We start from the raw sequence: 123,840 nt of genomic DNA, 5'->3' as shown, positions 1-123,840 counted from the left end.
CCTGTTTAGGTCATAGAACATAACTGGGCCCAGTAGAAACTGAAACCAACAAGACAAACCTCTTCAATTGACCTGGTGATGAAAAGAGGCCCTCAAAAACTGTCCCTATCAGAACTCACTTATGGATGTCGGGATTAATACTGCCTTATACTTGCAATTGTTTGAAACTACTTAACTTTAGGAAATGTTTGTCTATGCACAACAACCAGGATGGTTAAGGATTTGAGGAGAGTAGAACTTAATTACGTGGAAGCAAATGATAGTAAATATGCTTCTTACAATGACATTAAATCCACTTGAGGTAAAACCGAACCACTAGTTATAGGAAATCATGTAAAAGCATTTATTCCTAATTACAGTAGCTTGTGTTTCCATGGACGTGTTGAGACATCGGTGTAAGGACATTGGATACATCGCTTTACGAGCACACCTGTTCAGTTTCTTATGTTGATTTGGTATATTATGCTAAAACGAGTTGTTGATGCTTGGCACGATTTTTATTTTTAACGTTCTAGTACAATGGAGATTGATTTAGGGTATATATTAGAACAAGCACAACTAAACCTGCACCAATGCAGCGGTTCCCAACCTTAATTACATTGTGCACCCCTTGCGAGAAAACATTTGTTCTGCGAACCCCTAATTAATCTTATTGAATACTCCGACTATTGCTAACAAAACCGTGGGACCGATCCCGGGTAGTGTAGTGTCCAAAGATCTTGGGGAGAACACATGCTTAAGGCCCCAGATTGCTCCTCCAGTGTGTGCAAACCGCGTAGGGGGGTGTCGTTTTCAATTACTGCGAGAGCGTCCAAAGTCACGCCCCACAATGCATTGCCGCTGTGGATGCAAAGCATGGTGGGGAGCGACTTTAATGTAATTGACAGCTACACCCCCCCCACACTAAGGTGCAGTTTGGGATTTTACTAAGTGCCCAGAACCTCCACGGGCTCAGGAACCCGCTACATGTCAGGGATCTGCCATTGCATATTTTTGGGGTGAACACTTAGGAGACCCCTCACGAACCCCCTGTTGGGGAATCACTGCACTAATGGATTTAATAATTATGCTATCAATTGTTAATCTGTGAGTAGGATTCATGGTACAGAAGTCTTTATAAAGTTGTACACAAATGCCACCAGTCTTACATTAATTTAATAGGGTAATACTGTGTACACTATTACCTAGTACAATAGTACACTATTACTGTACCTTGAAAAGTAAAACCATGGAGGTGCAGGGACCATCCGACAGGTCGCCAGTTACTACAACAACATAGCAAATATGTATTTGGGTCAATTATAACATTGCTACAATCGTACACACTGGTCAAAGTGCATGAAAATGTTGTCATGTTGCTGGAATTGAGAAACTCCTAATCTTGTTACACAAGCAGCACCGCTTTGTTGATTCAGTTCTCAAAAGGATTTCCTCAAAAAGGAAAGGCCCTTTAAAAATGAGTTCTCCCTTTGTCCTGCCCGAAATATCAACTTTCACGGTCCAAAACCCGTGACACAGACAAGTGCTAAGTGTGATCAGTGAGACTCCAAAGCTAAAAATCGATGAGCGTTTGCACGTCTCTCTTACAAAAAGCTAAGCTGCGAGTATGAATGAGTATTATATCCTAGCATCAGTTAAGATAAGTGTGCAGCGTTTATATGTTACAATTCAGAAGATGGGTCACCACTTTAATAGACAAAAAAATGTATAGTGAGGGAGGGAACTGCTCTCACACTTGGGCCCTTATTCAATATGCTGTGAAACTGCTTCTCTGTCAGTAAAGTTTCAGTTTAATTTATTTCAATGCGGTTCAGAAGCTTCCCTGATATGGAGAAGCAGCTTAAAGAGCATGTTTATTAAAGGCCGCTCACACCCCACTCTCTCCTACACCCCACTCTCTCCTACACCCACTCTCTCTCCTACACCCCACTCGCTCTTACACCCCACTCTCTCCTACACCCCACTCTCTCCTACACCCCACTCTCTCCTACACCCCACTCTCTCCTACACCTCACACTCTCCTACACCTCACACTCTCCTACACCCCACTCTCTCCTACACCCCACTCTCTCCTACACCCCACTCTCTCCTACACCCCACACTCTCTCCTACACCCCACTCTCTCCCACACCCCACTCTCTCCCACACCCCACTCTCTCTCCTACACCCTGTCACGGTAGCTTATGACAAGATATAATGAACACCAAATATCTGGGTTGAACTGAACGAGGCTTAGATATAATAAAATATATTTATTCCTTAAAAAAGGTAAACACAGCAATATAGTACAATTAACAGACAAGAAGGTAACACTTACTTAGGGTTGGGGGATGGAGAAGTATCAGCTAGCAATTCTCCAGCAATCCGGTGACATTCCAGGTGGAATCAGAAGCACAACTAAAAACTGTAGGGTTGACACAGTTTATATACCTGTGTAACCCTATTCTTAACATTGAATACAGACTATTGGTGAACAATTAGCTGTATCCAATCCCTAACGTGGAGACACAGATTAACCCATGCCCCCCAGCTAATTAGCCCATGTGTACTGGGACTCTATGGGTAGCCCCATAATTAAATCAGGGGCGACGACCAATCTACCAAATGAAGTATCTGCATTGTTTGTAGGTGTAGACAAAACACTTACAAACCACACCAGTTTGATGATTCTCCGCCCTTAGGTAACAATTAGAGTGGCAGAGTCTTGTTGATTAGTACTTAGGCTCAATCATCCGGCTGCCCTTCCTGACCTATTTAGCATAGCAGATGGAGTCTGCATTTTTCAGAGCAGATCCAAAATACCATACATATACTCTTTAATATCTACACATATTAATAAGTTCCATTCTGGTGGGCTCAGTGGGTCGAAATTTGCCAGTTTTTAATGCCTACAGTGACTCCACATATTGGCCAAATATCAACTCTCTGTGACCTCCAGAACTGGAGATACAGAAATGCACTTTAAAACATTAAAATACAGGATTATAATGAAACATGGGAACAGGGGAACATACAGTTTCCTGACATGACAAGGTGTAAGCCACATTCCTGGACCGCAGTCCAGTTAACCCCTTGCCTCCCTGGTGAGGTCAGGGGGTGGCCATATGGGGTGCAACCCCTTTAATACCGGGCCAAACCCCCTCTCCCTCTGCACACCCCACTCTACCGTGTACCTCACTTTCTCCTACACCTCACTCCCTCCGACACCCCACTCTCTCTCCGACACTCCACTCTCCTACACCCTGCTCTCTCTCCTACACCCCACTCTCTCCTACACCTCACTCTCTCCTACACCTCACTCTCCTACACCCCACTCTCTCCTACACCCCACTCTCTCCTACACCCCACTTTCTCTCCTACACCCCACTCTCTCCTACACCCCACTCTCTCTCCTACACCCCATTCTCTCTCCTACACCCCACTCTCTCCTACACCCCACTCTCCTACACCCCACTCTCTCCTACACCCCACCCTCTCCTACACCCCACTCTCTCTCCTACGCCCCACTCTCTCTCCTACACCCCACTCTCTCTCTCCTACACCTCATTCTCTCTCCTACACCCCACTCTACCCTGTACCTCACTCTCTCCTACACCCTACTCTTCTACACCCCACTCTACCCTGTACCTCACTCTCTCCTACACCTCACACTCTCCTACACCCCACTCTCTCCTACACCCCTCTCTCTCCTACACCCACTCTCTCCTACACCCCACTCTCTCCTACACCTCACTCTCTTCTACACTTCACTCTCTCCTACACCTCACTCTCTCCTACACCTCACTCTCTCTCCTACACCCCACTCTACCCTGTACCTCACTCGCCTACACCCCACTCTTCTACACCCCACTCTTCTACACCCCACTCTTCTACACCCCACTCTTCTACACCCCACTCTTCTACACCCCACTCTACCCTGTACCTCACTCTCTCCTACACCTCACTCTCCTACACCCCACTCTCTCTCCTACACCCCACTCTCTCTCCTACACCCCACTCTCTCTCCTACACCCCTCTCTCCTACACCCCACTCTCTCCTACACCCCACTCTCTCTCCTACACCCCACTCTCTCCTACACCCCTCACTCTCTCCTACACCCCTCTCTCTCCTACACCCCACTCTTCTACACCCCACTCTACCCTGTACCTCACTCTCTCCTACACCCCACTCTCTCCTGTACCCCACTCTCTCTCTGCTGTACCCCACTCTCTCTCCTGTACCCCTCTCTACTACACCCCACTCTCTCTCCTACACCCCACTCTCTCTCCTACACCCCACTCTCTCTCCTACACCCCTCTCTCCTACACCCCACTCTCTCCTACACCCCACTCTCTCTCCTACACCCCACTCTCTCCTACACCCCTCACTCTCTCCTACACCCCTCTCTCTCCTACACCCCACTCTTCTACACCCCACTCTACCCTGTACCTCACTCTCTCCTACACCCCACTCTCTCCTGTACCCCACTCTCTCTCTGCTGTACCCCACTCTCTCTCCTGTACCCCTCTCTACTACACCCCACTCTCTCTCCTGTACCCCACTCTCTACTACACCACACTCTACACCTCACTCTCTCCTGTACCTCACTCTCTCCTACACCCCACTCTCTCTCCTACACCCCACTCTCTCCTACACCCCACTCTCTCCTACAGCCCGCTCTCTCTCCTACACCCCCTCTCTCTCCTACACCCCACTCTCTCTCCTACACCCCACTCTCTCTCCTACACCCCACTTTCATCATCCTGCGAATTTGTCATTACATTTGTACAGCGATTTGTGAGGGGAACTGGGAACTGGGAACACACTGTATTCCACATACTCTATACAGTACTCATCATACTGTACATTTAAACCAATGCTTCTTCCCTAGTACTCTTCCACTGGCTAGTAATCCCACCCCTCCCTCCCCCCAAACCACACTATACCTCTCCTCTCACTGTCAGATCATCACTCCATTTTATACTCAGTTCCGATTCCACTGTCTTTCATTTCGTTTCATTAACCTATTCCCTCCCTCTCCCTCACACTATCCGGCTATTCCCTTCTGCTTCCCCTTTCCTTTCATCACACTATCCCTCTGACCCTCCACTTCCCCCTCCCCACCCCCCATCCCTCAGACCCTGCTCCCACCTCACACTATCCCTCTGACCCTGCCCCCCTCACACAAGCCCTTGGACCCTGCTTCCCCCCTCACACCATACCCCTGATCCAGCTCCCCCCTCACACTATCCCTCTGACCCTGCTCCCCCTCACACTCCCTCTGACTGTGCTCCCCCTTCACACCATCCCTTTGACCCTTCTGCCCCTCACACCATCCCCCTGACACTATCCCTCTGACCCTGCTCCCCCCTGACACCATCCCTCTGACCCTGCTCCCTCACACTATCAATCCCCCTGCACTCCCCTGCACACTGTCCCTCTGATACCCTCCTCACCCCGCCCTCCTGAAAACGATCCCGCTCTCTTCTACCCCTCCCTCCTGCACAGCCCTGCTCCCCTCTCTCCCTCCCCCCTCCCTCCTGCACAGCCCTGCTCCCTTCTCCCTCCCCCCTCCCCCTGCACAGCCCTGCTCCCCTCTCCCCCTCTCCCTCCCCCTGCCTCACAGCTGAGCTCCCTGTCACTGCTGAGTGTGGGGGCTCTGAAGTCGGACAGACGATCCCAGCCCAAGCTCCCACACAGGACACGGGACCATGTCCGGGACCCGGTCTTCCAACGACCGCAGCACCCACCCCGCCCCCGGTGGGCACAAGAGACCCCGACACGACGTGGGCAATAAAGTGACCGTGGTCCTTGGGTCGCAGTGGGGGGATGAAGGCAAAGGCAAAGTGGTCGACCTTTTGGCCACCGACTGTGACATTATTTGCAGGTGTCAGGTATGTCCTCAGGAGGGGATCTGAGACTGAACTATAAGTACCACTATAGTATAAGTACCACTATAGTATAAGTACCACTATAGTATAAGTACCACTATAGTATAAGTACCACTATACCACTATAGTATAAGTACCACTATAGTATAAGTACCACAATAGTATAAGTACCACTATAGTATAAGTACCACAATAGTATAAGTACCACAATAGTATAAGTACCACTATACCACTATAGTATAAGTCCCACTATAGTATAAGTACCACTATACCACTATAGTATAAGTACCACTATAGTATAAGTACCACTACAGTATAAGTACCACTACAGTATAAGTACCACTATAGGTACCACTACTTTCTCCATAGCTGCTGTCGTATCTTATAAACTTAACCCCATTCACTGCCAGAAGGACCAGCAACCCATGGGTTAATCTGCTAAACCACTTGATCTTACTTTAGATATGAAGTCATATTTTAACTTGTTAATATGTAATAATGTGTAATAATATCCATGCATGGTTTTTTTTTATTTGGGAATGTTTCTATTATACCCACTTTTTATTTTTTTCTAATGCAGTGTTTGTTACCATTATCCTAATATCCCAGGTTTTATTTAGGAAATAAAAAAAATCGTCTAGGAGATAACGTCGTCTGCAATCTAGCAATAACAGAGCGTATTCCATGTTAATACTTTCTAGTATTGTAAATTAGATAACAATAAGTGTGGGCGCTTCCTTACCTGTTTTATGTGTTATTTTGTAGGCTATATATATACACAGTGCTGTATACACCATTATATATATATTATACATATATATATATATATATATATATATATATATTGGTGTATACAGCACTGTACATTTAATTTCCTGGCACATGTCCCTAACTAGAAGAGTCTTATTGTAGTTAGAAAACTTCTTCAAGGTCACCCGTATTTCCTTTTTTTATTTTTGCACTTGCGATAATAAGTTTGCTTGTGGATGAAATTGGGTTTTTTATGAACACTATTAACCATTGGGGTTTATTTGATAAATGGAAGAGACTTTATGATGTCTCAAGTCTCGCAAATTAAATGCCACTTGAAAGGTTCATCTTCATCTAAAAATACAGATAGCTGACCCCTCGGGATGCTGTAATTAATACAAGAGCGGGTGGCATCTGCCTGGGCGTGTGATGCAACAGGTGCTAGACAAGTCACAGAAAGTGGTTCATGTCAATTCCAAGTTCTGCATTCTTTCTATGCATTTAATTCTTTATTGTATAGCAAATAAAAATATCACTTGTGAGCACATTCACCTGTCTCAGACAGGCCTGCAACCCTGCCTTCCCCCACTATCTCTTAGCATACATTGATATTAAAAGTTGCAAATAAATCAAGGGTATTCAAATGATGCCAAAATGAACCCAGCACTTCCGTGGTGTCTAAACCGTTGCCGGATTTTTAGAAGTTGGGAGAGTGGCATTGGCAGAGTTTTGTCAATCTCGGTGTTTCTCAGAAAATATAATGGACACAAAGGGGTCTGGTTACAAAACTGGCTGCTAAAGTTGAACAAGACTATTGTGTGAATGAAATATATATTTTATGGCTGGACTGTCCCCTAAGGGGGGGGGCAAACATTTAAAGTTGTGCCTCCCCCGCCCCCCCCCCCCCTGTCTGCTCTCCAACCTGCTCGCGCCCCCCATGCTCTCCGGCATCACGTCGCAACATCACGTTGTCATGGCAATGCGTGTCTGGCGATGCCAGAGAGCAGGTCAGAGACAGTTACACAGGCCCCGCGCTCTCCCACAGCAATCGGTTAAAATGTTGTGGGGAAGAGCGCGGGGCCTGTGTCAGTGCGGCGCCCCCTTTACAAAATTTCGTGCCCCCCCAGTTTGCACACCCCTGCACTAAGACAGTGGTGCTCAACTCCAGTCCTCAAGACTGAGACACCTGTGCTGAAGTAGGGATATCCTGAAAACCTGACCTGTTGGGGGCTCTTGAGGACTGGAATTGAGCCCCCTGCACTACGAGCTCTCGTGTAATAATTTAGATAGTTCTGAAATGCTAATAAGAGTCTAAAAGGCTATCCAGTTTTACCAAGTTTAAGGCAAACTTGTTTACTATCGGCCAGCATGAAAATCAGTCCTTAAATCAATAGTTCTTTGAGAGAGGGAACCTCTGCATAAAGCTCTCTCCTTATATTGCACCTGCAGTACATGAGTTACTGTAACTTATTCAAGTTGTGGTGAGATGGATTAAAATAAGAATTATAAATGCAAAAATATGCACCCCCTGTATCTATCCATCTGCTGTTTTTATATGTCCTGAGATAACCATATACATGTTTGAATTAATTGTGTGTTTGGGTCGTATTATTGCACAATTCTTGGTGGAATAATTTACTGCTGAAACCTGCCATTTCCTGCTGCATCACAACTCCTTATACCCGGACTGTTTGTGAGATATGACACAATTTGTATCCTTAACATAATCATACCATACAATAGCTAGAAAGATAAAAGGACCAGTATTTTGGAGACTTTCCTCCTCATATTTTTTCATATATAACTCTTATTTAAATACGTATCTCCACAAGTTTAGTAGGATTACTCTTGTAGTGTATGTATGTATGTATGTATGTATATATTTATACAGTGTATATATATATATATATATATATATATATATATATATATATATATATATATATATATATTTTTGTATGTATGTATATCTTTATTTGTATATCGCCATCCAGGTACATAGCGCATTACAGCAGTAATATACGTGACATAATATTATACAACATAATGGGAATAAATGCTTCAGACATAAATCAATAGGAAAAGGAGTCCCTGCCCTGAAGAGCTTACAATTTATAAGGAGAGAGAAAGATTAATTTTACAACATCATAGCTGACAAAAGACCAGTGTGAGTGACTTTTGAGGAAGTGTGGCTAAAATCTGTTCTTATGTAAATCGCCCCCGCGAGGTCAGTGAGACCCAGTTGATACTGAACCATGAGGCACTCTACGGAGACTGACTCCAAGTGTTTCAGAGCAGACTTGTTCATTTACTTTATCCGTTCCCCCAGAGTTTCTTTATACATATGAAGGCTGATAGGAGTTGGTATGCCAATTGCCCTAATATGTCCAGCTGTGTTTTTTTCCGTTTGGGCTCCTAGCTGTGATTTCACCATAACTTGCACAAGTACCAACATATGCCTCCAGGCCCCCTGCTATATTAGGGCTGGCAGTAGTTCATTTTATGCTTGGTCAGAGCTGAAAACGTCTGTAGACTTTGCTTTCTACCATTTCACAATTGTCTGACTCATTACATGGGAATAGTCAAAGGGCAGTCTAGCAATGTGAGAATTATTTTATTTACATGTTTCATATCCCAAACTATTTCCATATACCTCCGTTAAGAGGCTAATAATGTCATGCCATCCAATCACTATTCGTACCGCTTTCCGGAAACAACTACTCTTAACCTCTTCATTGCCAAAAGCAATATTACCACTTATGTCACTGAAGGGGTTAAAATACATTTTCGCATTGCCAGAGATATATATACGTTTTAAGTTATGGTGGGTGAAAAAGGCAACAAGAAACCTCCACTGTATTGCATATAGCAAATAAAAAGTTCACTTGTGAGCACATTCACATGTCTTAGGAAGGTCTGCAACACTGCCTTTCACCATTATCACCCAGCATACAGTGCTTCCACTGCAGCAAGGGACTCTGGGAAATGACATGCAAATGAGCACACAATGTGTCACCTTTTGCCTGAAAAACCATTGTTACATGGAGCCCATATAAGCTAATGCTCGCTGTTAACACAGCTTTAAAGCAGAGCATGGGAATCAGATGCAAAGCCAGAGAAACCATTCACAGACATGTTTCAACCTTAATGGGTCTCATCAGTGTGAGGTTGGTTGTACTGCCGGCTTTGCATTGAAAATGAATTACAAATGACCATCTAAATGGTAGGAGCTGTTTCTTTAGGCCAGGGGTGCACAAACTTTTCCCCCTGCCTGCTCACGTCCCCCTTCCCCCCCTGCTTGGCTCCGGAGTCAAATGACACCGTGGGGTCATGTGACATCACGTTGCCATGGCAATGTGACGAAATTTGCCGCCTGGTTGCTATGGCGACGTGTCACCTAAGCCAAGGTAAGAGAAGTTACAGGCATTGCGCGGTCCCCAGGCATTTTATTTAAATGCCTTCAGGGAAGCGCAGAGCCTCTGTAACTGCCACGCTCCTCCCCCGCCCTCCAGAAAATCTTGCGACACCCCTGGGGGCGTGCCCCTCAGTTTGCGCACCCCTGCCACAGGCCACATGCTGAATATTGCCACATCATGTAGATCCGTCCCCTGTAAGAAGATAAAGCACCAAGCTGGATGATGGAGCATTTTACAAGTCAGATTTAATTTGTTTAGTCATCCCTAAGTAATGGAAGTTACATAACAATACAGCAGGGACGGATTGTGTCAGAGAAATAAGATTAGAAAATAAATGTCCCCGCTTAAAGTATCGGAATCCGGTCTTCTTGTGGTTCCGTGGCATGGTCACCTAATTTATCTCTTCTGATATATACCACTATTACTCAAACATTTCCGGTGCCACTAGATCAGTGGTGGCCAATGCCATTGTTCAAGGGCCACCAACAGGTCAGGTTTTCAGTATATCCCTGCTTCAGCACAGGTGGCTCAGTCTTTGACTTATCACTAAACTGGTTTTCTCTTTCATGGTATATTATTTGCATACTTAGGGCTTTGTTTTATATAGTCTGATGCGGTGTTTAGGCCATTTTGGGCAAAAATTACCCTTGAAGTCAATGGGGATAATTGGACGAACAAGTCCTGAATGCCAGCATCGGGCTGTATAGAATTACCCCCTTAGTGTAAACGTACAGCAATAAATAAGAAGATAAAGAGCTATGTGTGGTAATATTTTTTCAGCAGAAACAATGTCACGATGGACACCAACTTTATCAACACATTGATATTTCTGTGTACTTGATTGAACAGAACAAGTTGCAAAATAAATTGTGATTTATTTCCTTAATAGACAAACAAACAACATCTGCAGAATACACTTAAAACAACACTTACTGGGATAAGGGAACAAAATTAATTGTCCTTGGAACGAAAGAAATTGTCCTTTGCTTGCAAGCGCCAGAAATGCAACCTTGGTTTAAAAGTCCTGTGGTTACGTTGTTATTAACCCCTTCACTCCTGGACGGTTGCCGCTGTGCTGGAACAAAGTCTTGCATCTTTACTTCATGGATCAAAATTCAGGAATCACACTGGGGATACCTGGGGAGGTACAGTTATAGACTGCCCAAAGCTATCTTTAACATGTGGATCCAATCCCCCTCGTGGTAACCATTAACCCACCAATAGCAAGTTTACCCACAGTTCATAAGACCGGTCAAAAGGGCTGTCCGGTGGGCAGGGTGCATGGTCAGGTTGATGCCCATGCCACTTAGCATACCTGGGCTACACCCATAACTTGGTGCCATTGAGTCTGATTTCTGACCCAAAGGTGCCACTAGCCTGACATCTGTTGTGCATCAGTATGTCAGTTTTGTATACATTATGGGTCTTCTGGGTCTTTTCATAACTGACACTCTTTTAGACAGGGAGATGCTAATCAGCCAGATCCCTTTGAGACTCCGTCATAAAAATACCGCAGCTCATTCACCCATCTCACAGCTGTATGTCCACGGAATTCCTGCTTGGACTTACAAACAATACCTCCTGCCTTACATTTAAGATCTGCAGTTTTTACACACTTTATTAAAACAACGTTACGTTTGTGTTATAACTGTAAAAATGATATGTATGTGCATGTAGTGATTCACTGTATTTGCACCTCAAAAATCAGGTTTATGGGTGCTTTCATTCTAGAATTAGTATTTCTCATTGAAATGCCGGCTTCTATACCGTCATCATGTGTCGGTTAGAGGGTATGGCAAGCAATGCATCTTGTCTTTTGACCTCGCAGGCAGGGAATGGCCTGCAAATGGGGGATAAAAATGGCTGGGACAGGGCAAACACAGTAATGCATAACAAATAAGTTTAACCCCTTCCTTCCCCGTCACAAACAGCAATTCTACCATTCCTATTTAAAGAGGCACTCCAAGCTGGCAATTTCTTTGTGATGTTGTTTATTTTTTAACATAGATTTGAAGCAGGGGGTCTCCGGAGGCTGAACCCCATTCATTTCAGCCTCCGGGGACCCCGTTTCTGAAGTTACTTACCTCCATAGGGGCTGCCGTTAGCGGCTTCGCTCGGCTAGCAGGGTTCATGTAATGGCGGAGTTTCAAAGCTCCCGCGCCCTGTGGGCCAATAGGAAGCCGTGACTTCATCAGGTTCAGCTTCTTATTGGCCAGCTTGACGCAGGAACTTAAAACTTTGCTGAGATACCGGCACCCCTACGGAAGTCTGTATCTCGGGAAGCAGAGGGTCTCCGGAGCTGAAATTAATGGGATTCAGCTTCTGGAGACCCCCTGCTTCAATCCTATGTTAATAAAAACAGTAATTTAAAAAATGGTGAGTGTGCCAAGCACGCGCATTTTAAGTGAAACTTCTTTGTCTTTTGTCACTGTTTTATCACAGAAATGGTATTTGTGATGGTGATGTTTTTAATTAAAAATCAAAACACAATTTCAGTGCCAAAACGCAAAGAAGTTTGAGTTAGAATGCGTGTTTTAACTATTTGCACCTCCATATTTATAATAACTGTGAATTCCTTGTGTGTCTGTCAGTGTGTGTGTCAGTGTGTCAATCTATGTGTGTATGTCAGTCGGTGTGTGTCAGTCAGTGTGTGTGTCAGTCTGTTTGTCAGTGAGTGTGTCAGTGTGTGTGTGTGTCAATCAGTGTGTGTCAGTGTGTCAGTCTGTGTGTGTCTGTGTGCAAGTGTAATTGTGTTTGTGTGTCAGTGTGTGTGTATGTGTGTGTGTGTGTGTGTGTGTGTGTCTGTGTGTGTGTCAATCAGTGTGTGTCAGTGTGTCAGTCTGTGTGTGTTTGTGTGCAAGTGTCAGTGTGTGTGTCTCTCTGTGTGTGTGTCTCTGTGGGTGTGTGGTTAGGTGGTCTCCGTGTCCTGCTGCTGGTGCACCGGTGCCCAAGCGCAAGAGGCCTCTGCGCATGCACGCCGAAGGCCGAGACCAGATGGTGTTTATGTGTGCATGCGCGAGCGCGACGGCAACGCACGACTATTACTACCGTGACGTCACTCGCGTTATGTTTTTATTGTTACAACGCAAGGATTTTTTCCCATGAAACCCTGTAGGTGCCAGCAAATAAGTTTCACTTCAAAAGAAGCATGAGTTGCTTCGTTAACAAAGGTATAGAGTTTGCATTAGTCAAGGTTTCAATACATTTCATTAGGAAACCTGGATTAATGTATGTATATCTTAACTATACCGTATAGCGCCATCCATGCACACAGCGCGTCAGTAATGCATGTGACAATAATATAACACATAATGGGAATAAGCATTTGAAACATAACATTAACTTTAGTAAAAGGAATCCCTGCCCCAAACAGCTTACAATCTAACTGTAAAACTATAGTCTTAATGCAATATTCTTCTGTAAACATTTTCTTATGAACAAGAATAGGAGACTTTTCATAGCTTTACCCACTGAACATGACACATCATACCACTGCAGAATGTGGACAAATATGATAGCTATTTAAAGCTCCGTCTGCTGTGGGTATGCTTGAGATCAGCCCAGCACCATCTAAAATAAAAATACAGTAGGAGAAGGTCAGGTTTTATATTACATGAACCATTATAGAAGGGAAAGTCATATGTTGCTGGGCTCCATGGGGTAAGAACTCTTTCTACTGAAGAATAACACAATCATGAAATAACAACGAACCATTAAAAGCTACAGGGAGGAGAGTGGTTCAATGCGTTAAGACACTGACTCGAAATCAGCGTTGCGCAAACTGGGGGTGCGCCCCCCCCCCCAGGGGGGACGGAAGATTTGTCTGCGGGGCGCAGGCGGTTGCAGAGGTCCCGCGCTCTTCCCCCCAGGCATTTAAATTAAATGCCGGGGGATCGCGTGAGGCCTCTGCAACTAACTTACTGGGGTTCTGGAGAGCTGCAGGGACGCGGTGCCATGCAGAGTGACGTCACACATCAATCTCCATGGCAACGGGGTCACGTGACGTAACGTCACATGACCCTGCAGCGTCATATGACGCCGCTGAGCAAGGTGAGCGGGGTGCAGCTGAAAAAGTTTGTGCTCCCCTGCTATAAACAATGATACTGAACAGGGGAACCTTGTTCAATTCCTAGTGTTTAGCTCCTTGTGACCGTGGGTAAATAAATTAGAATGTAAGCTCTTCTGGGCAGAGACTGTCTGTAACAACTCCTATGTGCTGCGTACCATGCGCTATATTGTAATTGTGAAGCACTTTGAGTTCCATTTTTAGAAAACCGTGTTATACAATATGAAATAATAAAAATGCTGTAATCATGACTGTAGTATATTAATAGTAATAATAATACTGCTTGTGTTATAATGGAGATATTGGACCCTCAGAGTTATTCCTTGATATAAATACATTGTGTTTATTATGTGTAGCGGTATAACAGTCTGATGTCTGCCTTAGCGAAACACAACTGCCTCTCTTGATGTATATCCCTTGAATACCAAAAATATGTCAAAGTCGAAGTTCTGTGAATCCCTAAATGTAAAGGATGGAGAGCTTTGCCACCATACTCGACATTTATCCATAGCTAATCCAGCTCACATGAGCATACAGTGCGTTTGGAAATAGATTTTAGCACTTGGCCAACTGAAATGCAATACTTAAAACTTAATAAAAAATTTTTCTTGTATTAGACCTCAATAATTGTACTAATAAGGGTGTCCCTCAGTTGTACTATTGAAATCATTAACACATTATGTTACGTATTACATTTAGAGCTTTGCTTACCAACTCAATTTTGTTCTGTACCACCATGGTAAGATAATCAGATTTCAAATGCTCTCTTCTGTAACTGTATATGTAACTCCCTGTATTTTTAAATTGTCTACACAATATACTATAAGGTGCTGCAGTACATACATGATCAGAAAGAAAATGAAAAATGATACACTAACAGAACTTTCCATTCTAGCAACTTTGTACAGCTACTGTCAATGTATATATGTCTTTATTCATATCTTACCTTTGAGTTTATCTCATTTTTATAATTTAATGACATACTGTAATTCCCTTAAAGCAGCAAAACTTGAAAAATCCTATATGTTGTTTTTTATATAAATTCTGAGGCCATTTTTAAAAATCATACATTGTTTTATTGTTTTTCATATACAAAAACCATACACACATTACAGAACTGCAACACAAATTCTAAATCATATCTTATGCTTAAATTATATCAATCATATAAAGACACTCACATAACTTCATACATCAAATTAACATACTGTATAAAGACTAAATGATAAATTACAAAAATTACAGAATTATAAAATGATAGTAGTGATGGTGTTTTCTTATATTCCTAATCTATGTTCCTTTTTTGTACATTACTTAAAACTATTTCTGCTTTCAGCTATGTGTTTCACCTATTCCCCTCTAACTAATGCCATTTGTAATGATTGATGATGATTGTTTTAATGTACTGATCATCCTTTGGTGCTGCAGCAACCATTTAGAAAGTCATATTCACTTCCTCTTTTGAAACAGCCTCTGGCACACACCTTTTTGAGCCCTGCTCTTTGGCAACAAAGTATCAGAAACCGATCTGTTGCTGTGTTCCAAACAGCAGACTGTCTATTTCTCTGTAAGCTGTAACAATAAAGTGTTAGACTTAGTAATATAATGTTACATATCAGCTGCAGCATGTTACTGACTGCAGCACAGAGTTCGAAGGCAGCCATTTCGTTAGGCACACAATCAGGATTTCTACAGATGTATAACAGGAACACCAAACGATTGCCAGCTTAGGTAAGTATGTAAAATTCTACAGTGTCACGTGCTTTACATATACACACAAAAACAAGAAAGGAAATAGTATTGCTGCTTAAGGCCACGCGTATAGTGCCCGCGACGGGCAACAGGGCGGGACGGGTGACGTCACCCATCATCGCTAGCGAAAGTTATATTTCGCTTTGCGGCGGTGTCGCGGGCGTACTGGCATTTGATTAGTTCAGGGGCTGTCACATGAGGCGACAGCCCTTGAAAAATCTAATATTGCCAGCTACCAAAATTCGCAACGCGACGTCACTCTGTCGCATTGTCACCGTCGCGCTTACTATAAGCGCACGCGGTGGCAGCGGCGGCAATGCTTCTGTTTTGGGGCAACTTCACCGTCGCCCATCGCGGGCAATATACACACGGCCTTAGTGTGAATATTGTGCTTTTTCATTGCCTCTGTCGTCCTATTCCGCACATTGAACAGTAGAAACTGCAGACATGAATGATTCATTTGTCGTACCTTGTTTCATATTAGTCATACGTGTAACACATGACAAGGAACACAAGGAACCCCCACACTAGAGGATGATGATAACATAGGATAATACTGTACATCATTGTTGAACGTTTGAAGGTTTGCTAGTTTTTGTTTTGATTGAATATACAATATACATATATTTGTGACATTCTTTGTATTGTTCCCTTTGTATTAGGGGGGAAATAATGCAGGACACACGGTGGTGGTTGAAGGAAAAGAATACGACTTCCATCTCCTCCCAAGTGGTATTATAAATTCTAAAGCGCTTTCCTTTATTGGTAAGTGCATGTTTTATTTGTAAACATTATTTAAGAATGCGATTATTTTTATTATTATAATAGTAATTATTATTATTATTGATACTATAATAATAATTATTATTGTATTATTATTATTATTGGTATTATATTATAGTAATTATTATTATTGGTATAATAATTATTAGTGGTATTATTATTAGTATTATAATAATCATTGTTATTGGTATTGTTATTATCATTATTATTATTGGTATTATAATAATAATCATTATTATTGGTATTATTTATATTGGTATTATAATAATAATTATTATTATTGGTGGTATTATTATTGGTATTATTATTAGTTTTATAATTTGTATTATAATAATTATTGTTATTGGTATTATTGTTATTATCATTATTATTGTTGGTATTATAATAATAATAATTATTATTATTGGTATTATAATAATTATTATTATTATTATTGGTATTATTATTATTGTTGGTATAATAATAATTATTATTTGTATAATAATAATAATTATTATTATTATTATTACTTTAAACAAGCGCTGATCTTTCCTTTGCAAAAATATCAAAGTAAAATGATAGTAATGAGGGATAACTATTAAATAATGATGTCATACATTTTTCAAGAACAACGCAGATATTACGCTGTGTGTGTTACACGTGTTGGTACCAGAAACATATCATCCGTACATACTAGCAACGCTTTCAATCTATTCAATGCCAGAATGCCAGAACGTAGAGGTTAGCGGGAACTATCTGTAATACAGGTGGAAATCCACATATTCTTCTCTTCTCCTTTTGGGGTAACCAGGCAATCATCTTTCATTATTATTATAATTTATGTGTGTGACTCCAACATATTCCACAGTGAAGTACAACGTGGGAGGGAGGAGAAAAAACATTGTGTGATAAAAGACTACATGTGAAGACAAGCTTACGATGTAAAATAATTTGAGATGCCATTTGTAACACAGTAAGTGTCAGAGAGACTCATAACTTGCTTCTGTCTCTCATCTTCTGTACAACAAAATGAACCCATCAAAATGCTTCCTCATATTCTACAAGTGTTTTACATTGCAAGGGAAAGGTATGTGGGATTAATGCTGCAGGCCAAGCAATATCCTACAGGTGTGTTTTTTTAAATAAACCAGTTCAGTACTATGAGAAAATACTTGTAGCATTTTGTTTAGTTAAAAACAACTCTGATTAAAATTTGTAATGTATTATAATGTAACAAGGATTTTTGTTGCTATAGCAACTATTTACAAAGAACCATCCCCTTCCTCTTCTGAAACAGGCTCTGGAACACACCTTTTTGAGCCCTGCCCTCTCTCTAGCAGTGCACCAATTTTATCTAGTGACTGCCTGGTCACATGATCTTCCCCACAGAACTTTGCATCTTTGGTCCTCTTCTACTGCACTGACAGCCATTTCGTGAACACCTGAGCTGAAACTTCGCCGATCAATCACAGGAGAACGGATCGATTGGCAATTTAGCTAATTACTTATCATTGTGTGGATTGTGAGGTGCACATATGAAAGGGAAAAAATTAAATTAAAGAAAATAAAAACCTGCAGTGCTCATTTATTTCCATATTTTGTTTAACATTTTCATGATACATTTTTACGTTATGATGAAATGACAGCTGTTTACCCTGCAAGTGAGGTGGCTTTTGTTATAGGGACACCTAGTGGTAAAATGTCAAACTATAAATTGAGTTTAGTTTTAAAAAATTTTTTTTCCATGTTCCAATCTTCATATCGCAGCTTCATATCGCAGCTTCATATCGCAAAACCAGTATAACCAGCCTCACACCGATGAGACCCAAAAGGTCAAATTAGCTGTCTGTGAGTAGGGTTACTGGCTCTGCACTTCTTTAACCCAGGCTGTGCTGAAAAGCTGTGTAATACGGCAGGCATAAGCTCATAGGGGTCCATGTTAAATGGATAAGAAGTAAAAGGTGGCACTGTGTGCTCATTTGCATGTAATTTCCCAGAATCCCTAGCTGCAGTGGAAGCACTGAATGCTAGGAAATAATGGTGAAAAGCAGGGTTGCCGACCTGTCTGAAGCCGCGGTCCCAGCGTGCACTGTAGAACGCGCGCCCGTCGGGTGGGGGGGGCCGTCTGCGTGCACAGCGCTTCGTGATCTGCGATCTGGGACAAGACTGCAAAGTTTCCGACGGGGGGGGCGTGGCTGAGGTTTTCCAGGGGCGTGGCCATGACCTCATGCGGCTGGTTCGCCCTCACTGGCTGAACCGCCAGCGGGGGCGTGGCCACCCCTCGGTCGCAACTTCTAAATTCAATTTCAATGTCTTTGGGAAAAACAGCAGTACAGCGCAGCTGCACATCCCGCGCGGAGGTGTGTACTGGGCCCAGCCCCATTGAGGGGCGGTGTTTCTTTGCGCAGCGTGCGCTGTAGAAGACACTGGGGCCGTGGCCTGAAACGTGACTGTGCTCACAAGTGATATTTTTATTTGATGTTCCAATATAAACGCCCCTATTTTCAACCAATAACCCCTATTCTGTAAACTGCAATAGCACCGCCCGGAAAACCCCATTTACGATCCCGCTATCCATGCGGACCAGAGCGTCACGGTCGCAGTTTTCAGACTGAAGGCCAATGACAGGGAGCTTATCATCTTTTACCTCCAACACTAACCATACATTGTATTCTGTTGGCTTTTACCACCACTCTCTCTCTCCCCTTAACCCCCCCCCCCACTTCCCCCTCCCCCTCCCCACCCGCTCCTCCTTTTTCTTCCTCTCTGTACAACTCGAAAACCACAGAACATAATTAAACTTGAGTATCAACCAAAAAGGGTTAAAAATATTATCAGAATTGTAAACACAAATCCCTCAAGTAGGTGAGAAATACATTCTGCGTTTTCGGTTTTCGGTAAGACTTCTTTTTAATGGGGGAAATAGCAATCTGCAGTAGCTGGCTCTGTGATGTTTTAGGTAATTATACATATATATATATAAGTCCTCGGTGTTTTAAAGGGAATAGTCATATAATGTGTGTGCTGACTTAGAACATCTCATTCACATTGACACGGTATTAAATCACCATCCCGGAAGGTTCCGCTCTGGAGGAAACAAGCGTGGATTACAATTCCCATTAGTTAATCACCCCGTCCAATTGAATCATTTTGAAGAGTATTGTACATGTTTGTTTGATATTTTGTTTAAGAAGTGAAGCATGGGAATATGCAGAAAGTTGGTATATGAAGGCAAATATAGGTTTGTTTTGTTACACATTTTAGGTTAGCAGACGTATCCTAGATATTTTTGTGTAGTAATGTACTGATGCTTTGACAATAACAAAATAATGTTTTGTTCTGCTTTGCTTGTGCACTTTCTTAGGTAGACAAACAGATGACACAGCTGTCAGACGTAAACACTCTAATTGGCTCAGACAGATCATGTCAGGAATAACCTAAATGTGTTACCCAACCTGTCAGAACTTCATTCATCCACAATTTCCTGTTGCTTCATTAATTCTTAGAGAGATCAATTTACATTTCTATCCGAAATACAAACACTTCACCGTTATTTGTTTGAATCAGAAGCGGGGATTTCTGATATTACTTGGTTTAATAACCCCCAACCATTTAAAGATTATTGGGGGGCTTCTGGCTTTTAGAGGTTCTGGAACCGAGTATATTCTGTTTTTGCTTTGCCATCCTTATTAATCTACAATCACATGACAACTAGGTTCCATAAGCACCACTTACACAGTGGGTAACTTCTTCCTTCTTTCAAAGTGCAGCTGACTTTGTGAACCGCATTTTAAGAACATTTTTAAAGAGAGCACAAAAGGACTATTTTTGGCAGATTCTCTTCGATTATCTCATGTTAAAGCAGCAGTCCAAGCTGCTGTTGAAAATTATATATACATATTTTTTCCCCTTTAATATGTGCATCAATACAATCCACATACGGATAAGTAATTAGCTAAATTGCTGATCAATCCGTTCTCCTGTGATCAATCGGCGAAGACTCGGCTCGGGGGTTCACTAAATGGCCGTCAGTGCAGCAGTATTGGACCAAAGATGCAAAGTTCTGTGGGGAAGATCATGTGACCAGGCAGTCACTAGATACAATTGGTGCACTGCTAGAGGGGGCAGGGCTCAAAAAGGGGCGGGCCAGAGCCTGTTTCAGAAGAGGAAGGGGATGTGACTTGGTAAATGGTTGCTATAGAAACAAAAAATGTTTGTTACATTATAATACATTAAAAATGTTATTCAGTATTGTTTTAAAAAAATGCTACAAGTATTTCCTCATACTGTAATACAGAACTGATTTGTTAAAAGTAAAAAACACATAGGATATTGCTTGGTCTGCGGCATTAAGAACATTTTTAAAGAGAGCACAAAAGGATTATTTTTTACAGATTATCTTTGAGTATCTCATGTTAACTTGTATTCCTTTTTGTGTCACTGCAGTGCTATTTCAGTTGTATTTGTTCTGTATTGTGTAGTTGTGTACTGTCAGAGTGAACATAAACTTGGATGTGTTTCCGCTGGCCTGTAGCATCGCAAGGCAGATAACTGTATAATTGTTTCTCCATGTCAGACATTATCTCTCATAACTTGACAAGCAACAGTTACCATCCCACTTACGCAGTGACAAGGTAAATCCGCGGATTCTGCCTGCAGAGATGCTACCCAGGGCTCGTATCTCCCCGGTCAGCTACGGAAACTTACACCCTATCAACAGTCCCCAAGTCCCATGCCCCTTCCAATTGTACTTTTTACTCATTCTTTTATTGAATCTAAAAAAATGTATACGTTTTCTAAAACTGCAGAAGATAAAAATAGCACTTGTGGTACATTTGTGTGTAGCGTTGCAAGGTGACTTCTCTAAAAATACTGGACACAATGGTGAAAGATGCGACACGCTCAAGACACACACACGCACACCTCTCCCACCTCTCTCAGCTCCATGCTGTTTTCTCCTCTCCTTGGCCCCACCCCCAGGCTCCTGACACCTCCTCCTGATTGGCTGCATTACCCAGCAGCAACCAGTCAGGAAAGAGGAAGTTGCCCAGCCCCCTAGCAACCACCCTGTTCTCTCCCTGCTTGGGAAAATCCTGCAGCCCCCCAAGCCTGTCAGGTCACTATGTCCAGAGAGATAATACCGGACACATACATACAGTATCCAGTATTACGTCTAAATTTTTTTACTGGACAGTGTCCAAATACAGGACAGTCCGGGTCAATACTGGCCACGTGGCAACCCTATTTGCGCATCTCAGACACGTCTGCAACGCTGTCTTTCCCATTATCGCTTAGCAAAAGTGCACTGCCGCCAGGGATTCTGGGTAATGACATGCAAATGAGCATAGTGCGTCACTCTTCACTTATTATCCATTTTAACATGGCATAAAGCTTATGCCTGCCGTATTACACAGCTTTTAAGCACAGCCTGGGTTTAATAAGTGCGAAGCCAGTAAACCTACTCACAGACAGCTGTTTTGATCTTTTGGTCATCAGTGCGAGGTTGGTTGCTGGTTATGCAGCGTGAAGCTGGTACGTGGGTACAACCAGGTATTAAAAATAAAGCAAATATATATGCTAGTAAAATAATTTAAAACAAAATAGCACTTGTTTGGGGGTTTATTTACACAGCTGCACGAGCACAAATTGCATCATGGCCAGTATTCAGTACTTCCCTGAGTGTTTTATTTTATAACCCTCTTACCTGAACATACATGCTGTTTAGTTAATGGGTTTTTACTGTAAAAAGCACTGACTTTATCTAATGTTAGTAAGAAATCTATAAAAACAGCTATTACAAAACTCCCCAAATGATAGTATTTCTGTTTTTCTGATGACAAATGTAGCCAGACCATATTTCCCCAGTGGCATATTAATACATTTTTTTTTTCTTCCTTCAGAAGCAGGTTTATGCGTTTGGTAATCTATAACCCTAATGGGATTTAATGTGCAGCTTTACACAGAACAAATGTATTGCTCTTCTCTCCCAGCAGCTACTTTCAGATACAGCAAAATAACATATATTTCACGAAACAGAACTGTAATCACTAATGGCTCATGAATCCGCACTTAACAGCGGAACACACGAGCATCTCAGAGCTCCGTAAAGATGTGCGTGATGGCATTCTGACACTTTGAAGTGTAAGTTCTCCTTTTTTTTAATCTTGTCCGCGTGTCCCTGCAGGTAACGGAGTTGTCATACACCTGCCCGGCCTGTTCGAAGAAGCGGAAAAAAATGAAAAGAAAGGTACAGTAGACGTCGATGATTCTTAAAGTTGCAGAAACTGACCTTCGAATCTTTAAGATTTGATTGGATTAAAACCTTGCTGCCTGCCCATATAGTAAATGTCTGTTTTGCTGATAAAGTGACAGTAGACGGGTAAGGTAAATGTGGCTGGGGTTAGCATATTTATATGAAAGCATAAAGGCCCATATTTACTAAGCACTGCTATATGCCACCTCCTGGAGCTAGAAGACACCTTAGGCCTCGTCCATGGGTGAAAGCGAGCGCGCTGGTGCTCGAGCGCCGTGACGTTAGGCGCTCATGTTGCTCGGGCGATTCCTGGCCTGCTAGTTGCGCGAGTAGGGGGCCTGCCCATGACGTCACGTGAGCGGTTCGCCCTCATTGGCTGAACCGCGCACGAGACCAGGGCAAGTGCGACAAAGACAAAAATGTTTGTCTCTGCGCGCATTGTGCCTCCCCACGCTCATGTGCACGCGCAGTATGGACGCTACCATTGAATTTCCTTGTTTTTATCGCGCGCTCTCACCCTGGATGAGGCCCAACAGCCATTGACTTAAATTGACTGTAAATTGTGCCTTATGGCAGAATACTTAGTAAATATGGCGAAATATTGGGTATTTTAATAAGGTGTGACAATGTTTGCACTTACTGTTGATGCTATTTTCCTCTTTGCATTAATAACTCTCTTGTATTTTACACTGGTGCACATCGACGAAGAGGAAAGTACTATTCGTGTTAACTTTGATTGAGGGCGTAGGAGTGGCTGTTTGCTTAGGTTAGTGGTTTCCAAGTTCAGGCCTCAAGAACGCCTAACAGGTCAGGTTTTGAGGCTATCACTGCTTCAGGATACAGTAGGTGGCTCAATCAGCGGCTCAGTCATTTTAGCTGAGCCACCTGTGCTGAAGCAGAGATATCCTTAAAACCTGACATGTTGAGGGTTCTTGAGGACTGGGGTTAGGAACCCCTGGGTTAGGGAACTGTTTGCAAAAATGAAGAACCAACGAAAACAATTAAAAAAACCTGTAATCGTGACACGTGTCTGAACCGTATTGAAATATCAAACTCCCCTCCTGATTATATCACCCCTAATTATACTGATTATACACTGTGTACTGCCAGCTCTCTGAGACCAGCTATGTTTACAAACATTACCACGATGAGAGCAATCATTATAACAGCAATATTGTCCTAGGGCGCATTGCAGGGCAGGAAATACAACAGTACATCCTATTCGTACGTTCGACATCTGTAACAGAGTTTAAGAGCTTCCTTGTATTGCTTCCTTATAGGAAGAAGTGGCTCAGTAAGTAAAGATACTGACTGATACCAATGACACGAAGTTTGAATCAGGGGAACCTGGTTCAATTCCCGGTGTCGGCTCCTTGTGACCTTGGGCAAGTCACTTTATCTCCCTGTGCCTCAGGCACCAAAAACATATAGATTGTAAGCTCATCTGGGCAGGGACTGTGTCTGTAACATTCCTATGTGCTGCGTACCACGTGCTATACTGTAATTGTGACGCGCTTTGAGTCCCATTGTGGGAAAAGCGCTATATGAAATAAAGTTATTGTTATTACTACTTGCGTAGCTACAGTTATAGTAGGGTTTTATTGCCGGAGTACAAATTCAACTGGTTTAACTTTCTGTTTACCAGGTTTAAAGGACTGGGAGAAAAGACTAATAATATCTGACAGAGCACACATTGGTGAGTATTTCATATAAACGAAGAAAAGCATATTTAAAATATTATTATAGTTAGCACCATCCTGTCAAACCGATGTTTGTGTATATACTAGCTGTGCCCAACAACGCAAGCTATGGTATTACCATGTCAAATATATTTTTTAATATGATCTATTCCAGAGGGGCTCAACTCCAGTCCTCAAGACCCCCCTTCCCTCCTCGCATCAGGTCATGTGTTAAAGGATATCGCAGCTTCAGTACAGGGTGCCACTGATTGAGCCACCTGTACTGAAGCAGGGATATCCTTAAAACCTGACCTGTTGGAGGGGGGGGTTGAAGACTAGCGTTGAGCCCCCCTGATCTATTCCACCACTGGTGGAGAGTATTACTCAATACTGCAATATTCTTCCCAGCCATCAATGTGTTAATGATAATAGATCATGATTTCAAAAGTGTTAACTTCTTCACTCCCAGAAGGGCCAATGCATTGCTGGCCTTTCGGCAGTGAAGAATGATTCTCGGCGGCACATTAATCTTACAATGTATAAACATGTGTTAAAGTAAAGCTACTTCTACCCAACAACCTGTTCCTTTCCTTCGACAAACTGTGTTAAACAACACTTGATGCTCCCAATGAGAATACATGTTTGGCAGTGTCGCCTGCAGCATTCTGTTTGATAGTTACGCAGGATAGTGAATATGATCACATTCTCATTGTTTTCTCTGTGGTTTTTATGCTGTTTCTCTGCTATTTAGTTTGTGATTTTCACCAGGCAGTTGATGGTCTTCAAGAAGTGCAGCGTCAAGCACAAGAGGGGAAAAAGTAATTATATTACAACTCCTTCATGCTGTTAGGTATTTTCTCCATTTGGGAAGTTTGTCAAGTTTTCCACCACTTCTGGGTTTTGTCAAATGACTGATGTTGTTGTCATTTCCGACTTTCATTAACCTCTGTGTGCGATGGTGCAATTTGCACTTAGACATTATAGATATGCAGCTGGCACATGACATACTAATTTGAAGAAGAAAAAAAAGCATGTCTGGATATAAAAGCAAAATATTGTGTATAATGCTCAGTAATCAGTTGGACTAAAGCACAATTTTCTGTATCTACTGAAGCTTGAACATTATTCCCTGATCGATACAAGGAATTTAGAAAGATATTTTAAATCTAAACCATAGAGATGCTTCCAAGTGCCAGTACTGTGGACACTGATTTGGCTTCATTTTCACCATATTTGCTTAGTTAATATAATTCAGTAACAAAGGAGAGTCGAGGGAGTAGGGGGTATGATACCTTTAATGGGACCAACAAGTAGTTTAGATGTTACAAGCCTCCAAGCCTATCAGGGTCAGAGTCACCCGATGAAGGACCCTGAGAGGTTTGAAACCTTGGAACATATCAACTACTTGTTGGTCCAATAAAAGGTATCATACCCCCTCCTCCCTCTCCTTCCCTTTGTTACTACATGGAAGAGGGGATCAACACGGCTACCGCCCCTTCTTTTCCTTAATATGATGAAGGGAAGCAAGAGTTGTACATCTGGAATATGGCCTTGAACATGAATAATATTCATAAGTGCTGTTGAAAATTGTTTCTGTTGTAATACCACGGTCTTTGTTTTGTTAGCATTGGCACTACGAAGAAAGGAATTGGACCAACATATTCATCAAAAGCATCCCGGACCGGTCTTCGGATTTGTGACTTGCTGGCCGACTTTGATGAGTTTTCGTTAAGGTAGAGTATTTTTGTATATGAAGTAATGTTAACATTACATTGTTTCAAAGTGTCTTGCGTTCCCATGCTGTTTATCCACTTGAATTTGCTTGTCGTTTGTATTTTCCTAAAACATTAATACTAATTAATCCTAATGATGAACACAACACAAAACTTTTGAAATGGGATCCGACCAGCGTTGTGGCCCATTTAACCAGATTATTTTCTTCTGATATCAAGCAAACAACTACGGTTACCTTTTACTGGCACGCTGACCACTGCTAAGAATGTCGTCCAGTAAATGCTTCCCTGTAACAGTATCAGATGTTGCGCAGAGATGTGCGCACTTGCCGCTGAAGTCAGCGAACCAGGCAAAATATTTTCATGAAAAACGTAACAAAAATGACAAGATCTGCTCAAAAAAGTTTCCCAACCATTAAAAGTCCATGTGCAAGGTCAGGTGACCCGTAATATACTGCCAGTTACTACATTTCTGGTGAAAAGGGGCAAAATTGGCAAACGTCTGGCAACATTTGTGAAATTCTGATCGAAACAAACTTTTGCAAAAAAAAAATGCAAAATGTAAAGTAACCACAAATAAATGGTACGGTGCTAGTTTGAAGGGACAGTGCTAGTTTGAAGACATTCATATGTATCTAATGTTGCATCAAGGATACAACAACCATCATTATTGGGGACACAATGTTGCGAAGGAGGTTGCAGCTCAAACTGAACGTACAAGTGTTACCAATACTTCTGAAATCAGTTTTAAACTGTCTCATTAGCACAGAATAGTTATTTATTTTATAAAGTGCCTTTATCCCGGGGGATAGAGATACAGTGACTTTCCCAAGGTCACAAGGAGCTGACACCGGGGGTTTTACCAGACTCCCCCGATTCAAACCCGGTGTCATTGTTCACAGTCAGTGTTTTTACTCATTGAGCCACTCCTTCCCCTCAATATCAATATTTGACTGTTTATTGTGATCCTGCGATACCTTATTACATTCTGTTTGTTGGGTAAACCACGCTGGCTTAAACAAAAAACAATCCCCTTTCTTTTTTGACCTGCAGATTTAAAAACCTGGCCCATCAGTACCAGTCCATGTTTTCAAATCTGGAAATAGACATTGAAGGACAACTGAAAAAACTCAAGGTAACACGACTAATATCGCTTACATCTGGACTTGATGTGTGCATTGTTTAGGTCAAATGCAGGGGTAGCCAACGCCAGTCCTCAAGGGCCACCGAGGGGTCAGCTTTTAAGGATATACCTGCTTCAGCACGGGTGGCTCAATCAGTGGCTCAGTCGAAGACCTGGTGGCCCATGGGAACTGGCATTGGCCACCCCTGATCTCTCTGGTCTATTCTGTGTTACTCTTCATGCGTTGGTAAGAACAGATTTGATTTCATATTTCAGATGTATTCTGAAAAAATACGGCCCATGGTCCGAGATGGCGTATATTTCATGTATGAAGCTCTTCATGGTACACCCAAAAAGATATTGGTGGAAGGCGCCAATGCTGCATTACTTGACATTGACTTTGGTTAGTAAAAAAAAAAAATATAGAAGTGCTGTGACGTTTTAACATAAATATCAGGGCTCATTTTACTAACCTTCCCAATATAGTCATTGGCCCTATTTCACTACACAGCCATGTCGATTCCGGCTGTGCCGGTGAAGATTGTAGTCCCATTATTTTCAGTGGAGCTGAAATGTTCTTCAGCACTGGGAAGAAGGCTTCACAGTATTTTACTGTAGTCATATATAATATATTGACTATATAAAAATAACAGATGGATGGAAATTATTATAACGCATACATTTTGACTACAGAGCACATATGTTCAGACTTCCTTCTATGTAATGATATTTACGCCATTGTACAATAATTCGTTTGTGGGCTGAGCATACTAAGGAGGATCATGTTTGGATGGATTTCAACAAAGAATATCGAAATAGTAGTTTTCATTAAAAACAATTCACCATTTTACAGCATTTCTGGCAAACTACAGACTATTTAACATGTGTTGGGATCATTAATTTTTAAAGAATAACTGACATTTACAGAAGCCTCGAACTAGCATGTAGCCTAAAGATACCCATAACTAAGCAGCGCTAGGAAATAAATCACTAAAAAAACCTCTATAATTAATACAATGGAAATTATTTGAATGTTGTTTTACATTGTCTTTGTGTTAAACTGCACACAACCTACAGCAGGTGTCTGAGAACATTTCCCGCTTGCTCACACATCACTCCTAATACCACACTCAGGGGGGCCCAACTGCAGTCCTCAAGCCTCCCCAACAGGTCAGGTTTTCAGGATATCCCAGCATCAGCACAGGTGGCTCAAACAGTCCCTGCTTCAGAACAGGTGGCTCAATCAGAGGCTCAGATTGAGCCACCTGTGCTGAAGCTGGGATATCCTGAAAACCTGACCTGTTGGGGGGCTTGAGGACTGGAGCGGAGCATCCCTGCCTCAGCTAGTGATACATTGTTTTTCTGCACTCCATGTTTTTGTACGCAGGTACTTACCCCTTTGTGACATCATCAAACTGTACAGTGGGGGGAGTTTGCACGGGTCTCGGCGTCCCCCCGCAGAACATCGGGGACGTTTACGGTGTGGTTAAAGCCTATACTACACGAGTCGGGATTGGAGCTTTCCCAACAGAGCAAATAAACGTGAGTATTGAGTACACCAAACATAGGAGAATGTTACAGGCAGAGCGAGCCTCCGGCCCAGTAGAGCTTACAATGTAGATTTGCTGCCTCAAGGGTGGAGCGATAAAGAGACTCGGCCAAAGTCACAAGGAGAGCTGATACGGTTCACCAGTGACATTACCACCGTGCTTCTCCTTCAGCCCTTACTAGAAGGATTATATTATGTTACAAGTATTTTGTACTCTAGAACGGTGACAGGGCCGGCCTTACCTTTGGCGGGGCCCAAGGCTGCATGCTGGAAGCCGGGGCTCCTCCTCCTGCAGCATCGTGTCGCCATGACAATGCGATGCTGCGGAAGGAAGTCCCCTCGCATTCGGTAAGATCTCCTCTAGCTATATATACACACGCACGCGCCTCCGCCAGCTACACACCCCCTCCCCCTCCCCCTCCCTTGGGGTGAGCATGGTGTGGTCCTGCTCCAGTTTGGAGACCCCCAGCTCCCTCCTCTCCTGTCAGGTGGAATTTGGATCCCGGCGCCGACAGGAGGGACCGCAGGGCCCCGCGCCCGCCTTGCCCTAAGGTCAGCCCTGAGTCTGCCTACTCTAACATGTATATTATTTTGTACCCGGGACATATTTGAAAACAAGAGGCAACTCTAAATGGATTTTTTCCTGCTCAAACATTTTTATAAATTACAACCGATCCCGGAAATGCTCCTTTCAAACCCATTGAGTTAATGTCACCTTTATTTTTTTCAGATGGTTCAACTAATTGGAGGGACACTTATTCTTCCCCGTTAATTACACATTGGCATTTGTTATGGTTTTCTCCATATAGATCTATGTGTACATCCATAGACTGCAGAGTGTTGTATGAGCACTCCCCGAATCTTCTGGTGTTTCCTCTATTTTCAGGAAATTGGCACTCTTCTTCAGTCTCGTGGCCATGAATGGGGAGTGACAACAGGCAGGAAGAGGCGATGTGGCTGGTTAGACCTGGTCATTTTAAGATACGCTCATATGGTCAATGGCTTTACTGCGTAAGTCTGTTCTTTTCAGTCTGGAGCAGGGGTGGCCAACTCCAGTCCTCAAGGGCCACCAACAGGCCATCTATTAAGGATATCCCTGCCTCATTGTAATGACTGAGCCAACCTGTGCTGAAGCAGCGATATCATGAAAACCTGACCTGTTGGTAGCCATTGAGGACTGGGAGTTGGCCGCCCCCGGTTTAGTTGAAGTGCAAAACACACAACTTCAACTTTCTTGTTGAACTGGAAGGTAAGATGCAGCTACGGTGCATGAATATCAAGGCATTCCATTAAAACGCATTATTTATTTGGGCTAGTTGAGTTTTAATAAGGTTACAAAAAGAAGTAGAAACATCTATTTAAACATGTAGTTTGGGGCGGTGTCAATAGATATAAAATGGTTACAATAGCACAACTTTTCGGTCTATTTAATGTTTTCCCAGATTGGCATTAACAAAACTGGATATTTTGGATACTCTGGACGAGATTAAAATTGGTGTTGCCTACAGACTTAATGGGAAGAGAATCCCACATTTTCCAGGTTTGTTTCAAGTTTCCGTTGCATTTTTCATAACCACAGCAGGGCAGTTTGTACAGATGCGTTCTACTCCAAATATATTGGTGCAAAACTTTGCTGCATAACGCGTTTTCTATGAAATAAAACACATTTAATTTGCGTTTGCCTTCACATGCATTTGCGGTGTCATTTTTATTAACGTACTTCGGATATCGTAGATATTGGTATTTCAAGTGCGATTCCTTTTGTCTGCAGTTTAGAGCAGCACACAGACAATGGCTTAGTTATAATTACAACGTCATTTCAATGCATCTGATCATCGAGCTCGTCTTTGCTTCAGACCTTGTACTCCTGCCCAAATAAAACAAGGGATGGTTAGTAACAGTGTTGCATTGCACTGCAATTGTATTAACTTACCTTGGCGCCAACATTTCCCACTGGGCTATGTGAGAGGCAGGACAATAACATTGTATAACACAGAATACATATGAGTTAAGACAACCGGGACGAGGAGTTTACAACCCAAAATGTTTATTATGTTATATCAGAAGCCAATCTCTTTGCATTTAACTAACAAGTGGAAAATGTGTTACAATGTTATGTTTGAGTTGATTGACTTGTATAACTTGTGTGATTGATTTCAATATCAGTTTCTGTGTGATAGTGGCCCGAGCGGCACTATCTCTGTTTCATTAATAACCCACTATGTCAGGAGTGGCCAACTCCGGACCTCAAGGGCCACCAACAGGTCAGGTTTTAAGGATATCCCTGCTTCAGCACAGGTGGCTCAATCAGTGGCAAAATCATTGACTGAGCCACCTGTGCTGAAGCAGGGATACCCTTGAAATCTGACCTGTTGGTGGCCCTTGAGGTCTGGAGTTGGCCACCCCTGCACTATGTGCTTTCCATGCTCATGGCTAAGCTAAACAAACATTGAATTGTAAGTATGTTACTAAAGATCTGTATAATGTTAATCCTCTTGGAAGCATCTTAGGCCATGAAGACTAATCCGTTTTATTCCATTAGACCAGGGGTGCGCAAAGTGGGGGGCACGCCCCCCCAGGGGGGGAGGGGAGAATTTCCAGGGGTGGCATATTGCCATGGCAACGTGACATCACATGACCCCGCAACGTCATGTGACGCCGGAGCCTTGTAGGAGGAAGGGGAGGGGTGCCTAGGGGTGTGAGCCGGGAGGTGAGAAGGCCGGGGGGGGAGGGGTGTACGGGGTCAACTTTGCGCACCCCTGCATTAAACAACCTCTAGTATTCAAGTGAATGGCCCATAAGGTGTCTTCAAGAGTTATGAGGTGTTTTGTGGCGTAGCACTGCTTTGTGAATCTGGTGCTTTATATCTTTTTGACTGTTGCATAGGTTCAGACTTGATATATTAGGGAGTGAATTAATTATTTATTTATAAAATGTGTTACCAGGAAGTAATTCATTGAGAGTTGCCTCTCGTTTTCAAGTATGTCCTGGGCACACAGTTATGATGACAAATACATGGTTACATTAAATGAACAGAGGTTATACATCATGCTACAGTATGTATTTATACATATGCAGTAAAGATAATATATGATTATGGGCGTATGTGACAGTTACAGATAAGATTAAAATGTGAGACAGCTGTAGTCTTAAAATAACTTAGACGGATGGCGACTTTGGGAGTCTCAGGTAGATTGTTCCAGGTGTGAGGTACACGGTAAGAGAAGGAGGAGCGGCCGGATTCCTTGTTGAACCTTAGGACCGTGAACAGTCTTTTGGAGATGGATATTGGGTGATAAGTGCTGCATGTGGTAGGGGTGAGGAGCTTGTTCAGAGAGGCAGGTACCTTGTCCAGAAAGTATTTGAAAACAAGACAGGAAAATGATGTAGTAGACACAAGGTGTGCAGTTTTGTAAAACTTACAAATTAGTACATTTATTTAGTAAATAAACATGGTCTTTAACCATTAGATAAAGACAGCCAAATAGGTTTTACATCTGTTAGGCTTATCTTATCTACACTATGTGTATGATTACTGATCTCCATATGTTTAAAGCAGGACATCTTTTGCTATTTGTGTAAGACAGGGGTGTCCGACTCCAGTCCCCAAGGGCCACCAAAAGGCCAGGTATTTGGGATATCTCTGCTTCACCACAGAATGACTGAGCCATTGATTGAGCCAACTGGGCTTAAGCAGGGATATCCTTAAAACCGACCCGTTGGTGGCCCTTGAGGACTGGAGTTGGCCACCCCTGGCGTAAGAGCATGTAAGGGAGCGTAGGGATCTAGTATGTATGTTTTAAGCCTGTGGGTTAAAATTCCATGAGCTGCAAAGGTCTCAACCATTTTTGGTTGCTATGTAATGTTTGTATATGGTGTGAAGCAGTCTTATTTATTAGTAAATTATGTTTATACAGCAAATCAAGAAATTTTACAGAAAGTAGAAGTGGAATATGAGGCCATGCCAGGGTGGAAAAGTGATACAACAGGAGCCAGGAAATGGGAAGAACTCCCGGCAAAAGCGCAACATTACATCAGATTTGTGGAAAACCACATCGGAGTGCCTGGTGAGCAGGATAGGCAGAGTGGGTAAAAACCATGTAGCAAGAAGAACACCGCACACAAACACTAATGTGAAAAAATATATAAAGAGAGGTGTCATACGGCGAAATGAGTGGCGGGTAAACACCGGCGTCGATGGGGTCGCGGCAAAACAACCGCGGCCAAATGTCCTAGACCATTATTCCACATACAGTAGTTTACAGATGTATCCATATTAGGGGCTACCAACCCTACCCGAGAACGCGTCACATTTTTGTGGCCACCAATGAAAAACCCAAACATGCTACAAACACGCTACACTACATACAAACATGCTACACTACATACTGTATGGTGGTGAGCCATTTCTTTGTCCAGCACATGCATGTACAAAGTGAATATTCCCCATAGGCATAAAATGATACCTTGTATATTTGTTTTTATTTGCAGTGAAATGGGTTGGCGTTGGAAAATCCCGAGACTCCATGATTGAACTTTTCTAGGCTTCAGTTCAGTAGAGCACATTTCTACGGTCAGTTTCTCTCCGAGTCCAGAATCGGACGCAAACGTTGTCGAAACGCAGTAGCAAGTAGAAAAAATATATATATTGGAACGGCTGTGTGTATGGTCTCCCACTTTCATATAAATTGTGTTATAGACAAGATAAGCAACACTAAATAAAAATGGTTTGAAATAAAAATGTTTGTGTTTATTTACCTATACCCATGTAAAGAGGAAAGTTGGGACCCCCAACCCCCCCCCCCCCCCCCCCAAAAAAATGTGTCGCTCCAGTAAAAGGTCTTACTAACTTTAACAAATATCTCTCGGACTAAGCTACTAGAACAGGTGTGGCCAAGCCCCATCCTCAAGGGCCACCAACAGGTCAGGTTTTGAGGATATCCCTGCTTCTGCACAGGTAGCTCAATCAGTCCTTGCTTCAGCACAGGTAGCTCAATCAGTGGCTCAGTCTTCGATTGAGCCACTGACAGCCACCTGTGCTGAAGCAGGGACTTCCTGAAAACTTGATTGTTGGTGGCCCTTGAGGACTGGACTCAGCCACCCCTGTAGTAGAATAATGTGCTGTTAACTCACACTTAAAAGGCAGCCTACACCATTTAATAATGTAACATTAAAATGATCACATAACTCACTTATTTTCAAACTACAAGTTTCTACCAGCCTCATTCTTCCTCTAACTCTATTCATATATCCCATCTCTCCTCCCATTTGACATAAACTCCTTGCCGATTTACGCCCTCTGACACCACATTTTAAAACCCACCTCTTTAACAAAGCATAAGGGTACCTCCGTGGCTGATGCTATACACCTCATACATCGACCGTGACCACTTGCAGACGCACTTATCACAACACCCTCTTACTGTCTCTCTATGTTCTTCCTACTTACCATTTAGATTGTAAGCTCTTCGGGGCAGGGACTCCTTTTCCTATTGTTTTATGACTGAAGCGCTTATTCCCATTATGTGTTATATTATTCTCACGTGCATTACAGCTGTGGAAGCGCGATGTACATAAATGGCGCTATATAAAGATATACATACATAAGCGCATAAACTCGTTACGGGTTATAGAAAGTGAAATAAAAACACTTTGGGTGACACACGGAGGAGCAGGGTAAATCTTACTATATTCTGTGTCATACGACTCCTCATATTGATACTCCCCAACTGACGCACACTTCGGAAAAATTGCAACAAACACCTTGATACGTTGACTCAAAGTAACGCACGATGAACGGGACGCAATTTGCATACATTTTTCTCCAAATTTGCCTTGATACATGACCTTCACTGACTGGGGTATCAATATTTGGTTTGCAGAAGTCAGGTAGAAGCCGCCTTTGATTGGTTATTAATGACGCTGGAGAGAGGATGAATTTGTATTGAGATTTTTTACGTATTCCTTTGATTGCTGCTTCTCAATGCTGCAGTCTCACGGGAGAGGACTGAGGAAGGGAGTGCACAGGTATGCTGCAGTCTCACGGGAGAGGACTGAGGAAGGGAGTGCACGGGTATGCTGCAGTCTCACGGGAGAGGACTGAGGAAGGGAGTGCACAGGTATGCTGCAGTCTCACGGGAGAGGACTGAGGAAGGGAGTGCACGGGTATGCTGCAGTCTCACGGGAGAGGACTGAGGAAGGGAGTGCACAGGTATGCTGCAGTCTCACGGGAGAGAACTGAGGAAGGGAGTGCACAGGTATGCTGCAGTCTCACGGGAGAGAACTGAGGAAGGGAGTGCACAGGTATGCTGCAGTCTCACGGGAGAGGACTGAGGAAGGGAGTGCACAGGTATGCTGCAGTCTCACGGGAGAGGACTGAGGAAGGGAGTGCACAGTATGCTGCAGTCTCACGGGAGAGGACTGAGGAAGGGAGTGCACAGTATGCTGCAGTCTCACTGGAGAGGACTGAGGAAGGGAGTGCACAGGTATGCTGCAGTCTCACGGGAGAGGACTGAGGAAGGGAGTGCACAGGTATGCTGCAGTCTCACTGGAGAGGACTGAGGAAGGGAGTGCACAGGTATGCTGCAGTCTCACGGGAGAGGACTGAGGAAGGGAGTGCACAGGTATGCTGCAGTCTCACGGGAGAGAACTGAGGAAGGGAGTGCACAGGTATGCTGCAGTCTCACGGGAGAGAACTGAGGAAGGGAGTGCACAGGTATGCTGCAGTCTCACGGGAGAGGACTGAGGAAGGGAGTGCACAGGTATGCTGCAGTCTCACGGGAGAGGACTGAGGAAGGGAGTGCACAGGTATGCTGCAGTCTCACGGGAGAGAACTGAGGAAGGGAGTGCACAGGTATGCTGCAGTCTCACGGGAGAGAACTGAGGAAGGGAGTGCACAGGTATGCTGCAGTCTCACGGGAGAGGACTGAGGAAGGGAGTGCACAGGTATGCTGCAGTCTCACGGGAGAGGACTGAGGAAGGGAGTGCACAGGTATGCTGCAGTCTCACGGGAGAGAACTGAGGAAGGGAGTGCACAGGTATGCTGCAGTCTCACGGGAGAGAACTGAGGAAGGGAGTGCACAAGTTCGTGATGAATATGCAGAACCAAGGGCCTTAGGAATGAATCTTAATGTACTTTCGCCTTCAGTGTTTTAAATGTCAAGACACAATTTCAAGAGGGCAACTTTCTGACTCATGAGGAGCAAGAACATTCTTGGGGGTATTTTTTATTACCTCTGTGTCTTTGGGGGGGGGGGGGGGCAGCAGAGTTCAACCACTCTGCTCCCATTTCTAGGGACTGGGTCCTACTAAATTAGCCCCTAAAACTCTTAAAGACTAGTTGAACAATATGGTCGCTGGATTCACATGGCAAAAAACTACAAATACTGTATGGCTGCCTGCATCACCAACAGAAAGCCGCAATATCATAATCTGTTGGTGATCCCAGCGGAGAATTTATTTAAATTTTTTTGGAAGAAACATAACAAATAAATAAAAATTAACTATTTTACTGGCAATCGGATCTGTGAGCAGCGCGGTTCAGTTCTGTTGGACCCCCCGGATCCTTTAAAGTAGCAATACTACATTGCCCTTTTTAAAATATTATTTTTATATGTAAAGCGTGTGACGATGTATCATTCTACATTCTTACCTAAGCTGACCAATCGTTTTGTGCTCCTGTTATAATTCTGTAAAAATCCTGATTGTGTGCCTAGCATAATGGCCGCCTTTCAGTTTCAATTCATCCTTCAGGCAGTGTAACTCAGCAGCTACAATGTATCCAGATATGACTAAGGTACCATTATCTATTGTTACAGTTTGCAGCTCAAACTGCTGGGAACATTGGCAACAAATTATCACAAACAGGAAAGTGGTACAACGATCTTGCACTACTTGGGGGTGGTGTTAAAACCCAATATAGAAATCAAAGGATGCTTTAAAACTCATTAAAATTACTTTAAATCCTATATGTTTTTTTTTTTTTTTTTAATAAATCAGTTCTGACGTATTACATAGTACTGCATTTTTTTTAAACTCCTAATGCCATTATTTATTTTTTTATGTACTGATCATTCTGTGGTTGCTACAGCAACCATTTAGAAAGTCACATCCACTTCCTCTTTTGAAACAGGCTCAGACAAACACCTTTATGAGCACTGCCCTTTGGCAACAAAGTATCACACACAGATCTGTTGCTGTGTTCCAAACAGCAGACTGCCTATTACTATGGAAGCTATAACAATAATGGTGTTAAACTTAATAAAACAATGCTACATATCAGCTGCAGCATTTCACTGACTGGACTGCAGCAGAGAAAGAAGGCAGCCATTTCCTTAGGCACACAATCAGAATTTTTACAGATTTATAACAGGAGCACCAAACGATTGCCAGCTTAGGTAAGAATCTAGAATTATACATTGTCACAAGCTTTACATATAAAAAATAACAAAAACATAAAAAAGGGGAAAGTTAGTATTGCTGCTTTAAGTTGAATTAACAAAATAAATAAGACAAAAACAGTCACTATTATCTAATGTTAAAAAACATGTTAAAAACAGTACAGGGTTGTAATTTGGTTCTACACTCACCCGTGTCTTGTCTTGGCCAGCGGTTATATCCACATGCACTGCGAGATGAGAAATGGACACCCAGTTACAGTATTTGTATGGGGACACATAGCACATAATGAACACGCAAACCTACCTCCTTATTCCTATTATACGCCTCATCATAAGCGGTCCTCCAGCGATAGGTTTCAGGTTTCCCGTACACATCTAGAGGAATTCCATTCATCGGTTTGTGTGGCGCGGGTGCCAGGCCCACTGGGAAGCTCTGCGATGATGTGAAGTTTGCAGATGCACCTACAATTCTGTATCAAAATAATAAACTGGAATTATAGACCTCGCGATATTAACTTGTAACAGTGAGTAACAGTTCCACACGGAGTACTGTACCCTAGAGAGCAAGCGTGCACCACACTCCAGTCTCCAAGGTTCCCCAACAGGTCAGGTTTACAGGATATTAGAGCTTCAGCACAGGTGGCTCAGCCTCTGATTGAGCAACCTGTGCTGAAGCTGGGATATCCTTCAAACCTGACCTGCTGAGAGGGGGAGTGCTTAAAGACTGAAGTTGAGCACTCCTGTCCTAGAGCAGGGGCCACCAACAGGTCAGGTTTTAAGGCTTTGGACAGCAATAAGACCGTATAGCCCTAACATTTGTGCGTTAGTATCCACCCTATACAGTGAGTGAGTCCCCTTCAGTTTTTTATTTTGTGCTTGTTTAGAGTCCATGTTTATGTATGATTGGCCATCAGTGCTTTTACCAATCATACCTTATTTTGATCGTGTTTTCCCATTAAAGCTGCAGTTCAGTCTTTTTTTTTTTTTTTTTTACTTCAATAGTTTCATGTGGGCAATTTCTAATTAGCTAAAGAACTGTATAGCTGCAGGTCAATTCGTTCTCCATGTATTGATCGGAGAAATTTGGTGACATAATTAGTGAAGGGATCTGTTTATATTCTGCTTCAGTCAGTCAGTGGAAGCTCATGAATATTCATGAGCACTCCTGCACTGACATGTGCTAGAGGGAGGGTAGGGCTGACAAAGGGGTGTGCCAGGGCTTGTGACAGGACATGAAGGGGCAGTGCCTTAGCAAATGGCTGTTAAAATAGAATACAAGAAAATTGGTCTTTCAAAGTTGTTTTTTTAAAACAGAAAATGCTAAAAGTATTTTTTCTTACTACAGAACTGATTTATTAAAAAAAACACACATGCAGGATATTGACTGAACTGCAGCTTTAAAGGCTGTTTTATACTATTTCCATGTATCTTAGTATTGTGTATAAGGTGCAGCAAAGTTGGGGTCTTGCTCTTTTCTGTATATTTATCCCTGCCTCGGCAGAGGTGCTTCAATCAACTCCTGTCCCAGAGTCATAAATATACCCAGTATTTTTACCTTTGTGTGGTTTTCTGATTGTGTTTTTGTGGGGTGGTCTTTTCAGTGTCCATGTTAGCTGCCTGGAAACTAATTAAAAGAGAATCACAACTGTAGCATTCATCAGCTAAATGAAAATGAGGCAGTACATTGGATGTTTCATTGACCTGTAAAACGTATTACACTATAAACTACACGGAATATCTAACAATTCAACACTGCAAATGTAAAGACAATAAAATTAATTCTTATATGGTACTTAATGGGTTATTTATTAAACTTTGGTAGTGCTGATCAACGGGAGCTGCGATGCTATAGAGCCCTAGTCAGCACTGTACCTTAATGAAAAACCCCATTAAACATTTAACTAAACCAAAAAAGAAAAGCTATCACCAACTACAAATTAGGCAAGGTTGAAGTAGCGACAGTTATGCAGCATATTGAGAAAAGCGAGATTTGCATGGTTATAATGTCTTGGAGATATTTGCAAATGTGTCTTACTGTTGAGCGGTGTCTCTCTGTGATCGTAATTTAGCACTGCACAGCATTTTGCATTTGTTGTTGTTCTGTCTCCTGGATACTGTCCATAGAGACTCTGTAACCAGGATAAAGCTGTACACACACGTCCAGGTAAATGACAGCTAAAACAACAGCGATTTCCTGCAGCAATAGGAAAGGAACATGTAATGCTTATTTCATTTCTACTGGCAGATGGGAAGAAAATACTCAGCTAATCAAATATACTGTATCTATGGTGCTTTAAGAAATCAGGAAGCTTTACTTCCATTCAGAAAGGAATTAAAAACCTTCCTTTTTAAACAAAGCCTGGCAAACGGGCACTAGTACCCTGGCAGCCATTTTTCTTGCTCCCATTCGTGTTGCCCGCACTTTTGTTGGCCTTCCTCTCCCTAAGGCAGTGTTCACGTCCATGCGGCGTGCGGGCGCGTTGCGTGAGAAATCAGTTAACTCGGCACGACAGGCAGGTCACATGAGCCGTTTGCCCAATGAGGCCGAACCAGCTCCGTGACGTCACTGGCACACCCCTAGACACGCGTACCATGGCCGAAAAACGCACCCGCTTCAAGCGGGTGACGTCACGGCCGCGCACGACTCCGCACGGGCGAAGGCACCATATCCTCAGCCTTATACTGGGTGTCTTGGTGAGCAGCGGGTTAGAAAAAAAATGAAATAAATATTTAGAGAGGCCTTCTACAAATTAGCTTCAAACCAGCCTCTTCTACACAAGCACAGGGACGCACTGCTATAAAGTTTCTGACCCGTGTAATAAGTCTATTGACCACAAAAGTGTGATATCAGAAACCAGGGCTCTCCAGATCTGCTGTGCAGTCCAGGCATATTTTTTGGAGAATTTACCTTTTGTGGGATAGAACAAAATGGCTGCCGTATACTCTGTAGTAGACTTGATGTAAGGCTACATTAAAACACACACCCCGCCCCGCCCCCCTCCCCGGCTTCCCCACTGCACAGCAGCCCCTGCAGTAAACATTGAGCAGGAAGCCAGTCTCCACGTGGGCAGCCCCTGTGACATCAACAACAAGTGGGAACCAATCCGCTGCCGCGCTGAGCATCGAGCGAGGTCTGTGATTGGAGGGGCGTGTTGGTGACGTCGCGTATACTTGGGCAGGCGTACAGTGTCAGTGCGCATGCGCAGTGGAGCCCCAGTTTGGCGCGGTTTCCTGTCAGTCCCCCCCCGGGCCGCCCTCCTCACACGATGCCCAAACGCTCCTACCCGTTCGGCGACGCGACCCCGCTGCAGCTGAAGAAGCACGTCGGTCAGAAGGAGTTGTGCCAGGGCGTGTGCGGCGACAAGTACAAGCGGGAGGTCTTTGGTGAGGGCGGTGTTAGCTCTGCCGTGTGTGAGACGCAGGTGCCCCCCTGGCTGACCCCTGTGCAATGACCCCTGTGGGGGACATGGAGACTGCCATATGGGCCTGCTTTGCGCTGCCTTTGATGTGGGTGAAAGTGGGTGTGATGGGCAGCGCATCAGAAAGTGGGTGTGATGGGCAGCGCATCAGAAAGTGGGTGTGATGGACAGTGCCTCAGTGTTGACCCCTGTACAGCCGGGAAGAGGGGAGCTTCTGTCATCAAAGGGGTTAATGGGTTTTAGCCAGTGGCAGTGGGCTATTATTTTGACATCCGCGGGGTCAGAGTTCCCACTGCCCTCCGGCCTGCGTCGTCAACGCTCAGTCACTGGGAACGGACAAGGATAAGGCTGCGCTTTATAGTGCTGGCGACGGCAACGTAAAAACAAACGCATTGCCGCTGTCATGTGCGCTTATATTAAGCGCGACGGCTTGGTCGCTGGAAGTCATCTCAATTTGATTTTTCCAGCGACCGCAGCCTGACGTCGCCGGCACTATAAGCGCAGCCAAAGTCTCCACGCACTGAGTTGTCGTTTCAATACAACATAGTGTTTGTTTTACATACAATAAAAAAACAAAGTATTTTTTTTTTCTTTTTTTTACATTAAGTCCTTCATTGGGGAGCCCTGGCGAACATAATTTTTTTTGTATTGCGGCGCATGCAGATTTTAACACTTAGATCAATTGGGGGACAAGTGGCTGCTTTGAATCCCATGGGGAGAAAAGCGCTGTATGAAATAAAGTTATTATTGTTCTTTCGGGATGCACCCAGTAACACTTTTTCATATGACTGTTACTGAATAATTGTTGGTGTGCATTCAGCGTTTTGGTGGAAGTCACCCCCCCCCCCCCTCGCTCCCCCAAAATCAGGTCAAATTGCATCCTGTACTCTGTAACGCAACCCTGAACCGATGAATGGAAAAGGGGGAGTGGGCAGTGTTTTTTATTTTAAGTTCTTTTTGGACATAGTAGCTATGTCCTAGGGCACGAGTGACCAACTCCAGTCCTCAAGAGCCACCAACAAGTCACGTTTCAAGGATATTCCCTCTTCAGCACAGGTAACTCGGTCAATGGCTGAAGTGGGGATATCCTTGAAACCCGACCTGTTAGTGGCCCTTGAGGACTGGAGTTGCCCCCCCTCCCCTGCACTAGGGCACTCAAAGGATTAAACTGTAGTAGAAGGAACTATAAAACAGAAATGTACATTTCCTTCTGAAAGTAAATGTTTGAATATTGTAAAATACTGCACTGTTTTGCTCTCAGAATCCTGTGTTTTTGTTTGACTGTCGAAAAGTTTGACCACGAATATTGTAATTTCTTCCTTTAGTTATACTTTGCAGCTTGTGTGTTTTTTACCGCGCACTTACAGGATTTTCCTCAATTCTTTAGAGAGAACCAAGAAACTCCTGTTCCGTGGTGCACAGGCCTTTATGGGAAACGCAGAGCACCAGAGCGAACCGCTGGAGAAGGTGCAAGAAGAAACTTGTAATGTACATGACCTACTGAATGGACAAACTCTCATTGGTCAAGATGGAAAATTGCTCCGGAGCTCTCAGACACAAAAATGTGAGCTTCTAACATGCTTCTATTTGTACAACGTGCATTTTAGCAACGGCAGGTGCTTTGTATGCAGCAAACTGAGTCCATAAGGCACTTGGTCAGCCTTCTTTAACCGGCAGCAGAATAAATGACTCGTTTTAACCTAACCCTAATCTGCCAGCCTTTTACCCTAACATGGAGTGCTAATAATCTGGGAGAAAACCATAGTGCTTTCACTCTCATTGTCTCTAAACCTCCCAAGATAACATTTGGATTGTGAGCTCTTTGGGGCAGGGTCTCCTTTAACCTGATATCATTTACATGTTGCACTTATTCCCTTTTGTTTGTAATGTACATTATTGACCTGTTGTCATAATGTAAAGTTTTATGTACATGGTTGGTGCTATTTAAATAAAATTTTACATGCATAGCCGGCTAAATAAAGGAGGAGGGTATCCAGCCAGGTAAATAGACCATTTCTCTTGGCAGCAGACCCTTTTCTTGATCTGAACATAACAAACACACCAAGGGTTTAAGCTCGCTCCTCCCCACTTTTTAAAGTACAGTACAGGCATACCCTGCATTAACGTACGCAATGGGACCGGAGCATGTATGTAACTATGTAACACAGGCATACCCCGCATTAACGTACGCAATGGGACCGGAGCATGTATGTAACTATGTAACACAGGCATACCCCGCATTAACGTACGCAATGGGACCGGAGCATGTATGTAACTATGTAACACAGGCATGCCCCGCATTAACGTACGCAATGGGACCGGAGCATGTATGTAACTATGCAACACAGGCATACCCCGCATTAACGTACGCAATGGGACCGGAGCATGTATGTAACTATGTAACACAGGCATACCCCGCATTAACGTACGCAATGGGACCGGAGCATGTATGTAAAGCGAAAATGTACTTAAAGTGAAGCACTACCTTTTCCCACTTATAGATGCATGTACTGTACCTCAATTGTCATATATGTGCATAACTGATGTAAATAACGCATGCGTAACAGGTTCTATAGTCTCCCCGCTTGCGCACAGCTGCGGTACAGGTAGGGAGCCGGTACTGCTGTTCAGGACATGCTGACAGGCGCATGCGTGAGCTGCCGTTTGCCTATTGGGCGATATGTCCTTACTCGCGAGTGTACTTAAAGTGAGTGTCCTTAAACCGGGGTATGCCTGTAGTAGCTTTTTTGTTTTTGTTTTCATTTTGCTGTATGGACAGACCCACTGCGGTAATTCTCCCTCCAACAGAGGTAAAAGAGAAGTTTCACAGTTCAGTGTTAGGACCTGCTTTACTGGTCATGCCTTGACGTGACTTGCAGACTTATAATGCTTTGGTCAAAGGATTTAACTAAATGACCCTTACACATGAGAATATTATTATTATTGAAGTATTTAACTATATATTATTTACGATGTATTTTGTAGCATTGGGCTTTTGTTTTATACTTTTCTTGATCTGTCATTATTTTTTTTAATTTCAGTTCTGTAGTATGACAATAATAGTTACTGCCTTGCTCTATCTCCCCCCATATATTCTTAATACAATTTTGAATGAGTTTTAATATACTTGGCCTCCTTTGATTTTTATAGCGGGTTTTAGAACACATCCCCAGCAGTGCAACACTTGTCTGTTTGTGGTAATTTGTTGTTAATATTCCCAGCAGATACATAATGTTACCTTAGTAATATATGAATACATTTTTAGTTGCCGAGTTACACTGCGTGAAGGATTGATTGAAACTGAAAGGCAGCCATTAAGGGAACCAGGATCTTTGCTCATTTATCACAGGAGAGTGAATCGATCGGCAGCATAGGTAATTGGCTTTCAATAAAGGCTGCATATATTAAAACAAAACCTATGTTTTAAAAGTGCCGCGTGGACTTTAAACTATTTTGTTGCATTTGCAGGAATGGAAAAATCCCAGGCGCATAATGTCAGCCTGCTGCCTGTGCTGCTGCCTGTGCTGCTGCCTGTGCTGCTGCCTGTGCTGCTGCCTGTGCTGCTGCTGCCTGTGCTGCTGCTGCCTGTGCTGCTGCCTGTGCTGCTGGCAGTGAGGGCTAGTCTGTCAATCACTGCTGCGGCTGGCATCAGCGCCCTCCATCATACTTTACTAGCGCAACAGTAAAGCATGACAAGCTCGCTGTTGCCAGCTGCGGTGGTTACTGACAGTATTTTTGGCCACCCGTGAGCATTTGACTGCTATTTTAGTTTTGTTTTTTTTAAAAGCATTTTAATAAGCACTCATTGCGGGAGACACTAAGGGGCCTATGCACTAAAGGTTCATAAAAAAAAATCGCCGAGCCATTTTATAGCAAAATTCACAAAACGGGCGATTAACCGGTGATCTGATGAACGACCCTCTGAAAAGGCCTTACCCGGCGAGTTGTATCTGCTGCAGAGAGAGCCGTCTCTCCCTGTGCAAATCTTGTCCGAAATGTATCTATAAATTTTAATTTTGTTAATAGTGTAGATGAGCAGGGGGACCCCCTACTTCCCGAGATACAGGCCCCGTTATGGGGTGTCGGTATCTCCTATGCATTTTATTCCCACGGTCACGTGACGAGGACATTTAAATGCATAGGAGATACCGGCACCCCATAATGGGGCCTGTATCTCGGGAAGTAGGGGGTCCCTGAGGCTATCCGCTATGGTAATGAAGTTTACTGTAAATGCATTTTTATTGCATAGGATTCATGCCAGGGGTCTCTGGTGCTAATAGTAATGGATATCAGCTCCAGAGATTCCCGGCATCAATTCTATGCAGGAAAAATGCATTTTTTTTTCTAAGTCCCATCTTTCCGCTTCTGTGCAGGTATTCAACACCTTCACGCCAACTTTTTCTGGCGTGAGGATTTTGTGATTAAATCACCATTTTAGTGCGGCGATAGGCGTTGATAGCCTAATCACTGCTGCTAGAATTGCGCAAGTTTATGAACGTGGCGATAAGTGGCTTATCACCGCTGCCTCTTTTTTTTTTTTTTTTTTTTTTTATGAGCAATTTTTTGGGGCGATTCAGTCTTATCACCCATTTATCACCGCTTACTGAATAGCAGTAGGCATTTTGGACGATAAGTGCTCGATAAGTGGCTTATGAATGCTTACTGCATAGGCCCCTAGATATTAGGTGTGGGTTTTTTTCCCCTCAATGGACTAAATGGCTTTTCTGTTACAGGTGCATTTGAACTTTTATTCCAAACCCTGTATGAAACCAACTTGGTATTACAAGTATTTTTTTAAAATATGTACTAATATGCTTTGGTGTTTCTATTTAGTACGGTAGTGTGGTAACAAACGAATGAATAAAAGTAGCAAGGACTGTCATGTTCTATTTCACAATCATTAATACTGTCTAAAGTGGATCAACCTAGTGTGATTTGTCTTAATGAAGCTGTTCTGTTTTTCTAATAAAACATGAATATGCAGGAACATTCGATATTTTTTTTTTTTTTGTCATAAATTGATCTTGTTTCATAATTTTTTTTTTTTTTTTTTTTAAATATATGGGTCAAATATTGCAAAGTTTATTTGCATGGAAGCCAGCTCAAAACCCTCTGTCTCACTTTATTTACCTGCCAATTATTTGCTCCCGGATTATTAGGGCTTGGTGTGTGCAAGCATTGGGCTGAACAAGTCCTGTTTATTTTTGATGCCAGTTAAATAAAACAGTACCAAGTCCCTACTTCACAGGACTTGCTGGGTTAATGGCATCTGCCATTAAAAGTATTCCGTTGTCCTAGGCAGAACTACAACTGTACATTAGGGGTGTGTGATCTTAGTACTGTACTACAATAACTTGTTTATTAATTGCGTTGTACCGAGACCAACGCTGTAACATTAATGTCCGCTTTAATTTTAGGACTGCATAAATATATATTTTCTTTTCCACAAACAGCACTACCTGTGGGAGTATCCAAAGCTTGCTCTTCCTGTGTCCGATCTGTTGGTGACAAAGAAGCGTGCTCGCAGTGCGAACGATACATATGCACAAATTGCTGCAAGTTATGCAGTTGTTGTAATGCAGTAACCTGCTCCCTTTGCACAGTTGTTGAGTAAGTATATGTACAAACATTAGTTATTGTGGTCTATTATTATTGCGAACACCGTATACAAATCCTAATGCTGCATGCTTAACTGGCTACGACCCATTCTAATTTAAAAAAATCTGAAAGCAGTATTGCTGGAAATCATGAAGAGAGCTCTGGGGGGAGGGGGTGGACAGGGAGTGATTGGTTTACCTTGGTAAAAGAGCTCACTATCTTGGCACTAGAGATGCTAGTACAGGGGTGGGCAATGCCAGTCCTCAAGGGCCCCCCCAAACAGGTCAGGTTTTCAGGATATCTCTGCTTCAGCACAGGTTGTGCAGTCGAAGCCAATCACTCCCTGACCATTTCCAACTCTCTCCCCCCCGTTTAGTTTCCTTGCTAAATACTTCTAGCCACGAAGGGTGTGACAATGTGACACTTAGTGTGTTGACAGCTTGCACAAATTATGTATCCTATTTATAGATTCAGTGATTTTTATTGCATTGTGAATTATGTAAATTGGCAGAATATACAGTGGAATTGGCCTACACATTGCCTTAATGCTTGATTAATTGTTTGTGAACTGACTAGGTCACTATTTATTTATTTATTTTTAGTGGCTGAAAGGGCACGTTTAACCTGCCCTGTGACCTTTATCATGGCAATGAGACTAGTATTGCACACTAACCCTAAAATGTTTCCCTTTCCCAGTGACAATGACCTCTGTGAACGGGTGTTCTGCTCGGCCTGTTCTGTGTTTGAGGTGTAAACAAAGGAATTCATCCTGCACATCGCTTCCGGTTGACTTTTATATATTTGGGAATATGCAATTTTTATATTGATCTTTGTATGTCTTTTTGTGTAATTTTGAGACATTGAAATAAAGTTATTTTTCATACATGAGCAGTGGCCACAAGGTGGCGTAATTGTCTTAAATTCAGTATAGTGGATATCTGGTACCAATCGTACTTCTCATCCCTTTCTACCGTAATCAAGCAAATATTTATTTAGTCTTTTTCATTAAAAGAAATACAGTAATATATATTCTGGAGAATTAAAGCTTTTGTACACGGATGTGACCTGAGGTGTTTTTTTTTTTTTTTTTTTTTTAAAAGGACCATTCTCCTATTACAAAAATAAAATAACTAGTCCTAATTTGTAACTTCTCGTAAAGGTATAAACAATCCCATCTTCTGAATTATGATTTAGGTGGAGTATTTTTATTTACTTAATGGGCATTCCTTAAACAAGATTGTCTATAACTTTGACGAAGTTATTCACTCAATCATATTAATCTTTAGCGTAGTCATTGCCTTTGAATAGGATTTAATCTTGTGCAGTAAGATTGTCCATTGGCGAATCCAGCCTAAACCCTCTATTTTCTGACTGTTTCCCCTGCAGTGTTTGTGGTCTCGTGGGTTTTTTTTTTAATTGTCAAAGTTTGCAAAATCCTTCCCTTCACCCTAAACAAATATGAATACAAACTGCAGTTGTACACAGCAGCAATCCCACTACTTGCCTTAAAAAACAAAACCATAATCATAATAAAACTTAATGATCTTTGTTTTATTTTCTTTTTCTTCTAATGGGGTTTAACTTAACTGTTTAACATCTGGCTCTCTGGCAAGTTTCACTTTTATTTGGCATTTAACACCAAATCTATTCTACCACCTTCAATAAAACCTCCTGCCATATAGGGTTGAGGTTAGGAATTACTTTTTAAGTTTAGCATCTAATTGCCTACTTATCCCAGCCTGACTGCCAAAGCCAGAAGTGTTTCCCAAACAAAATGGGTGTTTTATTTTTTTCCTAATTATGCCACTCAGCTGTGTACCCTTTCATCAACGTGTATTTGTTGCAGAAACAGAGCATTTGTCACAAGGACTATTTAATCATAGTGGTTGGATCACTTTTGTTCTTGAGATGTGAGCATTACATACGTATGTAATTTTTCTGTGTGGTTGACTGACTGTAGTTGTGATGAGCGGATATATGCTAGGCATGTGTTCTACTGCGATGGCTCATGGTTGTGTAGCCAGACCAGGATAGTGTAATATTTTACAACGAATGCAGGTAGCAACCACTCTCTCTATCAGTGGTTTTCAACTTTTTTTTATTTTTCCCTTGGGGTGCCCCTAGTAAAGTGTTCAGTTGCTAAAGCACCCCCACAACAGTACAGTCAGCCACAGGAAACAGAGGGGGCAGACACAGCCACCCCGTCCCCAAAACCTCTCCTGCTTCCTCCTACTGCTTGGCCACACCCCCAGGCTGCTGACACCACCTCCTTGTTGGCTGCTGCTGGATAATGCAGCTAATCAGGAAACTGCCCTGCCCCCTAGCAACAGCCCTGCTTTCTCCCCTGGGAGACTGGAAAATTCCTGTAGCCCCCTCCCCCCACCCCCTCGATTTCTCTCGGGGATAATCGGTTGAAAAACATTGCTCTATATATTGGGAATTTACATAATTGCAAAAAGTGATCAAGCATCTTGTGAACATATGAAGAAATATAAATGTATTAATGACAACATTGACTCATGGTTATCAATCAATATTTCCAGCTAATATTAATTTTGTATAACCACATAGGATATATAAAACTGTAAACTAGTTCTTTGCTTAAGTGCCATAAATAACTTAATGTACATAAATCATCCTAATCTCTTAAAAACAAAGTATCACCACAATTAGTGTATCCTTAATATGGTTACACCATCCCTAAATCCTGCATCTGCCTAAATTGTCATTGGCATTATACATTCAGAAATTGACCATCACAAATCCAGTGAGGTATACCTCCTTAAACGCAAGACAATAAAGAAAATGCTTAACACAAAGGCGTCCGCGGTAAATGTTTCTAGAACTACATTTAATATGGTGTGCATTGTTTTGTATTTTATTTCACCCATTTTTTATGGGGCTATAATCCTAGCTGAGCCATACATTTACTATTCCTGATTCACAAGGCTTCCAGCTTCATTAGCAAGGTGAATTGTACTTTCTAATTGGGCTGTGCCATTTTCCAAGGTGTAGGAATATGACCAGTGCCACTGAGGAAAGAGGCGAGAGAGCAACTTGGAACGAGTATATTATATAAAGTTTTGGCTTCTAAAACTTTTTTTTAAAATATATTTTGTAACGTTTTGTCAGTAAAAAGATTAAAAACAAAGCTTCTCAGAAGTCTAATTCCCCTAAATAATATGGCTTGGAGTGTATGACTGATGTTGGATTTACATATGAGAAGGATGGGAGTTGACTGCAAAAAAATAAGTTTCCTTTGATCGTAACACAATGTTAGAGCTAATTTATATTCGGATCTCATGAAATTGTCTGGCATTCAAGCTGAGATTCCCAAGAAAGTCATCAATCTGCTCCCCATTATTCTCAATGTTTATTCTTTTTATTTCCACAGGGAAAAGCTTCCCTCCCCCCCCCCTCATCCCCAAGCCCAAAATCTTTCTACACTCTGTCTGTAAAAATATATAATGTACCATGTTTTATCAGTGTCAGAAGGACATACTTGAAAATGAGAGCACTTGCAATGTATTTCCAGTTAAACAGTTTTATAAATAAATATTCTTAATTAAATGGTTGTTTTCTTTAGCTACATTTTCTCTCGACTAGAAAGTCCCTTATATTACCGACCCTTGTGTTGTAGGTTTACGTCTCTGGGACAGATCATTGCGCTGTGATTTGATTGACACTTGAATAATGTGGAATTGTGGGATAATTCCTATTGGAGGTCAGTGCGTCTCCACCAGTTTCCTGTCCTTTAGCTGCTTCCTTTTTAATGCGATGTCACTGTGTTGACCTTTTCGAATACTGGGCATCTGGCAGATGCACTGTGCCACCAGACTTCTGGGTCATGTAAACACATGACGCAACCAGGCCCAGACACACAGGAAACGATGGCTCTGTTGGAAGTCAGCCCAATCATCCCTTAGAAAACAAGCAAGTGTCTATGCCATACCTGGCACTAAGTCACCTCTTCCACAGGGCAGATTCCACTCCTCATGCTTGGGTCCTCAGATGTAGGGTACTCTGCATGATTGATGTCATGGGGCAGGCAGGCCCAAATGGCCACCGGTGGAGGAAACAGGCATTCAGGTGGAACTTTAATAAATGTTTTAAGATGCTCAAGATTACAAGCATGTGGAGTTGGGACTTGGAAGTTGTTTGATTTCCCATCGAGATCGTGTGTGATGTCGGTGTTTATAGAAGAGTTTGCATCTCTAAGAGCGAGGTTGGATAAGGATAGAGGGAACACGACTGACCGTGCCTAATTCATAGACTCTGAAGAAAAGGAAATCAATCTTTGGTTTTCAAAGAAACAAAAAGCAGCCAAACTAGCATTTGTTTTGAGGAAGACCATTTGTAGTTTTTAGGTCAGGGAATACATACTGCTTTCAACTGAGAACTTGATACCTTTTTAGTAACAGAAAATATATGGAGCTATTACTTCACATTTTGTAATTGACTGGATACTTTTTTTTAAATTTAAATAAAGTGAATGCCTTATACTTGTGACTTTCCTTTAGATCAGGGGAGGGCAAACTTTCTGCTGCGTCCCAGTCTTCCCTGCCTCAATGCTCGCGCACCCCCCCCCCCCCCCCATCCCTACTTCAGACCTGCGTCCAATGATGCTGCCTGGTCATGTGAAATCACATCATGTGGTGTCATGTGATGTTACATGACCCCGCCGGGTTGCCACGGCGAAACGTCACAGAGCGCCTGACCCTCCGTAAGTATAGCGTTGCAGAGGCCTCACGCAATCCCCCGGCATTTAATTTAAATGCCTTGGGGAAGAGCACGGGGCCTCTGCAACCGCCCGCACCCCCTAAAAAATCTATGCTTTAGATAGTTGACGGCACAGAAGACTCTGGAGGGCAAACAGTTCATTCAAACTATGCTTGACATTGTAAAGATCTGAAACTTGTGCTGCTAGTTTATAGATTCTCCAGGTCAATATATTTACCAGTAGAAAGAAAAGAAGGGTGGGTCGACGTGTTGGTTCTTTCTTCCTTGTTGTAACCAAGATGGAGAGGACGGCCGCGCTTATAGTGCCATCGATGGCGATACGATGGGTGACATCACCCGTCGCCACAGGCGAAAGTTATTTCGCTGGGCGGCGGAGCGGGTTTCCGGCCATTTGATTGGTTCAAGGGCCGTTACTTGAGGCGACAGCCCTTGAAAAATCAAATTTTGACGGCTAACAGTTTTCGCGACAGCGACGTCGCACTTACTATAAGCACACGCGGCGGCAATGCATTTGTTTTCGAGCGACGTTGCGTCGCTTGCACTATTAGCACAGCCTATGTAGGTGGTATGATAACCACTTGTTTGTCCAATAAAAGGTATGTTACAAGCTTTTGAACCTGTCAGGATAGAGGATAGGACTCGATGAAGGACCCTGAGCAGTTCGATAGCTTGTAACAGAACTACTTGTTGGTGCAATAAAAGGCATCTTGCCACCTCCTTTGTTACTACAGTAGAAAGACACTAACACTTCAAAATGGGTTCTCCACTCAACACAACCCTTTCTCCATATGAATTTGCAATTAACCAACAAATCACATTTTCTGCTTCATTGCCCATAATACTTTAGCAGTCTTTAGTGGAGGTTATTTTTAAGACCATTAAAGCAAGAGGACAATGGTAGAACATGGTAGATTGGCATGCTAACCCACTTGGTTCTAAAGTACCTGAAAAGCATTGCATTCGGACTCCGTTACTAGTAGAAGGAAACCAGTGTGTTTCTCTTACCTCATTTCTAAGGTAACTTGCAACACTGCTTAGTTAGAATTCAAATCGACTTAGTCAGAGAAACGTCATCGCGTTCTACTCACGAGTCTTGTATTTTATTGGTGAACAGTCAGAGGTGCACAATGTTTCCGGTCCAGCCCTGGGCTTTACCAGGTGGTGTTGGCGGCACTCTGGTTCTGTTTACCGCATGAAAACTCAAGGCTCCTCTTTTCTCTACCAACTTGCAATACTGGTCGGAAGATGCTACCAGACAAGAGTGCTCTCCCCGCACACAATATACAGTATTTATTAAATAAACCATTTGAGGCAGACAGACACTGTTTGGGTAAAGCAGTTTTTATTTTATGCAATAAGAAGGAGAACTGCATCATAAGTAAAAATGCTACTGCTTAAAACATCATTTAAAAAAAGTCATGAAAGGGCGGTCTTGCAAATGGCCGGTGTTTAAATTCACTGGGAAAGGCAGGAATTCTTTTTAATTATTATTAATAAAAAAATGTGTTCCCCTTCACAAAAAAAAAAAAAATGCTAAAAACGGCAGAATATACTTTTTACAGTAAAAAGAATGAAAACAAGATTCTAAGAGAAAGCAAATCTAACTAGATACATTCATGTGCAAAAAGACATAGGTTAAGAATGGTTTTATAAAAGTAACATAATACAAAAAGGGGAACATTACACTTGGAATAAAAAAAAATGAAATAAAAGAAAAACAAGCTACCTTCACTTTAACACCTAATTACTGAAATACATTTTTAACATTACCGGTCTTCATATTTTGGTAAAAACACTGATATTTAAGTAAATACTGCCAGCTGGCTATGGCAGTGGTGCTTGTGTATAGGAAAGTGAATCTCCTATCCACAGTGCTAAACAGGTTTATAGTGGTAAAAACAGTTTAGAGCCAAATGTTGCCCTTTTGGAAATGACGCTGAATAGGACTGGTCAAATACCTGTCACTTGACTCTACGGCAGGGCTGGCTAACTCCAGTCCTCAAGAGCTACCAACAGGCCAGGTTTTCAAGCTTTCCCTGCTTGAGCACAGGTGGCTCAGCCTTCGACTGAGGACTGGAGTTGGCTACCCCATGTCTACGGAAATAGTGACAATGTGGAGGAAACGACAGTATGTTAGGAGGCTTCCTCCAGCAAACGTGCATTCACTTCGTGGGTTGCAGGGAGACGCATGCAGTTCTGCAATTCTTCATATCCCCTTTATAATCAATAAGCAGATCCCGCCTATTAAGCATGAGTCGGTGCTGGTTCATTCCACAATTTAATTTGCTGTATTTCTGTACAAATTGTGAATAAAGTCGGCTTCCTTTTGAATTCCATGCTATTTCTGGCAAATAGGCAATCCTTATGTTTTGGCGCTAAATTAGGGTTAGGCGATTTTTGGTTAATAAACCATCTGATCACAGATTGCTAAATCTATCTGAAATCGCGCTTACCAGCAAAGGATTTGCACATCTTTTAGTTCTTGGAATGTAGGATTAAAAAAAAAAAACAAGGTGCAAACAATTAATAGCCTAAAACGTTACAAATATCTATGTACACAAGATCAGGTATAGCAAACTCCAGTGCTCAAGGGCCACCAACAGGTCAGGTTTTCAGTATAGCTTCAGCACAGGTGGCTCAGAGGCTCAAGTCGAAAACTCCTCCGATTGAGCCACCTGTGCTGAAGCAAGGATTTCATGAAAACCTGACCTGTTGGTAGCCCTTGTGGACTGGCGTTGGCTACCCCTGCACTAGAGTATAAAAAGAAATCTAAAATAAAGTGATTGAGGTTCTCTTCCAAAGCCTTTTTGACTTGATATCATTTACACAATTACACCCAACCAAGTTCATGGGAATTCATTTGTATAATCCCTCCAGCTTCTGAGGTTTCAAAACAGCAGAAACCTGGATATACTTTCATTCAGCATCAGGTATTTTGCATTGCAGCAATGGGAAAAAGGACAGGATGTGCAGGGATTAGTAAAGAATCTCCAGGCACTGCAGCTCTGATACCTGTGCCTCCCATTTCTTAAATAACATCAAACATAACGCTCTAAACTCCTTAATAGGACGGGAATAATACAGCAATCACTTTATTTGTATTGAACTTCAGATTTCCCCTACTGCACATATGCAAATGTTTTTTTTTTTTTTTTAACATTTTGGGCTATTTTTGAAGTGTTACGACATTTCAAATAAGAAATTGAAATAATTATGTGATTACGATGTGAGAAAAACACACACCACAATTCTTTGATAAAGCTGTAGTGTTGCTTTAATAGATGGTGAAAAGTGCATTGTTCTAATGTGAGGCTACATTTTTCTCAACATTCGGCTACTGCTTCTATCGGGCTTTTTTTCCCCTCACTGTAAGTGATTGGTTTGTTTTTTTTACAGGTTATTCTAACACAAACTATAGCAATGTGTATGAGCTTGGAAATATTGGGTCATTTAGAATGGCATGACTTGCTGTTCTGCAAGCAAACCCTAAATATTTTCATACATGCTCTAAGAGCAAAACAAAGAGGTTTCTACTTGTTGGACTTCATTAATTCTGACTAATCTGATATGTATTGTTTTTCTACAGCAAGATAAGAACTCTTATTTAATTATTCACCTCACTGAGGCTATTAAATGCTGCTTCTTTAGTTGGTTTTCCATTTAATGACACTGCACTGTTATAAAAAAAAGTGATTTTAAAGTATCCAAAACAGGTTCATTTTGTATTATTGCACTATCTACTATACCTTTGAATATTTCCTAACTACAGCTAGTTGCCCACCGTTTGAATATTTAACTCTGAAATAAATAAAAATGGTCGGTGATGTGCTGGGTGATGAGAACTTATCTTCATTCATGATATGTTTGGGTCTTCATTTGTCCAGCTGACAACTTTTGAGCACATTCTCAAACATACATTGCGTGGAATCATCCAACATAGAACGTGTTTGTGTGTATAGATGTATTTAGAAGAGTAAATACACACATAGAACGTGTTGATGTGTATATATGTAAAATGAGAGAACTGGTTTACATACAGACCCGTTTTCCAGACATTCTTGACACCTATACTGTCATACAAACATAGTTTGTAATTCATAGGCTCTAGAAAGTCCTGTACAAACGTTGATGAAATGAGGTCCGCAAATATGAAGTCTGTGTTGCAATGTGGGGGGTGGGAGGGGGGGGGAGGAAAACAGAAAAAACACACAGTTGGAAAAAACTAAGAGTTTCCACTAGCAGAGTATGAAAACTGGGGAAAATGAGGTCTTCTTTCGTTATCGACAAATTCCAGATTATCATCTGCGGGAAAAACCCAAATGAGGCACAATAAGAAAAAAAGTCACATGTTATTCTTAGTTTGTTCGGTAAATAAAATGTTAATTTTACTAGCCAACATTAGTTAAAATGTCACAGTTGATGCAATAATCATGTACATAGTAGATGTTCAGACTAAAAGCCTTTATTTTAGTAGAAATATCTAGCAGTCGCTTGTAAATATTGCTTCATTTTGTTCTGTTTATTCTGGTTTTGCAATGTGCAGCAAAAGTAGGTTTTATAGACCATTCAGACCGGAGGTGGGCAACTCCAGTCCTCAAGGGCCACAAACAGGTCCGGTTTTCAGGATATCCCTGCTTCTGCACAGGTAGCTCAATCAGTGGCTCAGTCGAAGCTGGTGGCCCTTGAGGGCTGGAGCTGCCCATCCCTGATTTAGACCAAAAGACGAACTCTTAACAGCACATTGTTCGGTTTTATTTGCTCCTTAAAATAACAAAACAAGTTTTTGGTTCTCAAACTGAACTGAAGATGGAAGGGAGGTAACATACGCGAAAAGTACAGCAAACACTCAAACGCATTCCTTCTCCTGTGGGGCTGCAGTTACTCTGGAGGAGAAAGCCAAGCATGTTTCATGGCAGTGTGTTTAAGGTGGGTGTTATCTGTAGGCCTCTGATGAAGGGGGTGCACCGTGAAACATTACGCTGCTTTCTTGAGGTGTGTCGGACACTTGGTGTATGACATTTGATGTTGCTATTAAAAAGGTATGTATGCAACGCAGGGGCCGGCGCACCAAGCCCCGCGGTTGCAGAGGCCACGCGCTCTTTTCCCACAGCAATGAAACCGATTGCCGGGGGAAGAGTGCAGTCTCTGTAACAGTCTCTCACCTTGTCCACCGGCATCTCCGGCAGGGTCCCGTTATCATGGTGACGCGACCTCGGAGATGCTGCGCCGGACAAGTTAAGAGGCCCCTGCATTGGGCCCCCGTGATAATCCCACCCGGCTCTGTAAAATGCAAGCATGCTGAATATATTCTAGCCCGTTTGGCAATTTATCGTTTAGTGTGAAGTATCCATTATTCCTTCCTCCGGTTATTACAAGGAAGCAATACCTTGGTCAGGTGGCGTTATAGTGATCATCTGCGCTGTGAATTCCTCATCAAAATATCTCGTGTCCGTTTCGGATGTAACTTGTGGCTTAAAGGGGGGTACAAGCTGAAACACAACATCAATATACTTACATTTATTTTGTGTAATGTCTAAATAGGTACAGAGACACATTGTTTTTGTAGTTTGCAATTTGTTAGGCCGAGTCCATGCTGCCTGGGCGCGAGCGCGAGACGGAGCGCGAGACGGAGCGCGGTGACGTGGCGCTTGCTTGCTTGCAGCAGGGGTGATTCCTGCACTGTAGCTAGACACGATTCAGAGCGTTTCAGGGTGGGCGGGGGGGGAGGGTGGGGGAGAAGCGGAAGGCGTGGCAGTGACATCACGGCGCTGGTTCACCGCTCACGTGACCCTGCCATCGCGCGGCAAAGACAAACGACTTTGTCTCCGCATGCATCGCCCTTCCCCACGCACGCAGCATAGACGGCTTCATTGCCATAATGTTATTCATCGCGCAGCCAGCGCTCCGTCAGCATGGACGAGGCCTAAGCGCGGGTTAGGTTTTCAAGTGACAAAACAAAACACCCACATATATCCTTTTAAGGCTCAACGCTGCATAACTCATTTTGGGGGTTCTAGATTTTATAATCGTGTCATTGCACAACTGGATCTTAAATATCCGTGGATGCTGCTTAGAAAACATGCTGCGATGCAATAATTCATCAAATGGATGCTACTAGATTGTAAGAATTTGTCTGCAAGACAGGTAGAAAATGTGAAAAATACAAACTAAATCAAGATAAGAATGGTCAAATGCTTCCTATTGCACCAGTTTCAGTTCTTATTAATAGTATCCATTAATTTCTGTGCATATGCCGTGTAACATGTAACATGATGTTCTTGGTATGTTAAGGCAGTTACATGTTGCTTAATTGAGTGACATCTTCGTAGTTACCTTCTTCTCGTACACATTTTGCCATACAATTCCGTAAAAAAATTTGTGCTGCATGATTTCTTTTGCATCATCTGGTCCACCGCCTAACCTGTGTATAACAACAAAAGAAATACATAATATCACCATCAGGCGGCGCACATGGCAGCCCCAGCTTTAGTTCTGTGGCATTTTGCAATGGACCATTTACCAGGAATTAAAAGTAAAAATGAAATCAGTTTCAGGAAGCAGCACAGTCCGATTAAAAGATGTTGGCATTTAAAGTAATAAAAGTATTTTTCCTGTTTATTTGTATCTGCAATTGCTTCCTTTTTTGTATTAGAGGGGGAGAGGGGGGTGTACAAGGGAATCTTATATTGTTAGACTGTGTCTGTCCTATCAGGCGATGCCTTCCAGAAAAAGGTGATTGCTGAAGAGGAAGGTGGATTCCTGCCTTTGACCCAATCAAAAACACGGTTCTCCAATCATCATTACCGAATGTTTTACTTGTACAGTATATTCTTTTCAACTGCCACAAATGCTCTTACTTTGGAGATTAAAAGAGTAATCCAAGTTTTTTTTTTCCTCTCTCAATTTTTTAATACAGCTTTGAAGCAGAGGGTCTCCGGGGAGCACCTGCTTCAAGATGCTTACCTCCGTATGGGGTGCCGGGACCTCCTGCAGTTTTCAGCATCCGCCGCACATGGGCCAATAGGAAGCCGCACTGGATGATGTTGCAGCTTCCTATTGGCCCACGGGGCCTAGGCGCTTTGAAATGCAGCCATAATATGAACCGTGGAGCGGCTACCGGGCACCCACTATGGAGGCGAGTATCTCCGGAAGCAGGGGGTCCTGAAATTAATGGGGTTCAGCTCCGGAGACCCCCCCTGCTTCATTCCTGTATTAAAAAGTGAATGGGGAGAAGGGGGGGTGGGAATGGCTTGAATTGCCTCTTTAATATGGATTAAATTGGTGCTCGAAGGTATTAACACAGCGCTAGGAAACCCCCAGTGTCATAAATGAGCGTCAGCAAAATAAATGCATGAAACGCGCATTGGGCTGCGGCCCCGCTGACAGCGCTCATGCTTGAGAGCGGTGACGCCACCAGCTCTCCAAGCATGAGCACCGGGTGTCCTGGCTGTTTTGCAAGCGCGCGTGGGAGAGCATTGGGGGCTTGTTGAGCGCACTTCAAACTTTATTTTGTCTCGCCAAGCTTGGGTGAGTGCGTGCCCGCGCACGCACCGCGTGAGAGGGGACAGGCCAATTTCAATTGCAGAAACTAAACTCGCCAAGCGCCACGCACTCAGCGCTAGCGTGGCCGCAGCCGTAGGGTTCTGTACTCTGTTGTCCTTTTATTTCACATATACGGATCTTTCAATGGGGACATGGTTGAAAATCTGGAATAACGATATACTGCGCTTCTATACAAAGCCTCTCACCTTTGCTTAGGGTCTTTCTTCAACAGACCTGACAGAAGAGATTTGGCTTCGGGTAATAAAGTGCGAGGGAATCTAATCTCTTCCATAAGAATAAGTTCAAAGAGCTTCTCGTGGTCCTGGTTGTAGAAGGGGAGGCGACCACACATCATTTCATACATCACAACGCCCAGTCCCCACCAGTCCACTGCACGTCCATAGTCATTGTCTTCTAGTACCTAGAAAATAAAGCACCCACAAGGTCAAGATGCATTGCTGCAGAGCAGCTCCATGCAACAGCAAAGATGTTTTACACTAAACTAGAAGGAAGAATAGGAAGAACTTTGCTCAAATCCGACTTCATACTTGTGCCCTTTCCTCTTAACCCCTTCATTGCCCAAGGCACCTGCAAGGTGAAGGATACCTTCAGCAAAGAGGGCACTTGCCTTTCAGGCTATTCCAACAGTAAATGTGTTAACACATTATTCAGTTATTACATCAGTGGTTTTCAACAGGGATTACTAGGAACCCTTGGGTTCCCCGGGCAACAGGCAAGGGTTTACTGCAATGCATCTGATCTCAGACGCGCTATTAGAGAGGGTTGGGGTTCCTTACAATGCATCTGTTCTCAGACACGCTATTAGAGAGGGTTGGGGTTCCTCACAATGCATCTGATCTCAGACGCGCTATTAGAGAGGGTTGGGGGGGTCCTTACAATGCATCTGATCTCAGACGCGCTATTAGAGAGGGTTGGGGATCCTCACAATGCACCTGATCTCAGACGCGCTATTAGAGAGGGTTGGGGTTCCTTACAATGCATCTGTTCTCAGACACGCTATTAGAGAGGGTTGGGGATCCTCACAATGCACCTGATCTCAGACGCGCTATTATAGAGGGTTGGGGTTCGGCAAAATTTCACAATATAATTATAGAGTTATTAATAAAAACAGCAAATATTTGCCTAGGAATCCTACGGCTGTAATACCGGCTGAGAGGTTTGGGGCCACTTCAAGCTTCGCAGTGCTAGAATTTCTCCATAATATTACATCCTCCAAGTACACAATAACTCTTATTATTTTATTTACATGGGTGATTAGTCTTCTCATTCTTAGCATTCACACTGAAATAGTGCCATTAGCGTTTATATAAAGCATCTCAACAGGACATTAAAGGAGCTACTCTTTATATTTACTTTTGTACCTTTCTTTTGCTACTGTTGTCTCTATTACATATGGCAGGTTATATCTTTGCACATGTTCATGCTTTACTGCCAGTCTCTACTGATAAGGGCTTGAAAGCATTACGGCCCATTAATTCTATTACAAGATTGTTAATGGCTCCTAAATTCACATTACTGTACTAAACATGGCTAATGATCACCAGTTCTGTTAGTTATTGTTCTCCCCACTCACCAATATATCTCTCCAATGGATCCCTTGATAGAGTTAAAAAGATCTGGCTGAATTACGAGATGAGATTAATGGTGGGAGGGGGGGGAATCAAGACTTTGATTTAATAAACCAATACCCTCTCCTCCTGTTTTGTTTAAGCTCGCGCTGCCTTTAAAATGAACTTTAACAGGGAAAAAGTAGTCACAAGTCCTGCTGTAAAAATCCAGAAGCTGTCAGGTATTAGATTACCCCCAACAGTCTATTTACAGCATCTCCTGCAGTATGATTCACGCCAAGCGACAGCTGGTTGTACAGCTGCCCTGTATATGTAGAAGACCAACACAGCTGCCTGTCTGCCAGGATTCCAGGATCCAGGCTCATCCTTTATCAGGAGCTGGGAGTTCTTTCTTCATGCAGGAGATTTGCAGGGGGGGGGGGGTATATGTCTCAAGCGTTGCAAACTGGAGCACGGCTCCTAAAACTGGTGCAAACTGCGTCATTTTAACACTGCACGACTCTGCGTCAAGGTGCCCGTGCTCCGTTTTTTTGCCGCAGTTTGTGTGGCTTTGACCTTGGCTCCAAAAGAGATCAGAGTCAAAACGTAAGAAGCCACATTTGAGAGATTCCCACGTACGTCACGGCGCCCAAGTTGGAGCGGATGCAAATATTCTGATTTGTGTTTTGGAGGAAATTGCGCCATTTTTATACATGTGTCCCATCATTTGGCAATGTTGGTCATCGGAAATCAATACAAGGCAGCAACCATCACCTACAGTAGGGGTGGTACTCCAGTCCTCAAGGGTCACCACCCCACACCTACAGGATCATTTAAGCAAACTAAAGTGACTTCAGCCTCTCACAGCCAACTAGAACAAAGGCTTGTAGGCCAACCAAAAGCTTTTGTATGCGATGTAAAAACAGCTGTGCTTGACATCAAATATGGAAAACCAAACTTCCTTGTCTTTTATGTTTGGTTGCTTGTAAAACACATGCCTTTGAAATTACGCACATAAGCAGATCATCATTCTCAACACGCCAATGTAGGATTAGAAAGGTGTGTTCTGCACAAAAGCCACTTGAGTTTTACTAGCACTAAATGTTCGTAATTTCTTCACTATATAATAGCGATCGTCCCAGAGATTCTTCACCACAGGGTTTAGTGTTGCTAGATAAAAACCTAACATTGGCAGACAAACCCACAACTACTGCTCATTTCAATCCTGTAAAAGGACAACCGAGCAACATCTCCCAACTGGTCCCTACTCAATATGTTCTGAAGAGCAGAGTAACGTGTTGCTGTCCCCGCTGAAACAAAAGGGGTTAAGTATGTTTCACGCCCCATAATAAAATGCCCACAAACATAACCAAACACAGGAGTAAGAAGCTGTATGCAATTTGTGTTTGCCAAGTTGCTAACAACTTTATGAATTGAACTTGCGGTGTATAACGGCTAGTTGAATGAACTTTGTATAGTCATGCATAGGTCAGCGATGCGGAAACTGGGGGTCTCGAGATTTATTTGGGGGGCGCCGGCGGTTGCAGAGGTCCCGTGCTCTTCCCCAAGGCATTTAAATTACATGCCGGGGGACTGCACGAGGCCTCTGCAACCTCTACTTACCGGGATTCAGCCGGCTTCAGGACGCGTGACCATGGCAATGTGGCGTCAAATTACGCCGCAAGGTCATGTAACGTCACGGTTGCCCTGGTAACATGATGTCAAATGACGCCAGGGGTCACGTGACCTGACACGGCCACGCGAGGTAAGGAGGGGGGCTGCCAACGGAGGAGGTAAGGCAGGGGGGGTGCAAAAAAGTTTGCAAGCCCCTGGCATAGGTTATGGCAATAAACAACGGTGCCAAGTGGATTCATATAAACCCCATGCCTTATAATGTATAAAAAGATTGTGTATTTCCTATGTGCACATTTATTTCTTTTTAAAAAAAAACTCTTATTTGACCCTCTTCAAAACACGGCTATGTGAGAGCTATTTAACGTAAGACGAGGGATGGGCGAACTTTTCGGCAACGTTCCAATCCGCTGTGTAAATTATGTGGTTTTTTTTTCCACGCTCAAATTTTCGGTAATTTGTCCAAAAAAAAGTTTGGGTCGCCCAACATAAAAAGTGTTTACGCAAAAACAAAGCGCGAAAGCATACAATTTAAGGAATTAAAATATACTCTGCACATCAAAATGAGCATATTTCTCAAGTATCTCATGTGTGCTGCTTTTTGTGCCCCGGTGTCTCCACGTGCTGTACAAAAGATGTGTTTGGGGAGGTATGCAAGTAACTTGGGACTGGAGTAAAATAAGACAGTCTCACGCCATGCTTTTTTTAAATAAAATGTTGTGAAGAAATAGAAAAGTTTGTGCAGAATTCACAAGCCGCACTTTGACACTTTCGCCCATGTTAAGACTAGGATAGTGCACCAAAAGCATCCCAGTATTCAACGATTAAAGACTTTACCGTCATGTGAAAAAATGCAATATTACAGATTGCAACCAATACGTGTGTGTGTGTGTTTATATGAGGCTTTGTTACAATATGCCTGCCACAAGCAGCCAATTTTATGCACCGAAGTCTACTAAACATGGATGATCATCAATCCACACAGAACAGCTCCCGACAGCTGTACAACGGAATTTGCAAGAGAAATCACAACAGCTGTAAACACTATAGTCACTGATACATCAAAGCAGCCAGATCCACAGCACTGCCGCTCATGCACCAGATTCCAACAGAAAGCTAAACACAACTAAGCAACAACTGCATAAACATGATAACGAATGTGCAACTCCCATAATGGTGATGTAGAGTGGATACACATTTTTAAATGCTCTGTTACATGTCAAAAATGTGTAGCTACATCAGGTTGTATAATCTGGTTCCGATGACATCTGCACCTTCCCAGGTTACATGATTAGCATTCATTTATTATTATTAATTTACATGATATCTATTAAAACAAGAAGAAAAAAATAGGCCAAATAATTAAAATAGGAATTCTTATGCATCAATAGTGGTGTTTAACATTTAAATACGTTAATAATAATAACAACGATTTCATATAGCGCTTTTCTCCCAATGGGACACAAAGCGCGTCACAATGACAGTAAAGCGTCCGGTACGCAGCACGTAGGAATTATTACAGACACAGTCCCTGCCCAGGGGAGCTTACACTCTGTTTCTGGTGCCTGAGGCACAGGGAGATAAAGTGACTTACCCAAGGAGCGGACACTGGGAATTGAACCAGGTTCAAACTAAGTCGGTGTCACTGCTCACTGAGCCACTTCATTAGAGCTGGCCTATCCCACATTAAATCAAAATGGCATTTCCCTACTACAAATTAATCTGAAGCAGAAAAATGCAGATATAATTATTAATTATTAAGTGTCAATTTCAATTATTTTCAAAACAATTACAAAATGGTGTATTAACAATGAGAATAGACATACTTCAGGAGCAAGGTATTCTGGAGTGCCGCAGAACGTCTTCATTGTTGCCCCATCCTTTATTCCTTCTTTACAGAGGCCAAAATCTGTTATCTTTATATGTCCATCTTTGTCCAGCATAAGATTTTCCAACTTCAAAAGGAAGAGAAGAATGCACAAGAAAATCAGCTGCTAGCTACAGTGCAGCAGGTAACGTGGCTGCTCGAGGAGCCGCTGGTGGCAACATTGGTATTCTAAACCCCGGCTAATATCAGCAGATGTGGAGCGTTCCTCCCCTATCCTGCGTGCGTCTGCTGCTTGTAACCTCAGATAACCCAGTCACTAAGTGTAAGAGATGCTCAATGCAGAGAGGAACACAAATTCCAATGTCCACTTCAAATGGCTTAAAAATCAGAAAACGAAAAGCAGTTTATTTATAGTGATGGGCAAACTGGACTATTCGTGCAGCCTTTAACTACAGATCTGCTTTTGTTCCATACTGTTTACCATGCTGTTTTGCCAACAGTCGGGCACCGTGAACAGAAAACATTGGCTGCAGAACCTGCACTGGTTGCCAAAAGAAAGAATAGAGGTCAGTCTTTAAAGAAACAACCCGTCTTAGACTCACCTGCAACTGGAGATATATAGCTGCAGAGTTCCCACTTAGAAGGATGTTTGCAAAACCAAGCCACACATACTTATCTTCTCCGAACCTTTATTTATTTGCATATGTACTGTATTGCAAATCAGTTAAAGAGACTGCGTCTCCATTTCTTCAATTGATAACCTCTCATTTCAGGGGTTCTCAACTCCAGTCCTCAAGAACCTCCAACAGGTCAGGTTTAAAGGAGATCCCTGCTTCAGCACAGGTGGCTCAATCAAAGACTGAGCCACCTGTGCTGAAGCAGGAACTGATTGAACCACCTATACAGGGATATCCTGAAAACCTGACCCGGGAGGGGGGGCCTTGAGTATCCCTGCTCCAATTGATTAGAATAGCAATACGCTAAACTTGCAGAGTAAATGCGCAAACGTGCATTTTTATTGCGCAAACATTTTTTAAATCTCTTGGTCACGTGAGTGATCAAAATGCAAATTATTTTTGCATAGATTTATAAAAATAGATTCAATTGGGAACTCTAAAATAAGTGTTTTGTTTAAGAGTTACATTAGATTATGAGCTCTTCGGAGCAGAGACTCCTCTTCTACAATGTTACTTTTATGTCTGAGGCGCTTATTCCCATGATCTGTTATTTGTACTATTTGTTATTTATATGATTGTCACGTGTATTACTGCTGTGAAGCGCTATGTACTTTAGTGGCGCTATATAAATAAAGACATACATACATTAGAAAAGCTGTTAAACATATTTTAAGCACCACAACTCCCCCCCCCCCATCTAGATTTGTTTTCTTTCCAATCTTGCATTTCCACTTTTCAAATATAAAAAGATTCATTTAGGAAAGCTCTCCCCCCTTCCAATCTTTGCAGCATAACCAATCCTTCCCACTTTCTAAAATACAGTACAAAGTGCTTTGCCCAAAAAACATAAATCTTCTATTAAAGGGGCAACCCAAGCAATATCCTACATGTGTTTTTTTTTTATTATAAATAAATCAGTTCCGTTGTATTAGAAAGGACTTACTATTTCTTTCTTTTTTTTTAAACCTCAATGCAATTTTTAATGTTTTAATATACTGAGCATCCTTTGATTCCTTTAGCAGGTTTCAGCACACCTCCCCAGCAGTGCAAGATCTTTGTAACACTTTCCTGTTACCAATATTCCCAGCAGTTTGAGCTTCAAACTGTAATAGATAATGTTACTGTAGTAATATAAGAATACATTGTAGCTGCTGAGTTACACAGATGGAAGGACTGAAACTGAAAAGCAGCCATTTAGCGAACCCTGCAAATCAGGATCTTTGCTGATCGATCACGGGAGAACGAATCATTCGGCAGCTTAGGTAATTAGTTTTCAATAAAGGTAATCAAAGGCTGCACATATATTAAAACAAAAAGAAAAGAGATTTTTGTTTAAGCTGCTTGGATTGCATCCTTAAATCCGTTAAGGTCACTTATTTATTTTCAGCCTCATTGACCCACTGGTTAGATGACCAGAGACCTAGATTTGAGGTCGTGACAGCTTCTAATTGTAATAATACTCTAAAGGCAGCTGTTATTTGGTATATAAACAGTGTCTCATTTCTGTAGTTTCCACATGTAAAGATACAATGCTATCCTCCCCCCCCCCCCCCAAATAAACTGACTTACCTTTAAATCTCTGTAAACTACATTTTTCTCCGAATGAAGATAATCTAAAGCGGACACAATCTCTGCTCCGTAAAACCGGGCACGATCTTCTGAAAATATACGTTCTCTTGATAGATGGAAGAAAAGCTGGAAGTGAAACAGATGTCTGTTGATTCACAACGAGGTTTCCAGCGTATACAAATCATTAAATATGCACAGCAGCTCAGTTTATTGATCGTAGCACTAAAGACAAAAAATAAAACAAACACACCAGGGTCTCCCGTGTTTTACACGTGTTCCCCGACTGTTACAGTGGCCAATTAGCATAATTCAGGGCTCTGCTGCAGGTAACAGGATGGCATGCAGGTAATCACTCAAGTGCCAGTCTAGCTATCCATGGCCATTCACACGATGGATAAAGGTTATTGCACCTTAGTGAATACACCTAACTGGGTCAATTTTAAAGTCCTCCCTTTAGAGAAGTATCCCAACACCACGGGGTTCTCAACTCCAGTCCTCAAGACCGCTGCAACAGGTCAGGTTTCTGGATATCCCTGCTTCAGCACAGGTGGCTCAATCAGTCCCTGCTGCTACACAGGTGGCTCAATTAGTCTCAGCTTCAGCACAGATGGCTCAATCAGTGGCTCAGTCTTTGAATGAGCCACTGATTGAGCCACTTGTGCTGAAGCAGGGATATCCTGAAAACCTGAAATGTTGGGGGGCCGGGGGCTCTTGAGAACCCCTGCCCTAAAGTATTAGCTTGGTGTAATACAGTCAAGAAGGACTACAACTGTTTTTTTGCTTGTTTTTTGTATGACTTATGGAGGTGTGGGTCACCCCTCCCTATTTGCATGAATAAAGTCCTTTTGCACCCTCTTTTCGACAGTCCCATTTCATTGATTTAGGGTGCACCTTTTGCTTCTATTTTTGTTGTTAATTCAAAACTGTTACATAACAATACTGCACATTGTATAAGTTATGGTGGGTAAAAAAGTGACAACAAATGCCACGTGTGAGCAGATTCACGTCTGCAAAACCCTGCTTTTCCCCATTATCTCTTAGCATACAGTGCTTCCACTGCAGCCAGGGATTCTGGGAAATGACATGCAAATGAGCCCACACAGTGTGTCACCTAATAATACAAATAACCATTTCACATAGGGTTTTTTTTCCAAAGGGACTTAAAGCAGCAATACTGTCAAAACACTATGTGCTTTTTATTTTTATTTTTTATAAATCAGTATATAAGATAGATATAGATCAGACTTACTGCAATTTTTGTATTTATTTTTTCCACCCTTTATATTGATTTTTTTTTTTATTGTATTAAGTAAGCTTCCTTGGTTTGTTATAGGAACCATGGAAGTACTTCCACTTTTGAAACAGGCAGCCCTATTGGGTGACTTGGGAAGCAGGATCTTCTCCACGGGAGAATTAATCGATCTGCAGCTTAGATAATTGCACTGCCGTAAATGTAAAGAACGGCTGCATTTATTAAAACAGAAAGAGAAAGGGCGAGAGGCCAGGCCCCTTTAAAATGCTTCACAATTACAATATAGTGCACTTTACACAGCACTGTACATAGAAGTTGGGCATCGTCCCTGCCTCAACCAGCTTACAATGTTTGATGCTTGAGACAGAGATAAAGTGACTTGCCCAAGGTCACAAGGATCTGAGCCAGATACCTCTGCTTCCAATTTAGTGTTATTGTTTTCCAAGTCGGTGCCTTCACTCCCTGACCTACTCCTTCCGCCCCATGTCATACGTCGAAATTGAAATATTTACCTCTCCTCCGTTTGCATATTCCATAACAAAACATAAGCGATCATGCGTCTGAAAGGAATATTTTAATGCCTATAGGAAAGGGGAGGAAAAAATCTCGGTGACTATAATGGGTATGTGGTGGGAGACAAGTTATATGCAATTGCAGAACAGTAAACACAAGATGTCCATACATTTGGAAAGTCTCACTAGCGACAGAGTAGCAGGGCTACAAGTTGTAATCTTGGGTCAACGGGAGTACACAGACAAATGGCATTTATAAATACAGTAGGTGTCAATCATATATTTGGGAATTTATTAAAAATCTAAGCATATTACTGCCATTCTCTCGCTGGCAGGGAGAGCGTCACATCTAATGCATAACATGTTAATATTAAAGCAGCAATCCCCGCCCTACCAGGTGTAGAACAATCCTGGTTTCCTAAATTCTTACCCCTGTGCCAGTGCTGCAGCGGTGTGATGACCCATCAGTCACCACCGCGACTGGCAACAAAGCAGGACAGGGTGCGCTGTGACTGGCCATGGTGGTGACTGACAGGTCAGGCAGCACTGTGCCACTTAGCGGGGAGTGCAGAGGTAGAAGTGACCCAAAGGGTGAACGAGGGAGTGAAACGGGGACTCACAGTGTGTCAGGGAAGTGCAATGGGGGTGGGGGGGAGTTCTGACAGTGTGTCAGGAAAGAGAAGTGTCCATGTGTGCGCGTGTGTTGACGTGTCACATAGGTGGTTCCAGCACTGTCAGCTCCAGGGCCCCTCAGTTTCTGAGTAATTGCCAGTAAATGTACCGGCGTTATTTCCCGGTTTATACATCTTCCCCGTCACACAGGCCAGCAGAACGCTGGAACAGATGATGTTGCGGCTTCCTATTGGTCCGCGTGATGCTGGAGATTTAAAGCGCCATTTTGTTTCCCCTGGTGAAGACTGAAACGCCTGTATACCTTCACCAGTCAGGGTTTTGGGAAACAAGGGGTCCCTAGAACTGAAAATAGCACGGTTGATCTCTGTGGACACCCGGTTTCCTACACTAGGGGGAGGGAACGCTGGGCGAGTTGGGTTAAAAAAAGGGGGGGGGGGGTGGGAGGGGGGCAGCCAGGATTGCCACTAAAGATACAAAGATTTCTGTTTCACACGCCGATACAGAAGGATCCTGCATCTTATTGTAGAGTATGAGATTAGACAAAGCTGCAAACTAAGCTCTGGATCATTGCATTATAGATTTGCTTTTCCAACATATGCACAAGGTAAAGGAAAAAAGTGGCTGGTGTCATGCCCAAGCTCTCTACCCCCCAGAAACCGTGGCTGAGCACTTACAGTTAGGAAAGGATGCCGGGAATTCTGTAAGACGCGGTTTTCGGTAAGCGTGTGCGCTACTTCATCCTGGAAAGAAGAGTTCATTTTTACATTTGTTCATACCATAAAATGGTCCATAACACACAATACCAGTCTCTATTAAGATCGCCCATATGGGATTGAGTGCTTTCAAGCTGGGACCCTTTCTGTTGCTAATTTTGACTATCCCAGTTAAGCGCCTCCCTATCTACAAAAAGAATAGGCAGAGCGAGGGCACCTTACTTACCTGGAAATAAGAGGCAGAAATATGAGAAATAGTTCATTTTTTCCCCCCTACAAAGTCCTATCCCTCTTTGAAAGCAGAATAATGCAAAACCATGGCTGAATCTGCTTAACTTACCTTTGCAACAATTACTTCTTTCTTCAAGATTTTCATAGCGTAATATCGACCCGTCGCCTTCTCTTTAACTAAAATTACTTTTCCAAAGGTACCTTTTCCCAGCAGCTTCAGATATTCAAATTCATTCATTGTCTGTGGATATCAAAAGGCAAATCCATAATAAAAAAAAAATAAAAAAAGATTATTTTTCTCCCTGGTCTCGCATGTCCCCTTTTATTAAAGCACAATAATCATTGTTCCGTGGTTATTAAAGAAGAGCTCTTTCATTATGACTTAGCTTGAAAGGATATACATCAGGGGTCTCAAACTCGGTACTCAAGGACCACCAAAACGGCCAGCTTTTATGGATATCCCTGCTTCAATCAGATTGAGCCACCTGTGCTGAAGCAGTCACTGATTGAGCTACCTGTGCTGAAGCAGGGATATCCATAAAAGCTGGCCTGTTGCTGTCCTTTGAGGACTGAGTTTGAGACCACTGATACACACACAATAAATATTACACAGCACACACACCACAATCATAACAGAAATAACACAATCCAAATTATAAACATATGACTAACTGCCACTTAAACTTACTACTTTGGGTTTTGTTTTAGAAAGAGACACTTCCATTTCCTCTGCTCCTGAATTATCACTCGGGGAGCCAGACCTGAAGTCCATCATTTCTTCCTCCTGTTTCTTAAGGCCGTCAGCTATCGATTGGATGACTTTTGTCCATTCTTCTCTGGTAGAACACAGCAAAAACCTGTCAGTGAATATATACTGTACACCCAGCATGCTGCAGTGTGCCGTGCACCGGCCGAACCCGCTCTCTATCTGGTGAATGTTTGGTGAGCAACCCGACGCCGGAGCCAAGCAGCGGGATGGAGGCGCGAGCTGGCAGGCGTGCGCAGGGAGAAGAGTTTGCGCACCCCTGTTATATAGATGTGGGCGGTTATTTTAAAACACAAAGACCGTAGTCTAGTATTCAACAATAGGCCGACTAAGGGTTTTCACTAATTTCTGTATTACTACGTTGGAAAGGTCGCAGCCGTTTCACTCCATCCGACAGCTAGCAAACACTAAAGCAGCGAGAGGGGGAAAATGTGTGTTGCGTTTATTCCTTGTTGAGATTTCCCCGCAGTTTACAGAAGCAGGCTCTCTCATTCAGACCAGGAAGGCCCAAAGAGAACACAAATCAAATAACTCAATCACAAGACCTAGAAAGTAATTAGATTAAGCAAAGTAGCATTTTCACATTCCTAAAAAGGGAGACCTCAAAAGTTTCCAGAGTAACAAGAAACTCGTGACTTTGCGCAGGCATGCGCGCACGCGCACACACACGCACCTCTACATGTTCATCTAATAATATTTTATATAATAGCTGCCCTCACTATATCTTACATAAAATATGAACAGGAGAACCCAACTGATTTTATTTAAAAAAACATCCCTTTACAAGAAAAATGCTCATTTTACTGGCATACTGGCCCAGGTTTACTAAGTGGTGCTGTGCCATAAGACACCCTCCACGGTGGAAGACACCTGTCAATTCACCTGGAAGCACTCTACGGTGTCTTATGGCAGGTGCGCTCAACTCCTGTACTCAAACCCCACCAACAGGTCCGGTTTTCAGGATACCCCTGCTACAGCACAGGTAGCTCAATCAGACCCTGCTTCAGCACAGGTGGCTCTAATCAGTGGTTCAGCCTCTGAGCCACTATTTGAGCCAATTGTGCTGAAGCTGGGATATCCTGAAAACGTGACCTGTTTGGGGGGGGGGGCTTGAGGACTGGAATTGGGCACCCTCATCTTATGGCGCAGCATGGTAGTAAATATGGGCGTAACATTTCTCTGTCGAACTAGAAACAGAAACTAAAATAGGAGACTGAATGAAAGCGAATAACAAGTCCCCGATCTCCTCCACTAAAGACTCTTCAGCTTATTAATTTGTCTAGACACGTACTACATTCAAAATCTGGTGTGTTAGGTTCGCTTCCCAACATGAAAGGTTTGCCAGTAGTGGGACCTGTTTCTGTGCATGTGCCATCCCTTGTAACAGCTGCATCGTGATTAGCAGACGTTCCTGCCGCCTCATGTCCGCAGCCAGCGAGACCCAGAACTGGAAACAAAAAAAAACGCTCCCAAACATGTCTTCAAAAAGGACCAGTATGAGATCATGGCTTTGTTTGTATTCCCTTCCACGTCTTCTGGTGGGGGCATCATGCAGCGCGGAGATCTCGTCTGCTACGCGGAGATTACTACAAAAGGCACAGCCAGGCTGCCTCATTCCAGAGAAATGTTGCACTTCTAAACAGCTGGATTAAGCGACAGCACCAACAGTGCTAAATATGCACAACAGTGTTAGAAGGCAATTGCTAAATATGAATGAAACATACCGCTCTTCAGGAGAATCCACATGAAATGTTCTTTCAATTACTGTGGTCCACTGGAGGCATCGGATGATAAATGTGTTTGGTTTGGGGCGCTCTGTCTTCATCAGCTGGCATTCTATCACATGCAAGGGGAGAGAGGGATGCTTCACAAAACCTTTTCAAACAAATCATTTGTCTTTATTTTACTCAGCCCACATGAATAATTAGCTGCAAAATCTGCAAAAGTGCATCTTTAAAAAAGGACCGAGAGACAATTAGGTTTATTGATGACCAAATACAAACGATTAAGAAAAAAAAAAAAACTAATTGAGAAAGATCTAGTTATTTATAATAATAAAAGAGAAAGTCTCTGTCTGTCTCTCTGTCAGGGCCATAGTTCCAAGACGGTGAAACCTAGAGACCTGAGACTTTGCAGGCACACCCAGGGGACCCTAGGGGTGTGCACCTGTGTTCTTTTTTATTTTTATTGAAGCACGTTAATTCTATGAGTTAACATTACTCTCACAAGCAAGACAGCCACTGGGTGTTGTACCGGATAGGCTATGTATCTGGCACATGACATCATAATGCACATAGCCTGGTGGCAGAAAAGAGGTGGCAAATAGCTATAAAGTTTACGCAGAAAGCAGCCAAAGAAAGAGAGGAAGTCACAAGAGGAGAAAGCAAGAATGCTGGACAAAGGGGAGAGAGGTGGAAAGAATTGGGGACATCTGAAGGCAGTGGTGCGCAAACTGGGGGGGCGCGAGTGGTTGCAGAGACCCTGCGCTCTTCCCCGAGGCCTTAAAATTAAATGCCGGGGGGGGGGGGTCGCATGAGATCTCTGGAACCTCAACTAACCTTGCATCAGCCGGCGTCAGGAAGCATCTCCATGCTAACGCGACGGGGTCATGCGGTGTGACATCAAGCGCGTTGTGATGCGTCAAATGACGCCACGGGTCACGTGACGCGACATCACCCCGCACTGAACGAAGAGGAGGGGGGGAAGGGGGGGCAAAGCCCCGGGGGCCTAGAGGCAGGGGGGGGGGCAGGAGCAAAAGTTTGCGCACCCCTGTCTTAAGGTATAGACTGGAACGTGATCGGAAGGGGGTAGGGAGAGAAGAGGAAGGAGAGAGGGGGGGGGGAAAGGAGAAAGTCAGGAGAAAGGGAGACCCATGCAAAGCCAGGCTTTATGACTCCAGAGCACTGCTACCCGTCCAAAGCGGGACACTTTAGCTAGTGTTTCTTAAATTGTCATCACATCATGAAAACTGGTTTAAAAACAGCACCATTTGGTTACGTTTGTGTTTATTTTATTTTTATTTTATGTACATTTAAGCTAATCCTTTTTCTATCTTCAGCCATGAAATGCTCATTGGATCACAAATTACGTGTAAATCGTGATTAATGTAGCCGGAAATGGCCTGCCTTAGGTTGAGATATAAGCGCGTGCACATGGCGTGGGGTGCGCTCCGTCGCTCAAGCGATTTCTGCACATACTGTTTCAGGTGATGGGGAGGCGTGGCTATGATGTCACTTAGCTGGTTCACCGTGATTGGCTGAACCGCTCACGTGACGCGGCCGTCGCTTGAAAAGACACACTTTGTCTTTTGAAAACGCGGTCGCACCATCGCACTCCGTCATGCGCGCCCACTAGGGGCGGCCTCTAAGGGATTCTGAAATTTGTATTCTGTGCATGCGCCATTGCACACAGTATAAATCGCTGCCCAAAACACATACGCGCCAAGTACAAATTGCAGGGTCCCTTAGAGGCCACCCCATGTGTGCGCACACACGACGGAGCGCGATGGCGCCACCACGTTTTGAACGTTTGAGCGTTTCAGCCAATAATGGCGTACCAGCTTCGTGATATCATTGCCAAACCTCTGCCACGCCTCCATCTGCAGTATGTGCAAAAATCACTTGAGCTGCGGGCGCGCGTCACGCCATGCACGCGCGTGCTAAAACATGCACTATAATCTCAGCCTTGTGTCCTCATTCTGAGTGGCATGAGGTTAGAACAATTGACTTTTCAGGTGCACAAGCTTAGCCGCCTTCTACTCCACACGTTGCGTGATGTAAGACCATGGACAAGTCTTTAACACACCAAGAAACTGTGAGAATAACATACAACTCCCATGATAAAATACGCGGCGTGGTTAGTCCCGGTGGCATGGCCGCGAGCAAATCTCCCATTCAGTTTTAAAGTAGTCCTACTTCTCATTTCTGGTGAATAGGTTGGTCTTCACTTGGCTAAATGTGGTGACTTTGGCAGTGTTTCACTAGCCTGTCCCCTACATTGGTCATTAATGATTGCCGATGACCATCAGTTTTGCAAAGAATATAATAATTATTACCATTATTAGAAATACTGTTCGGAGATGCAAAAATGCGAGAGAAAAAAAAAAAAAAAACTTAAAACTGATCTAAATCTGGTTTAAATATTATAACATTTATAAATTTAAACCCTTAGAACAATATATTGTATTGTTTTCAGGGTCTTAATTGACAAATGTTATAAAAACCAACTACATTACCAAATGCCACATCCACCGAGGTTCAAGAAAGTAATGCAGAATCAAACCACGTAAACATGTCATGAATTTTGTGAGACAGCATCCTCCTGACAAATCCAGGCTACAAACCCGGCGTACAAATTATATTTGACATGTTTTAAGAGTGAATGAAAAGCCGGACCATTTCCTCGACTGTTGCAGCCAAAAAGTTAAACTGGGACTTTCACATCCCACAGCACAGAGAACTACTCTGCGGATAAACAAAAGTAGGAAACATAACAGAGGATTTGGACGGAGGAGAATAGGAGGAAAGCCAGAGAGGAAAGCAGGTATATATCTACCGCAAGTCTTAGCCCAGGGGTAGCCAACTCCAGCACTCAAGAGCTACCAACCAGTCAGGTGTTCAGGATATCCCTGCTTCAGCACAGGTGGCGCAATCAGTGGCACAGTCAAAGACTGAGCCACTGATTGAGCCACCTATGCTGTAGCTCGGATATCCTCAAAACCCGACTTGTTGGGGGGATCCTAGAGGACTGGAGACGAGAACCCCAGCACTACATGTTGAATGAAAAAGGCCTTGCCACACAGCTAAACGGAAGGCTTCTGCGCGTTTTGTTACAAAATCGAATACAAGAGTTCCTCTTTTTTCCCCAGCTATGGTGGAAAACAAGTGTGTTTACATTTGTTTTGCATACAGTACTAGCATCATGGACTTGCTAGCAAAATAGAGGCTGACCAACGCAGACAATATTACAGGGGGATAAAGTGAAGTGCTCATAGAATACTCACTGGCTACGGAGAAGTTATTCAAAGGGGTTTCTAACTGGTCGACATCTTGCGGCCGTTCTTTGTATCCGATGAATGTGCCATCTGTCTTGAGAAGGAAGTAGCGAGGTCTCCATGTCTTTATGTACTCTCCTGAAGAGCAGAACAAGCAAAGTCTTAAAACGTGTAGATCTTTAAAAAGGCGATGGAGGCACAGCTTCGACAACACAAAACACTGTTGAAATCGAAGGCAGCAACGGTAAGAGAAAAACAAATACTTTTCATTATTATGGTAGACTAGGAGTGGCCAACTCCAGTCCTCAAGGGCCTCCAACAGGTCAGGTTTTCAGGATGTCCCTGCTTCAGCACAGGTGGCTCAATCATTGGCTCAGTCTATGACTGAGCCACCTGTGCTGAAGCAGTGACATCCTGAAAAAACCTGACCTTTTGATGGCCCTTGAGGACTGGAATTGGCCACTGCTAGTCTACCACTTTAAAGGCTGTTAAAAAAAAAAAACAACAAAAAAAAAAAACAACAAAAAAAAAAAACACACACACACACCAGTAGACTATTATTATTATTCATTTGTACTCCTCCTACCATTTAAAAACCTCATGTTTCTGCAGAAACACATTTATTTCGCAGCAAGATGAAATTAGTAGCATTATACATCGATTTGGTGGGTCACGAATAATGAGGTTCATGTACACGTTCCAAAATTCCTGCTCAACAATTATCTCCGACAACAGTAGTTTTCAACCTTTTTGTTGGTTAAGGAACCCTATAATTATGTTGTTAAATTCTACCAAACCCCAACCCTCTAGTAGTCTGAGATCACATGCATTGTAAGGAACCCCAACCCTCTCTAATAGCGTGTCTGAGATCAGATGCATTGTAAGGAACCCCAACCCTCTCTAATAGCGCGTCTGAGATCAGATGCATTGTAAGGAACCCCAACCGTCTCTAATAGCGCGTCTGAGATCACATGCATTGTAAGGAACCCCAACCCTCTCTAATAGCGCGTCTGAGATCAGATGCATTGTAAGGAACCCCAACCCTCTCTAATAGCGCGTCTGAGATCAGATGCATTGTAAGGAACCCCAACCGTCTCTAATAGCGCGTCTGAGATCACATGCATTGTAAGGAACCCCAACCCTCTCTAATAGCGCGTCTGAGATCACATGCATTGTAAGGAACCCCAACCCTCTCTAATAGCGCGTCTGAGATCACATGCATTGTAAGGAACCCCAACCCTCTCTAATAGCACGTCTGAGATCAGATGCATTGTAAGGATCCCCAACCCTCTCTAATAGCGCGTCTGAGATCACATGCATTGTAAGGAACCCCAACCCTCTCTAATAGCGCGTCTGATATCAGATGCATTGCATATTATTTTGTATTTGGTAACACTTGCAAATGACCCAATATTGCCGGAAACCCTTTAGGAATGCCCGGGAAACCCAATGGCCCCTATAAACTCCAGTTGAAAAACACTGTCCTACAATAATGAAGTGGTACCCTGGGGGTCTTTAACATCGGGCTGGGTGCACGACGAGGTAAAAAAAGGATTAAGAAACAAAAAAAACAAAAAATAAAGTACAATGTCTTAAACTTCAAAACAAAAAACTCTACAAGTCTTGCACAAATGAAATCCACAATGGCAGAACTAAAGAAGTCAAACTGTTTCATGCTCAGAGATAAATAATACAGTTTAGGTTTTGCAACATCTGATCCTTAAATGCATAGCAAATGTACAATTCTGAGCAGATGTCCAATGTATTATTTCTGCCATTGTCATTTATCACTGTGACATATGGAGAACTTCTTTTCATTTACATTTTGCAATGCAAGTACTTTATACAACTATAAGCAATTTACACAATTGTAGAACAGCTTTAATAACCAAGCGAGGATATTCAGTCATGTTTCAGAGGAAGGGGAATAAATCGTTACAGCGCCCTTAAAGTATATGGTAAAATGTGTCTGTGTGTATGAGAGTCGCATTATTTTCATGGCTCAACAACTAAATTAGACGGTCTTGAAAGAATCAAAATAAACACTAAAGCGCATTCGAATGGTAATTCACCTTAAACCAGGGGTGGGACTACTCCAGTCCCCAAGGGCCAACAACAGGTTAGGTTTTAAAGATATCCGTGCTTCAGCTCAGCTGGCTGAATAAGTTGCTGCTTCAGCACAGGTGGCTCAATAAGTCTCTGCTTCAGCACAGGTGGTGCAATAAGTCTCTGCTTCAGCACAAGTGGCGCAATAAGTCTCTGCTTCAGTACAGGTGGTGCAATAAGTCTCTGCTTCAGCACAGGTGGCGCAATAAGTCTCTGCTTCAGCACAGGTGGCTCAATCAGAGGCTCAGGCTTTGACCGAGCCTCTGATTGAGCCACCTGTGCTGTAGCAGGGATATCCTTCAACCCTGGCCTGTTCGGTGGCCCTTGAGGACTGCAGTTGCCCACTCCTGCCTTAAGCAAATGTGAAATACTCGGCCTTCAACATCGATCTCTTCTGTTATAGTGTTCTGCTGTCAACTTCAAAAAAGTGAATTCTTAGGCATGATACCAGTCGGCTATTAAGGCCAGACTAAACAAGAAGGTTTGTGTTAAAAAAAATAACATATCAAAATATAAAACTATTATAAAAAAAAAAGGGAATATTTAAACACAGATGTAACCAGTGCAAGTGAAGAGTATAATGTTATCACGTTATTGAGATCAGCATTAACCCAATGCTGTCTGGAATGTATTGCAAAACGTTGGTGAAAATGTGCAGTTTATTCCCAACAGCAAAAAAAAAAACTCCTCCAAAACCTCTGGTGATGGCACTGTGGGATTTGATTTCATCATTTGTCTCTTGTCTTAAGGGTCCTATTCATAAAGAACTAAGGGCTTTGGCCAGAAACAATTTAACAATGGGCCCGACATAGATTGCAGAGATGAAAACCTCCATGAACACGGATGTCTTTGTTGAATTTGGTCTCCCCCCCCCCCCCCTTCAGTTATCTTTTAGTATCCTTCCTGTAGGAGTATCACATTTACATTTTGCTTTAAGTCTACAAACCTCTCCTCCCTCATGTTATGGAATATATATATATATATATATATATATATATATATATATATATATATATATATATATATATATATATATATATATATGCAAATATAGCTGTATGCTCATCTGCATGTCTTAGGCAGGTCTGCAACCCCGCCTTTCCCCATTATCACCCAGCATACAGCACTTCCACTGCAGCAAGGGATTCTGGGAAATGACATGCAAATGAGCACACAGTGTCACTTTTTGCCTCAATAACCATTTTTAACATGTTCCCTATAGGCTTAAGCTTGCTGCATGGTCACAGCTTTGAGCACAGCCAGGGTTAAGGTGCATACCCAGAAAACCACCCACAGACAGCTGTTTCGACCTTGATGGGTGGATGGTATATATATATATATATATGTACAGTGGTCGACAAATCACTAAAAAATCTACTCGCCAAACAAAAAAATCTACTCGCCACCTAGTACCACACGTGTGCTGCTTGGGCCAATAGGAGCTCGCCACGATGTTAAATCCACTCGCCCGGGGCAAGCAAATGTATAGGTTTGTCGAACACTGTATATGTATATATATATATATATATTTTTTTTTCTTAAAAACATAAGATGAGGAATAATGCAAACACTGTTTTTTTTATTATAGGAGAATAGCGAATTTGAAGCACTGCATCTAGGCGCTCGTACCAATTCTGCAGCCATAAAATGAAGCTGAAATAACATAGTAGCTTAAGTTATCAATGGGTTTATTGTTTTATTGTAATGAAATTGCACTGGGGCAGTTTCACTTCTGAACGACATGTGTACTAATGTTTGCTGTATACAAAACACACCCTTTATTGCTGGATGTCACGTGGAGAGCTAAAACTAATTATATCTTTTTGTTTTTAAATGGCATAAGTCTTAAGAGACACTGTGGCCTTCTTGGCACATGAAAAGTTAATCCTACTGAGAATGTAACAAGAATGCATTTTTTCCCCCCCAACAATGGCTTTCTGAATCGGGAGCTGTCTAGCCCTGATAAAGTGTCGAACATAAGAAGCAGCTGCCACTCCCTGGGAAGCTCAGTGGGTAAGTGGGGAATAACGAGGAGCTAGCACCCGCACAAACAAAAGAATATCCATCTTTATTTACCAACTGCTGCATGCTTGTTGCTGCTTTAAGCTATTCAAGAGCCCCGGTCACTCATTTAAAAATCAGAACCGGCTAGGAAACCCAATGTTTAGCCGTTGGCCAAACAATGACTTTTGTGAGAGAGAAAAATCTGCATAAAAATAAAAGGCCGTCTTTAGATCACGTTTTTATGGAAGCATTTCAAGGGCACAGAAACACAAATAATGCCCCTACTCTCACCTAATATACATTTACTCACCCCACTATGCCGGGGGTGCTCAACTCCAGTCCGCAAGCCACCCCCCCCCCCCCCCTCACCCTCAACAGGTCATGTTTTCAGTATATCCCAGCTTCAGCACAGGTGGCTCACAGTCCCTGCTTCAGCACAGGTGGCTCTAATCAGTGGCTCAGTCTCCGACTGTGCCACTGATTGAGCCATCTGTGCTGAAGCAGGGATATCCTGCAAACCTGACCTTTTGGGGGGTGGGGGGGTGTTGCTTGAGGAGTTGAGCACCCTTGCTCTATGCCACACAAAAGCATTTATTTCTAAAGCCTATAGTCTGTCTCCCATCTAGCTGCCGCTAGGTTTTACTGTATGGGACTCAGCAGCTGACTGATTGAATACTTCGACCATCATTATCATGTACAAAGCTTAGAGACAATATTGGTATTCATGGGATCCGCTTCCAAATAGGGTTCACATTGATACTACTTTTATTTATTTCAGTTCATATGAAGTATTCATTAGATACTTGTGCATATAATAAAGGCGTCTTCACGCCTCGCTTCCTCTGTTGCCTGCACAACAGGACTCAGTTTGTTGGGGGAGAAGTTATTATTTTTTTGCACCTCTTGCTTGAATCAAATAAGTTTACGGAAGCTAAAAAGCACAAGTGTATCAGCAGGACATTGCAAGGCTGCAGATCATTATCTCCTGCTCGGAAACTAGCTTGGAAAAGTGAGATATCCTTCTTGTGAAAGCAGTGCAAGTTTACGGTTGCTACAACAAGTTAGTGCAGGCGTGCTCAACTCCAGCTCTCAAAGCACAACACCCACCCAACAGGTCAGGTTTTCGAGATATCCCAGCTTCAGCATAAGTGGCTCAATCAGGTGCTCTGATTGAGCCACCTTTGCTGAAGCAGAGACTGATTGAGCCACCTGTGCTATCCTGAAAACCTGACCTGTTGGGGAGGGAGCTTGAGGATTGTAGTTGGGCGCCCCTGAGTTAGTGCATGATGTGAGCCTGTGAACAATGCGTTGCTGTTGCATATTTAACCCTTGCTGAGCCTCCTTATCCATGAAGGGTCTAAAGTAATAAAATACATTTTCTTTTGAATCCTGGATTTACTGCTTTTTTTTATATCCTGAAAATATACTTCATTTTGAACTCTCTTCTCCATACTGTTAATTAGCCAACTTTCTGGGTTTGCCTTTTAAACTGCGCTTTATAACTTGTGTATTATTTCCACAAGGTAGGTATGAACCTCTAACGAGAACTAGATTGTGTGTATAGTCCATGACATTTGTCACTTATTTGTGCACTTACACTTTAGGACGCGAGGGTCTTATTCTAGATGTTAAACTGTTAAACACAGGGCTAAACAGATTGCGACAGAGTATAATTTGAAAGTGCTTTTCATTTATTGCATGTAAAAACACACTTTAATTATTAATGTTTATTACATTATTTATTAATTATTATTACTACAGCTTGCTGGTAGAGTGCGTCTGAATGGTATGAAAGAGTTAACTTCGTACACGTTTAACAGGCGAACAAGCAAAGTTACTAAATGCCAATGTAACAATTCATATTGTACGTACAGTATCAACCCTGCTTCATTTTTACAAGATATTTGTTAAAATGACATTTTATAAAATGCTACGCAACTTATTTACCTCTCTGATAATTCTCTGAATAAGTCTCATCTGTAGGCGATAATGTCCAGTATTACACATGCAGTGACAAGCTGGACAAAGGAGAAATCCCAAGCACACGCAAAAATGTATTTTTTTAAAAATGTTTTTATCCTTAAAATAAAAAATAAGCAAGTCCTTAGATATGAAAACAAAGTCTGCAGCCATGTAAAGGTAAGAGCGTCAAAGTGTACACAATGGCAACATCTGAACTCCTGCTATTTGGCAAACAACGGACACTAAATAATTATAAAGGCAGGGGTCTGCTTATTTGCTTTCCACTCTAAGTTCTCCCTGTGCTTTCTGAATACAACCAAGTGTTATGACGCACTATAAACAATACAGAGAAAGTCGTTCAAATGTATAATTGTGAAGGTTCAGATGGAAATATTATTGCACCCACTCTAGAAAAATGAAATCATTGCTGCACTTTTTTTTTAAATGAACTTTTGTAATGTCGATGACCGAGAGAATATTATCTTTTTTTCATGACCAAACCGCGTAAGTGTACAAATACTAAATCACAGCGCCATATTTATTTCAAGAAGTGTATTTATTTTCTACAGAAGATTATGGAGCTTGCTTTACATTCACAACTCACTAGAAAGTATACATTCCAGTTGCCAAACAAATGAGAGGTTTTTGTATTATGGGATTTAGGAAGCTTGGGAACAAAAATAAATAAATAAATATGCAAATGTTTCTCCCAATATGCACACTGAGAGACAAGGACCTCTGGCTTGTTTGCCTATTCACAGTTGTGCAGAAGGGGGCCAGCCCTTTGTTAATGGTTTTTATTTTATTTTATCCTGGACACTCTGGATGTGTTCTCAGCCTTTGCCTCCAGCATACAGCTGCGGACGCTTTGGCTGTGCCCTGAATCTCAATGAGCCGGCTTAGACTGCAGTCAAGGGTGCTTCCCAATGGGGAGGTCAAGCTTGAGTCAGTAGACTGTCTGCACCAGACTGGCGCTCCACGGCTTATCCCAGCTCCCTGCCTTTCACACACCATATAAGGCAGCCCACTGTCACAACAAGCTAATTCAGTGCTAGGCAAATCCGTTCCCTGCTTTATTCTTACTCATTTTCCATGCAGCTGGATGCTAGTACATTACATCTAAGGCCCCTGCAGCAGCCTGCATGACAATGATGGACACTGCTGGCAGCAGGTTAAGAAGAAATGCTTCTGCCTGAAGTGCTGCTCTGGTTATTCTAAACCTTGCACCGTTTCTCACGCTCAGACAAAGCTACAATATCCGGCACCTGCTTAATTATCATATCTTCTCAACAGGTTTTTCTTTTCTTAATGAGCCTGATGTTAAAGAGCACAGAGTCCAATTTGTCAAGGGAAGAAGAAAAAGAAATAAAGTTTTGTTTTATTTTAAATAATAATCCACAGACAAAATGCCTGCATTTTAAACAGATTCCCCAAGTGCATAAAAAAGTGTAATGTATTATTCCTTTTAAAAACGAATCCAAAACATATGTTATACTTTAAATCATACTTAAAAAAAATAAAATCGTACACAAGTTTATTGCTTTGCACTAGTGTGTGTGCAAGCAACGTGCGTACACACACACACACCATTGATCTTAAGTTTCAGACTGACACTTATCAATAGAGGATAAAGATTTTACACAAAAGTTTTAGGGGGTGTTCATAAAGAAGTCTAATTATATATATATCTATATAGCTATCTATATATATATTTTTTTTTTTATTATTTTTTTTTTTAAACCGCTGGTCGGTTTTGTTAATGCGCCAGTGTCCTTACTTCACTTTCATCCAAGGAGGGGCGGCTCTGTTAACCACTTATTAAACACAGGCCATCAGGTGTTGCCCTGACATTTTCTATCTTAAAAACGTCGGATTTTTTAACGGCCTTTAACTCCATGCTGATCTCCTCCGGCCTGTATTCTACACCTGGGATATTTCTTAAATAATGGCATTTTCAAAGCTGTTAACATGACGTAAAAAAAGCTGTGTGTGTTGTGCACGCGCATAGTAAGTGAAACTTCTTTGACTTTTGTCACAGAAATTGTATTTGTATTGGTGATGTTTTAATTAAAAATCAAAATACAATTTCATTGACAAAACGCAAATAAATTTGACTTATAACGCGCGTGCTCGGCACACATCCCCTGTATTAGCTATTTGCACTAAGTGTGAATTCCTTGTGTGTATGTGTGTCAGTCTGTGAATGTATGGGTATGTGTGTCAGTGTGTGTGTATGTGTGTCAGTAAGTGTGTGTGTGTATGTGCGCCAGTCAGTGTGTGTATGTGTATGTGCGCCAGTCAGTGTGTGTGTGTATGTGCGCCAGTCAGTGTATGTGTGTCAGTCAGTGTGTGTGTATGTGTATGTGTGTCAGTCAGTGTGTGTGTGTGTATGTGTATGTGTGTCAGTCAGTGCGTGTGTGTATGTATGTCAGTCAGTGTGGGTGTATGTGTGTCAGTCAGTGTGTGTATGTCAGTTTGTATGTCAGTGTGTGTGTGTGTGTGTGTGTGTGTGTGTGTGTGTGTGTGTGTGTGTGTGTGTGTGTGTGTGTGTGTGTGTGTGTGGGGGGGTCAGTCAGTGTGTGTGTGTGTGTGTGTGTATGTGCGCCAGTCAGTGTGTGTGTGTGTGTATGTGTGTCAGTCAGTGTGTGTATGTCAGTGTGTGTATGTCAGTGTGTGTATGTCAGTGTGTGTCAGTCAGTGTGTGTCAGTCAGTGTGTGTCAGTCAGTGTGTGTCAGTCAGTGTGTGTCAGTCAGTGTGTGTCAGTCAGTGTGTGTCAGTCAGTGTGTGTCAGTCAGTGTGTGTCAGTCAGTGTGTGTCAGTCAGTGTGTGTCAGTCAGTGTGTGTCAGTCAGTGTGTGTCAGTCAGTGTGTGTCAGTCAGTGTGTGTCAGTCAGTGTGTGTCAGTCAGTGTGTCAGTCAGTGTGTATGTGTGTCAGTCAGTGTGTATGTGTGTCAGTCAGTGTGTATGTGTGTCAGTCAGTGTGTATGTGTGTCAGTCAGTGTGTATGTGTGTCAGTCAGTGTGTATGTGTGTCAGTCAGTGTGTATGTGTGTCAGTCAGTGTGTATGTGTGTCAGTCAGTGTGTATGTGTGTCAGTCAGTGTGTATGTGTGTCAGTCAGTGTGTATGTGTGTCAGTCAGTGTGTATGTGTGTCAGTCAGTGTGTATGTGTGTCAGTCAGTGTGTATGTGTGTCAGTCAGTGTGTATGTGTGTCAGTCAGTGTGTATGTGTGTCAGTCAGTATGTATTTGTGTCAGTCAGTGTGTATTTGTGTCAGTCAGTGCGTCTGTGTGTCAGTCAGTGTGTGTGTGTGTGTGTATGTGTGTCAGTCAGTGTGGGTGTATGTGTGTCAGTCAGTGTGTGTATGTGTGTCAGTCAGTGTGTGTATGTGTGTATGTCAGTGTGTCAGTCAGTGTGTGTATGTGTGTCAGTGTGTGTGTGTGTGTGTGTGTGTGTGTGTGTGTGTCAGTCAGTGTGTGTGTGTGGGGGGGGGTCAGACAGTGTGTGTGTGTGTCCTGCTGCAGCCAGGGGCGGGGTGTAACATTGCGCACCACCTCTCTCTTCCCCCCCCCCCGCACATGCACACAAATTCTGCACCCCCACCCTCCCCCGCCGGGGTACATGCGCCCCTGTGACCGAGCCCCTGTGCCGCGCGGGTTGCGCCCGGGTCAGTGGGGGGCTGAATGGCGCCGCTGCCAATGGGTGTTAGGAGCATGTGGGTGGAATGCCGCTGCCAGCCGCTTCTGCGCATGTGTGGCGTCCGTAAGCGGCGCCATCACAACTGCGCATGCACGGCATGGCAGCGGTCGTGGAACAGTTACGCGGGCCGTTAGGAGCGGCGACGGCTATCGCCGCCGCATATGTCAGCAGCCGGCGGGGTGTGGGGGGTGTGTGGGGGGTGGGGGGTGTGTGGCAGCAATTAGGAGTGGCGCCGGCGGCTATCGCCGCTGCCGTATGTGACAGGGGAAGTGTGAGCGGAGCGGCGTCCATTATGTGACGTCACTTCCGTTTCACATTTCGCCCCCATCTATCCAGTTTTGTTCTATCAGGACTAGGTGCCACGAAAGAAGTTTCACTTCAAAAATAAAGCAACATGTAAGGCCGCGTCCATACTGTGAGCGACAACGCGCTGTGCAGCTTTTTTTTTTTACCTCCTGGGTCAAGTTTCAGGCTTTCCGTCTAACCGTATCACTGAAATCTGTGCAGCGCTCCCCTTCAGTAAGCCATGCTCTCAGCAAAAATAACATACAGGTAAAAAAAAAAAAAGGCCCTGGTATTTAAAGCAGCAAAACATGTGAAATCTTATGGGCTTTTTGTTATTCTTTTTTAAATAAATAAGTTCCGTAGTCTTACATAATAATGATTGTTTAAAAAAAAAAAAACAATGTCATTTTTAATTAGTTTTAAAGCATTCTTTGATTTCTATAGCAGGTTCTCCACTCCCAAGATCTTTGCAACACTTTCTGGTTTGTGATCATTTGTTGCCAATGTTCCCGGCAGTTTGAGCGGTCAACTGTAACAATAGATGTTACCTTAGTAATATAATGAACACATACAATACAATTGTAGCTGTTGAGTTACACTGGCTGAAGGATTGATTGAAACTGAAAGGCAGCCATTTCCCTAGGCACACAGTCGGCATTTTTACAAGTTTTATAAAGGTGAGATGGGTGGGGGGGGGGATAGTAGTTTTTCTGCTTCGAAAAGGTTTAGGTCAGAGAACAACCTCCGGGCATCAATTTCAAAAAGTCTCTTAAAAACATTAATGGTTTATATATCCTAACAAAATGTAAATCATAATGTAGCAAAATTATTGCATAGAAGAGGATTCTGCAGCCACTTTGTACACTCCCAAAACGAACCAAATTATATTCAAGCAGATATCTCCATACTGCCCAGCATCCACAGAAAGAGAAAAGCAGCCCCTGTACACTATGTATAAAAACAAAAAAGGTGATTAACAAAGACACAGGTAACAGAATACCACACATTCCCATTTATAAGATTAATACAAATTAAAGTATCTTAAATGTCTAAATACATGCTAAATAGGAGAACACTGTTACTTTGGGGAATGCTTCAGCGTTATTACATATCCAATATAGCCTAGAACAGGGGTGGCCAACTCCAGTTTTCAAGGGCCACCGACAGGCCAGGTTTTAAGCACATCCCTGCTTCAGCACAGTCTTTGACTGAGCCACCTGTGCTGAAGCAGGGATATCCTTAACACCTGGCCTGTCGGTGGCCACCCCTGGCCTAGACAAATGGGTTCTGCTTTAGTTGGTGCTGAAGATGTTTCTCATGCCATAAAACATTGCACCAATTGCGACTAGTACAGCGCCTTTAGTCTCACAGTGAGAGAGCTGTAGTGTGTTTAATTACATGCACAGAGCATGAGAAGTGGGTCTCGCCGCTCAGTGACAAAGGCTTGTGCCCGAAACTTTCATTTTTCATGGTCTCTACTTTACATTAAATTGATTCAGGTCCTTTTCCCTCTGCACATTCCCTTTGTTCCTTCTCCAGACGAGGGGGTTTAGGGGGTGTTTAACCCCTAGATCTAAGAGCTATTCTGCACCGATTTGTTCTGCGGGGCTTTCTTCATACAAATGCAAGCCGGGCGCCGCTTCCAAACTTACACAAATAGTCTGCAGTTATGACAAATAGATTGAAGTCGGCGCTGATCAAACTTAAAATAGCAGTTGATGCTGGGAGCAGAAAGGAGGTTTCATTAAAACCCCAACGTACTGCAGTATGCAATGATTGTGTGTGTGCATATGCAAACACAGATTATATACACACACACAGCTGGACTCACGCGGATATAGTGTGTACACTCAGATTCATTTCCTTGCGTAAAATATACATCTGAACCCCTTTCCTGCCAAGAGATTGGAATGGTCCCCTCTAGCACAACAGGGTTACAATAGCCCAGCGGTGGCCAACCACTGAGCCACGTGTGCTGAAGCAGGGATATCCTGAAAACCTGTCCTGTTGGTGGCCCTTGAGGACTGGAGTTCGCAACTTCTGCATTAGCCCCGTTGGTTTGCTGTACTGTTTTTATGTAGTGCTCATCTTTTCTCTCCCCTGATGCCCAGTAAATGCCCAGCGCAGGGGGGTCCTTCTCACAGTGGGGATTTCTATCTTGGCGTTTTGGAATTGGGCAGAAGCCGTGGAGTTCAGCATGTACTGTATTACTGGCATATCGCAGTTTCATGCTTTCATGGTGCCCTGCATGTACAGCGCTGCTTTATATCAAACTAGCGTACAATCTGTTTCAAACTGTTTCACATATAGCATTAAAAAATGATGAATCTGTGCTTTTTCATGTTTAAAGATTTAACCACCCCCACCCCTGCTTCAGCACAGGGGGCTCGATTGAGGGGGCAGAGTCTGCGGATGCAGGCTGGGGTGTGAGGACACCACGGGGAGATTACTGCTGCCACCAGATTCTGATGCCCAGTCCAAATCACCCGGGAGATCCAACGTATGATCCAGTGTGTCCATAAAGCAGTTTACTGCCCTGCCTGTATTGCAAGTTTGCTTAGGCCGCGCCTATAGTGCCGGTGACGTCACAGTCGCCGCAAGCGAAAGTTGTATTACGACTAATACAAATAATTACGGCTACAAAAAAAATCGCATTGCCACGACGCGCTTACTATAAGCGCACGCAGCGGCGACAATGCATTTGTTTTTCGGGCGACGTCGCATCGCCGTCACTATAAGCGTGGCCTTAGGAGTAAGGTTCTATTTTGATACCAATATATTTTTACAGATTACACTATTGGTCCATCTTTTTCCCCTCTTTGCTCCACATTTTTTATTTTTGTTTATAGGTTGTCAGTCTCTGTTGGGTCTGCCTTGTATGTCCAATACGGCTATAGTTTAGTTTGGACTTGTTGCTCCCTTGGAGGCCAGTGCTGCACCAGTGGTGTTTTTGTTTAGATATAGGGTCACTGAGATTGTCACTTATACTGTTGTATAGATTTGTAGACACCTCGTTTGATTCCTGTAGGGCGGCCCCACGAACACTTTACTTGTTTATGGGTCTTGCCATGCTGCATAACGTCATCAATTTAACAACCAAAAAAAACAGGTACGGGAGCAAAACAGAATTAATAATAATGTGCAATACTCCCGACTACCTTTATTAAAGCTTCGTTAGGCTGCGTCCATAGAGGGACAGACCGCGTGGACACGTCTGCACGCTGAGCGATCAGACTGCCTAAAGGCAGTGATCGCGTCTATACAGCGGGCAGGCGCGCGGGAGGGGCACGCGATGCGCATGCAATCAGTCAAAACCGATTTCTCGGGCGATCACGTGAGCGATTCGCCCAATGAGGGCGAACCAGCTCCGTGACGTCACTGGCCCGCCCATAGACACGCCCCCGGACGGCGCGCGTACTAAGGCCAGGGAAAGCACCCACTTTCCTTCAGACTCTGTGCGCCTCCGCACGGCTGCAGTGTCTATGGACGCAGCCTTAGATTACACCTAACCTGCAGCTATCTCCAAACAAACAGAAGGAGTCTCTGTAAACTAGTTGAAGGACATTCTTGGGCATCACAGATAAAAGGATACCCCCATCTAATTGTTACGTAGGGGTTATAAGTGCTTTGTATTTGCTTTTAGGTCAAGGGGAACTGCAACACTGCAATATTTTGCTCTTCTTTAGCAGCAAGAAACAATTCGGACATAAAATATTGAATTGCTTATTTGCGTGATTCATAAAGAAAACATCCCGTATTTTTACTGTATACATTCGTGTCACGGATTTCACATTATATATGGGCAGAAAAAGACTGTGTTGAAGGCTTATCAATAGGATTAACTTCCCGTTAAGCCGGGGACTTGGCCTACATCTATATCCAACTATACTTTGTGGTCACATGATTTGTTGAAATGACCATCGAAACGAGTGGGGTAATACATGAAATATAGCCATTCCGCAGAACACTCCCATTTACACGCATAATATAGCGAGTAGGGCTCTTCTGTACGTCACAATAGTGCTGCCACAGTTGTAGCAACTCCTGGGGAGAGAGAAGACGGCAAGACAGGGGTCTTGGCAAAAAAAATAAAAAATAATGTCAGTAGTACAAAAGAACAAGGATCAAGATTGTGTTCCTAGTGTGAGCCACACGGGGCTGGCCCGTTGATCCTTGTGCTTTTGCACTACTAAAACATTTTTTGCCAAGACCACTGGAATTGCCGTCTTCTTTCATTCCCAGGATCTGCTGTACCCCAACACGCTGGGGCTTAGAGCCCCCCGTGGGAGCACCTACCATCTCCTTTACAGTTGTAGTATAAATCAGAAAACGGAGGAGGACCGGAGTGGGCCATTCGGAGTTGAACAAAAAATAGTAGATTAAACCATTAACAGATTAACGTTCCGGCTGATCATCCAGGACAACGGCAAAATATGAAAGCACAGATGCACAGATTCTCAGAATACAATTTAGACATTATTACTGGTTAAGAAAAGTTCTCTTTTCTAGTAGGTTGTTGCCACGGTTAGTAGATTTAAAAAAAAAACATACCTTTAGTACTACAAGTGTGCTTTTAAAGGTGCAGTCGCACCCAGAATAAATATGAACTAATCCTTTCACAAGTTAAATCTTGGAGATTGATGCCTTTTTAAAAAATAAATTAGACAAGTATAAACCTAGTCTTTTTCTTATTAAAACTTCTTGTTTTATCCCAGTGTAAAGGGTGCACCTTCAGGGAGCCTAAAACACAATGCATTATGCAATGTTTCCATTGGAACAGGATAGCTCATCGGGGCAAACATAAGATGCACAAACGTGCCGTGGCTATATTCATTGTAGCTGAGCTTTTCACACTGCAAACATCTCTTCCTCCGGAGATGCCAGCTAACGTGTCATGTATGTACTGGTCAAAATCCAATGCAGTCGCCTCCAAGGTCAACATGGCTGCCAAATAGTCCAAGCATTAATCCAAGCAAATAGGAGAGCGTAACACCTGTCCAGACTTCACCATCCCGGTTCAGTGCCACTAACAAATATACAATAGCTTTCAAAACTGATCAAAAAAAGATACAAAATTAGGCAACCTGTTACCTACACACACACACACACACACACACACACACACACACACACAACCTTTTGGGTAATATTTCAGCAGACAAAAGGGTGACTCCATCCACATTAAAGACACATCACCCTTTTTACCCGAGAAACCGGCAGAAATACAACTCCAAAGATGCTTCCTTGTTTGTAACCTTTTAAAAGTTATGATTCCCGACCTCACAACACTATACATCCTTCTGGAGGATTCTAATTACAGCCGTGACTTGCAGGAACGGGTTATTGGGTTACAGCTTTTTCTGTTCATATGTGATGTAAGTGCAGAAGAAGGGGAAGGAATTGAGGAAGTTATCTACTGTGATCAGAATACTTCCTTCCATTTATCTGGGGATTGTGCACAATGTTACATCACCGTTCTAATGGCTTATTTACATATTGCTTACATTTTAACTTCCGATTTAGAAAACAGGGCTTGAAGATGCTGAAATATTAATGAACAAAAAAGCAACAAGGCAGAATACCACATACTCCCTACACGCAGCTCTATCTAGCGCTGTGTTTTTCAACCTTTTGTTGGCTAAGGAACCCTATAATTATATTGTGAAATGCTGCAGAACCCCAACTCTCCAACAGCGTGTCTGAGATCAGATGCATTGTAAGGAACCCCGACCCTCTCTAATAACGTGTCTGAGATCAGATGCATTGTAAGGAACCCCAACCCTCTCCAATAGCGCGTCACAGATCAGATGCATTGTAAGGAACCCCAACCCTCTCCAATAGCGTCTGAGAAAAGATGCATTGTAAGGAACCCCAACCCTCTCCAATAGCGCGTCTGAGATCAGATGCATTGTAAGGAACCCCAACCCTCTCCAGTAGCGTGTCTGAGATCAGATGCATTGTCAATTCTTCTGTAAATGACCGGAAAATTGCAGGGAACCCTTTAGGGATGCCCCGGGGAACCCTATGCTTCTTATGAACCCCTGTTGATTTAGCGAGATCAACATGTTTCACTTGAAGGGCTTATTTAAAATAACAATATATTTTAAATCTTTCAACTGGCTTTAGAAAAAGTGTCCCTTTAATGGTCTAAAAAATCTCCCCACTTTAAAATGCTGGACCTAATATTCCATTTCGTGTACAAATTTAAAAATATATATATATCAATTATGATGCCATATTTCAGAGAGTAAATGATTGGGAAGAACAAAAATATGGGATATAATGGTCCGAGATATATATATATATATATATATATATACACATATACACACACACACACTTTTGTGGGGGAAGGATTGCACCCCAAACAATCCCTAATGGACTTTTATTCCCAACGCTGTATGCAAGCGTTTGTGTTTAATGAGTGGCACGCTGCCAAATGCAATGCCAAACTTCCCAGTTGCAAAACAAGCTGTTTTTACACACCAAAGTAACCACACAGCAGGCCTGCGGAGGCACAAGACAGCTGACAGAGATGGCTGTTACTCTCCTTCCATTGTACTCACATCTATCCAAATACCAACATCTGCTGTGCTACAATTTACTTTTTACACAACATTTAGCAAAACTGTGCCTCTGAAAGCAACATCATTAAGGAACTATCAACAAATAAATCGCAAAGTCCCGAACGACAATTGTAAAACTCAAGTGCAGTTTGTCTTGCGTATGCTGAGCTTTACTTCAAATCTATGTGGCACTTTAAAACAATAACGTGTCGAAGGCAGTTTCTTTTTAATAGCACAGAAGATGGAGCTCCATCAAACATGTTACCCGTAGAGTTAACCATAACAGTAAAAATGACAATTGTGATGACATTGACTTTATGCAAGAAGGAAAGCAGATGTTTTAGGATGTGCCATCGACATATTCTGCGTATCTACACGTGCCCTACGAAAAAGGGGGACATTCACTGGAAGATTATAAAACTCTATCCCCGCTGCAATGTGCATGAACATTTTAGACTGTTTTTGCTTTTTCATACAATTCTGGTCAGTGTTTTTTCTTCAGCTGCATGTTCATGTTCATGTTCAGGGAGTTGAACATTTTTGCTCGGCAAATCACCATTCTACATGTAGACCGGCATCCCCATCATGTTTTCTGCCGGCCATTCTCTAAGCCAGGGGTGGGCAACGCCAGTCCTCATGGGCCACCAACAGGTCAGGTTTTTGGGATATCCCTGCTTCAGCACAGGTGGGTCAATCAGTGGCCTGCTTCAGCACTGGTGGCTCAATCAGGGGCTCAGTCACAGACTGAGTCAAAGACTGAGTCACCTGTGCTGAAGCAGGGATATCCTGAAAACCTGACCTGTTGGTGGCCCTTGAGGACTGGAGTTGCCCACCCCTGCTCTATGCTGAAAGCCTTATTCCATGAAAGAAAAAAAATCGCCTCTAATGAATGCTCTCCTGGTGGCACGTGAAAAGCCCGCTCATGACACCGAAATGACGCCAACCTTTGCTTCCTGCTGCCACTCTATTCTCAGAGGCGATGAGTAACAATAGACGAGAACATCAATTACAATTAATATATTACCAAGAAGAATGCAATAAACAAGTTATGTTAATGGAGCAGCAGTTCATGAAGCCAACCAAGTAGGCTCATTCCAACCATCATCAAACCAATTACCGGTTAAATCATTTGCTCAAAAAAAATGTATCCAATTATTATTTTTTAATTAAAAAGAAGAGGTATTACTGTCAGGGTTACCACCTTTCTAATGCCTAGCATGGAAACACCAACAGTCCATATGAAAGTCAGCATTGAAAGAATATGGTATGTTTTTTCTTTGATAAATCTGGTACAATTTTTGTATATTTCACTTCATCCAAGTGATGGAGAAAGGTATTCAGAAATCGCAGGCATAACAGGAAGGCCTCTATAAAATATATCACATTCTAGAATCTAAATGATGCTTTAGGGTGGCTAGGGGATAGGAGTAGGTCAGTTGTATAATGCCACTACCTACAGTTGTTTAAAGATACTCTGTTAAAAGCAAGAGTCTGAAACGGGCGACATCTGGAAAAATGTCTAGCTGAACATGGGTGGTCCTTGCAATGGGTGTTTGAAACAACTAAATGTGTTTAAGTGTAAGAACTTACAGTCCAGATATCCACTTACATACACAATCAGCTTCTTCATAACGGCTAGGTTAACTACTAGATAAGGATTAGTACAGTTTGGGAGCCGTGTGAATGAAACTAATATAGTAGAGGTTTTTTTTTTTTTTTCATCTCCATACAATCTGCGACTCCCCGACTTTTGTTGCACTTTTGATCTTAACCCCAACATCGGTGGGTGGCAGAAAGTACACAGTAAGCATCATTCCGACTATGTAATAACTTGGATACCACACGTGTTTAAGAAATATACCCCGAGTCTTTTGCTTCTGGAAGGGTCAGCACTGTCCACGCAGGTGTTCACAAAGACCCCAAGGCGGTATTACAAGAAATCCCCAGAGGAGCTTGCAGAGCGTCTCCAAGTGTGGAATGTGATCGTTAAAGCGACAATCAAAGCAGGCAATTTTTATTTTTTTACTGACTATTGAAGCAGGGGGGGGGGTCTCCGGAGCTGAACCCCATTTATTTCAGCTCTGGGGACTCCCTGCTTCTGGAGAGATGCGTACCTCCTCCGAAGTAGGTGCCGGTAGCCGCTCTGCTCGGCTAGCAGGGATCACGTAATTGGCGCTTGTCAAAGCTCTTGCACCCTGCGGGTCAATAGGAAGCCGTGACATCATCTGGTGTGGCTTTCTATTGGCCGATGTGACGGGGGAACTCTAAAAAGCATAGAGATACTTCACCCCCTTCAGGGAGGTATCACTTGAGGCAGGGGATCCCTGGAGTGGAAATGAATGGGGTTCAGCACTTGAGACCCCCTTCTTCAATCCTCAAAAACAAAAACCAATGGCGTGGATTGTTTCTTTAAAACTCAGTACAGGCATATCCCGCTTTAAGTACACTCACTTTAAGTACACTCGCGAGTAAGTACATATCGCCCAATAGGCAAACGGCAGCTCACGCATGCGCCTATCATCACGTCCTGAACAGCAATACCGGCTCCCTACCTGTACCGAAGCTGTGCGCAAGCGGGGAGACTATAGAGCCTGTTACACATGCGTTATTTACATCAGTTATGCACGTATATGACGATTGCAGTACAGTACATGCATCGATAAGTGGGAAAAGGTAGTGCTTCACTTTAAGTACATTTTCGCTTTACATACATGCTCCGGTCCCATTGCGTACGTTAATGCGGGGTATGCCTGTACACTTTCTGGAGCATTAAAAACAAGGAAGTCTTGGGGATTCTTTTTAGAAGTGACAATAAATAGTAGATCATTAGTACAGCATGTAGGACAGGCGGATTATTCTAGTTGAGGCTATTCACCAAATAAGTATTAATAAAGCAGAAATCCCACCTACCCTTTTCCCCCCCCTCCCCCCCCCCCCTTTAGAATAAAAAAAGGGAAGTGCTCCGGATCTGAACTGCCCCATTTTTCGCTCCGGGTACGCCTCAGTTGCTGAGAAACATACCAGTTTACTCACCGCTGTTTTCCCCATTCCCCTTTAGGGAAATCAAAATGGCCACCAGGAGCCGCAACGTCAAGACTGCGGATTTGTACCGGACCACCGTTTAAATGTCCAGGAAGTAACCACAGCAACTAAACCAGTATGTTGGGCACTTGGTTTAAAGGATGGATGGATGGATGGATGGATGGAGATATATATATATATATATAATATATATATAGATAGATAGTCGGTGATTTTGCTGCTTTAGATTAAGACTTTTTTCAAGTAAATGACATTTTATCGAAACAACATACAGTACATCCTTATGGTTTCCCAACTTCATCTTAATAGGACTTTAATAAATAAGGGTACAGAAACAAGGAAAGGGGAAGGGGTAGCAGAATAAAACGTTAGGATGAGGGGAGACGGGAACCACCTTCTTATTACAAAGAATACTGCAAGTTCCACTCTAAGTTACTGGTTTCTAACACTGACTGGGCGAACGCTGAGCATCACTATTAATGTATCCAGGGATTCCATCTCTTACCAAGAGTTTTTATATTCAGCTTCAGAAAACCTGACAGTCTTTCCATTAACATGAGCTCATCTATTTTCTGTTTTAAAGTATTCAATTAAGGGGTCACCTGGCTTTTCCCACACAGCTGCTGGAGGGCATATGGCTGCTGTTAAAATGGGAGGTTAGTTTCCGTTGTGATGAATTAATATTCTCAATAACCACAAATGGAACGGAGGGTAGGAGGGGGGGAATTGTGGTCCATTTGAACCTGAGGGAACGGGCCTAAGGAAGGGGTCTTCACCCCGAAACGTTGCCCCCCTATTACCCTCTTCCCCAGTTTCCCCTCCCCCCCCCTTATCCCTTTGTCGCACTCCCTCTCCCTGATTTTCCCTACACCATCTATATTTAGGATCCATTTACACATAACCCGCTTGTGTGACATCTCTCCAAGTATATTATTGTCTTGTGCTTGCATTAAAAAAAAATTATTTTCATTTGTTGGCAAATACCCTGGTTTACGGTTTTCTTACGGTACTCCACTCACGACTTTAGCCCAACCTGAAAAAGTTCCATTTATGACAACCCTCTGTTGTCTGTCTTTTAACCAGTTTTCAATCGAGGTGCATATATTAGTACTGAGTCCAATTTTCTTTATTTTGTACACCAACCTCTTGTGTGAAACCGTATCAAAAGCCTTTGCAAAATCTAAGTAGACCACATCAACTGCATTACCCTGGTCTAAATTCCTACTTACCTCCTCAAAGAAACAAATAAGGTTAGTTTGGCAAGATCTATCCTTCATAAATCCATGCTGACTATTACTAATAATTTTGTTTTCCATTAGGTATTCCTGAATATTACCCCGTATTAAACCTTCAAGTAGTTTCCCTACTATTGAAGTCAGGCTTACAGGTCTGTAATTTCCCGATTGTGATCTAGCTCCCTTTTTAAATATAGGCGCCACATCTGCTTTACGCCAATCTTGTGGTACTGAGCCTGTGGAAATGGAGTCTTTGAATTTTAAATATAATGGTTTTGCTATTATTGAGCTTAACTCCTTGAGAACTCTTGGATGTATGCCATCGGGGCCAGGTGCCTTATTTACTTTAATTTTTTCAAGTCGCTTATGAACTTCTTCCTCAGTTAACCAATTGTTTATTAATATGGAGGTTGTGGGTTCCTCCTGCGGCACTACTATTGAACTTGATTCTTCCCTGGTAAACACAGAGGCAAAGAATTTGTTTAATACCTCAGCTTTTTTCTTATCTCCAATAATCTGCCTACCCATCTCACACTGAAAGGGTCCTATATTTTCTTTTCTCATTTTTTTGTTATTAAAGTACTTAAAGAACTTTTTAGGGTTAACCTTACTTTCTATTGCAATCCTTTTTTCATTATCCATTTTTGCTAATTTAATTGCCCTTTTGCAATTTTTGTTACATTCCTTATAATTCTGATACAATGGGGCCAATGCAGTAAGTTGCGAGAAGGCTGAATTCGCCTTTTTTATTGCGAGATTGCCATATAGTATGCAGTTGATGGCGGTATGTGTGCGAGATAACTGAAACACGGCACATGCTATTGTTGCCGGAAATAAAGCACCGTGCGGGTGGCGAGAATGGCTATTTCGCCATATTAAGCACCACTCTGAATTCAGTAGATGCCGAGTAAGAACTCGGCGGTGCGCGGCAGAAACTCTTAGCGAGAAAAGCGCCAAAAAGCTGCGCCAATCCAATCAGGCACCAACAACCAGCCGAGAGCCGAACATTTCAGCTGCTAGTGACATTGTTGTGTCATTCTAGTGTTGCTGCTGCCAGCGCAGCTTCAATTGTATTACATGTCATTCTGAACTTGTTACATGTGTTGTTTATAATAAAATACATTATTAATGAAAGCCTTGCAAATGTCACAAGCAGCAAGAAACACACTGCCGTGAGTAACAGAATGCTTCAAACTATCATGAGGTGATTTTTTCATGTTCAAAAGTTGCCGCCAAATTCTTCTTCAATACAGATAGTCATCCGCCACTGACTGCAGGAACGCGAAGCGCTGCGCCTTGTACGCGCAACATGTGCAACTCACCATTTTCCCTCACAATCGCCAGTTACTGCATTTAGTGGCAAATACCCGGCAAACAAAGGAGATGTAATCGCGCTGGCGACACACATCTCGCAACTTGCTGCATAGGCCTCAATGCCTCTGTCCCTTCTGACTTAAAGAATCTAAACGCCTTCCTCTTCTTGTCCATTTCCTCCCCTACCTGTTTATTTAGCCACATTGGTTTTTACTTATTTCTTTTATACTTATTACCCAAGGGTACACACTGATAAGTGTGCTTTTCTAACAATGTTTTAAAGACTGCCCATTTATCGTCTACATTTTTCCATGCAAAAACATCATCCCATTGTATTAGATTAGACCTCAGTTTATAACAATATATATATATAACATTACACACACATATACATACATACATACATACATGATTGAAGCAGGGGGTTTCCTGAGCTAAACCCCATTAATTTAAGCTCCATGGACCCCCTTGCTTCCAGAGGCACTTACCTCCGTAGTGGGTGCCGGTAGCCACTCCAGGATTCACAATATGGCCGCTTTTCAAAGCTCCCGCGCCCTGTGGGCTAATAGCAAACCGTGACGTCCTCCTATTGGCCCATGTGATGCGGGAGCTTTAAACTGCAGAAGATACCGACCCCCAGAGCTGAAATTAATGGGGTTCAGCTACGGAGACCCCGTGCTTCAATCCTGTATTTAAAAAATTAAAGGAGAGGGGGGAGGGGGGAAGTTGGATTGATCCTTTAAAATGGTAGACGGTATAAGTACTGGTAAAGTCTGGAAATGATAGCGACCCAAGGGGAATAGTTATCTTGATAGAACATTCATCCTAGCCATGAGATTGGGTAATTGTTCCATGTAGACGAATCTCTTGATTTGTATGAATAAATTGGAGAAGTAATATTTGTAGGGGGTTTCATCATTTTTAGTCAAATAACTCCCTAAGTATTTGAGGTGTTTCCTTCCATTTAAAATTGAAGTTTAGCCATTTTACCCCAGGTTTTGGGAGTAAGGGAAGTTGAACGCTTCTGACTTCTCTATGTTTATACCCAAAAAATGTCCCAAACTTGGATATCGTGGCTTCTAAATTTGGGAGTGAGGTGAATGGGTTTGAAAAAGTGTTCAAATAAGATGACCTGCAAAGAGCGAGTCTGTATTGTCTCTTTGACAAATAAAATACCTCTAGTATCTCGATCACCTTGGTTAGGAACACAAAGGAGCAGCAAATTGTGACCAGAACAGTGAGGTCATCAGTGACATCAGAATGGGAGGGTGTGGCCAAGCTGTAACTGCTGCCATTTGTCTGGAGTAGTCATCACTCATTGGTCAAAATACTGTCTGCTTTTAGCTATACAGCATTGGGAGGTCACGTGAGCTCATCGAGACATCATAATGCACTGAATGTTGGTGAGCTATAAATGCTGAAGCCAGGAGGAGTTATTATTCATTCATCAGCATGGAGTAAAGCAACAGGAGGAGAGTTTCCTTGTATCAGCAACAATAATATTAGATCAAAAGAGGCACAGAGATATAATGTGAGTTTAGTCTAACCAGGGCCAGTGATGGGATGCCAGTCCACATGTGCATGCTGAATATTCTCCTTAAAAGCGGCAATTTCCCCCACAAACAAATGGGTTGTTTTGTGTATAATTCCAGTCACACAAAACACACACGGACAATGCACAGAGACTCCAGCCCTCTTCTTCTTCACACACACACACACACACACACTCACACACACTCACTCCCGCCCTCTTTCTCCACACTGTTCAGATCTCCCACCTTCACACATAGTCCCCAGTCAAACACCCATGGACAGTCCCCAACACTCACCCCCACACAGAGTCACTTTCCTAACCCTCAGTGACTTTTCCTTCTCTCCCTCTCCACAGCGATCTCACACAGGCAGGAAGACAATCAGGATGCATCCCGGAAGCACTTCTCCCTTGGGGCGGGGGCAGCTTCCCTTCCTGTCATTCCTGAAGATGCTTATGATCTTCCTCTTATCTCTGTTGAAGTCAGGTCTGCAAGAAGCATTCAGCTGAAAAAAACCTATTTGTCAGAAATCCCCCTGGACAGTGTCACAGACCTTAAAATGTATGTGTAGATAAAACTGGACATCTGGTAACCCTACTCTGGCGCAGCAAGTTCTAGAGAAAGCAGCATCGGATCCAAATGAGCCGGGTGTAGCCATACGAGTCAAGAGCGGCTGCTACGACAGAGAACCCTGTTCTAGAACAGGCAAGAATCTAGAGATGAGCTTGCCAAGAAGAGGCCAAAAGGTGACTTGTTTTGATCATTCTAGTCACCGCAAGACAATGACCCCTACACACATACACACAAAGTCCAGCCTTCTGCCTCCACACAGAGTGCAACCCCTCCATCTCAAAACACCCATGCACAGTCCAGAGCACACACACACACTTTCCTAACCCTCCTTCTCTCTGCTTAACTCTTTTGAAGTTGGGCATGCAAGAGTGCCCAGCGGAAAACAACCTGTTTGCCTGAAATCCGCCTGGACGGTGTCACAGCCCCTAAAAATGGGTACACGTGTGGATAAAACCAGACACTTGGTAACCCTACTCTGGTGCAGCAAACTGAAAAGAAAGCAACATCTGCTGCATGTGAGCCAAGTGTGGAAGCAGCAGCTGCCAGAACATGCGTAACCTATCGAGTCAGAGCCAGAAGGTGCTGCAGAGATTATATATTGTGACAAATAAAGTTGTAATCCTTACAAATGTGGGGACAGATTCCTATTAAATACCATAAAGGAGCTTTCAAGTCCAATGCACTTTACAATGATGTCAGCAGCAGCCACCTCGGCTGGAATCCCGACAGCACATGTAACAAACACAATCATTTTAATTACAAGAATAAAAGCCTGTCAATGACAGGTGTAACTTTTTTCCTTCCCTCACCTCTTTTCCCTCCCCCGCGTCTCTTTCATCTAATACCTTATGATGTCATCAATTCTTCCTGCGCCTCTCCTCTGGCATTCTTGCTTTCTCCTCGAATGTCAACTGACTTACTGTCTTTGTCTGCTTCCTGTCTAAACTTTATAGCTATCGGACTCTTCATATCTGCCAACAGGCTATGTGCATTAGGACGTCACCAATGAGTTCACGCCAGATACATACAAACATACAAGACCCAGGGTGTGTGTGTGTGTGTATACACACACACACGTTTATGTGTACATACACATACAAAAAGGAAACCCCTTTCATTTTTCATAATTTCTTACATATTTTTCGCTCAATCCCCATGATAACGTACACAGTTGTAGGTCTGCTATGTACATTAACACTATATCAGAAGCAATGTTGTAGACATAACTAAATTGGCTTCACTGTATTATGTCAATAAGTACCGGATACACTGCAGTAGGTTCCCGTTCATTAAATGAAAAATAGGTTTCTTCTTCGTAGCTTTATGAGTAGGAGTATGTTCCGAGCAGCGATTCTTAACAGGGGGGTTCGGGAGGTGTTTGCCCCTTCCCCCTACCCCCACTCCTCCCCCCCCACAAAAAAAATGGGTGGATCCCAGACAGTGTAATGGGTTCCTGAGTCGTGTGAGGACGGCGCGCTTCGCAACGCCCCAAACTGCACCTTAGCATGGCGGGTATCGTTTTCAATTACAGCAGCAGCTTCCAAAAAGTCACGCTCCACAATGCTTTGCATTCACGGCAACAAGGCATTGTGGTGCACGACTTTGGAAGCAGTTGCATTGAATATTTATTTCTTTGAGGAACACAGGCGTGTCAGATTTTGACGACTCTGTAAACCGAGACCAAACTGTTAATTGAGAATAAAAAACGTGAGCGTTTGCTTCACAAAAAGTCAAGTACAGTACAATGCGACCAACTGTGGCAAGCTTGAAATGCTGACTCTCCCCCCACCCCCCCAAAGGCCCCCCCCACCCCCCCCCCCCCCACTCTCTCCAAAAATAAATAGCATGGCGTCTGTCACCCGCGTTGCTATTTACCAGTGTTTTCTAGTAACTGCTTAAAATCTGGAGGAAGTGTATGTTTTTACTGCTAAATTTACAGTTTTTATAGGAGGCCTCTCCAAGATGAGCTATAAAGTAACAAGAAAAACAAGCATAGAAGGGTGGGTTAGCCATGTTGGTCTTTTCTTGCATGTAGTAACAAAGGAAGGAGAGGGAGTAAGTGGTATGATACCTATTTATCGGATCAACAAGTAGTTGATATGTTACAAGCTTTCCAACCTCTCAGGGTCGTTCCATAACCCTGAGAGGTTGCAATGCTTGTAACATATCAACTACGTGCTGGTCCAATAAAAGGCATCTCAGCCCCTACTCCCTCTCCTTCTTTTGTTTCTACAAGAAAAGCAGAAGGACGCGTTTCTACTAAAAAGAAAGCTGTTCAGCCAGAGATAACAAACAACCAGCATTTTCCAGCAACGAAACAAACCTCGAGAAACATTTTCTTAGAAGCAATTTGTTGAAGTTTCCTTTATGTAACAAAACTGTTGAGTCACTGCGGTACCATTTTTAGCATTTGGTACACACTCGGAAATATGTGAAGTATGTTAAAAATCTGACTGATCTTCGCTTTCTATGCTAACCCCGTGGTTACTTGTTACAAGCGTTAAAGGTTTTTTTTTTATAGTGATGGCTTTTGCGCTTCTAGAAAATACTGCATAAAATTAAGTGCATATTATAACTTTATGTATATATATATATATATATATATATATATATATATATATATATATATATATATATATAAAATATATTTTAATTACACTGCGTAATATGTTGAAAAATATTTTAAAATTTTTTTTTATAATAAATGTGTGTGGATAAGCTCTTTACAAATGAAGGATTTAAAACCAGAGTTGGTCAATTTCAGTCCTCAAGGGCCACCGACAGCTCAGGTTTTCAGGATATCCCTGCTTCAACACAGGTGGCTCCATCATAATGACAGCCACCTGTGCTGGAGCAGGGATATCCTGAAAACCTGAGCTGTTGGTGGCCCTTGAGGGACTGGAGTTGGCCAACCCTGGTTTAAACGCTGATTAGAAGTAAACGACAAAAGCAGATCAACTGCCATTACACAGGATACACACACTGCTTGTTTTAAACATTAGTTAGGGCTCAGGAAAGTGTGAGTGACCTGTGCGAATGGCTACTGGATGATGTTAGTGACCAGTGCACGTCCTGCAAGAACAGTGGCTGAAAGCATGCGTGGCTCCCATTTGTAGAATTCCTGCTAAATGTTTTAATATAGAGGGGAAGGGTGTGTAACAAGCAATTGTATGGTCTTTGTTTTCCTTTTATTAATGTACAGAGTCTGTATGTAAACTCTTTGCAGCAGAAACCTCCTGACCCTATTGTGTTATCGTTGGTCAACTACTGTTTGTTATGGTTCTGGTTGTCTTTCAACCCTACTGTACTGCGGAAGGGGTGGTGTACTATGAAATGATGAGAATATACCTCAATACCTATACTGCAGGGGTGGGTAACTCCAGTCCTTTCAAGGGCCACCAACAGGTCTTCAGAATATCACTGCATCAGCACAGGTGGCTCAATTAGTGGCTTAGTCTTCGTCTGAGCCACCTGTGCTGAACCAGGGATATCCTGAAAACCTGACCTGTTGGTGGCCCTTGAGAGGACTGGAGTTGACCGCCCCTGCTATAATATGTAACCATGACATATATTGCTGGCAACCCTTATTGTGTCTGCATTATTCTGGCAGTTTTCACTAGCAGAATGCAAACAAGTGAGAAAGTAGTGACAATTTGTACAATAGTAATAAGAATCGGGCCACATAATAGGAACTAGCATTTGTAGAAATTGGAAAATGTATTACTTTAAATCGCGCTGTCTTGTAGAACTGTTAACTCTCTATTATAGCGCTAGGCAACCCAACCCAAGTCAAGAACAAGTACGGCACGACATGACCACAATGCCATCACAGCTGTTACCGGAGTTCCAAGGCCAAGGTTTACAGGTAACAACGCAGAACTGACAACCTAATAGTGTGAACGCACCAATAAAATAATAAAGAAACGTCAATAAATCCAGGATTAACAAGGAAAATAAGGAAGCAAATCAGTATTATTGTATAGTCTCTGTACTGTAACGTTTGTAAAAATTATGTTATTAAAATCGCTGCCTACTTGGTTGCCACTTTCAAAATATACGCACAGGTTCTGGTCACCATACTTCTGCTGTCTTCTGGATGGAATAGAAAGCGAGAACAATCGGTTCCTGATTTAGATTGAAAAAAGATTAAAAAGGAGAAATCCAAGCGGGCGAGTTTTTTTTTATTTTGTAACATAGGAGTGAAGCAGAGGGTCTTCTGGCGCTGAACCTCAATAATCTCAGCTTCGAGGACCCCGCTTCCAGAGATACAGACCTCCGAACGGGATGCCGGTATCCCTCTGAGAGCCAATAGGAAGCTGCATCAGATGATGTTACGGCTTCCCATTGGCCTGCAGCGTACGGGAGCTCAGAAAAGTGGCCATTGCGTGATCCTTGCTAGCCACCTGGCTACAGGCACCCCCTACGGAGGTATCTCTGGAAGCAAGGTGTTCTCGGAGCCAACATTACTGGGGTTCAGCTCCAGAGACCCCCTGCTTCAATCCTATATTTAAAAATTAAAATTAAAATCAACCCGCTTGGACTGCCTCTTAAAGATTGTAGCAGCAATCCGTCTCAAAAATTCGAATGTATTATTTTTTAAGCCTGGATTGGAACACGGTGGTCCCGCAGAGCTAAACTGCAAATCCCAGCCACGCCTTATTGGCCTGTGCTTTGGTGGCCATTTTGTTTCCCCCAGCAAAGGTGGGGCTGGGATGAAAACCGGCGCTAAAGCTAAAAGAAATGTATAAGTAGAATTTGCTTTAAAACAAAAAGTTAAATTTGCCTCCAAGCGTATTGTATACAAACAGGAATGAATAAATTAGGAATTCATTTATATAAATTATGCGTTTATGCTCTAGAAAATATGTTACAGTCTCAAGGTACCTTCACGCACTTCAACTATAAAAACCTGTTGTTGTATATTACTCAATATTAGAGGTCACACAGCACTAAGCAGCTATTTGCAACCAAACTGTAGTTGGTGACAACAGGCAATTTAGAGCTGCAACAGCACTAGAAAGTTAACAGAGTGCACTATATTTTATACTTTGCGAGAATATACCTATGAATTACTCAGTCAACTATACTCAAGTGTGTTAGCTGCTCCCCATCTGCAGGAGCCAACTAAATGGGACTTTGAATGAGGAAGGATGACAAATATAAAGAAGAACCTGAAGTGCTGTTGTGACGTGAAAAAGGGCCACTGCACATTGCTTACAAGTACAGTACAGTAGTAGGTTTGTGTGTTGCACTGCAATACAATGATCTTATTACACATATTTGTGTTACCAAGTCATGCAGTTTTCCTAGAGATCCTACAGGTTCTGATAAGCAGAATGTATTTATATTGCACCATGGTTTTGGAGTGCTGTATAATGGTCCCTACGCCAAGGAACTTACAATCTAATAGGTGATAACGCCAAGGAGAACACAATAGGATCAGTGAGCAGAACGGGCTGGTGTTCTGTTTGTCCGTTTGTTCATCAAAAAGGGGTTGGAAAGAGGAAGTTTTTTGTCAAATGTTTAAAATGCAAGACAAGGTATGGGAGTCTGAGTGCAAGGTAGTGAGTTCGGCTTTTATAGAGGTGGTCACACTTGCTGATGATCAATTAATTAAGGGCATTTGATTAGCAGCACCTTAATTCCTATGGAAGCAGTAAGAGTGTACTTAGTTTTTCACACATGGCTTCTCCATTTTGGCTTTATTTTTGTTAACTAATTCATGACACAGTGTAATATGTCATGTGTTGTTGTTCATCTGAGGTTGTATTTACCTAATTTTAAGACCTGCTAAGGGACAGATGATTGTTATTATGCCCTGATATGTAAAACCATGAAATTCAAAGAGGGTGTACTTTCTTTTTCACATGATATATATAGAGAGATATATATAGAGATATATATAGAGCGATAGATATACTGTAGATAGATAGATATGATATACTTCATTACCTTAACCAGGGAGACCCTCTGAGACAATCTGAGGTCCCTCAAACTCTGGGTAATCCACAGTAACCAAGATATAAAACTTTGTTTCTCCAAGTATTTTTGGCTAGACACAAGATGGCCACCGGGGTCAGCCTAGTTCAGGCAATCAATAGAAAGCTGTGATGCCATAGGGCAGTATTTTTCAACAGGGGGTCCGAGGAACCCTTGGGCAGCCTTAAAGGGTTCCCTGCAGTTCTCAGGTCATTTGAAAATAATACCAAATACAGAAGAAATTAAAATGCATCTGATTTCAGACACGCTATTAGAGCGGGTTGGGGTTCAGTAAAATTTGACAATATAATCATAGGGTTACTTAACCAAAAAAAAAGTTGGAAACCACTGCTACAGGGGGGATGACGTTGGATCATTCTATTGGTGACTCCACAGCTATATTTGTATTTTTCTTTGTCGAACACCGGTAAAAACAAACAATAAAATCCCTGCAAATGTCTTGGGACACAGGGGGTTCCAGGGAGGTCAGAGGATAGCAGATCAGCTCCGGGGGAGAGGAGGTGAAATCACTAAAGTTTTAAGACGATCTATATAAAAAGCGGCTTTAGAGGGGATTGCTGCTTCAAGAACCAAAACATTAACTGCTGACTGGGCTTAGAATTTGCACCATATAAAATGTGTACTATATCCAAGGTATGCACATAAATACATGACAAAATTATTACAGCTCTGAAAGAGGGGGAAAAAATAATCCCTCAAAAAGCCATTCATCTTCTTTTGACGTAGCAACTTAATCTCTGAAAAGGAGTTGCTACAGGTTAATTAACATCCGAGGTCTGTCTGATGTCAGGTACTGACAAGTGCAGAAATTAAATATCCTTTGTTGCAGAAAAGAGAAAACGTATTGTCAAATTTCGGTAAGCTTTTTCTCCTGGAACCCATTTATGGCAGTGGCCATCGTAGGGTTAACTCCATCCTTAGCTTGATGTGGGACAGGTAGTACAGTACTATAAATAAGAAGACCCCTCCCACTACATGCAGGCAGTCTCTGGCTTCTCTCATGGTGGAAAAAACCCAACGGAGAAATAATTAGACGTAGCGAGGACAAATATGTGCCCAATGCCAAAAATGGGTTACAGGAAAAGAAAAATACGATAAACCGACAACACATTTTCTCTTTTCCCCGTGGCAGTGGGCACCGTAGGGACATACCCAAGCAATAATATAAGGAGGGGAAAACAAATACACAATAATCTGTTCAAAGTATTTTGATACCAAAGACTGAAGAACTTTTCGACCAAAACTTGCATCGGCTGAGGCCTGAATATCCAATCTATATTTTATTTCGTTAACCTATTGAAGGACGATCACAAGGCTGCCTTGCAGATTTGTGCAGGAGACGTTTGAGCCGAAACACCCATGATGTAGCAACAACTTGTCGAATAAGCTTTCAGACCTTGTGGAGACCTTTTGCCTTTGTGCTCATAGGCCTTGGGAATACATGCCGTGATCCATCGAGATATCACCTCAGATGCGGCTTTCCACTCCCAGCTCTCTCTGAGAGGACAAATAGTCTGATTTTGAGACTACTCGTTTCAGGTAGGTCTTTAAGCATCTTACGACATCAAGATTGTGCAGTATTTCCTCTTCCTGATTTCCCAGATTTGGGCATAAAAGGAGGAAATTATAATCTCCTGGTTGATATGAAAGACACAACTTTAGGCAGGAAGTGTTAAACTGGCCGCACAAACGCCTCGTTCTGGGGAATGGTTTGGAACGGTTCCTTGCAAGAGACCCTGTAGCTTAACCTCCTCTTCTTGCGGATTTAAGGCCATGAGAAATATAATTTTCCACGGTGGCAACTTCAAAAAGGGATCTGGTGCAATGGTTTAAAGGGATGACCATTTGTGCTTCTAGTACCAGAACAAGATCGCCTGTCGGAATTTTACATCTGACTTTAGGTCTTTTGACTGCTGGCAAATCACGAATAATGAGGTTCTCTGACAATAGGCTCTTCTCCAGCAGTGCTAACTATGCAGACACTTGTACCTTTAGAGTCCTCTGTCAAATCTTTCCTGTAGGAACTCTACTAGTGTCACAGGTGTTGGCGTAGAAAAAAATAATAATGATAAAAATGTAAATCTTGTTTTCTGCACCCACTAATCCCCTAAGCATAGCCAGATGTGGTAATAGACTGTTCGTCAACTTCTTTCTTGCCTCAAACAGGGTTTGTATAGTTCTATCACAGCGGCTCACGTCTTTCAAGATTTTCCACTCAATCTGCAAAGATAGCTGCCTCCGATCAGGGTGTTCAACAGGGGCCTTGAGTCAGTAAACCTTTCAGGGGAAAGGAGGGGGAGGGTAAGTGGGAATACACAGATGCCATGGAGTATCTATTGCCATATTCATTAGATGGGTGAAACACTGTTCCATTAGCCAATGTGGCACTATTAGTATTACCTCTGCCTCACCAATCTTTATGTATTTTCCTCAGAATCGTTGCAATGAGAGGAACTGGGCGAAACGGATATGCCAGTTTGAACTGCCATTTGAAGCCAAGGGCACCTACCTGCATTGCACAGGGATGAAAAGACCTTGAGCAGTAACAATTCCCACAATGTGGTTGTTGGCCATCAGGCCTACTTCAGGTTGACCCCAACACCCTATTTGCTGAAAGACCCGGCTGTCTAAAATCCAAATCTCCCAGGATGAATCGTATTGCGTCCGAGATAGTCTGCTGTCGTTTTTTGTGGTCCTGGTATGTGGATTTCTACAATGTCTGCCAGCTAAACTTCTGCCCATGAAAGGATTGATGCGGTCAACTTCAAACTTCTTGCTTTATTCCGGCTTGCTTGGAGATAGATAGGATATTTCACCACCGTGCTGTTGTCAGACCTCATCTGTATGTTTGTCTTTTATAAAGATCTTCGAGTACTTCAGTATTAGGTGATACCTTTTTTTTATTCTGGCTAACGATAGGTATTATAAGACAAGCTTTCAAGAGTTCTCTCTTCCTCGGGTCGGCAATACTGATTTACAAAGATTTCATAAGTTTAACACAGATGTAAAAAAAGAAAAAAACACTATAGCCACCTAAGGCCGCGCCTGTAGTGCCAAAGACGCCACCCGTCGCCGCTAGCAAAACTTGTATTTCGCTTTGCGGCGGCGGCGCGGGCGAACAGGGCATTGATTGGTTCAGGGGCTGTCACGAGGCGACAGCCCCTGAAAAATCAAATATTCCCGGCTTCCGAAAATTGCATCGCCACGTCGCTTTGTCGCCGTTGCGCTTACTATAAGCGCACACGGCGGCGGCAATGCATTTGTTTTCGGGCGACGTCGCATCGCCGGCACTATAAGCGCGGCCTAAGGCCTGGGACATAGTGAGTTTAAGCGTCGCTGAGGCGGGCTGAGCCGCGCTGAGCAGATCCACAAAGCCCCTGCATCTGTCATCAGCGCGGCTATAGTTTCCCCCTCCGAATGCGTGCTGATGCGTGCGGAGGCTCAGAAACTTTGCCGAGACAGGCAGGTTTCAAATGGGCCGCTCGGGGAAGCGGAGGAGCTGTCACGTGACTAGCCCCGCCTCCCGCTCCGCCTCCTGGCACATCTCCGCTCCGCCCCGCCCCCTGAGCGCGCTCACTGCCTCGCCTGCAAGGACAGGAAAAAGCAGTCTTTTCAGCAGGCGAGGCAGAGCAGGAGGGCGCCTCAGCGAGCTTCCAACTACTATGTCCTAGGCCTTAGGCAGATGACGCAGAGAAGGAATAGACAGGGCAATACATGGATGAAACCAATAGTGAGACACAGGACCCATCAGAAGTATGCAGAGGGGAGGGGGGTGGGGAAGAGGGGGTTAATTGTAAAATTCACACAGAGGCACATGAAACATTACATAAAAATATGGTAGTGGGTTTTATAACCCCATATCAGCATTAAGTCTTTTTGTTTTAGTGTCAGTGTATTATCATTTTGAGTTCAAATGTTTTCCGTTCCCGAGTACTTTTAAATATTCCGTAGGGATTTTAATTTTTAAGTTATTTATGGAATTATTTGGCCGTGAGAAGTGGTGTCCCACTGGAGTGCAGTATCTTCCTTCATGGTGTGTTATTGTGTAGGTTTGTACTGGTTTTAAGTTTTTGGCTGGTTTCACCAATGTAGCATCCTTGGTCATATTTGATGCATTGAATCATATCTACCACATTCCTTGATGTGCAGCAGGCCTCTAACATTTAATGTTCTGTTTGTAACTGGCTGTGGGATCTTGGCATATATGTTTGTAAAGTTTGCATGTTGTTGCACGATCTTGTGCTATTAACGGCACCATTCAGTTCATTATGAAGTTTTCTATTGACCAACTTCTGTCTGAGGTTTGGTGGTTACCTGAATGCAAGGATGGGAGGTTTGGGGAAAATGTATTTTACGGTTTCATCCTCTGGTCAGCATGGGTTGCAGATCTTTGATTATTTTTCACATTCTCTCTGGGCAGGGTTGTATGTAACCACTAGTGGTATGCATGTGGTTGTTTTTTCCTTGTATTGCAGCAGGTGTTCTCGTGGGGCTGTAAGTGCAGTTGTGATTGTTGTGGCAATAATCTTTGGTTTGTATCCCTCTGTTTTGTGAGTGGGCTGCAAGCTAAAGTTATGGGAGGTAACTACATCTGTCTGTGGGTTTCTTGTATACAGATGTGTGTAGTTTGCCATTCTTCAGTGTTACTTAGAAAGCTCACTAAATGCTGAATAAATCGACTTTAAGCTTAATTGATGGGTCGAATGAATTCAAGGACTCATAAAATTGTTTGATATTTTCTTCGCTCTCTGTGCATATTATAAACAGATCATCAATGTATCTGTATTATTTGTAAGGTTTGTGGGGGCATGTTGTACGGAATCTCTGTTCAAGATTGGCATATTGCGGTGCCATCCTGGGGCCCATTGCTGTCCCCACTAGTTGTAGATAAATAGGCTTGTTGAAGCTTAAGTAGTTGTCTGTTCAGCGCTGTATTTCTGATCCAGGGGAGATGTTGCAAGGAATTGCAAGCATGCCTCAGTGCCATCCTTGTGGGGGATGTTACTGTACCGGGATTCTACATCCATGGTAACTAGTAGTGTGTTGATGGTAGTTGTTTGATGTTTATTTAGAAAGTCTGTGGTATCTTGTATGAAGCTGTTGGTGTTAGTGACAAGTGGTTATAGGATATTTACCATTAGGCCTGATATATTTGTTCAGTGAGGGTTTCCGTACCTGTTATACTGCAATTGGTCTGCCCGTCTTTCGAAGGCATTTCATGCTTTTAGCCAATTTTTGCAGATTTGCTGGTAACTGGCGGTCTATTGCTCACCAGCTTCCTTATACCACTTGATCTCGCACTTGCGCTCCCAAGCCTGAACTGCTGGCATCTGTAGTGATGGGTAACCAATGTATTTGGTGTAATACATGACCTTTTTGAAGATTCTGGGGAATCTCCCATCATCTTTAATTTCTGGATATAAATATATACTTTGTGCCATATCCTGTGAATCTCCGTTATACCATTTTAAATGTTTTTCGCTGCCGAGATCTCATATGTAGTCTTGCCTTACATCCAGCGTTGGCATAAACTTTCCTACCAGTTTCATGTAATCTGCCCCTGTACTGCAGTTTGCTTTCCTTGGCCCTCTTGCCTGAGCCCCAATCTCCTGGGCCTTTGCTTGAGGCCATATGAAATTCTACTCCCAAAAACTTGTTATTTGAGTCTGCACTAGCTGGCTCGTCTTCGTTCATAATACAGCCATGCTGCTGAAGAAAGGAAATCAATACATCTCTGCCCCTTAGTAGTCGATCTCGGTTCTGTGATTTCACAAGTAGATTGTCCCGATAAGGGTATATTAGGCCCCTTTTCTTTACAGTAGAGATGTATACAGTTAATAAACACACAGAGTTGGTGTCGCAATCAAAACCATCCCCCATAAATCAAAATAAATCACTAGGCCAGATATAGGGGTTAAATTTACCCTCTGGCAGTGCTAACAACCCAATATGATATAAGAACACAAAAAGAAAAAAAAGAGGGTTTGTTGAAAGCACACGAAAGATATGTGAAAGTACAAAATGGATTTTATTAGCAATACAAAACACAAAAATAATATTAAAATATACCTAAACACATACTAAATGAACACTGCTGAACCAAAGAATACACAATAAAAATGTAGGGACCTAAGATATGTAACATGCAAAATACATGGGTATGATAATGTAAATCCAGGGGAAAGTAATTTCCCCTGGGAATGCAATGGAGATCGGCCGATCAGCAACACATGATAGTACAAATGACTGAAAAAAACAATATCTACACAAACCCAAGTAAACACAGAAAAAAGAGCAACGATGAGAATATAATGAATGAATGAATACCCTAGATGCTGTGTAGCCAGAAGGTGGTGGCTAAACCCTGGCAGTTATAATAAAGAGCCAGAGAAAGACAGAAAATAAATGTCTAAAATGTGCAGAGGTGGGGTCCCCTCAAAGTCTGAAATGTAAACAATGAGTCAGCAGAGAAAACAAGGGAGAAAAAAACATGAGAAAATGACTCCCTAATGCCACAGCTAGGTGTTACTGATATAAGCTATGGCAGACAAAAATGATAGTGTCCCAACGGCTACCGTGGAGCAAGGAAATGTCCAGATACTTGCTATGACGCTGCACAAGACATCCAGAGAAGGGGAGTCCAAGACAGAGGTAAGTAAGAGGCAATGAATGCCCCCGGGATCCCGCTCACTGTTAGCATCAGGCAGCAGTCATACAGCAATCACAGAGACCGGACAAAACAGCATCAGCAGTAAATCTCCAAACAAGGAGATGGTCGGCACGGTGCAGCAGTGGGACACAGGAAAGTGAGTGGTATAGATACTCCGACGGCCGTTTCGCCGTAAGGCTTCTTCTGTCTTTCTCTGGCTCTTTATTATAACTGCCAGGGTTTAGCCACCACCTTCTGGCTACACAGCATCTAGGGTATTCATTCATTATATTCTCATCGTTGTTCTTTTTTCTGTGTTTACTTGGGTTTGTGTAGATATTGTTTTTTTCAGTCATTTGTACTATCATGTGTTGCTGATTGGCCGATCTCCATTGCATTTCCAGGGGAAATTACTTTCCCTTGTATTTGCATTATTATACCCATGTATTTTGCATGTTACATATCTTAGGTCCCTACATTTTTATTGTGTATTCTTTGGTTCAGCAGTGTTCATTTAGTATGTGTTTAGGTATATTTTAATATTATTTTTGTGTTTTGTATTGCTAATAAAATCCATTTTGTACTTTCACATATCTTTCGTGTGCTTTCAACAAACCCTCTTTTTTTCTCTTTTTGTGTTCTTATGTACAGTATACAGTTAATGCCTGCGATTCACTGCAAACCTGTGATATTCCTTATGTTTCCTTGCTCCTGGAAAGGGCAATGGTAGGTCTTTCAGGTCCACTAATAACATCAAGTCGCAAGGTTTTACTTCCTGGATGATGGTATTCAGTAAGAATCTTGAACCTGCTCACTTGTAGGCAAGTATTCATCTCCCTTAAGTCTAGGACTGTTCTGAGTCCACCTGTTCTCTTTCTTACCAAGAAAATATTGGAATATATTCCTGGTGTTGTTGTTCCAGGCACGGTACTCTTATTACCCGGTCTCAAAGTAGGCCACTTCGAATAGTGCGCATTCCTTCGCCCCCATCTCATCTTAGGATCTCAATGTTGGGAGGGACTGCTGGACTCTAATCTTCATGCAAAACTTCCCTCTGGCGAATACTGCTCTTCCGTTGGGGTCGTGAAAGAAACTGCCTTGTCGACCTCTCCAAGATCCCTCTCAACAGAATGGTCTTCCCGGCCAATAGGATTTTGCTTCTCTATACTGCAACCTTTCCGACTAGTGGTTTGAGGAATATCTTCGTTCCTGGCTACCTGCTCATTTGGCTCCCCTGCCACTGCTTTGAGCGCAGGGTTGTCACAGGCTCAATATACTCCAGCCATTTTTTACAGTCTTATTTTTTGGTGCAGACCTCCATTGCCACTTTAAAAGTTCCCAATATACATTTAACCTTGAACAAGCACTCTCTACAATCCGTTAACGAAGGACACCCTGTTAATTTGGACAGCAACCCCTTATCTGCAGCAGATTTCATACTCAGCCCAGCTACTTTCACAGCTTCTTGCAGCTGAAAACATCTCATTGCTGTCTGCACACATCCAATGGCTCTTTAAGCTGCTACCCTCGCTTCTCTGATATCATCGTCAGGCATGCTATATAATGCAGGAGCGTCTGCACACCTGATCAGACCACGCAAGATGCCAAGTTGAAGCAGAGTCCCTGCTGAGCGGTCTTGCTGCTGCGTTCTGCAGACGCACGCCTGCCCTGGTTGCTAGGGCTTCAGACAGCTGCCCCCCACAGTGCGGAAGTCTGAGCAAGCTGAGGGAGGCCGATAACCCACTGGATTAAACTGCACTAGCTGCAGTCTTGGTGAGTTCTTTAACAAACTCTACTATTGGGAGGTGTCTTTTGAAGTACTACCTGCAGAACATTTCCTATCCTACTTCAAGCTATGGATGGAGTAGACTCTACAGTGCCAACTGCCGGGGGGGGGGCAGGGGTGGGGGTGAGCAGGGAAATCCTGTATTACTCTAAAACGTCCACATTGGAAATGTAGAAAACCTCCTCGTAATGCTATATATGTATGGAAAGTACCTAGTATTTAAGCACCCAGCTGCTCATTAAATAGTGTTAGCTGCAAAAGGCAGAAGTGAGACAAAGCAGATTTTCAACTCACTATCCTTATTATGAGTGGAGTTCCTCCTTGCGTGTTTGTTACACACAATTATACGTAAGATTTATTTACATTGATGAAGATAAAATATTGATTTTTTTACATTCACAGAAGCATATTTTTTGGCTACATGAGGCATGCTGTTCGAATGTCACATCAGCTAGAGTGGTTATAAAGACAGATCCTCCACCAAGTCACAAACTGCTGAGAAGACAGAACATGCAACAATTGTGTATGTGCTTGGAGCACAGGAAGTTATGACGTGAACGTCCAGACAGATTACACAGAGGAATATTTTAGCCAGCACTTCAGCAAAATACTAATTTAAAATGTGTGCAATGAAAAACAAATGGTACAGTGAGGTAGATGGGGGGCAGTAGTTTGTTAGGAATCCTGTCTGAAGATGAACATGATGCAGTGTATTGTATTCATTACTATACTCATGCTAAATATCCCCAACTTCATTCACATTATCCCCTTCACAGGCAGAGGGGCCAGCTACGGAATCGTCCCCTCCCACCCAAAAAAAAACACATCGCAGTTAGAGTGTCAGGCATACATTTGCATACCAGACTTTGTTTTTGTATATTCAGAACTGGGGTGTCCCCCTGAGCTGGACCGGACTATTCCTTTCCTGACACAATGAAAGAAAAATCCAAGATGGCCGCAGTGGTCATCCGATAGGAAGCTGTCCTGTCGTGCTCTGACGACATTGTCACGTCCTAAAGCCCCATGGGTGAGACTTAAAATGGCGGCTATGTTGATTTAAAAAAAAAAAAGGACCAGAAATACTAGCACAAGTAAAATGTAAATATATCGGGAAGCTAAAAACAGTGTTTCAACTCCCCGAGGAAGACGTCCGGTTAGAAATGGTGCTCAGTGCTTTCACCTGGTAGCCTTTTCTGCACGTGTTGCTAAGTGAGGCTAAGGGTTTATATTCATGACGCTACAATTGACAAGACTTTCCTAGGCTAATCCACTTATCACTAATCAGTACTTGCCAACCCTAGACATCTCTCCCTCATGCTTTGGGGATGCTGTGCTCTTTATTTAAAGTACTGTACAGTCCCACTTGGAAAACGACAAGAAGAATCCCAGTACAGTGAAAAAAGCCAACAATTTCACATTTTCTCTACAGTTATTACTTTAGTTTTATAACAAGATATTTTAAATAGATTTTCAAACATCACAAACACTAAAGTACACACAATACAAACAGCTTTAGGTACTTCTTTTTTACGCATTTAAAAAATGCTGGGCTGTGATCATATGCGAGTAATACAGCTGTTAAGAGAAACTATAAATAATATTCCACATTAATATTTTATTTTGAAGCAGAAGTGTTCTGGAAAAGGACATGATCACGATATAAGAAAGTAATTTTCTGTACTAATCATCTGCCGACACTACCAAGCGTGCATAATCTCCAAACTTTGCCGCAGTTTCCTTCTGCGGACGCCGATATCTTAATGTTTGGTTTTCGGCACATGACCTAAAATCTCTGCTCAAAGATTCGTGAAATGAATATGTAAGGCTGTGATATGATGAATAATGACCAAAATCATGGAAACACGAACCCTGAAAATATTACCGTACTTCGAAAAAACAATAAAAAATAAAAAAAAAACACAAATTTTGCCTAATGATTCAGTGAATCTCCAATCACCTCTAATCTTACTTGCATAGAAAAATAGAACATGAAAAACAACAAAACTTCAAGTTACAGAAATTAGCCATGCAGGAAATATGTGATGTTCTCCACTCTAAATAACCTCCAGGCCACAGTAATGGGCCACAGGACGATCCTTTCCACGGAGAGCAGGGGCAAAGTAGGAACATGAACCATTAGTTCCGGTTATAGAGAAGTGCAAAGACCTTCCGGTCTGAGTCATGAGCATTTGCATTCATAAAAAAAAGTTCTTCACTTCCTCTCTCTCCACCCTCCTACCCTAAGTTAGTGAACTTTTCAGATTTTTGTCAATTACACATTCAACACTTGCAGACTTGTCAAATGTCACTTTTGAATAATAAAAAAATAAATAATAATAAAAAAAAACATTGTTTGCCCTTATTTGGAATTTAAGAGAATTTAGCTGAAATGGCTTGTTAAGTGCAACTTTTGGGATGACTTTTTTGTTTTGTTTTAACTATTGCCTGTTTTTTGTTTTTTCTTTATATGTTGTTTTTTTTTTTTCTATTTAGCAAACAGCAAATGTTTCATTTGCATCAAATGAACAGATTTGTGAGAATAATTTGCACAACCTGACCCGGTAATATTTCCTCAGGACACGGAGAAGCCTTCTACGGTTGGAGGTTGGAATCCTTCAATCCTCAAGGGCCACCAACAGGTCAGGTTTTAAGGATATCCCTTCTTCAGCACAGGTGGCTCAATCAGTGGCTCAGTCATTGACAGCCATCTGTGCTGAAGCAGGTATATCCTTAAAACTTGACCTGTCGGTGGCCCTTGAGGACTGGAGTTGGCCCACCCGTGTTCTAATACCACATTCATTTTATAGGTGGTCCTGAAAATATAATGCTCATTTACAGTCGCATACGGAGTCGCAAAATTAGTATTTGCCTGCGAACGTGTAGCATATCCTTATTTAAAATCCCGTTAAACAAGGCATCCCCCAAAACGTGCAGGCAGCATGATCAAGAATCGGGAGAGGCCTTCTTGCAAAACATTCGCTGTGCTGAAGAATAGTTCATCTCTATTCAAATAAAAGCATCTAAAACCTTCTCAAGCACAGGCAAGCAGTTTAACAGCATATTGAATAAGGTCCTTGGATAGGGTAATTAGGTGGGGGCTTACATTAATTAACAACCGATAGGATTGAAGAAATGTTCAGGAGAAATGACATTTAACAACAATATTTCCTGTAGACTCAGAAAATCCAACCTACCGCGTTTGTGCAGCCAACCTTCCTTCACGATGGCGATTTCATTCATAATGGCAGAAAATGTATCTTTACCCAGCTCTTTCTCCAAGGTGTCGATTTAAAACTGCACGTGTCGATTATTACTAAAAGAAAGAAGAAAGGTTTTGGTTGTAAGTTCGGACGCACAGTCCAATGACAAAGGCATGTCTGCCCTAAAAATGCATCACCTGATGCACACATGCGTCCAACACTGTATTTATTTAACACCTGGATTTTTGGTACCATAAAAAAGGTAATAATTAAGAAAAAAAAAGCAAAACACTTTTCTATAATAGACCCCTTCAGAAAATGCAAGTCATCCCACTGCCTTTGTACACAAAAATATCAGCAAGTTTCCCAAACTTATTTTAGAAAATGAAGTACATAAAAAAAAAATGTAACAAAAAATAACTTTAGTGCGTTCTTCCAAAATATATATATATATATATATATATATATATATATATATATATATATATATATATATATATATATATATATATATTCTATATATACCTCTATCTCATTACCAGCTCTGTACACACTTACAGTACAAGGTACAAACAAGTAATGTATTAATCCATATCAACCAAGGTACATTTCAGGGACAAAAACATTGGGCCTCCGTAGTTGGTATGGATTAATAAAGTACTCTTTCGAACCTTACATTAATGATAACAACTTTATTTATAAAGCGCTTTTCTCCCAATTGGACTCAAAGCACTTCACAGTTACAAGTTCTAAGTCAGTCCAGTGCTGATAAGAATATCCCTCTGGGGGTGCATTCCTGTTACCCACTTTGACGTTCTTACCGAGCTTGGAGAGATCCCGAGGCCTTTTAGTCTTGATCAACAAGAGTGCATCCATGTTCTACTTTATGAGATGTATATGTTTAAGTTCCATACACACACTCTACTTTGTTAAAAGAATTTAAAATATTATGTGCGTACACACAGAATATTTTACATTCTTTTAACAAAGTAGAGTGTGTGTTAGTCTTTAGTGTTACGACGTAAATTACCCATCCAAGAATACACATTGCGGACTAATATAAAACTAAAATAATGAAACATGGTGGTATTTTCCAGCTCTCGAACTACGTTTAGCATTTTGGTAAAAAAGGCCGTTTACAGTCGACGGCGTATTCACTGCATGCAGAACACACATGAATGTTTCTGTAACGTTTAGGTTTGCAAAACTAAATGCTTCTCAGCTTAGTCATTCCTCACTTGACTACTTTCAATTTTGAGCCCTGGGGACAATCACAAGTTTGTAAGCAGTACCTGCCCAAGTTAGCAATCGTTTCATTCACGGCATGAAAAATGGCCACAAAAAAAGTGTGTTAAATTGAAAGTTGTTACATTAACAATAGATTCAGGTATTGCTGCCGAAATGTGGCACAGGATCTGAAGGACAACATTGATGAATTCATTTGCTATTAATTCAATAAGTGTGCCACAACAAGCAAATATTACTTTTTAATGTGGCAATCTCTACCAACAAGTTTCCAAGAAAGCAGAAGGGGTCAAATGTACTAAACGGTGCTATGCTTTAGCACATCTTAACTTGTGCTAAAGTGTACCACATAATCAGTGCACGTGGGCTAAGAATTACAGAACATCCCAGATGAGGTACAGCACCTCCGTTCTGTGTGTGAAGATTTCTCCCCTGAACTCAAAAGCACATTCGCTTAATTGCAGGATATGGCAACCCCATTTCTCCATCCTCCTAAATGTTACATTTAGAACCAGATATCACCAGAAATCTACATCACGGAGAGAGGTTAATTTCACTATGCAGAGTTTATGCCTTTTTATTGAAAGGTGAAATCCACGAGAAAATAAATAATATCAGCGAGTATCAGAGATTAACATTCTATCAGTAAATAAGTCAAGTGCAAGAAATAAACCAGTTGCTTTGTTGTGGTTAATCTCCTGGGTCATTTTGGAATATTCAAATTTGTTTTGTTTGTTTTTTAATTTAAAAAAAAAATGCAGTAAAAAGGAAATTATTATTATTGATGGTACCGTACAATATTTCTGATCCTAATCAAGTCAGACGATAAGCTAACACTACATTCCCACATGGAATAATGTACTTAATTAAAAAATACATTGGATGGAAACACGGTACAGTCCCCACCGGCAGGAAATGAGTTAAATGCAACTCTACGTTGCCATGGAAACTTGTCAAATAATATGAACCACACACTCCTTTTACTCTGGGTAAATATCTTATTTCCCCCCCAAGTAAACATTCGGAAGCTTCTCGTGTTCCTAGAAGTTTGGGTACCATCAGCAGTGTCCGCACCTTGTAAACTGGTTGCACAGGCCAGACTTAATGCAGTATCAAACTGAGCCAACAATCATAACAAAAATACACATTACAGCAAAGACACAGGAAGTGGCATATTTTGCCCAAAAGCTGATTAGATCATGCGACATTTTGTAATTAATTTACGACGGAAAACTATAACTGGGGGTGACTTTTCATTTGGAATTTTTTTTTTTTAAATATATAGTAATAATGTCTTCAAAACTATGATTATTTCACAGATATCTCAAACCTAAAACGCATGGAACAAAATAATGTAACCCATTCGCTGCCGGGGGGGGGGGGACCTAAAACATACAGCATCCAAGAGTACAGCATCCTAGTGGAATGGGGGGGGGGGGGGGGGAGGGTTACACACAGCATCTATTTATTGGGGTGGTGGAGGGGGGGTTATGTATCAGTGGGATATTGTAAAATGCAACACTGCAAATTCCCTGCAGACCAAGCACACAGCTCCAGCCACAGCCCTTCCCTGGAAATCAGGCACTGTTTGTTTCAGCAAGAACAACAGGAATGAATACATCCTGCAGCATACAGGAGGCAGCAGCAATGCAACATACCCCACTGTACATCACGGGGGCACGGCAGGGTATTCTGATTTTTTTTTATAACATGTGTGTAAATAGATTTGATTGATTTTTGCGCATTTGCATCACATGCAGATAACATGCTCCCCCTGCAGTGCACCGACTACAGGCCCATCTGCAGTATATACTACCCCTCTGGCCTTGCATATATACCATAGGGGGTGGGGAGGGGGTGCATTGGGCAGAGGTACCCAGGGGCACAGCTGTAACAAGGCCCTATTAAAATGAAAGGAAGAGGGGGAGGCTGGCACAGGGTCTGTGCCTCAATGGGGAGCAGGGGAAGGGAGTAAGAGGGCAGGGCAGTTTGACTTACATGTAGGCAAGGAGGTATAAATGGAGCTGCGCCTGGAGGAAGAGGAGGGTGGTCACCGGGGCTTGGGGCCTACTGGTGGATTGCAGCCAGCCGAAGCCTCACCATCACCGAGGGCAGCAGGAGAGGGAAGGGAGAGGAAAGAAAGAAGGAAGGAGGGGGGCGGGAGGAGAGCAGATACAGAGAGGGGGGTGGGAGGAGGGGAAGGAGAAGGCTGCCGGTTGTGGTGGTGCTGCTGCAGCTTCAGCTTCAGCCCATTGATTGCATGGAGGGATGGGAGGATCCGGTTGCTGCTTCTGTGCAGGAGGATGCTGGCACCCTGGGATGTGGGTGCTGCTATGCAGGAGGGTGCTGCCACCCTGGGATGTGGGTGCTGTTGCTGTGCAGGAGGATGCTGGCACCCTGGGAGGTGGGTGGTGCTATGCAGGATGGTGCTGGCACCCTGGGATGTGGGTAGTGCTGTGCAGGAGGGTGCTGGCACCCTGGGATGTGGGTGCTGCTGGGTCTGCTTTGCAGTCTTCCTCCTTCAGCCCTGGATCATCCCTCCTGCCAAAAATGATGATGTTGCAGCAGCAACAGCTCTGCTTTGTGTGAGTATTATCTCTCTTCCTCCCACCCCCTGCACACTGTGATCCTGCTGCTGCTTTCTCTTCCTTTCTCCAGCCTCCCCTCTGTCTATGTGTCTTCCCTCTGTGCAGCCTCTTCTTACCCTGCCTGGAGGTGACCACCGGGTCCTACCGCCCGCAGGCTTCCCAGCTACAGCACAAGGGAGGAGCCTGGTGCCTGTGTATCCAACAGTCAGGTGAGTATTAACCCCTGCGCCGCTGCCAGAGGGACCATGCATCGCTTTCAACTGCAGTGAATAGCTTGCAGTGTTTACTAACAGAGATGCTGAAGTGTGTGTGTGTGTGTGTGTGTGTGTGTGTGTGTGTGTGTGTGTGTGTGTGTGTGTGTGTGTGTGTGTGTGTGTGTGTGTGTGTGTGTGTGTGTGTGTGTGTGTGTGTGTGTGTGTGTGTGTGTGTGTGTGTGTGTGTGTGTGTTAGTTACATTTGAACAAGCACCACAGCAATAAATAAGTACGTATGTATATACAGTGCCATTCAGGTACTATACATAGGGCTTAACAGCAGTAATGCACGTGCCATAATAATATAACACATAATGGGAAGAAAACAATGGGGAAAGGAGTCTCTGCGCTGAAGAACTTACGATCTGTATGCATACAAAATACACATACATAAATATATATGTGTAACATTATATCAGTATATGTTAAAATACACAGTGCCCAAAAAACATGTCTGTGAGTGGTTTCTCTGGCTTTGCATCTGATTCCCATGCTGTGCTTAAAAGCTGTGTTAACAGTGAGCATTAGCTTATTTATTTATTTATAAAATATTTTACCAGGAAGTAATACATTGAGAGTTACCTCTCGTTTTCAAGTATGTCCTGGGCACAGAGTTAAGACAAATAATACATGGTTACAAATACAGTTACATAAATGAACAGGGTATACATTATATACAAGACATTGCGTGCACAGTTAAAGAAAATATATATTATGAGCGTATGAAACAGTTACAGACCAGGTTAAAATGTGAGACAGACTTAGATTTGAAAGAACTTAAACTGGTGGCGGATGTGAGAGTCTCTGGTAGGTTGTTCCAGTTTTGGGGTGGACGGTAAGAGAAGGAGGAACGGCCGGATACTTTGTTGAGCCTTGGGACCATGAACAGTCTTTTGGAGTCTGATCTCGGGTGATAGGTGCTGTATGTGGTAGGGGTGAGGAGCTTGTTCAGATAGCTGGGTAGCTTGCCCATAAAGAATTTAAAGGCAAGACAGGAAAGGTGAACTTTGCGCCTAGACTCGAGTGATGACCAATCTAGTTCTTTGAGCATTTCGCAGTGATGTGTGTTGTAGTTGCATTGGAGAACAAAACGACAAATTGAATTGTAGAGGGTGTCAAGTTTGCTAAGGTGGGTTTGAGGTGCCGAGCCATATACTATGTCTCCATAGTCAATAATTGGCATTAGCATCTGCTGTGCGATACGCTTTCTGACCAGGAGACTTAGGGAGGATTTGTTCCTGTAAAGTACCCCTAGTTTGGCATAGGTCTTGGTTGTCAGGGTATCAATGTGCATCCCGAAAGTTAAGTGGGAGTCAAACCATAAGCCCAGGTATTTAAAACTAGTGACAGGGGTTAGGGTTGTGTTAGCGTTGGTTCTAATCTGGAGCTCAGTCGCTGGAAGCTTTAAAAATGTAGTCTTGGTCCCAAATACCATTGTTACAGTCTTGTCAGTGTTTAAAAACAGTGTGTTTTGGGAAATCCAGTTTTCGAGTCTCAAAAAGTCAGACTGAAGTATGTGTTGAAGGTCAGAGAGGCTATGGCTGTGTGCATATAGGATTGTGTCATCTGCATACATGTGTATTGAGGCTTCCTTACAAGCTGTGGGAAGATCATTGATGAACACTGAGAAGAGTAGGGGCCCCAGAACAGAGCCTTGCTGGACACCACAGGTGATATCCAGGGGGTTGGAGATGGACACATGTTGGGATCTTCCTGATAGATAGGACTGAAACCAGTTTAAAGCATGCTTCCCTATTCCAGAGCTCTGGAGTTTGTTAAGCAGGATAGCATGATCAACTGTATCAAAAGCCTTTGCAAAATCTAGGAATACTGCACCAGTGAGTTGTCCCCGTTCCATTCCACACTGGATTTCATTGCAAACTTTTAGCAGGGTAGTTACGGTGGAGTGTTTGGGAGGAAAGCCAGATTGGAATTGGCTAGGGAAATTTGTCTTGGTATAGTAATCGCTTAATTGGGAGTGGACACATGTTTCCATGACTTTGGATAGAATTGGGAGATGGGAGATTGGACTGTAGTTTGAGACAGTGTTTTTGTCCCCACTTTTGAAGATTGGAACAACTCTGGCAATTTTCCAGGTCTTAGGGATATGGCCTGCAGACAGGATAGAATTTACTATGGAAGCAATTGGTTTGGCAATGGCTGGGGCACCAAGTCGTAGGAACCTAGATTGTAGTAAGTCGGGTCCGCATTGGCTGCTTAGTTTTAGTTTGGGGAGCGCTTGTGTAATCTACTCAACAGATACTGGGACAAATTGAAAATTGTGGGCAGTGTTGGGAGGGGGTGGGGCTATGTGGGTACTCCCAGGATGAGATTCAGGTTTGTGGTTTGGGCTGTGTTTCGCTAATAAGTTAGTGGCACACCCCACAAAGTAATCATTGAATGCATTTGCAATGTCAGTGGGGTTTGTCAGAGTAATATCCCACTTAGTGATATTACTTGGTTGTTGATGGTTAGAAGGCTGGAATATATTGTTGATAACCTTCCAGAAGTTAGCTGGGTTTGATGTATTTTGGTGGAGATTGTCAGAGTAATATTGTGCTTTTGCGTGCCTTGTTTGCCTTGTGCACACGTTCCGCAGGCATCTGTAGTGATTGAGATCCTTGGTAGTGCCAGTTACTTTGTAGCTTTTCCACAAGGTATCCCTGAGCTGGTAGAGTGCAATAAGGTCTGTTGTAACCCATGGAAGGTGGGCCCCCCGTACCCTTATTTTGCGTAGTGGAGCATGGGTATCGCAGAGTTTTAAGAACTCTGATT

At 42.7% G+C, this 123,840-nt stretch overlaps 3 protein-coding genes across 4 annotated transcripts; 2 read left to right on the top strand and 1 right to left on the bottom strand.

The window, feature by feature from the left end:
- The first annotated feature begins 5,594 nt into the window (after positions 1-5,594).
- On the top strand, positions 5,595-33,695 carry ADSS1 (adenylosuccinate synthase 1). Its single transcript, XM_075614938.1, has 13 exons — positions 5,595-5,874; positions 16,518-16,620; positions 22,802-22,864; positions 24,516-24,566; positions 25,301-25,367; positions 26,175-26,282; positions 27,336-27,417; positions 27,682-27,808; positions 28,793-28,947; positions 29,841-29,965; positions 30,397-30,494; positions 32,872-33,021; positions 33,446-33,695. Exons 1-13 carry the CDS (start codon positions 5,692-5,694, stop codon positions 33,496-33,498), a joined length of 1,365 nt encoding a protein of 454 aa, XP_075471053.1. The 5' UTR covers positions 5,595-5,691; the 3' UTR covers positions 33,499-33,695.
- A 6,841-nt stretch (positions 33,696-40,536) lies between these two features.
- Positions 40,537-47,258, top strand: SIVA1 (SIVA1 apoptosis inducing factor). Its single transcript, XM_075614939.1, has 4 exons — positions 40,537-40,737; positions 42,160-42,336; positions 46,226-46,382; positions 47,067-47,258. Exons 1-4 carry the CDS (start codon positions 40,620-40,622, stop codon positions 47,122-47,124), a joined length of 510 nt encoding a protein of 169 aa, XP_075471054.1. The 5' UTR covers positions 40,537-40,619; the 3' UTR covers positions 47,125-47,258.
- A 5,177-nt stretch (positions 47,259-52,435) lies between these two features.
- Positions 52,436-120,955, bottom strand: AKT1 (AKT serine/threonine kinase 1). Of its 2 annotated transcripts, XM_075614935.1 has the most exons (14): positions 120,222-120,955; positions 116,973-117,091; positions 75,036-75,164; positions 71,758-71,869; positions 69,956-70,103; positions 69,377-69,508; positions 68,998-69,063; positions 67,691-67,759; positions 65,927-66,052; positions 63,679-63,807; positions 58,859-59,073; positions 57,444-57,531; positions 56,497-56,599; positions 52,436-55,412 (listed from the first exon to the last, which is right to left on the bottom strand). In XM_075614935.1, exons 2-14 carry the CDS (start codon positions 117,016-117,018, stop codon positions 55,333-55,335), a joined length of 1,443 nt encoding a protein of 480 aa, XP_075471050.1. In that variant the 5' UTR covers positions 117,019-117,091; positions 120,222-120,955; the 3' UTR covers positions 52,436-55,332. The 2 variants fall into 2 exon arrangements, with proteins under 2 accessions (XP_075471050.1, XP_075471052.1); XM_075614937.1 differs by lacking the exons at positions 116,973-117,091; positions 120,222-120,955 and having other exon boundaries at positions 69,956-70,098.
- Positions 120,956-123,840: the final 2,885 nt, after the last annotated feature.

The sequence above is a fragment of the Ascaphus truei genome, chromosome 9, assembly GCF_040206685.1.
Source record: "Ascaphus truei isolate aAscTru1 chromosome 9, aAscTru1.hap1, whole genome shotgun sequence".
In the NCBI taxonomy this organism is placed as follows: domain Eukaryota; kingdom Metazoa; phylum Chordata; class Amphibia; order Anura; family Ascaphidae; genus Ascaphus; species Ascaphus truei.
Note: the sequence above shows the minus strand (reverse complement) of the source record. Positions and strands in the feature narration are given on the sequence as shown.

Excerpts from the sequence above, each read along its gene's own strand:
- AKT1 (XM_075614935.1), bottom strand. The coding sequence starts at position 117,018 with ATGAATGAAATCGCCATCGTGAAGGAAGGTTGGCTGCACAAACGCG. Across the intron at positions 69,064-69,376 it reads AAGAAGTAATTGTTGCAAAG|GATGAAGTAGCGCACACGCT; the intron begins GTAAGTTAAGCA and ends TCTTCTTTCCAG. Across the intron at positions 67,760-68,997 it reads CCCGGCATCCTTTCCTAACT|GCATTAAAATATTCCTTTCA; the intron begins GTAAGTGCTCAG and ends CCTTTCCTATAG.
- ADSS1 (XM_075614938.1), top strand. The coding sequence starts at position 5,692 with ATGTCCGGGACCCGGTCTTCCAACGACCGCAGCACCCACCCCGCCCCC. Across the intron at positions 16,621-22,801 it reads TAAAGCGCTTTCCTTTATTG|GTAACGGAGTTGTCATACAC; the intron begins GTAAGTGCATGT and ends GTGTCCCTGCAG. Across the intron at positions 28,948-29,840 it reads TCCCAACAGAGCAAATAAAC|GAAATTGGCACTCTTCTTCA; the intron begins GTGAGTATTGAG and ends CTCTATTTTCAG.
- SIVA1 (XM_075614939.1), top strand. The coding sequence starts at position 40,620 with ATGCCCAAACGCTCCTACCCGTTCGGCGACGCGACCCCGCTGCAGCTG. Across the intron at positions 40,738-42,159 it reads GTACAAGCGGGAGGTCTTTG|AGAGAACCAAGAAACTCCTG; the intron begins GTGAGGGCGGTG and ends TCAATTCTTTAG. Across the intron at positions 42,337-46,225 it reads GAGCTCTCAGACACAAAAAT|CACTACCTGTGGGAGTATCC; the intron begins GTGAGCTTCTAA and ends TTCCACAAACAG.